Source organism: Sorex araneus, chromosome 1 (assembly GCF_027595985.1).
Source record: "Sorex araneus isolate mSorAra2 chromosome 1, mSorAra2.pri, whole genome shotgun sequence".
NCBI classification, from domain to species: domain Eukaryota; kingdom Metazoa; phylum Chordata; class Mammalia; order Eulipotyphla; family Soricidae; genus Sorex; species Sorex araneus.
The window spans coordinates 300,272,799-300,415,298 of record NC_073302.1 but is presented as its reverse complement, the minus strand read 5'-3'; the positions used below and the strand labels follow the sequence as shown (position 1 = coordinate 300,415,298).

Genomic DNA, 142,500 nt, shown 5'->3' with positions numbered 1-142,500 from the left:
GGGGTCCAGTCCCTCCTCCTTGTCCTGGGGTATCAGGGGTCCAGCCCAGTGGTCTGCCCCTTTGGGCTGCCGAGGCCCTGGAAGGGTTCCAGCAGCGGCTGAGATCGGGAGAGACAGCCTCTTGGGGGACAGTGGGACAGGAGAGGCCCTGGGCCTGGGTCAGGAGCCCTGGGCAACCCCCACCCTGAGCCAGGAAGTTAGAGGACCGAAGGCAGGAGCCATGCGACGCCACAAGCTGGCCAGCCTCACCCTGCTCTCAAAGCAGCTGTTGGGGTCCTGAATATAAAGAGACAATGTTTCATGGGGGGAGGGGGGTCCCCAGGATCAGAACAAATCCATCCTGGAGTGCTAGTTTGTGAATGAGTCACACACAGACCAAGTCCTGTGGAGCAGCTCAAGCACGACCCCTCGATTTACAAGATCCTCCGGGTTGGGGCAGGGGCATCTGCAGAGCAAGAACCAGAATTCTGCAGGAAGGGGAGCTAGAAAGCAGTCACGGCCCAGCCTCAACCCTGCTCCTCAGCGCCCTCTCCAGGCGGGGCTGCAGATCATGTGGCTACAGCAGAATCCCTCTGTGGGGGGTCAAGGGGCTCTGGGAAGGCTTTGGTGTGGGGGGCCCATGTCACTGGAAGCTGTGTGTGATATTGGGGGTGACCCAGGAGCTCAGTGCTCTTGGAGGGAGAGTGAGAGGGTGCAGAGGGCATGCGCCCCGCGGGGGGTGGGGAGAGGGTGCAGAGGGCGTGGGCCCCTGGGGGGAGAGTGAGAAGGTACAGAGGGCGTTTGCCCAACGTGTGGGGTGGGGAGAGTGAGAGGGGCAGAGGGCGTGCACTCCAGGGGTATCCTGGTTCGTGTGGAAGGGATTGAATGTGTCAGGATGGGGGTTACCAGGGTCTACTCTGGCCATACCACCACGTTTGCTTGTGTTCCACAAACAAGCTGCCTGGTAATTAGGGTGACTACCAGGCAAAACAGGCCATCCTATCCATGGCCCTCGGGCTAGCTGCGGGGATAACTGTCCCTCATCCCTGCCCACAAAGCCTCCTGTTCTAGAAGCTTCTTCTCCCCATAAAGCCACTAGGGTGCTATCCTCCCGGACTCTCTCCAGCCCCAATATTTCAAAGGGAGAAAGAATCCCACCCCAGGGCCAGCGGACACCCCTCTGGGAGGAGCCACCGGGAAGGACCCTCAGGATCAACCTCCCCACCGCCTCCTGGGTGGAACAAAACCCTTCAGAACCCTCAGTTCCAGCTCCGCCGCTGGGTCCATGGACACTGGCCTCAAGCCGGTGTTCACTGAGTCACAAGCCCCTATAAAGGGGGCTAGGGAGGCTTCTGGGGCTCCCGGGACCCTCCTAGTGCGATACTCACAGGGAATAAAAATTCAGCGCCTGGAATGGCAACTCCAAGAATTCTCCCCAGGGCAAAGCGAGGGGGTGGAAAGCGGCTGGTCAGGAGGTTATGACCAAGCACATCTGCTCCTTTCTGCAGTGCTGTGTGTGTACATGTGTGTGTGTATGTGTGCTCATGTGTGTACAGTTGTGCATGTGTACATGTCTGCTCATGTGTGTGCATGAGCGTGTGTGTAGTTGTGTGTGCATGTGTGTACAAGTGTGCATGTGTAAAGTGTGTACATGTGTACGAGTATGTGCATGTGTCTGTTCACGTGTGTGATGTATACATGTGTATAAGCATGAGTGCTCATGAGTGCGCATATGCATGTGTATGTTGTGCATGTGAATATGTGCATGAGTATGTGTATGGGTGTGCATGTGTTTTTGTGTATGTATGGATGTGTGAATGAACGTTCATGGGTGTATGCACATATGTGCATGCATGTGTGCGCATGTGTGTGCATGCATGTATTGTGCATGCATAGGTATGTGCATGTGGGTCACATGTGTGTATGCAAAAGCACACATGGGCACATGGTTGTGCAGAGATAGGTGTGTGCGTGCATATACATGTGTCTGTGATGTGTATGCAAGCATGTGACTGCATGTACATGTGTGTGGTGTGTGCATGTGGGGAGATGGGTGTGCATACATGCACGTGTGTATACACCCATACTTGTGTGCGTGTGTGCCTCTGTGTGTGTGCACACTGCCTGCATTTTCACAGAATCATGATGGTTTGGGTCCTGGCACCTGCCTCTAGGCAGTTCCAGGGGGCTGCTGTGCTCTGGGGTCCCTGTGGGGAGGGGCACAGAGAAGCCTGGGGTGGGGTGGGCTCTGGCTCTGGGCTGTAGTTTGGGGATGAGGTTTGTGGCCTCGCCCTTCCAGGCCTTGGGGTGGCTCCTCTGTAAAGGGCATCTCCTGCGTCACTCCTGGGGTTCTGAGCACTGATATGCCCCCAGCCTTCACCCACAGGGAACAGCTTGTGCTCTCCAAGGCAAAAGACAGCAGCTCCTCTCACAGGTTCTCGGGTTCCTGTCACATCCCCCAAGTCAGGATGTTTCTGGCGCTCCATCTGGGGCCTTCCGGAGTGGGGTGAGCCAGGCAGGGGAGCATGGGCCTGGCCAGTTTCGGGGCCCTGTTCTCCACAGTCAAGCCAGATTCTGGGGCACAGTGGGGGGTGCCGTGAGCAGGGGGGCCTGGAGAGATTTCTCAGGCCAAGGGCAGGGTTGGGGCACTGTCTGGTAACCTGTGCCTGGTAGACTGGCATTTCCTTGCAGAACCCAAAGGGCCGAGGCCTCCCAGACTGCATCTCCAGGTCTGGGGCCACTTGTGGGCCAGGCTGCAGACACCGGGTAGAGGGTTTCCACTGCCCACTGGCTCTGAGCCTTGGGCAGTGGGTCAGAATCCGGGGTGTGAGAACATAGCCTGGGCAGAGGTGGCCAGAACCCCTCAATTCCAACTTGGGGCTAGGGTTCAGGGTTCATCCCCTGAGCCCTTGCTGCCTAGCTCGCCTTCTTCCCAGGTTGCTCAGGGAACCCCCAAGAAGAAAACTTGGGGTGTCTGGGTCACATCCCATAGAACTGTTGCCATCCTCCTGCCCCCAGTCCCAGGAGAGAGGACGGAATGGGCTCCTGGCATGGCGGTGGCTCGCAAGGGCATTCCCTGCTGGGCACAAGTGGACCCCAGGCAGCATAGCTGCCTCTTCACCCCAAATCCTGCACTGCACATCTTACCTCTGGTGCGAGGGAGCCCCAAAGAAGACCCTCATTTCTGTGGTTCTCCTGTGGACCTAGTGTCCCCAGAAAAGTCTGCTCTCTCTCTCTCCCTCCCTTTCACTCTCTTCTCTCTCTTTCTCTTTCTCTCACAGCCTCTCTCTGTCCTTGAGAACCTTCCAGGGCCTTGGGCTCCATTCACATTTCAAGTCTGTCTGCCTGCTTCTAGAGCTATCTAGAATATATTATATGTACTATTCAGTATAAAATATAAATCTTCTTAGATTCCTGCTTCACTTCCTGTCCTTTCCTCCTTCTCTATAACTAGGTTTGGACACAGGGAAAAACAACAACGACAATGTTCGGAGACCAGGAAGCACACAGAGCTGCCTGCAAGGCGGAGACGAGGGGCAGGGGACGGGGGCCAGCTGGGGCTCAAGGGGGGCTTCAGATCCGGACTCCCTGCCCAGCCGATGGCGCCCGAATCAGCAGAAGTCAGTCGTGGGGACGCACTCTAGACGAGGCGGACGGCGCGACCTGGTGTGAAGGAACAGCAGGTGCTAGAGAGACGAGCGCTAGGCTGTGCCGAGTCTTGAGTCATCAGGCAAGTCAGAAATAGAGTCGGGCTAAATCCGAGACGGACAGCAGAGGGAAGAGTCTGCTCCGCAGCCAGGTGCACAGGCCTGGGCGGACACGGCTTCTTGCTTAGTCCCTCCACGGAGTGTCCCGATTCAGAAGCACATTTTAACCATGCAAATATACACAAACATCTCAACCAAGTCGGGGTGGTGTGTGTGTGTGTGTGTGTGTGTGTGTGTGTGTGTGTGTGTGTGTTTCGTAAAAATAAAAATAAAAAAATCCAACACCAATATTATGCGTCTGTTAAATATATTGGTTAATGGGGACAGCGGCAGCTGCCGAGTATCAGATACAGCATATACATATTTTTATACAGAATCTGGACAACACAACATTACACACCAAAGAGAGGAAGAGAGAAAAGGAGATTATTGGTTTCATTGTGGAGTCGCTGTTGATCTTGTTCAATAAATAAAGCCAAACGAAACCAAAAGAGGAGCAGTGATTCGAAGAAGACCCACAGCCGACACGAGGAGATCCACAGGGCGAAGCGCTAGCGGGGGAGATCCTAGTTAGTCTAGAACCTTCTTCACTGCGAAAGCAAAGAGCACGAGCCGCTGGCTCGGGCCGGAAGGGTGAGGAGCAGTGGCCACCACACGCCTAGTTCTTGGCACGTTCCCAGCAGAAGGAAGAAATCAGAATCACAAATTAGCTCTGCAAGTTTGGTTTTCAAAACTGTCCTCCCTTCGTCAGGCAGCTGCACAGCACAGGGGAGGGCAGCCAGGAAATGAGGATCCTCGCCAGAGGGGTTGGCTCAGAGCCTCGAAGGGGTGGGGAGCACACCAGACCCCTGAAGCCCCTTCTGCCCTCGGCCAGTGGGCGTCCACCCAGTCCTTAGAGTTGAACCTGGAGAGAGACGAACTGAGCAACCGTGGTCACAGCAAGGTACGAAACGGGGAAGATTTGGGGTGGCGTCGAAAAAACAAAGTCCGCTGCTGTGAGCTCTGCCTTCTTGAGCGTCCTTTAGAACCGTGACAGTGCAAAGGTTTTCAGATTATGGTGAGTCACGCGCCTGCTCACAGTAACGAGAGAAGTCAGTGACACTTGGGTAAGAGGCGAGGTCCCAGCAGGGGAGGGTGACAGATGTGCCATCCTCACGCTGGCTGTGCCCTGCATGTGCCCATGGGCCCCGAGAGGTCAGAGCAAGGCTCCTTCTCCATGGAAAACAGAAAGAAGCTGAAACCAATGATATGAAAATTCCCAGAAGCAAAAAAAGGCTGGAGGCTGGGACTGAAGGGTGGCACGGGGGGTGAGGGGGCATTTCCCATGTCACTGAGCTTCCCGGGGCGGCGGGGGGGGGCACTGCAGGGGCAGAGCGTGGGTGCCTGGGTGCCTAGGCAGTGCCAGGCAGAGGATCCGAGGACACAAGGCAGACTGGGGGCCCTGGCCACTGAGAGTCCCCAGCAAAGGCAAGAAAGTGGGCACAAGGGCTGGGGACCAGAGGGCGGCCTCAGCTCAAGCCCTACATGCCTATGGTGCGGGGGGGGGGGGAGCCAGGGGTGATGAAGGGAAATTTGAGACAAAATAACACAGGGGAGAAAATAACTTCAGTGAGGGGCTGCGGGGACCATCTCAGCGTTAAGGTGGGGACATGACAGGCGGGGCCCAGGACGGAGCCCAACTCATGTCAAGAAGGGATTGATGGACCCAGAACGCAAGCATAGAGCCCCCTGCCCGGGCTCCTCCCAGCCCGCCCCACTCTCCTGCTACCCAGGCCACCTGGTTCGAAACAGCAAGGGGGGTTTCCACAGGGCTCGGTGCCCACCCAGGGCTGTGTCCAGCAGCTCTGATGTGGAGGGGTGGGGCAGCTGGGAGCACTGGCCTGACAGTCTGAGCGGTCAGGAAACTGGGGATCCCTCTGCATGTTCTACGGCAGCTCCCGGACTCAGCAGGCCGGGGGTGTCTGCCCTGTGGGCTCAGCTACCCGTGGGGTTTGCAGAATTGACACCCCGGCAGGGCAGCACAGCAGGTTACAGGTGGACAGTGGGCCACAGGGCGGACAGTGGGCTATGGGTGGACAGTGGGCTACAGGGCAGGATAGTGTGCTATGGGACAAACAGTGGGCTATGAGGTGGACAGCAGCCTACAGGACAGACAGCAGGCTATGGGAGAGACAGCAGGCTATGGGAGAGACAGCGGGCTGCGGGAGAGACAGCAGGCTATGGGACAGACAATGGGCTATGGAACAGACAGTGGGCTACGGAAGAGACAGCAGGCTGCGGGACAGGCAGCGGGCTACGGGACAGACAGCAGGCTATGGGACAGACAGCAGGCTATGGGAGAGACAGCGAGCTATGGAACAGATAACAGGCTATGGGACAGACAGTGGACTATGGGACAGACAGCGGGCTACAGGGCAGACAGTAGGCTACAGGGCACATTCCTTTGGCCCCCAGGGCTTCTAAGGGAGCCACAAAGGTCAGGTGTCAAGGCAGGGTGTGTGTGTGTGTAGCCAGGGCTCCTACTGGGCAGTTCCACCCTTGGCCCTGACTTCCTGACCTCCACATCTCTCCTGGACAAGCCCCTCTCACTGCTCACCTATCGGCTGGTGGTCTTGGGCAGAGCTAACCAGGGGGAGCGATTAAGGGATGAGTGACAGTAGCTGCCACCTTCTATCTCGTGGCATCCAGCCCTCCAGGACTTCTGAGTTCCTGTGACTGGTGCCAGCGTGTCAGCCGTCGGGTGATCAGCGTGGCCATGAAGACGCAATGCTGTGAGAGTGGTCAGTGGGAAGTGTTGACGAGACCCCCAACACAGACACCTCGTGGGCCTTGAGGGTCAGACAGAGACGGAAAGAACCCTCTCCTTGCATCCAGTGGAATCAACGGTTAGCCTCGTGGTTCCGATGGGGCAGAGTGAAGAGGGGTGGGGTCTTGGGGCTCACAGGGAACCCGACTGGTGAGCTCTCAGTAGGGCTGTCTGACCCTGTCCCCTGCTATTCCTAGATGCTCTGGTTCTCTGTGGCCTATGCTCAGGGTCCCAGGGCAGCAGAACCTGAGCGCCGTGGGTCAGAGGCAGGAGGGAGAGCCAGCTCTGGAGCAGAACCTGGGTGGAGCAGCAAAGAGATTTTGTGTTTGGGGTTCCCCATTGGCCCTGAGACAAGGCAGGAAAGGGGTCTCCACATATGTTGAAGCCCACATGGAGGGGGGTGGTGTGGGGATGGGGGTCTCGGAGAGGCCCTGGGATGAGGTCAACTCCTAGAGGAGAGGACAGAGCTCTGATTCTCCGTCATGGGACGGCAGGACAGAAAAGCGACCACCTGCAGACCAGTGCTCTCAGCTGACCCAGATCTAGGCGACAACTTGGTCCTGGGCTTCCAGGCTGTTGCCCATGTGAGCGATAAACGCGCATTGATTCAGCCGTCCAGCCTCTTCGGCACAGAAGCCCAGCGAGGACTGATGAAAGGGATAACATTCCTAAGTTCCTGGGTCCCCTTCCCACCTCCTGGGGCAGGCTGAGGGGTCTGGCTACTGGTTTTTCTGCAGTGCGGCTGCCCCAGGAAAGGGGGTTCTGGGGCTTATTCCTTCTGTCCCTATCACAGCACCCCTGGTCTCTTCTTTCCAATCAAACCCTTTCTTAAGAGCTTCGTCTGCAGAGAGATTCTGGGTCCTGTTAATGCCGTGGCTGAAAAATGGCGGCAGGGACTCAACACACAGTGTGCCCCAGAGGGTGCTGGGAGGGGAAGGAGGGGACGAGTCGGGGGCACATGCGTACGAGCCTGCTGGGCAGTGCCTGAGAGGCAGGAGACACAGAGGGTGCCCCCACCCCCACCCCTCCCATCCACGCAGGATGCAAGTTCCTCCCCTCTGACGGTCCGGGAACCCCTGTGTGTGCCACTCCCTTCCCAGCCTGCCCTGTGGTCCTGGTGGACAGGCCTCCCCCCTGCCCTCCTGCCACTGTGATTGCGGCACAGAGTAGGGTCTGGCCATGAGCAGGGATGTCTGCTGGGTAATGAACAGTGAGCAGAGAAGAGGCATGCATTCAGAAGCGATCCTGGGGGACCCCAGGAGAGCCCCTCCAGTTCCCACAGTGGCAGGAGGCAAAGCAGGGACTATGGTGGATGAGATCTAGAGTCGCTTGGGTGGTAGTTTAGTTGATTGGAGGAACTGCCACTAGAGGCTTGGGCTCCGGGCACTGGGACCCCGGGCCCTTCCTGGAGATGGGAAGGGCCAGAACCAAGGGTGAAATCCCAAGAGGAGAGAATTCTCAGAGAATGTATCTCACGCTGGAAGCCAGGCAAAGGGACTGTTCCCTGCAGCTGGCCTCCCCCCACATTGGGCTGTGGTGGGGGAGTCTCAAAGTCCAGCTGCTGGGGCACTGCCATAGGCCACAGAAATGAGCCAGCAGAGGGGTGAACTCTCCAAGGGCCATAAGCAGGGGGCTGGCGGGGGGAGCATCCCACAACTCTGAAGCAAAGGGGCGCAGGGCCAGCGGCAGTGGGAAAGGCAGAGGGGACTTTCAGGCAAGACCACAGAGCGTCACTGGCACCCAGGGCTCAGGGGGAGGCAGCAGCTTTCTCACGCTCTTCCTGAACTAAAAATTCCTGCATTTTCCCCCATAAACAGGCCACACTGACTCAGGAAGTCACACAGGAAAACACGCAGATGGAGCCCAGAGCACTGGGTGAACAGGACCGGAAGTGGTGTTGCATGGTGTCACGTGCCCTGGAGCTGATGGCCGGACATGGCAGGTCCTGGGAGCCCACAAGGGTCGGGGTCCCCCTCAGCTTGGGCAGCACAGGTCTGAGGTTCTGGGGTTGAGGAGGGGGAAACGCAGGAAAGGTTCCAGGGTACACTGGTGAAGCGTGGAGCTGGGGATCTGGGAGAGCCTCTGCGTGGGAAGTGAGAGTTCCCCTGTCCTTGAGCCACGTCTCTGTCACCCAGGGCCCAAGAGTGCCCCCAGCAGGTAGAACACGGGTTTCATCAAACCCCCTGAGGTGCGGACGGTCCTGGTGGAGGCCTGAGAGCCCGGGGGAGAGGGTCAGGAAATCCCCACTGCTGCCGCATGCCGTCCTCTCTGATCGTCCTTCTGGAAAGGGCCAGAAGCACTGCACTGACTATAGGAGAAACTGGGCTTCCCACCCCCCCGCCCACTATCCACCCCTCGGGACACGCTGGGCCGGGAGCAGACCAGGGCAGGGGCATGTGGGAATTCCCTGAGCAGGGAGGATGCGCCAGCAGAGCCCACTGGAGCGTTTCTCAGGCACTGAGACCTCAGACTGGATCTTCTGGGTTTAAAAAAAAAAAAACTGCACCATCCTTCTAGCAACTTCCCTTTGCCCTTCCAGTCTCAGCAGCCCCACAGACCAAGCCTGCCAGGGTCCACAGCAGACCTCTGTCCCTGTACCCCCTCCCCCACCCCGGCCTGGCCCCTCTTCCTGGTGGCCCCTCTGTGAGGAAAGCCCAGTAGACAGGTCTCGCTGCCAGAGGCTCACTCAGGGACACATAGGCGCCCGGAGCTCCGTGGGGTGTCCCAGAAACTTTCGTAGAGGAACAAGGATTGGCGGGTGAGTGAGGGCTGTGCAGCGCTCTGGCCTCTCCTCTTCAGCCGACGGGACTGGGAAAGGCCCCGTTTCTCACCAGAAAAGTGGGCTCGTGGTCACAGCTGACCCAGGTCAACCCACTTCCTGTGTCCTTCCCATGGCCACTTGGAAACCCAGTGCTCCCCTTCGCTCTGCACCAGGAAACTCACATCTGTGCTGGAGGCCCAAGACCTGACCCCTGCCAGAGTGATCCTCCCCGTGGGCCTGCGGCACGGGTATAAGAGCCGAGTACTGACTCTTGAGTGGTAATGTTCTGCTGAGAGAGAGCTGGGAAGTGAGCATGGGGTGCTACCCCCATGTCCCTGCCAGGACACTCTAGGACAGACCAGGGGCCTGAGAAGCCCAGGTCCAGAGAGTATCTCATGCTTTGATTTCAGGGACGTTCCTGCCTCACCAACAACTTGGAGCCTCCAAAGTTCCCAAGAAGAGACTCTCCTGTCCCCCACTGGGGCGCCTGGGGAGGAGTTAGAGTCAGAAGTGGGGCTGCCACCGGGATTTCCAGGGGTTGGGAGGGCAACCCAAAGGAGAACAGCATTTTCACCTCCGAGAGAGGTGCGGGAGCATCAGGGAGAGAAGTGACCAGACTAGTGAGCAACCTGAGTGTCCACCCGCTCTCAGAGGACTCGGAGCAGCCCAGTGGGAGGACAGTCCCTGACACAGTGGAGTTGCCATGATCATTCCACATGACCCCCCTCCCCACCCAGCCCAGGGGACATGTCTCGGCAACTGCATGGACAAAACTGGCTGTGGTTAGAGGCAACTTGGTGCCCTCCCCCAAGGTGACCTTTGTGGTTTGGTCCATCAGCACCTGAACCAAGCATCAAACCTAGGGCTGATGGAGACTGACAGGCATCCCCAAAACATCTCTTTCCCACTGGCTGCAAGAAGCGCTTTCTGCTCCCTCTGGACTCCCTCTTCCTACCATTAATTTGGGATGTGGTGAGTGGGGGCATCGGGCAAGGTGTGTCCCCAGGAGGAAATGGGTTAGAACTTGCGTGAGGAACAGCAAAAGATGAAGATGGGGGCCCGGTATGAACAAGAAGACGAGGGTCGGGACAACCCTGGTGGGCTGGAGGTGGTGCCAGCCCCCCACCTCCAAAAAGAGGATCCACAAAAAATTCCAGGCTGCTCTGAATTTATAATACTTAACTCAGCAAAGGGCTAGGGGGCAATAAGAATTGTGCTTGTTTAGTGCTACAACCCCCCCCCAAAATCAAAGCAAATAATTTTTTAAGCACTTAATTCTTTCCAAAGAAATCTTGGAACCTGGGGAAGCTCAGGGAGATGGCAAATCCCTCCAAAGCAAAACCCAGCTCGGAGGCAGCAGCACCCGGCCCACGCTCAGCCGTCTGCAGAAACAGACATTCGTCATTCGGGTCGCCCTTCACAGCCATCCCGGGGCACGTGCCATCTGCATTCTGGTTCACAGACAGACGGTGACTCCGCAGAAGGAGAGGCACACTGAGAACGGGCCACGTTGAACCGAGCCTGTGTCCGCACCGCTGAAGGACGAAGCAAAGCTCCCCACACAAGTTCAAAAGTCTCAGAAATACATACTTGGAACTTGTTGAAGAAAAGAAACAGGGGGAAGGAGAGAATAAAAAAAAACAACCAGACATAGCATGAAGTTTGCTGAATCTCACATGTTCTTCACTATGGTCTGTAACCAAAGGGAAAACTTGCTGTTTGTGAAGTGACGCTCCCCTTCCAGCTGCGCCAGTCCCAGGCCTTCCGTATCTGGGGAATTATACAGCATGGCGCTCTGCAGGAGGGCTCACTCTTAAGGGTCTTTACTCTGCCTTAAAGACCTTTTCCTTTTTTTCCAGTGCAAACATATAATGAATTTGAGAGATGACTTACATATTTTGGCAAAGACACCACACACACACACACACACACACACACACACACACACACACACACACACACACACACACACATACACACACACCAGTTGGCCAGCCCCACACAGACCAGGAGACTCCCAGTCTACAGGTACTTGGCCGAAGGGTAGCAACTGATTCTGTTCGGATGCACAGGAAAAAGGGGAACTCCATCTTGGGGCCTTCCGCCTTGTGATCCCTGGGCAAGAACTTTTGCTCTGTATGTGCCTGGTAGGCTTCTTCAGAAAACCTTGAGTCTGTGTGGCATCGCTGGTTTGTAGACTACCAATGTTTCCAAATAACTGTCCCACTTAACACATGGTATGGAAGAGCATTCCAGAAAGTTTAGAGAAGAGGTGGCAACCAGGCAGAGGGCAGTGCCATGGAAAATCAACCTCGAGAGAACTGTCAAGTGGAAAGGTGAGGACAGTCAAATCGGACGGATGTGCTGGGGGCGGTGAGCACCTGAGGCCAGGCCTAGAGACTGAAATTTTTAACAAGGTAACGCTTGACACAAATCAATACTGAGAATTTCATGCAACCAAAGCCAAATCTGTCTTACCCTCATGCCCTTGGCACCCACCTCTTATTCTAAACCCAATGGCGTGGAGGAGGGTTGTTTTATTGGGGCAGCTGGAGGGTCCCAAATGGGCAGTCATATTCCCTTCCACCGGATCACATGAGTTCACAGGAATAAAGCACCATCAGAGCCGAGGGTTGTTCAAGAATCCTGGTGTCTTAGTCAATGTGTCGAAAAAGGACAGTTTAAAGTGATTCAAATAATCCATCAAATGACAAACACAGCATTGACTCTGGTGAGTTAGGCAAGAGGGGCCCAGGGACAATTCACAACTGAGAGAGAGAGCACAATAAAAGGCTTATGACATTTCATGAATATTCTGTGTTATAGCTTTGAACTTTATTGCAAAGCAAAAAATATATATTTTTATATATATTTTTATCTACATTTTCACCTCTGACATTGTACACAACACGAAAGCACAGGAAATCAAAAAAATCATAATGAGGTAGATACAGAACACTCACAGATGGAGGAGACAAAAGAGTTTAAATTTGGCTTAATACTGTGGTCATCGACGTCTGTGTCTTCAGCACAGCGGGACCCCGGGCCGAAAGCCCAGGGACCCCAAACCCCCAGGGAAGACCCATTTAAAAAACAAACCTCCTTCAAAGTAGAAAACAATTTTTTTTTTTTTTAGTTAGGGAATCTGATGTGTCCAATTGCAAACCTGGGCAAAATAAGCTTTTTTCTTTTTTTTTTGCTTCTATGCCCAGGCGGAAAATGAAGTCCCTCTCACCTAAAGCATCAGGAGTAACCTATCCTGGGGGGTGGGCTGGGGCAAGCTGGGGAGTTGGGGTTCCCCTCTGCAGCCACTGGCTGGGACACCGGCCCCCAACAGTCTGGCTTGCAGCCTCTGGCACGGCTCTGCTTCCGCAAAGTGGTTCTGCTCTCTTGCTGGTGAGCAAGAGGGGGGCCTGCTGGCGAGTCGTGCGATGGACCCCTCTCATTGTCATAGTGTCCCCTTCTAATGGCAGCCCCCATCTTAAAGACATGGGCATCCACTGCAGAAGGCACAGCTGGGCAGAGGGCACCCGGCAGAGGGACCCCACCCCTGTACGATGCCTTGACCAGAAGCAGCATGGGGAGATGGGAGGGGGCAGTGGGGAACTGAGGGAGAAACAGGGGTGGGATGAAGGGGACAGAGAGGACGCCAGGTGGGTGCAGATGCAGTTGTGTGGCACAGGCAAGCGCAGGCGTGAGTGGGGGTGGGAGGAGCCAGGAAGTGGAGGGCACAGGTGGAGGGACAGGGGCGGGTTCTGCAGGGAGACACTGGAGGGAATGGGGAAGACACCCCTGTGGGTGAGGGGCAGAGGGCAGGGGGCGGGCTGCAAATGGTCAGGCCACACCGACCACTGTCCACTCTGTCAGTGCACTGGTCCCCACGGCCCTGGGGAGGGCGTGAGCCCCTCTTCCTCTTTATCATGTCAGCGCCTGGCACAGAACTTGGCAGGGAATGGATCGCCTGGGCTGCATGGGATAGTTTAGAAAGGGCAGCCCCAGGAATTGGGGGATGGGAGTCAGGGAAGGTGCCCAGATGTTAGGGATGCTCTGAAGTGCCCCCTGGCCTCCCCGTGCAGGCCACACCCACAGATGCAGCTCAAGGACAGTCTCCCCTCCACACCAGGACCCTGAGCCTTCATAGCCCCAGGGAGGGAGGCAGGGGTGGGGGGTGGGGGTGCTTTTCCCTCGGGGTGGCAGAGACTTGACCCGCTGAGCCCACAGTGTGGGAGCCCGGAGCCCAGTCCTGTCCTGGGCAAAGCCAGCATTGGGTGAGTGTTTGTCTGCATGGGGGCAGGGGGGGCTCGACAAGCCCCCCGAGATGCTGCTGAGGGGTGGGGCCAGAGGCTAAGCCAAGTCTCTTGTCCGTGACACTGTGCTTGAGCGAGATTAGGTGGAGACCCAGTGAGTCTCCTTCAAACCCTGAGATTCCATAGTTCCTTTGTGCTCTGAAGAAGCCGAGCCCTGACCCAAGACAGGGGTGCTTCCCATGCTGCTCCCCGCGGCTGAGATGCTGGGGTGGGGTGGGGTGCGTGCCCACAGGCACCCTATGGGGCTGCCCGGGAGGTATTAGGCAAAGTCATTGTAAACAGACAAGTGTGCAAAGCCCAGAACTGCCCTTCGTCCTCCCTGCTTCCTCCCTGGCCCTGGGCTCCCCTCCAGTCCTCGCCTGGCCAGGCCCTGGCCCTTTCTCGCCCGGCCGGGCACTCACTCACCCCCTCCACAGATGCTGGTGCCTATCCTGGTTCCCTCTCCAGTGGACGCCAGGCTCCCGCTTCTGTGCTTGGGGCAGGGGATGGGGCTGCTGAGGGCCTTGCCCAGCCCTGGTTCAGCTGACATCAGCTGATCCAAACATTCCAGGTTCTGTGTCTCCTCTCTCTAAGGTGTGTTCCCCTGCAAGGGGGGTGGGGGTTGGCACAACTGGGGTGGGGGAGGGGTGCTTGTTCACTTAAAGAAGGCAGATTTCCAGGAGTTACTAAGAGGGTTTTTTTTCCGAATAAGAGGCAAAAGGCCAAACATGTTTGAGAACTGTTGCTGAAAGAACGGTCCTCCCCAGAGAAGCGGGGCCACAGTCCCAATGGACGTGGGTCACTCCGGGGGACACTGGTGGGAGCTGGACAAGCTCTGCCTCTGGCCCCATTGCTCATCGACTGCTTATTTTAGGGGGAGGGAGGTCTGGGAGTCGGGAACCCTCAGTGGCCTGGGACTGAGCCCTGGGGACTTTCTGAGCCGTGAGAGAAGCTGGGCAGCGTCTGCTCTGGCCCCCGGGCGGGCGATGGGGAGGAAGGAGGAGCAAGGGGCAGGCCCGCGGGTCTGGAAGAGAACCAGCAGACGCACAGCACTTCTGGAAATCCCCTGAGTAGCGGAGAGTGTGCAAAGGACCAAGATGGGGGACAGGGCTGCAGCACGTCCAGGGGACCCAGGAAGGCCCTGGTGCCTGCATGGAAGCGTGCCGTGCGGGAATGCGCCTGGTCAGAACATCTGCGGGAGCGGGAGAGGAGAGCGCCTGCTCGAGCCCTGAAGTGTGCGGAGGCCTGGCGTGCACCCCGAGGCCAGAGAGGCTGCTTCTGTGCGCTGGGCCCCTGCCCGGTTTGTGCTTTGTCTAACCCGACTACCGCCTCTCCCGAAAGCTGCCCCAAAGCCTATTCCAGAAACCCCGAGGCCTGTACCCAAGGGCTGGCATCCAGAGCTCTGGGGAGACCAGGTCTAGAAGGTTCCCTCATGTCCACACTTAGGCACAGTGACTGGCAGGGGTGAGGGGCACCAGCGGCACAGGGGTGCAGGGGAGGGTCCGATCTGGGATTTGGCACTGGGCGGAGCATGGTGGGGAGGCAGGGAAAGATGCAGTGGGCCAGACGCTAAGGTCACCCCATCTCACTGCATCATCGCAGTGATTTTATGCTCTCCCCCTCAATCGTATTTTTTTTTTGCAAAAAAGTGGGGTGTAACAGTTATGTGAAGTTTTTTTCTAAAAGAAAATTGTGCCAGAATTATTTAAAAACAGGGTGGGTTGCTTATGTGGTGGGGACAATTATTCGGTGAAATACAGTAGACCTTGTTCATTCACCCCCCGGTGATAGGTCACTCCGAGTGATGACCACAGATAAAGAAATCAGACATCCTTCCCAGAGTACCAGCCTCCACCCCGGGTTCTAGTCATAAACAGACCCAGGGCAGGTGCTAATTGCCCCCCCCCACCCCCAGCTCACAGCTCACATGCTCATGGTCCCACTTAAGCCAAATTTGTTTTTCTCATCTTCAAGTCAACACATCCCCCAAACATAGCCTATAAAAGCCGACTTTGTCTGGAAAATAAATATCTCGAATCAAGAAGAGGATGAAAACAAGCAGTAAACATTGAGCCCAAACACCCAAATACACATCGTTTCACTTACAGAACAAACAGGTTTGTTTTGTTTTTAACATTGCATCCTGGAAAAGAAAAGGAAAAAGGAAAACGTGTTTGCGTGTTTGCTTTTTGCGGTAGCTCTGACGTTTAGGAGAAGAATCACGGGGGCATGCTCGCCTTGAAACTGGGTGACTGGAGATTGGGGGTTCTCGGACAAAGGAAATGCAGGGTGGGGCGGGGCGTCCGAGGCCGAGGGGCAGAACCGGAGAATTGCATAGTTTGTGAGACTGTGGCTTCTCACCAGGTGAAGGACTGCGTCATCAGGGGAAATAGCAGTGGACCCCCACCCCTTCCCCGTTCCTTTGATTGTTTTTGTTTTCTGTTTTTTTTTTCTCTGACCACCCACCATTCCACACACAGAATCACATATACAGAACACACACGCATGCTTGCACAAAACGCCACGTGGCAGCCGCCCACCAGGACGCCTGCCACCTCCGCGGGTCCCCGGAGTCTCTCCTCTCCCCTCCTCACCCCGGTCCCCAGGAACCCCTCATGGAATTGGGGTTCTGCAGAAAAGCACCAGAAATGGCTCTGTTCTCTTCTCAGACGTCTGTGGACGCACCTCAGTGCTGGCGCAGAGACCGCTAGTTTGGAGGGGGTAGGAGAGCTCCCAGGGTTTTCTTGGCGGCGGGCGTCCTGGGGGGCCACCCCCGAGGCCAAGTTGGCAGGGCTGGCGGCACCCTAGAGGCAGGTGAAAGTGACAAGGCCCTTCCCTCCACCTGCCTCATCCAGCCCGTCCTTCCCCAGGTCGTGGGGAAGACAGAAGAATGCGAATATGAAAAATTCATACTGATTAGTGTCCCAGGTCATCCGAACAGGACACCCCGGGTTCCCCCCACCCCCCCAAATCTCCCTCTCTCATGTCCCGAAAGTCATGAACCATCTGGAAATGAAAATTAAAATGACAGTACTTGACGCTTCTCCCGTTCTTCCTCGGCCTCCAGGGCGCAGGCACGCGTCACTCTGCGTGGCAGCCGGATGCCCGCCGACGTCGTGCTGTGGCAAAGGCCTGTGTCCCCTGCCCCCACCCCCTCGTTCTCGGTTGTCCCCCTCTCTGTTCGGGGTAAACGGTTGGCTACAACAATCTAGAGTAAGGCGTCACAGAAAGAATTCTGCATGTTTTGTTTTGCTCTAAGAACCAAGGTTTATAAAATGAGGTTTGATTCTAGCACCTTAGACAGGAGCGGGGCGTCCCCTCGCGAGGGAGAGCGCGGCCCAGTTCCTTCAGCGCGGCCCTGGCCCCACCCTCACAGGCGTCAGTCCGAATGGAGCGCCCCACCCCGGCACCCACGGCGGGGCGACAGGCCGAGCCCCCCAGCCCAGCCCCTCACAGACAAACTGTTTCCTCAGCACGCCTAGGAAGTTGCCGTCTCCACAGAGGGACGGTTCTGCCAGCCCCTCCGAGCGCCGCCCGCCCGGCTTCCCGGGGCAGGGAAACACCCCGGGGGCCGCTTCATGCCTGCCCTCAGGGTCTGCTGGGCCAGGATGGAGACCCCATCCCCGCCACCCGGCCTCCGCGGCGGACGGGGAAACTGAGCCCAGAGACTCTGTGGCGCCTGAGGGCTCCGTGAGGGCGGCGAGACTCCTGCCTCTCGGCCTCCAGGCCGTCCCTCAGGCCCCTGAGGAGAGCGAGGCTGGGGGCTGCCGGGGGCGGGGGTCCCCAGCAGGGCGAGCACCAAGGGGGCCGCTCGGGCGGCGGGTGCGGGCGGGGGCTGGAGACGGCAACTTTTACAGAGACCCTCGCGCGCCCAGCCTGAGCCTTGCTGTGTGCGGGAGGCCGCCGGGGACGAGCACCAGGAGGAAAGGCACCGCGGGCCCAGGCGGGGGTCCGAGCTGGGGGGTCCCGCGGGACTCAGCCCTGCGGCCTTCGGAGCCCAGACCCTGGGGGGGCGTCAGGAGGGGAGGGTGGGCGCGGGAGGCGCGCGCTGGCCCCGCTGCTGCCCCGAATAGCACCGGGTCTGGAGAGCCCCGGGGAGCGTGAGGGTCCGCGAGAGCCCGCCGGGCGGGCCGGTGCGGGGGCGCGGCCCTGGGAGCACCAAGTGTGCGGGGTGGCCGGGGCCAGAGCGCAGGGGCCAGGGCGGGGCGGGGCCTAGGGTGGGGCTGGGGGCGGGACCGAGGACGGGGCTGAGGCGGGGACGGAGCCTCCCCGGGGGCTGAGGGAGGGACGGAAGGAGAGGGCGGGGCTGGGGCGGGGTTAAGGGCAGGGTGGGGCTGAGAGGGCGGGGCCGAGGGAGAGGGCGGGCTGGGGCGGGGCCGAGGGCGGAGCCGGTAGGGAGGTCCCCGGAGAGCTACGGGGACCCCCGGGGTGGGCGCTCGGCACACCCTTGGCTCCCGGGGCTCCCACACAGCCGTTGTGGGGACAACCCAGGGCGTGGGGCTGAGGGCCAGCCCGGACCACCCTTCCCATCCTGCCTCACCCCTGCCCCAGGAGGAGCCCGAGGGACCCCCGCAGTAGGCATGTCCAGCAGAAACCCACAGTCCAGCATCATCTCCCGCCGCTGGCGCTGTGGAGTCAGACCTGCTCTGGACACAGGGGCCAGACAAGGCTTCTTTAGAAGGTTCCACCACTTTGGGGCCTCTGTCCCGCACATGCCCCTGCCCAGTCTTCACAGACGCACCCCCCACCCACACGGACAGACCCGATGTTGGGGGTGTCCACCTTGTCTCCGCCTGGCCCAGCTCCTGGCTCCCCCTGGCAGCTACCCGGGGGAGGGGGGGCCTGAGCGGGAGACTGGACGGTGCTTGGGAGCACCAGCAACCCAGACCCCTTCTCGGCCCTGCCTCCCAGGGCCCCAGCACCGGGACCCAGAGTGGGAGGGACAGCGTGAGACCGTGTCAGGCCCCTTTCCTGGCCTCTTCCCTGCCTCCTCCCTGGCCTCTTTCCTCATCCTAAGGGGACACTCATCCTGCCACCTGGGGCCTGACTCACAGGGTGCACGTCGGGGAGGGCAAGTGCTGAGCCTAGCCCCGCCTCTGGCCACTTCCCTGTCCCCTGCTTCCGGTGGCTCACTCTGTCTCCTTGGGAGGCTGCCTGCGCAGGAGGCCACATCCTTGCCCTGCGGCCCTCAGAGGAGGAAGACAGGGCCCAGCACGGAAGCCGGCTGGTAGGAGACAGGGAAACAAGAAGAGGAAGATCAGCTGCAGAGGTGGGAGCCGAGGTCAGCATGAGAGCATCTGTGTGGGCAGGCTGCATTCTAGAACATTCCTTGGGGTGAGGGGGGAGCACCTATGACCTTGCCCGGTGTGTGGGGGGGATGGGGGGAGAGCCGACTGGGCTCAGCCTCCTGAGGCCTCCAGACGGAAAAGCCTGTTTCCCAGGTGCGGCTCGTGCTCAGGGTGAGGCCACCAGAGTCTTTTTCAGCCCTTTAGGGATGTGGCATGCTTGGCTCACTCTCGGCCTTGGATTACCTGAGAATTCCAACTAGGCTGCTCTGGAAAGAAGCCGCTAGTGGTGTCCTCGGACTTTTTAAAGTTGGAAGAGCTGGTTGGAAAGGCACCCTAGGGAAACTGGGTGAGGTGGAACAACACGCTGCTGGGACCCTCTGGTAACTCCAGGCCCCACCTCTGCCCCCACCCCGGCCAGCTTTCGGCAGACACAGAGCTAGGGAAAGCCGAGACGCGCCGGCTGCACAGAGAACTGTCCTCCAGCCTCAAACAGCAAGTCCCGGCATGGACCTACAGTGCTGAGAGCTGACAGCCAGGGTCCAGGGCTTCAGCCTTCCTCCTCTGTCTTCCTGTCCTTCCCGTCTTCCTTTCACCCCCTCCCTCCTCCCTCCCTCCCTCCTCCCTCCCTCCCTCCCTCCCTTCCTTCCTTCCTTCCTTCCTTCCTTCCTTCCTTCCTTCCTTCCTTCCTTCCTTCCTTCCTTCCTTCCCTCCTTCCTTCATTTCTTCCTTCCTTCCTTCCTTCATTTCTTTCTTCCTTCATTTCTTCCTTCCTTCCTTCCTTCCTTCCTTCCTTCCTTCCTTCCTTCCCCTCCTCCCTCCCTCCCTCCCTCCCTCCCTCCCTCCCTCCCTCCCTCCCTTCCTTCCTTCCTTCCTTCCCTCCTTCCTTCATTTCTTCCTTCCTTCCTTCATTTCTTTCTTCCTTCCTTCTCACACATTCCCCCTGTGCCAATTCTCTGATTACCGGTAAGGAAAGTGGAGACCTCTGAGTGGGGCCTGTGACCCGCCGCCTTGCCCTGGTGTCTGCAGCACCAGGTCAGAGTGGGCTTCTGGGGGGCTGGTTGTCCTGGCCCTGGCGGGGCCCTGAGCCGGCACCTGGACCAAAATGTGGCATGGGGCAGCGAGGCCCCCGCTGTGCCTGGTGGGGCAGGAGGTGGGGGGTGGGGAGGGGACCCAGGAGTCACCCCGTGATGGGGTCCCTCCCCTGGCTCAGGGTCGTGCGTGAGGCTGGTGGATCTTCCAGCACCAAACTGGGTCAGAGTCTCCTCGAAGGGCGGCTGGCAGCCCAGGGACGCCACCATGTACCCCCAGGGACGCAGGAAGCTCGGGTGGGGGCAGAGGCCATGTGGAAGCGGTGGAGTGGCCAGGGGTGGGGGCACACGTCCCACACAGGACTGGAGGACAGGCCGAAGGACAGGCCACTGTGGGTGGTCGCTCCCACCTGCCCCGTGGAGGATCACTGGGCGGTGTGAGGGTCCAGGGTGTCTCCCCGTGAAGGTGGGGGCACCGGAGAATCCTGGGGTCCCAGAGACCCCAACTCCAGCCTACCTTTGCCTGGAGGCTGATCCCCAGTGAGCGTCAGCATGGGCCTGGATAGGAGAACACCGGGGTGGGCTGGGCCGGGGTGTTGGGTGGGGATGCACATCCTGCTCGTCCCCCTCTCCCTCCTCTGTCTCCCTCTCTTCCTCTGTCTTCCTCCCCCTGTCCCCTGCTCCCTCTTTTCTTCTCTCCCTCCTGTGCCCCCTCTCTCCTCCCTGTCCTCTCTACTCTTCTCTTCTCTCTCTCCCTCTCCTCAATCCCTATTCCCATCAGCTAAGGCAAAGCCCTCAGTGAGCATCAGGCAGATGGAGAGACAAACGGACAGGCCCAGCACTGACCAGTCAGAGCCCCCGGGAGAGCCCAGCGCAGACCCACCCATCCCAGGCAAGCTCAAGCGAGGGGTCACTGTCCTGGCCAGAGCTAGGCCATGGCGTCTGCAGGTGGACCAAATGCCCTGCCGGGATGTAGATGGAGACCGGCCTCATGGAAAGAGGGAGCAGCCTTCTAGGGTCCACTCTGGGGTGGGCAATGGGCAGGGGCTGATGAGAGGGGGTGGCTGCGCTCCACGGGGCCCCCTTCAGGGCCTGGGAGGAAAGGATGGGGGTCCTGGGGGCAGGAGGATGGGAGAAGAGGTGTCAGTGCCCCAGGAAACGAGGGAGGAGTGGGGGGGAGGGATGGAGGGAGAAGTGCATGTCCCCTAGTCCAGGGTGGAGCTCTGGCCGCTCTCAGGCACCCACTCTGCCCCACCCAACTCCTTTCTCTGTCCGGGAGAGGTCAGGAAAGCTGCGACCCCTCTCTACAGAAGGCTCCCACAGAGCGTGGCCGCTGCCTCACCGCCTACCCCGCACCCCACTTGGCCCTGGAGATCCGCCTCGTTCTCTCGCTGGCGGCCTCAGCACCCTCTGCGTGCACGGAAGCACCTAGCACAGAGTGAACCCGGGGTGGGGGGAGGGGGAGTGAGTCCTCCCCTGGCCTGGAAACAGGGAACAGGGCTGAGATCTGTCCCACCGCCCCAGGGGCCTGGCCTTTCCACAGACAGCAATGCCCAGACTTTCCAGCCATCCCGCCCTCGCGTCCCCGGGGCAGAGCCACTGCCAGCCGTGGCTGTCCCCTGGCCGCCGAGGACTTCAGGCCCTTCTCCGGTGCCCAGCAACAAGGACAGGGCAGGAGAGCAGCTGTGCAGCCTGAGTCCTCGCAGCCACGCATCCATCTATCCGGTGGGGAAGGGCACGGCTGCCCACTGGCCACCTGCCCCTGCACACAGCAGGGCTCGGTGGCCATCGGGCCCCCATGTGCCCACACTCATGCCCACCCACCTGGCACTACCTCCGTCCCCCTCCCTGTGGACCCATGAGGCCTGAAGTCAGTCCTTCCCTTGGACGTGGAGAGAAACTGGCCGTTGAACGGGCTCACGTGGGTGGGGCAGGAGGGTGGCTCCCAGAGGCTGTCCGTGCCAACCGCGGAGCGGGGGCACTCATTCCAGGGGCTCTTGCAGCGGGGACAGTGGCGGTCACAGCGGTGCTGGCGTCCCTGACTTGTTCTCTGGCTTCCCGAATCCCCTTCTCTCCCCGGGCTCTGGCTGCGCCGTGGCTGGTTGTGTCCACCATGCCGCTCTTCTTGACAAATGATGCCCAGTCCAGTTCCTTGTGTCCTCAGAGGACCAGGGCCTGCGCCCCGTCCCCAAGTCACCGTTACAATGCTCATGCCGAGTTGCCACCATGCCACCACTAGACTGGGAGCCGGAAAGCGGGACCACCGGTCAGCAGAGGGTCAGGGCAGGTGGGAGTGGGCAGCTGTCCCCCTGGGGATGTTCTCAGGAGGGGCACGCATATGTTTTTGTTATTTTGATTTGCTTATTTTGATATATTTTTCAATTTTTTAATTTTGCGATGCCAGGGATAGAGGGACCCAAGCTCCACTCCTGGCCTTTGTTTTCTTTGCCTGTTGCTGTTTGATGAGAATTTGCACGTCAGAATACCCCTGAACTAAGGAAAAGGCCAGAATCAGAACCAGGTCGCCTGTCCTGGAACGGTGGAAGTTTCTGGAACTTTGCAAATGGCCCTGCAGCTGCCCTCCTGGAGATGGTGGGTGGGTGGGTGTGCTCGGGTCCCACCTGCCCTCACGCCGGCCAGCCCTCAGCCGACCACAGAGCCGCTCGCTGCTGCTTCACTGCTTCTTACTCAAGGGTATATCAGTAGTTGGATTGGTAACAGTCAAACCATAGTAAGAAGGAAAAAGGAAAGAAGAAGAACTCAACCGAAGATTTCCAATTCAAATTTGGACGAAAATCTGATTTGGCTCAACCCTCAGGAATCCTCCCCAGCACCCCCACCCTGGTCCTCAGAACCCTGGACCCCAGACCCCAGACCCCGCTCCGAGCACGCCAGGGCGACACAGGTGGGACTCCGGGGTTGGGTCGATGGGACAGGGGTTTGCAAAGCAAACCTGGGGCTGCCGTGCTCTGCAGGGGCCCAGGAGGCAAGTTCATCTGCCTTGCTACAAAGAAAGAAGGTGGTGGGAAGGAGGGGGGGAGGGGGAAGGAGAGGGCTGGGCTGGGGAGTGGGGGGTAGAGTTTGCCTGATGACCTTCTCACCACCTCACAGACAGCCTGGGAAACCCCTCGGCCCTCCCCTGCGGCTGGCCCAGAGCTTTGGCTCTCCCACACTCCGGGGAAGTGACCACTGCGCATTGGGTTCTGAAATCACGAGCGGGCGGTGTGGGCAGTGAGCTGGGCAGCCTGGCCGAGAGGCCGCTGTCCTGGCTTCACAGTGGGGGCCGGATCTAAGGGCTCTGGGAGGAGGGGGCTGGGCTGGGCTGGGCTCCAGGGCCACTGTCCGACTGACCACTGTCCCTCATGCCACGCCCTCGCCAGGGGCCAGACCATACATCCTCCCGGCAATACGGAGCCGGCGGGCAAGAGGCTTGACCTTCCCTCTCTCTGCACGTACAGATGGGGAAACCAAGGCACCGAGAGGTGAGGGGAGTTAGCCGTAGTCACAGTGCAGCCTGGGGGGCTCCTGATTTGGGGGGGCGTGTTAAGGAAGAGCTTCCAAGGGCGGGGTGGGGGGAGAGTGGTCTGCAGCGCAAGCTTTCCTGACATCGCGCGGGCCCTAATAGAGCACAGGGCCAGGGAGAGCAGCTGGGGGGGCCTGACCTCTGCGTCAGCCCTGATGGACTTGCGTGGCCATGCTACTGGCCTGCCCTGGGGGGTCGTGGGCTGTGTGTGGAGGGGCGAGGTTTGCAGATTTGGGGGGAGCGGGCAGGCCGAGGGGCGGGGTCAGGGACCGTGGCTGTTTCCAGGCTGCTCTGTTCCCAGGCCTGGCGTCTGGGCTTCGGCTGAGTGCAGAGCCACCCCCTCTGGCGGCTCGCCTGCTGCTCTCAGGAGCGGCCATAAATAGCCCTCCAGACCTTTGGCTCTAGAACATTCCCGCCAGTGCCAGAGAAGGTGCAGGGAGCAAGAAGGCACAGGTCCTGGTCGGGAGGGTGGGGGGGAAGAAGCAGAGGGCGCCCGAGAGAGTCGAGTAAGGCAGCCAGCAGGGCGGGTGGAGGCGCAGTGGCCTCCACTGGCATCGCACACGGGGACGGGCTGCACACAGGAACCCCTCAGACACACACCAGGAAGTGGTAGGGTTCGGGAAGCCACTTCAGGACACACTTGCCCCCCTGCCCTGAGGACTCTGGGTCCAACACTCACTGGAGCCCGCTCACTGCTGATGGTCAGAGTCTGGGGGGTCACCTCTGCCCTCTCCACCGTTGGGGGCAGAATAAGCTGCCCCCCACCTCCAGGGCGAGGAGACAAGGTGGGGATGGGACCCCCAGCATCACTGGGCACCCCAACACTGCAGGCACAAGAGACCTCCAGCATCTTTCTGGGGTTTGGGGGTGGGGAGGAAATGGACAGGGCACTGGAAATGGCGGACACCCCCACAGGGGTCTCTAACCCCTCCCCCAGCTGAGCCTGCCTGCCACTGAAATCCCTTCTCTTGGGCAAAGCAACATTCTCTCTGGCCCAGAAGCCCTGTGATTCCACTGCATGCACATACACACATACACACACACACACACACACACACACACACACGCACGCAGACACACGTGCACACAAATGCATGCACAGGCAAGCACACAGGCACACATGCACACACACAAACACATACACACAGGCACGCACACACATGCAGACACACATGCAGTTACATGCACATATGCATATAGACACATGTGTGAACACACATGCACACATGTGCATACACACATGTGCCCAAACACATGAGCACACATGTGCATGCACAGCCACACAAACACAGGTTTGCATGAGCAAACGTGTGTACACACATGCACATATGTATACACAAGCACACACACGCGCACACGTGCACACACACATGCACGCACACATACCAAGGTCCTTCACAAAAGTATGAGGGCTGGCAGGAGGCTGACTCCTCCTGCCCCACAGACACCATCCCACATGCCGGAAGAATACAATGGCCACTACAGCCCTCTGTGGGAGACAGGGAGAGGGTGGCCTGGGGAATGCAGGCTTGGGGGACCTCGGAGGTCCACCCCAAGAGCAGGGGCAGTATGGATGGGCAGGGTGGGGAGAGCGCCCCCTGTTGGGGGGGTACAGGGTAGAGCAGGGCAGCCTGGATGGGCAGGGTTGGGGAGAGCGCCCCCTGCTGGGAGTATAGGGGCAGCAGGGAGCAGCCCCAAGTATCAACCTAGACCCTGGCAGCAGCTTCTCCTCTTGAATCCGCTGGTCCGAGGGTGGGAGTGAGAGAGGGAGAGTGGGGAAAAGGTGTTAGTGGAACACCCAGCCAAGTGGCCATCCCCCCACAGCCATCCTTCCCCTGGCCCACAGAACAGGGGGGAGCAGGAGAGTGTGGGTCCAGGAGCCTCAACGGTATCTGGGTGTGCAAGAGGCTGACACCTGCTGGGGATCGCAGGCCTGGGGGTTCCTGCAGGGCGTGGCCCGAGGAGGCACTGGGGCTGAGCCTGGTGGAGACCATCTCAAACAGGCTGAGTGGGGAGGTGAAAGGGCACATTCGGGGGCACTAAAGCTGGCGAGGGCACGAGAGCCCGTTTGCATTCTCTGACCACACTGAATACTGGAAAGTTCTTTTTCATGGGGCATCCTGGACCAGAAGGGGCGCAGACCTTTTTAAACACTCACTGCGGTACTGGTGTGGGGGATGGGACTGGGCAGGGTGGCACCTGGTTACCCCAACATGGGGCTTCTAGGGGGCTCTGTGTAACAGCAGGCCCAGCAGAGGGGGTTACCAAGTCCCTGCCACTGTGGGATCAGTCCTGGCCAGACTGGGAAGCCCCCCATGGAGGTCCAAGCAGCCCCCTCAGGGAGGGATGTTGTGGGGACACAAAGGGACAGGGAGGTGGTGGGAAGGGGTGGATGGGGGTTTCCTGGAAGCAGGGGCCCTCCAGAGGCGGCCCTCACCCGTGAAGCTGAAATTCTCGGCTCCTGCCCGCCCATACCCCCTCTCCTGGCACTTCTCTCCTTCTCTGGCCCTTTGCAGAACTAGCCAGCCCGGGGGAGTCCTGGGGAAGGCCTCAGTTCCTGCTGCCTGAGTGTCCCCACCCACTCTGGCCTCACACTTCAGCCCCAGTCAGCCCTGTCCTGGACGCGCACACGTGGACACCTAGTCAGAACACAGAGCCAGGAGCCCTGAGCCGCAGGAGGAGGCCGAGGTGGCTGGCCCGGGAGGGAGAGGAGGAAGGACGCATGGTTCAGAAGTGACCACCAAGCGCCAGTGGCGGAGGCCTCAGGGACCTGGGGACACCTCCAGGTACAGGAGACGGGGGTTGGGGGATGAGCACAGAAACTCAGCCAGCCCAGAGGGGACCCCCCCCGATGGCCTCACGTCCCAGCCTCAGCAGAGCAGCAAAGCTGGACCATAAAAGGGCTTTGCGGTGGGAGAAAGCCCCCCTCAGCAACCTGGGGACCCCAGGGACCCATGTGCAGCCCTGGTGGCAGCTTGTCATTGGGAGTACTTGGACCCACCTGGATACAGGGTGGGCACTCGGCCCCCCTCCCAGAGCTGGGGTGCAGGGGTAGAGGGTGCAAGGGGGGAGTCTGAATAAGGGAAGCTGGGGGGTAGAGGGGTCAGTTTTGCAACCCAAACTTTCCAATGGATTCTTCTCTTTCCTTTTTTTTTTTTCTGTTAGTTTTTACAGCGTTAGATAAGCAGAAGGGCAGAGGAGCCTCTCTGAATAATACTTTAAAAGAAAAGAAAAGGAAAACCCCACAAACATGAAGAAAACAAACAGAAGTGCCCAGTGTTTGAACTGGGCTTTGAGAAAGAGTCCAAAGTGAGGGCTTGCACCGGAAATAGTTACATCTGGAATTAAGGAGAAAAAGAAATGCACGTACACACCACAAGGACTGACCGTATTTCAGCAAAAAGATTGTGTGTGTGTGTATAGAGATATACTTGTATATATATCTTTTTTGTGTTTTTTTCTTTTCCTTTTTTTTTCTTTTTTTGTCTTTTTTTTTCTTTTTTTCTTTTTTTCTTTTTTTTTTGCTTGTGTGTGTGCCCAAGTACAGAGATGACGATGGGGCAGCAACAATGTCCGAGACAGAGATGGTCCCGAGGAGAACGAGGCTTGGGAGAAAAGAACACTGAAGGGATGCTGGGAAGACGAGCGACAAGGCCCCGAATTCCACTGAGACCGTGAGAAAAAAGGGTGGAATCGCACCTTCGCCAGGATGACAGGCCTGGAAGGGCCAGAGCTGTGGCTGGTGGGTGGCCCGCTGGCCCCCCATCCGGGCAGGGGTTCAAGTCCAAGCACCACCCCCCGCGCGCCCCTCCCCGCACCGCACAGCCGCCGTGGCCGGAGCCAGTCCAGCAGCGGTCTTGGAGGCTGCTGGCAAGACTCTGCAGCAGACACACTTGCACACACACACACACACACACACACACACACACACACACACACACACACACGCACCTGCGCGCATGCGCGCGCGCACACACACACACACACACACACACACACACACAACTTCCCACTCAACCCGGATGCACCAAGTGAGCTGAATGACTGTCAGCCAACCACGATGGTGAAAGACAGGAGCACCAGTCTTTGAAATGGGTCAGTTATTACGATCGGGCGGGTTTGCGGTTTCATATATATGTGTGTGTGTGTGTGTGTGTGTGTGTATATATATATGTATATATGTACATATATATATATACCTAAATCAGAATTGACGTGTGTGTATATCCTAATTTTCCTCTTTGTGTGAATATTTTTAAAAAGCACAAATGAAAAAATGAAGAATTCTTTCCAGCTCAGTTTAAGGCTTCCCACCAAATGGAAAGAGAAGAGGCCTTCCACGTGCGCCTTCATAGCCCTCAGTGACAGGGCAGACGGGCGCCCCGCCTCCAGCCTGGTGGCGACTCTCTCGCTACTATGCTGAGTTTTATTATTACTGACTCTCTGCGGTGACAAATGTCGAAGTCTCCCTTAATTTGCTTTAGAATTGCCTATTCTTAGCCAATTGGGAGGGCAGCTTTTTGTATTGTTCTGTTTTGCGCTTTTTTTATTTTGTATTTTTTTGCCAAGGAACAAATGTGATTCTTATTAGGGCATTTGATCCTGGCACACAGTCAGCCTTCCAGAAGCTGGCCCAGCCGGTTGAGTTTCCAAGGGCTCATTGGCTCCTGGAAGGTGCTGCTAAGTTGGGAGTGAGGGGCAGGAGAGGGGAGAGAACAGCCGAAAAGGGAGAGAGGTTTCTATGCCTCTGCTTTTGGTAATTTTTTTTCCCTCAAAACAAATCATCAAATAGGAAAAAACAAAAAACAAAACCAAAAAACCCCAAAAATAATAGTAATAATAAAACCAATCAAATGACGCTTTGCGTTTTATTTGTTGGTTGGTTTTTGTTTCGTCTTTAGATTTTGTTTCATTTGATAGTTTGATTTTCCCTCTCTGGGTGCAAAAGTCCCGGAGAAGAATTTTGCATGAGAAAACCTGACAGTACGTAATGAAACTCAGCACCTACAGGCATAAGGCAGTTGAAGGTTTTGTTTTGTTTTTTGTTCTTTCGATCAGCACCAATCCCGTGAATGGTCTACACTGGGTGTAAGGTATAAAACTTGGTTGTTGTTTTTACTTTTGGAGTGGAGAATGCCCCCTCCTTCTCCACGCTAGGAACCTACTGTGGGATTTGTCAATACTGCTTTTTTGTGTGTGTAAAAAAACAAAAGGAAGGTTTTCTTTTTGTTCTCACTTACAAAACATAGAGAATATCTTTGTATACGTACAGTGACTGGAAAGAAAGCTTATCTGAAGGGGTGGTGACTGATAATTTTCTGTTTTGCTTTCGTTTCTGTGGGTGGTGATGGTGATGGTGGTAGTCTGTGGACTAGGGGTGGGGGTGGGGAGGGGGAGGTTATATTTCTTGCAAGCGGCATCTACCGCAACCCACACCTGCCGTCCCCTGCAGCCCGGGGGGCCTGGGGCTCAGAGCGCGGGCGGCACCTGATGCCCCCAGGGGGCCCAGGTGGCAGCTCAGAGCGAGGACTCGTACTGCAGCAGCTCGTAGAGGAGCGGGCCGTCCCGGTAGCGGATGCCAACCGCCGTGGGCGTCACATACTGCAGGATGTTAATGGTCCTTCTCAGCCGCCTGTCTACAAAGTGGGCATCCCAGGCCGGGTACCTCTTTCTGGGCATGTCAATCTTAATGAGGGGGCCTTCCGGGTGGTAAGGGCGCCCCGACGGGGTCGAGGGCTCCGTGGGCCTCACTTGGAACACGGGCAAGCATGTGTCAGCCGTGACATCCTCCTGTTGTTCCGTGACGGCTCTGGTGGGCGTCACCTGGGCCCCCCGGTACCCAGGGGTCTGGGGCGCCATGGGCTCAACATCAGGGGGCAGAGGGATGCCCCAGAGCAGCTCGGCACAACAGGAGCTGGCAAAGATCTTAGCCCGCGGCCCCATGGGATGCAGCACGCCGTAATATAAGAGCATCAACGCCATCCCAGCCACAAAGCTAACAAAGACACAGCACAGGGCCGGCACCGCGAAGGAGTCCGTGGTCTCCGGGTTTCTGTAAAAATACCAAAGGAGCGTCAAGGCCGCGTTCTCGGTCAAGACTATGGTGTAGTAGGCGAACATTCGGTATCGAGTCCGCCCTTCCTTGACGTTAAACCAGCAGAAAACGTACACGATCCCTACCACCATGTTGAAGAGCACCTCCTCCCACTTGGACATGCAGAAGTCCGTGCCGCCGTGGATGATCCAGAAGGCCATGGCGCACCAGTGCACCACCACGAAGATGCCGAAGTACAGCTGGAAGATGGAGGCGAAGAGGGCGAAGGAGATGACCCGGGAGGAGATGGTGAAGAGGCGCCAGAAGAGCTGCACCAGGGCGCCCCGGTAGCTCATGCTCTTTTTGTCGTCCCGGGAGTCCCGCAGCAGCTTGTGGTAGGACGCTAGCACCCACGCCAGGGACATCAGGGAGGTCACGGAGGACACACCTGCCGGAGACACAGCCACACCATCAGGCGCTGCCATGCACCCAGGCCCTGGCCCGACACGGGCCACCTGCTCCAACCCCGCATCCTGGGAGACGGGAAAGGGGCGCCCTGGCAGCGGCCTGCAAGCACTGCCAGGCCACCGCCCCGCTCCGGCCCTTCCCTCCCGTCTCGGGTCGAGATGGCGCTGGAGGCCACAGGGATGGAGACCAATGGTCTTTCCTGGCCGAGGTGTGGTGGCTGTGGGGTGCCACAGGGCTCCGGAGAACACATGGCATGGAGCGGGAACTGGCCACACACTGGGCACGGGGGCATGGCTTTGCAGCCAGCACCTGCTGGGGATGGGAAGATGCTGACCCGGGGCCTGGTGGCCGCTGTCTGCAGCTGCACTGGTTCTCCATCGGAGGGGTTCAGCATCGGGCTCCCGACACAGGGTGTGCCCCAAAGTTGGGGCTGGGGTGGACCGAGTCTCCTGGGAGCCATGCTTCTCACGGGGCACCTCAGGGGGAAGTGGAGAAGCAGGAGAAGGCGGTGCTGGGCGCGTCCTCCTCCTGTCCCCGGAGCCTGTCAGAGGCACCGCTGTGTGCTGGCCGCTGGTCCTGTGTGGCCAGTCACCGAGCACTGTGTGGAGGGCATCAAAACTCTCAGACCTTCCACTGACTGGGTTGGCCTCCCCACTGGGAACGACTGAGGCCCCACATGGGTTCAGACATGGGCCTCTAACCTGCCTCGAGTGTGCAGCCGCCCCGGGGGACACTGGGGAGCGTCCAGGGAACCGTGCAGGGGCCACACTCTGGCCCTCAGCTCTTCCTGGTCTGTTGGAAGCTCTCGGTGCATCCGCCCCTGTCCCCAGCCTGGTTCCCAGCCCATTGGCTCAAGTCGGGCCACTGTGCCTGGGGCTGAAGCACCAGCCTTATGGCCTCTGTCCCCAGCCCTGAGCTGTGAGGCCCACACAGCTGGCCAGTCTTGCCACCAGAGGGTCCCGAGCACCCCGCAACAATAACAAAAAAATGCCTGGCGAAGGCTGTCCTGCTACATGGTTTCCCAGACATGCAGCATGTGGGTGACAACTAGTCCCATGCAGATGCGAGCTCTGTACGGTGGCCGGGGGCAGAGGGGCTGAGTCTCAGGACCGAGGCCACACCGTTAGCCGGGGAGCGTCTGCGTGGCTGGGGCGTGCCAGCTGGAGCCATGCTCAGTCATGTGGCTCAGAGGAAACCATGAGCTCCCATGAAGGGCTTGCCTGGCGCTTACACGGCCCGGCCACTCCCACCTCACACCTTTCTGTAAGTCCCAAAGTCCTCTCACGGCGGTGGCTAGACCCCACAACAGCCAGCACCCTTCAGAGCACTGCCCTCTCAGGTACCCACACGTGGCACCCACCATCCCTTCCTGCCCCAAAGACTCAGAGCAGCTGTGTGGTCGGTCCATCCCAGACCACCATGCTAAGAGCTGGGCCTCCACCAGGTTCGTGTGCATGAGTGGATCCGCATACAGATGGACGTGTGGCTCCATGGTGCCTGGGCCTGGGGCCACAGAGCTGAGAGCCCCCACTGGGCCCTGGGTGCCTTTCTGACGCTCTTGTCGGCTCTCTCTCTCTCGTTTCTCCATACCCCGCTGTACACCCCCCCCCCACCCACGGCAGCAACTGGCATTGGACCCTCTGCCATGCAAGGCTCTGGGACAGCCCCGAAACTCAGCTCAATGGCTGGGACAGGCACTGTCCCCTTGTCCCAAATCACAGACCCCTAAAATGAATCATTGTCCCCACCGTCCCCTCTGGTCCAACAGCCACCACCCAACCAGTACCTCTCGAGCTGGCCTGAGAGGCCCTGTGGGGTGGCTCCCTAACCCCAAGACGAGGGTGGGCTTCTCCTGGGCCCCGGGGGCCCTACCTGGAGTCAGCCCTGAGTACTGCCAGCTGGGTCCAACCTTCACCCCCACCCCGCAGCCCTGGCTTCAAACCTGTGGTCTGACCGAAGAGCTGGGGCCTGGATTTCTCCCCAGCAGGGCGTGACCCAGAGGACACGGCTGGGCGATGGGACCTTGGGGTGCCCATGAGGAGAGGACCTGGGCTGGACCACTTCCCCTCCTGGCTCTGAGGCAAAGCAACCAGGGAACAGCACCAGCCCTGCCCACTGCAAGGTCAAATCCTGCACAGGAAGGACACAAGGAAAGCCGGGGCCAGCCGGCCGCCTCCTTCTCATGCATGGACAATGGTCCCCAGCCAGTGGATGAAGCAAACTTTAGCGATTCCAGAACAGATGTCAGCTGTGCAGCTGGCCTTCTGTGAGGCTCACAGAGGCCAGTACAAGGGGACGGCTGCAGCCATGGAAAGTTCCAGTAAGTTGTTTTCATCAGGAGGCAAAGGGCAGAGGGGAAGTGGCTGGACCTGACTGAGGCCAACTGTAACTCCTGCTGTTGGGCACTCCCCCCGTGCCCTGGACGACAGACAGGTAACGGGTATTCCCATGCCAAGCGTGCTGCATGAGAAACACGCATGTGCGTGTCAGGGCACGGCACCCTGAGATATGAAGACAGAGAGGCCAAGGAGTGACCCCAAAGGGACCAAAGAGACCCCTCAAGAAAGCTGTGGGCACTCGGCGGTCCAACTCCACTGTGGACATTCACCTTGGCCTCACTCTCTGGCCTCTCTAGTATGCAACAGAGTTGGGGAGCGGGTGTGTTGTCAGCAGCTCCAGGCACAGACACACACTCAACAGCTGCTCTAGTCCCACTCCAGATATCCCTAGAACTCTCATACTACCTTCATACACTCAGTAACACTCCACACACTCAGAGGTACTCTGGATGCATAATACACTCCATACGCTATACACTCCATACACTCTATACACTCCACACACACTATACACTCTATACACACTATACACCCCATACACTCTATACACTCCACACACACTATACACTCTATACACACTATGCACTCCATACAGTCTATACACTCCACACATTCTATATACTCCACACACACTCTATACACTCCATACAGTCTATACAATCCACACATTCTATATACTCCACACACACTCTATACACTCCACATACACTCTATACAATCCACACACACTGTATACCCTCCACACACTCTATACACTCCATAAACACTCTATATACTCCATAAACACTCCATACACTCCATAAACACTCTATACACTCCACACACTCTATACACTCCATAAACACTTATACACTCCACACACTCTATACACTCCATACACACTCTATACACTCCACACACTCTATACACTCCATAAACACTTATACACTCCACATACTCTATACACTCCATACACACTCTTATACACTCCACACACACTATACACTCAATACACACTCTTATATATACCACACACATTCCATACAACTCTATACACTCCATACACACTATACACTCCATATATTCTATACACTCTATACACCCCATACATTCGATACACTCTATACACTCCGTAAACTCTATACACTCTATACACTCCATACACACTATACACTCCATACACTCTATACACTCCATATACTCTATGCACTCCATACACTATACACTCTATCTGTACTCTATTCATCCCATACGTAACCTATACATACCCCATAATACTTAATACACTCCATACACACTCTACACTCTATCTATACTCTATACACATTCCATACATACTCTATACACACCCCATACAGAATCCATAATCTTTATTCACACACTCTGTATACTCAATATACACGCTATATACAATAATACTCTTTGTATACATACTCAAGATATACCATGCACAGTAAATTGTGCATGCTTAATATACATACTATACACAATACGCTACACACTCAATATGTATTGTCTGTGCACAATACATAATATCACACTATCACTGTCATCCCATTGCTCATCTATTTTCTGGAGCGGACACCAGTAACGTCTCCATTGTGAGACTTGTTGTTACTGTTTTTGGCATATTGAATATGTCACGGGTAGCCTTGCCAGCCTCTGTCATGAGGGCGAGATGCTCTCGGTAGCTTGCTGGGCTCTCCGAGAGGGGCAAAGGAATCAAACCCGGGTCAGCTGTGGCAAGACAAACGCCCTACCCACCTTGCTATTGCTCCAGCCCAATACATAATATATATTTCATATATACTCAATATATGTACTATACACAATATTCTCTATACACTCAATAGTACTGTATACACAGTCAATACACTGTATACATACTCAATACGTACTCTGTTCACAATACATACTCTCCACTTTATTAATACTATCTATACAATTCAATACATATTCTATACACAATAAAATTCTACACTCACAATACTCTCAGCATACTCAATAATACTCTGTATACTCAGCAATACACTCAGTAATACTGTACATACACACTCCATAGTACCCTCTGCTTGCCATCCATACTCTGTACACACTCAATAATACTATTTATACACAGTCTGCTGGAGAGATAGCACAGCAAGTAGGATGTTTGCCTTGCACACGGCCGACCCGGGTTCAATTTGTCCGCCCCTCTCAGAGAGCCTGACAAGCTACTGAGAATATCCCGCCCGCACAGCAGAGCCTGGCAAGCAACCCGTGGTGTATTCAATATGCCAAAAACAGTAAGTAACAAGTCTCACAATGGAGACATTACTGGTGCCCACTCGAGCAAATCAATGAACAACGGGACGACAGTGCTACATACACACTCTATCAGTACTCAGTACTCTGTGCAACAGTCTTTCTCTATTCAACACTACTCTCCACCTTCTCTAGTACTCCCTACACACACTCAATACATACTCTCTATACATTTGCTAATACGCTACACCCTCACTATACACTCAATACATACTCTCTATACATTCATAGTACTCTACATCCTCAACACATTTTTTTTCTTCTTGGGTTACACCCGGCGATGCACTCAGGAATTTCTTCTGTCCATGCTCAGGGGACCATATGGGATGCTGGGAAACGAACCTGGGTTGGCCGCAGGCAAGGCAAACGCCCTACCCACCGTGCTATCACTCCAGCCCTTAAAACATTCTTAACCCAGAGAAACCTCTACAACTCACTGGCCACAGCCCAGCTTCCTGGGTGCTGTAGTTAGAAGTGGCCCCCAACCACTCTTTCAGTTCACCCCCTGTCACACTGTTACATGCTGTGGAACCAGGTTCTGACCCATGACTGCCAGCACTAATGCTTCCGACACATGCAGACACACTCAGGCACAGCCCCAACAGCTGGGGTGTCGTCGGCAGTGCCATGATGCCCCATGATGCCCCATGATGTCCTGGGATGTCCTGCGGTGTCCCGTGACATTCTGTGATGCCCCGTGACACCACACCCCAGGCTCGCCCAACACCTGCTTCTCCTGATGCTAGGCCATGAGGCCCCTCCCGCCCCAGCCCTGTGTCTCGGGGCCTCATGCTCCAGTGCCACTCTCCAGACCATGCCACACACACAGCACTTCCTGCCAAAATGCTCAGCCCTGCAGCCTTGCTAGCATGGAGGGGGGGCCCAGATCCTGTTGCTTGCTCTGACACTGAGTGGGTGTCGTGAGGAAGCCAGCCCATGACCCCCAGGGCCAGCCTGTCTGCAGTGGGGGGCTCCCGCCACCCTCCACTCTGCCACCTCCATGTCCCTTGTTCTGCACTCCTCATCAGTGTGGACTCTGGGTATGGAGCTCCAGGCCCCTGGCAGTGGAGGGGTTCTCGGGGACCCTCTGTCTCGGGCCAGCAAAGTGGAGTTGCAGCACCCACATGTCCTGCTGAGCACCCCAGCCTGCCCCCATTGGCCCCGGGGCCCTGGGCAGAGCCTGCCCACCCCTGGCGCCCCACCTACAGAGCAGGGATGCATTGACCTGTTTCTTCAGCCGGCGTCTACGGGCCAGAGCACGGGGGTGGACCGTCTGCCTCCCTCCCTCGCCAGAAGCCAGGCTGGAGTGTGTGCGGAGACTCCGCCAAGAGGTGCGGGGACAGCCGCTTCCCCCAGTTCGACTGCTGGGGATGCCCGAAACCCCAGCTTTGCTGAGCTAATAGGATAAGTGGGTCTGTGCAGGCAGGTGCTGGGTGCCCCCATGGTGGGGAGAAACTCAAGAAACCGATGTGACGTGCAGGTGCTGGACACAGGGCCTGGGCATACGGCTGCATGTGCTGGGCTGTGCCTGGGACACGAGGGCGCCTGCGTTGGCCCTGGGGTCTGAGTCACCGGGTCTCGAGGTCTGGTCCTGGGTCTGGGACACAGGGCACGCACTGGCCCTGGGGTTCAAGTCACCGGGTCTCGCGTGCTGGCCCTGGATTCTGGGCTGGGGGCGTGCACTGGCCCTGGGTACTGGGCTGGGGGTGTGCGCTGGCCCTGGGCCGGGACTCAGGACACGGGCACTCACAGGGCAGCGTCTCGGCGCTGTTCCTCTGGACCATGATGCAGAGCTGTAGCACCAGCTGCGGGGCGCTCTCCAGGAAGGTCTCCAGGAGGCGCAGCATGTTCACGTCCGCGTACTCGTACATCATCGCCCAGTAGAAGCGTCGCTGATGCTCCTTCTGCCGCTGGCTCTGGATGCCCAAGTACATGGTGCGGATATACCTGCCGGGGGGACAGAAGAGAGCATGGGTGGGGACGCTGCACCGGGTCCACTGTCCCCCCAGCCCCAGGGCCCCCTGCACACTGACATCTGGGGCTGCTGGTGCAGGTTCTGGAAGTTTCTCCTGAGGCCAGGAAGCGGTCCGAGAGACCAGAGACTACCTGTCCCCTCCTGGCCTCGCTCTGCCCATTGGTGCAACGGGCATGGGCTAGAGGCTCACAGGCTGCCAGGAGCTCAGGGGCAGCCGACCCAGTCAGGCGGTTATTGGGGGTATCCCCTGAAGGATGGGATCAGGGAAGGGCCCCGGGGCTAAGTGAGCCCCTTGCTGGGGGTGAGTTGTGCCCACAACAGCTGGCCAGGCCAGGTGACATGGCCCCGTAGGCTGGGTCATGGCTGGGTAACCACCTGCTATGCACACACAGGGGACCCACAGCTGTCTGCTGCCTCTGTCCAGGTGTGGCCCCAGGCCCCTCCAGGTCTGCTCTGTGGGAGGGACGGGCATGGGGGCAAGACCTCCTATTGGCCAGTTACTGGGCTGAGGGAGGCTGGGCAGGTGGGGGCAGGCTGAGTTGCTGGGCCAGTGCACCAGCCTCCCCTGCTCAGTGGGGACTTGGGCCCAGGGGTCTCAGAGGACAGGCATGACCCCTGAAATTCAGAGCTCAGTGCTAGGAAGCCGGACAACTCCACGTGGGTTCAGACCACACAGCTGCCCACTCGGGGGCTTGCTCTAGCCACAGACTCTCCCACCTGGGCGGGTCGCGGAGGCGCTCGGTGATTGTGGCTAACCTGAATGGCCTGCGCGCTCCTCACCCCCACAAACGCCAAGGGTGACCCTATACCAGTGCCCTATTACCAGGGCTCGGAAGGCCCAGGACACGGGGTGCAGCAGGAGCCCAGCCCCTAAGAAACAGGGTGCCGCCAGGACGCAGAGGCTGCGGGCTCCGAGGGCTCAGGCAGGTCCCCTCCTTCGTCCCCAAGCAGCGCCACGTGGGGACCGCCCCGACCCTGGCCCCGCCTGCCCCCAACTGGCTCCGTGCGCCCCGCCTGGCCCCGCCTGGCCCCGCCTGGTGCGCCCGGCCCGGCCCGCCCCGCCCGTGCGCCCACCCAGCCCCGGCCCGGCCGCCTGCAGCCCCGCAGCCCGGCCGTGGCCACGCGAGGGCGCCCGAGCCCCGGCGAGCGGATCGCGGTGATCTCATCCGCGCCGGCCGCCTCCGGCCTCTGCGGCAGCGGGGGGCGCGCGGGGCGCGCGGGGCGCGCGGGGCGCAGGTGCCCCCACGGGAGCCGCGGCGCCGCGCCCGCAGGAGCCGCCGTGCGCGCGGCCGCCCCGGGCCCGGCAGGCTCCGGAAAACCCCTTTGCCCGGGAAGGGATCCCCCAAGCCCCAGCCCCACGCGCCCGCTCCCGGATTAGCGGGTCGGGCGGGTGTCGGAGGAGGGGCGCAGCGCGGCGGCCGGGACCCACCAGGCTACCCCGCAGTCACGAGGGGGCACCGCAACCCCCGCAGTGTGTGAAACCAGCTTCCCCGGCGGATCCACTGCCCTCCAGTCTCGGACGGACACGGCCGGGAGGTGAACCAACATGCCTCAGTTTCCCCAGCTAGGCCGGTACCTAGGGCAGGCTTGTGGCCCCGGCCTTTCCTTTGCCTGACCCTTGTGCTCAGAAAAGCCCCCGGCTCTCCTCTCTCCTCTCCTGCTGCCCCAGCGCCTGTCTTGACCCCTGAGTGCAGATCTTCCACCTCCTGCCCCCCCCATCCTTCTGCTTTTCCCCCAGCCCCCCCACTCAGTGACCAGTGGAGGAGGGGCCCTGTGCACACATGGTCGCCTTAGAGGCTCAGAGACACTGGAAGGTTTCCCCAGAGTCACACAGAGACGGCTCTGGCCCCAGTTCCCACCAGGAAGAGGTTTGGGCCTGCCGGAGCTGGAACAGGGGCCCAAGCCCCTGTGGGCCTGCAGACCACCACTTCTCGGGACCCCATGCGGCGCTCAGAACTGGCAGCCCAGCGTGTGGGGGTGCATCCCTGGGGGCATCACATTCTTTCCAGGAGCCAAAGGCAGCCGTGTCACACCCCTGTCATCCAACTGGTCACAGGCAGGTGGCAGGGGAGCCACAGGGTCTGGGCCAAGTGGACACTGGCTGAGGTCGGGGGCCTGGACCTCAGTGCCCAGAGCCCAGGCCACCGTGTCCGGGCCGGTCTATGGGGTGCCTGGCAGTGGGCAGACTGGCGGACAGGAAGTCTGACCCTCATGAGCAGTGACAACCCCCTCCTGTGGCCCTGGGCAGGCCCCCCCACTGCACTGGATCTTTCCAGAAAGACCTGGGGGCTGCCATTGTAGGCCGCCCCACCCCGTGCTCTCCTGGCCACCTATGGAGCCCCCTGAAGCTTTCACCCGCTCAGGCCACCAGCTACGTCTCCGGCCATCACGGGCAGCCGTGTCCACGCTGCTTATGCCCACACTGGGTGCGCACACGGTGACCAATTTCATTCCGGACAGTGTGGGGTCAGCTGAGACGCAGCCCTGCCAGCCCTCTGCATACCTGCGACAGCCCGGCACTGCCCACCTCTGTGCGGGCACTGACCCCTCACTGCCTGCAGAGCCACGTGCCAGGAATCCTGGGAGAGGGCACTCTGCAGCTCTAATGCCCCCGGGCCCCAAGTCTTGTGCTTGGCCCCAATATACAAACAGCAGAATCCCAGGGCGCCCCAGAGTCCCCCAGAGTCCCCCAGAGTCTCATGGAGCCCTCCGGAGCCCCCAGGTCTTGGAGCGGCAGCAGCACTCAGAAAGGACATGTCTCACGGGACACCCCGAGTTTCCCGCACCCCCACCCCTTGCTCACGGACCTGTCGGCAGCCCGCCATGTGGGACCTTCTGCCCGTTCTGCAACTGAGGCGAGCTGGGAGGCCGAGGGTCCCCGGACTGGCTGAGCGGCCCCACATGGCCCACCCCTCCCCCACACTCGGTGTCTCCTTGGCCCCTACTGCACCCCACTCACCTGCAGGGGGCCTTTGACTTGGTGACTTTTACAGGTGGATGTGGATGGTTTCCGCGGAGACGGGCATCACACCCCCAGCATGACAGACTGGGGAGTAGGGTCTCGGCCACGCCCGACAGTGCTCACGACTGACTCCTGACTCTGTGCTCAGGAGTCACTCCTGGTGGTACCCAGGAGACCTGATGTGGTGTCGGGCGTCAGCTCGTGAGCAGTCGGGTAAAAGGCAACCCTCTCCTCTGTCCCATCACTCTGGCCCTCCAATGACTGGACGCACAGACCTCCCACATGCAGTCCAAGGGAACATGCATTCGGCCCCCGCCCAGCGGTCACAGCCCATCTCGGGAGCCAGGACATGGGCAGGCACCAGAGTCCCCGGCCCCGCCCGCTGCCTAGCTGTGCAGAGACCTTGAGGCCCAGCTCCCACCTGCAGACCCTCCAGGCCGCAGAGCCGCCCGGCCCCACAGGAAGTGTGTGTCCACCCACACAGCCCAGGGACCCCAGCTCTGAGTGTGAGCTCCAGAACCTTCTGCAGCCTGGCCGGCCCCGGAAGCCCTGGGCTGGCTGCTCCCGCCCCAGGCGGGCTGAGCTGCGGCCGCTGGAGCGTGGGGGGTGCAGAGCAGCTATTTTTAGCTTCTCTCTCCTGCCCCTGACATCAGCTGAGCCATGGCCTGGCGTCGAGACGGCGGGCATGAAATGGCATTTCCCTGCGGGGGGCCCAGCTAGGGCTGGGACCCCCAGGCCCTCGACTCCCCAGATCCAGATATGACAGAGGGGGTGAACGGGTCCCCCAGCTGCGGTGCCCCCCGGACTGGCACCAGGCTGCAGTCTCTTCTCTGCCACTCTGCAGGACACGTGGGAAAGACCCGCCCACCCTCCCGGCGGGCTCCTCCTCCCTCCTTCCAGAGGGGACAGGGGTCTCTCTGCAGGGGCGCTCTCGGGCCCCTTCTAGCAGCCTGGAGATGGGGAAATGGGACTCAGCACTGCCCAGCAGGGAGCATCTGGGGTGGGGGTGCCTCAGGAAAGGGCAGGCAGACGGTTGGCCATGGGCAGGCGAAGGAGAGCTCCCTCCCTCGGGACCCTTGGCTCTGGGAGTGGACAGATCCCTTGTCCCCAGGGCCACTGCAGCATCTGCATTTTCCCTCACCACCGTAGGGCCCCTGGAGGAGGGGTGGAGTGGCATCTGCCCCACCTTGGGGAGCCCCACAATTGGGGGGGAGGTCGCCCATGTGGGCCGAGAGCTCACCCTAGGGTGTGAGAGGCTGCGGGCGCACGACCCCACTGGCCAACACGGGGCTGGGGGGTGGCCTGGGGCCCAGAGACTTAGGGGGTGGTGCCCAAGGGAGACACAGCAGGGCTGGTGGGCAGGAGCAGGCACTGCCCAGCACTGCAGGCTCCCATCCCTCCCAGGTGCAGAACTCATCATGAGAGGTCAGGGGTCTCCGGGGGGCCTGTGCAGACGAGAACTTCAACAACACCAACTGAAACGTGAACCACCCATCTGGAGACGACTCATCCTTGACATCACTCCCGACTTGTTTTCTTAAGAGGAAGGAAAGAGCCATGGGTTCGAGTCATAACTGGCCATTCTGGGGACGTGTGGGTCCACTGTGTGCTGTGTGATACAGAGGCAACACCTTGCCCTCTCTGGGCCCGTTTCCTTCACATATGCAGGCTAGAAACCTTGAAGTTCTCGTTCTCCGTTTTCTCTCTCTCCCTCCCTTCCTCCCTCTCTCTCTCTGTCTCTCTCTCTCTTTGCAGTTTATCTAACCTCAGTCTCAGAATCATCTTGGCATGGCCAGGTTCGCCGCTCTGTCTGGACGGGGACCAGGGTGAGTGGCCTGGAAGAGCGTCCATCAGGGGCCATCTGCACGGAGCCTGGCCCACAGAGCTGGCACTAATGTCATTAGGGGATTAGGCGGTGCTTGGGGGCCCTTGCTGCTCACATATGGTGGGATCAGAAGCGACAACGTGGCGGGGCTGGGGGGCGCCGAGAGCCACGGGGCTGCTGTGGCCTGTGGCCGGGCTCAGAGGCCCCTGCGGCTGCTGGCAGGGGGTGGCGCGGGCAGTGTGCCCACCTGGGAAGGGACAGTCGCAGAGGCCCGCAGCCTGAGAGGGCTCGGGGCTGCTCCCATCTTGAGCGGCCTCCGACCTCTCCGCCCCAGGGCGAGCCCCCCATCCCCGCGGGGTCCCAGGGCTCTGCAGACGCGGTGGGGACGCTGGGTGACCCAGGCTGCGGGGGGCTTCCCAGCCCGCACTTAAAAGGTGCCGTGGCCGTGGGGACGGCCCGTGTGCAGGCAACATCTGGAGCTCAGAAGAGGCTGAGCTGGGTGTTGCTTACAGCCCTGGCCCGTTTGTCGGTGAGACCGGCCAGCGGCTCTGGCCTCACTGTGTTTCCAGCCGCACCCAGAGTGGGGACCCCCAACCCCGAGGCCTGGGTTCAGCTGGGCTCTGTGAGGTACAGAGTCCTTCCATGGGGCATCTGGGTGCACTCAGCTCCCGGACCCATCTCTCATTCTGCCAGGGGAGAGGGCCGGAGAGAGGCCCCTGGGTCCGGGGCCCGCCCACATCTACCTGCCACGGGTCCCCCCATAGGAAGCTCCTGGCCGCCAGGGCCAGCCTTAGCTCCTCGGCGCCCCCATTTCTCCAGAATTATGGCCCGGGGTCCACCAGGCCTGGTCCCCACTGCCAAGGCAGGCACCTGGGTGGTCAGAATCAACTGGACACAGGGTGGGGCTGGAGCGATAGCACAGCGGGTAGGGCTTGCACACGGCCAACCCGGGTTAGAGTCCCAGCATCCCATATGGTCCCCCAAGCACCGCCAGGAGTAAGTTCTGAGTGCATGAGCCAGGAGTAACCCCTGAGCATCGCTGGGTGTGACCCAATAAGAAAAAAACAATACTGGGCACGGGGTGTCTGGGGGGAGCCATGTTCAGAAGCTCTTTTCCAGGGACCTGGCTGGTGTCCGCAGGGCTGCATGTGACTCCGTTTCCCAGACCAGCCCCCAGAGCCTGTGAAACCTGTGGCCAGTGCCTCACATGGATTTTCCCAGTCTCTTCCGAGAGACCCGACCATGCCCCACCCCCTCTTCTTGGAAGGGGCAGACTGCGGTGCCCCCGGCTGGGGTGGGGTTCATGGGTGAGCGGGACACCCCCAGGCCCCACTCACTAGCAGGCCTGAGGGCAGCTCTGGATCTGACCAGGCCATGACCCACTGGGTGTAGCTCCAGCGACCTTTGTCCCCTCTCTGTGGCCTCCACAGTCATCAGGCTCACCCCAGAAGTGTGGTCCAGGCCGCCCTCCTGGGGTGTGTCACTGTGTCCCCCATCTGGTGCCTGCCGCATGGAGAAGGCACCTACGGGTCTGTGGTGCCTTCGCCCCCAGGGTGGGGAGTCTGGAAGCCTCAGCGCTCCCTTCCCGAGCAGGGTTGCTGGGCAACGACGGCTGTCAGACACCGTCCTCAGGTTAACTCTTCCCGGCCCCACACAGCAGGGAAGTGAGCACTGCACCCGCACCTGCACCACAGACATGCAGTGCACATGCACACGCAATGCACACGTACCGCACACACGCACCACACATACACTGCACACACACCACACACGCACATACTGCACACGCACCACACATGCATATACCACACACGCACATAGACCACACACGCACTGCACAAGCACCGCACACACACACGCACTGCACAAGCACCGCACACACACACGCACCACACACTGCACACACACCACACACGCACATACTGCACACGCACCACACATGCATACACCACACACGCACACAGACCACACACGCACTGCACAAGCACCACACACACACACACGCACCCCACACACACTGCACACACACCACACACGCACCACACATGCATACACCACACACGCACACAGACCACACACGCACTGCACAAGCACCGCACACACACACGCACCCCACACACACTGCACACACACCACACACGCACATACTGCACACGCACCACACATGCATACACCACACACGCACACAGACCACACACGCAATGCACACACACCTGCACCACACACACCAGACATGCACATGCACCAGACATGTGCACCAGACACTGCACACACACTGCATATGCACCACACACACCACACATATCACATATGCACTGCAGACACCACAAAGCACACTACACATGCACAGCACATGCACCGCACACGGGCACAGTCGCTGCTTCCGAGAGGGAGGGAGGATGAGGGTGAGGCTGGGGAGGGGGAATGGAGGGATGGCAGTTCTGTATGTAGCAACATCTCTGGACCCCCAAGTCCAAGCTCCCCCAGGGCTCCTGAGCACTCCCTCAACACCAGCTGGAGTCCAGGACCCCACCCTGGTGTCCCCACAGCCAGGCCCGCACTGGGCTCTGGCCCCCAGCAGATGCCGCCGCGGAAGGGGGCTAGGGGGACCCTGAGACAGGTAAAGGAGAGAGGTCAGCCTGAGCACCCACTGGACAAGGCAGAGGGGATCCCAGGCCTCCACCTGCAGCACCCCGGCCCTGAGACACAGCTTGGGAGGAAACCACATGGGGGGGGGGACATGCAGGACAGCTGGGAGGGGCTTCCTGAGGCCAGAGGAACCCAGAAAACCAGCCCTAGCACGGGAGGGCGGGGGAGGCGCGGCAGGAGCCCAGCACACAGCACAGCACACAGAAGATCTCCGCAGAGCGAGGGTCTTGCCGAAACAGAGTTAGTACCCTTCAGAGGCTCGGAAACACTCTGGGCAATTTATTGGCACTCACTGTTCACGCTGATCAATAATCGTTAAAGCACCGGCATTGCCAATCTGAACAAGTGAGCACTGTCCAATAACTCTTGTCAAGCCCTAAAAAAGTTGCCCTGGGTTTAGAAACCTGCAAACACTCTCCATCCCAAGCGAATCCGACAGCTCGTGTGATCAGGGGGAGAGTGGGTCACTGCCTGCCTCAGTGGCAAGTGGGGTGTTTTATCACTTGAGCATTTTTGGGCAGGGACTACATTCAGTGGTGCTCAAGGGTTCCTCCTGGCTCTGCACTCAGGAATCACTCCAGGCGGTGCTCAGGGCACCGTACAGGGTGCCAGGGACGAAACCTGTACAAGGCCAGCCCCTACACTGGGGTACAGCCCTATGCTGGGATACAGCCTCCAGACAGGGGGTACAGCTCCCACACCCGAGGACACAGATGCCACACACACAAGGTACAGCCCTCACACATGGGGTACAGCCCCCCACACAGGGTACTCACACACAGGGTACAGCCCCACACACAGGGCACAGCCAACACACATGGGGTATAGCCCACACAAATGGGGTACATCTCCCATACACAGGGTACCACACACAGGGTGCAGCCCACACATGTAGGGTACAGTCCCACACACATGGGATACATCCCACACACAATGGGGTATAGCTCACACACATGGGGTACAGCCCCCACAAACAGGGTACAGCCCCTACAGTGGGGTTCAGCTCCCCATACCTGGAGACCATGTCTGGAAGACATGATTTGGGGTCCAGCTGAGCCCCATGGAGGAGCATGGAGGACATGGTCACATGTGGGGGCAGCTGCAGGTTGGCATCTGCTGTACCCCAGGGCATGGGGCTGCAGAGAGCAGCCGGTGCCACGATCAGCCCCATCATGGAGACTGTGTTCATCAGACAGACGAGGCACTGCCAGCCTGGGTCCTGCCGACCCCTCAGGACTGCCTGGGCCAGTAGCCTGAGCCGAGCTGCCTGTCTGAAGTGCCACCGTTGTGTGGTGATGCCTAGGATCCTGGGCCCGTGGACAGGTCAGGCTGTTGAATCCCAGGGAGGCATCCTTCCAGAGTCTAGCCTTGGGGTGTGTCTGCTCCAAGTTCCACATGCAGACATCGAATCCACAGAATGTGAGCTCACGAGCCTCGACCCCATGGTCACTGGCACAGAGGCACGGGCTTCCCTGAATCCAGGAGCTCCGGGCTGGAGACTCAAGGTGGGAGTCCCTCCCTGCGAGCGTAACGGGTCCCTCCCTGCGAGCTTCCACCCAACTGGGTCGATGCAAAGACCAGCGTAGCTTCCCAGGCGGCCGCCAGGGAACACACAGGGACCCAGCAAGAAGCATCCTGCAGTTTTTTGCTCTCACGTCCTGGGAGAAGTACAGCCAGCAAAGTGAAAGAGATGTTTGCTGCCACAAGGAAGTCCACGGGGGACCACAGGCCCTGGTTTCTAAGACACTTGCCTTGCTGTAGAGAGAGAGCATGGTGCAAGGTGCTTGCCTCGTACGCTGCCAGACCCAGTGTGACCCCCAGCATTGCATGTGGTTCTCCAAAACCTCTGGGAAATCCCCACCCCCTGAATAAATAATCCTTCCTGCTACAAAGCAAGCCTGCAGCCCTCGGGCATTGAAATCCCCCTAAAAACTGTAAACAAAATTATAGATCAATCTCAATAGTCCCTTCACACGACTCTTACAATATTGCCAAGCAGAACCTAGAATGACAGTGAGAAAAATGAACCAGGTTCTCCCCCAAACACAGGGATGTGAGAAGAAAACTAGTAACAGAAATGTCCATACACACGAGCCAAAACAGAAAAAGCATACGCTTACCTCCATAGGTTGGAAAAGGCGTTTTAATACAAGTCAGTACTCATTCTCAAAATAAAACTCTGCTCGCTCTTATCTTAAACTATAAAACATTCCTCACGGTCCACACACCTCAACTCAGCCACGACAGGCTTGCTAGGGAAACATTATATGTGACTCCAGAACCACCTGGAGCCACAGACTCTTAGCATTGGTCTGAGGGTACCAGCCAATACAAGGAGAGACCTAGAGGAAGAACAAATGCTGGAAAGAAAGAGGTAAGATTGTTATTTCCAGAGGAAGACTCCAGAGCATCAACTACAATACCCCCAAGTAGATTGTTAAATACATAATAACCAGAAATCCTCAGATTTCTATGTGAAAACAGTCATTTCCTGGGCAGGGGGCAAGCACCAATTAAAAAGTGAACACAAAAGATAAGAGATATATGAGTATATAAATGCCAGAAAGTGTGGACGATGGAAGCATTAAAAGTAGTAAGTGGAAAGTGCTCCATGTTTGTGGATAGAAATCCTCCACATCGCAAAGAGAGTCAATTTCCCCATTAATCTCAAAGTGCAAGGTGACTCCCAATAAATACACCAACGGATGTGTTTAATGTGTTTAAATAGATCGGCTGGTTCTTAAACTCCCACGGCAATATCAATGAGAATACCTAGGAAACTAGTGAACAAAACATGAGTAAGAAGAAGAGATTACTAACAGATTTAAAACACGACAGAGCTACAGCATCAGCAGAAGAGGGGAAGCCTGGCATATGACACACAGGAAGATCTACAAAACAGCAGAAAGGCCAGAAATATTCTGAAATCACACTAGACTATTACAGCTGACAAGGTGGTGTTTGCAGATTCCTGGGGCTGGACAGGACTCTTAGCATTGGTCTGAGGGCCACTGGGTGTTCTGGAAAGACAGGAGTGGGTACCTACCCAACTGACACCAGATAAACTCTCAATGTCATACAAAAGGAAATTATGGTAGAGTCAGAAACCACTGTGAGAATTTTTTTTATCGCCCCACCTTTTACACAGAATTTCCAAATACAACAACACTATGTCCAGGGTAAACAGGAAGATTTACAAGTATGATTTTTTTTTTTTTGCTTTTTGGGTCACACCTGGCGATGCACAGGTGTTACTCCTGGCTCATGCACTCAGGAATTACTCCTGGCGGTGCTCAGGGGACCATATGGGATGCTGGGAATCGAACCCGGGTCAGCGGCGTGCAAGGCAAACGCCCTACCCGCTGTGCTATCGCTCCAGCCCCATGATTTTTTAAAGAAGTAAGTTCTCCTTAAGAAAAAGAAAAGGGGACCACAAATACAAGACAAACACCAATGGGTGAATGTCCTATAACTCGCATCAAAGATATAAGGACCCTCATCTTAACAGCGCATGACTGTAAGGCTATGACGTCTTAAAAGGAAATTCTCTGATGTAAAGGTGGTCATCAGCAAGAGAGAAACGGGGTGATTTTTGATGGCAAGAAACAGAAGAGGCAGAAGACTCAGTGTGCAAGAGGAAACGCTTCATAACAGGCACACCTCCTTTCAGACTGCAGACCCCCGCCCTGACCCCGCCAAGCTGAGTGACCGTGGACACTTCTGCTAATCACGCTGGGCATCAGGCTTGTTCCTGCCGTTAAAGAGGAGCATAAAGCCTCTTCCTCGGGTTCCTCTCAGGATTAGGTATGATGCACAGGGTGAGCCAAGCTGAGTTTCCTCTGAAGCAACCCCAGGTATCACCTGTGTGTTTGAATCTGGGTAAGACTCAAATCTTTACGAACCCCCAAAGGCTGACAAATGAAAGCATCTGATTCGGCTGAAGAACTGGTGTTTGGGACTGTGCCCCAAAGAGCCCATCCTTCTATGGGCCCTGAATTGCTTCTCCAGTCACCAAAGCCACAATGCCATGCCAGGGCCAGTAGCTGCCTCCTGGATTGGCTGTTTGTGCCCAGTATCTGCTCTGAAATGCTGTTGTGATACTACAGCTGCTCAGTGTGCAAAATACACAGGCAAACTTCCTGCCTGGGCCACCAGACTGTGTTTAGAAAGTTCCCTGGGTTGGAGAGCTAGTGCAGAGGTTAAGGCGCTTTTCTTGCACCTGGCTGGCCCAGGTTTAATTCCCAACGCCACATATTGCTCCAAGGACTGATCCCTGAGGGAAGAACCAGGATGAAGCCCCGGGCACTGCCAGGTGTGGCTCTGAAACCAGTAAATAAATAAATTATTCCTTGCTCATGACAAGGTGGCTGAAGCTGCAGAAATGAGTTTGCCAAAGCATCTCTCAGTCCTGGCACTGTCACAGAGACTTTCAGTGCCATGTACAGCATCCTACAAGACATCGTGTTTCCACCTATGTCTCTGGACTCAGTTGGTCAGAAGGTCCAAAGAGCCGATGGGAGATGTGTATTGGGTCAGGCACATGGGGACACACATAAAGGTGTCTCGGGCCCTTGGGAGTGCAGGGACATGCCCTGCTTTCACTTCATATGATAGACTGTGAAAGTGATAGGTCCACAGAGTCAAGTGGACCACAGGACATTTGGACAGCCAGCAGGCTGAGCCAGGAGCAGAGAGGGGCAGGTGCTGGCTATGGTACTGACCCTGGCTTTGCCTGTGAAGGAGCTGTCCAGGGGTAGGTGGTGCTTAAGGAGAAGCTGACGGTGAGATTCGCGCATACCAGTTCCGGGGCAGGACGGGTGGGAGTCGATGGCCATGGTGCTGACTTGTGTGGGCACAAGCCCGTGTGGCTCTGCAGGTCCACAGGGCCCAGAGTTTTGCTCTGACTGAAACCGCCTTTTTCTCAGTGCCTCTGAATCCTCATGCTTCTTCCCTGCTTCTCCGGCTCACTGACTTGCCTGGGCAACCAGGATGATCTGTAGACCAAGCCAAAGTTTCTGATTCCCTGGGACATTAAGACCTGAGCAAGAGGAACCTGTCTTTTCTCTGTCCCATTCGCCTTCATCTGCAGCAGAGCAGACACGTAGGCTCCAGGACCCCTCACACAACAGGGGCTGGGAGCAACTTGGGGTGGACGGCGTCCAGCCTGAGCAGACCCGAGAGCCCTTCGGGCTGCTGCTTTCACCCTCAGCCTCAGGTTGCCTCTCACTCTCTCCTCATCCTTCCTTTTCCCTTTTCTCACTCTTGATCATGCATCCAGGTGAGAACTGGTTAGCACGATTCTTCTCTGGCTTTCCTTCAAAATATATTGAAATGGGTAAAACCGTTCTGAGGAGGGAAATAATGCAGGAAAGCAGAACTGGGTGATTCCGTCCCCCACTTAGCTCCTGGCTTGTCTCGGCTTCCCATACATAAACAGGTGGTTAACGGCGGATGTCACGAGACGGCCATGTGACAGGTACAGCAGGAAGCACAGAATTGGGCAGAGTTCCTACCCGCAGGCTTCCACCAGCTAAATGCCAAGCTCTGTCTCCTCGGGACACAGAGCCTGCGACAGCACCATGATGAGATCACCAACTTCCAGCCTGGGGGCACTCGGCTGCGAGGGTTATTTTTGAAAGCTCTTACCCCCCTCCCCCCCCCAAATTAATCAACGGATGCAAGTTCTAGAACATGGCTTCATCCTGGGAATGCATGGGCGTGTGCAAACATACATGCACACACACTCATATGCAGGGACACACATACACATATACATGCACACAGCTGCATACACATACATGCACACACTCGCACACATACATGCATACATGCACACAAAAAAGCACACACGTACACACATGCACACATACATACACACATGCATGCACACACATGCACAAGCACACACTTGCTCACCCCACAGGGCAGCGAGGTGGAGGAGGAAGAATGCATCTATCTAGAAGCCTGAGCTCTGGCCCCCTTTCTGGGCTCCCGCAGGCTCTGCCTACAGCCAGGGCATCCCTCAGAGGGAGGGTGCAGACTGTCCCCAGCCCCAGGAGCTGTCCCCTCATTCCCCAGTGGAGCAGGAGAAAGGACCCTAGGGCAGGACCCTCCCCCCACGTGACCTTGGGCAAAAGTCCCTGTGTCCTGCTGGCCATGCACAGACAGGGTGCCACACGTGCCCAAGACGCAATCGTGGGGCAGGGCCAGAAAGCTGATCCAGCTGGGTGGAGCCAGCATCCCTGGCACATCCCTGGGGAACAGCACCTCCGGGTGTGTCTCCAGGACCTCCACCCAGCACTGCCAATGGTACCTAACCTGCGGAAGGTCGCGGAAGGTCACCTTGCGCCCCGTGACCTCGGAACCCCAACGCTTTCACGGCCCTGCTGCGTGCCCAGAGCGCGGCGGGCGCGGGGCGTGTGCGCGGGTATAAATAGCGGCTCGCGGCGGAACCTGCTATTTTCAGGCCGGGCTGCAGCAGTGAGGCCGGGAGAGGCCAGGTGCTCCGGCCCCGCCACACCGGGCGCCGCGCCGCTGCGGGCCGTCCACCCGCCCCTGCGCCCGCCCCCAGGAAGCGGGGAGCTGCGCGGCGCGCGGGGGGCGCGAGGAGGTGGGGAGAGGTGACGTCACGCAGGCCTGCTCCCGCCTGGGGGAGGGGACCCGAGATGCGGGGCGCGGAGTCCTAACTGCGTGAACGTCCTCCTCGTCGTCCTCTCAAAAGTGACAACTGGGCTCTTGTGGGGGCGGGGTGGGGGGGAGGGGATGCCTGTGGGTGCCCCGACCCGCCTTCACCTCACAGATTCCACACCGGCAGTCTCCTGCCACCCCACTCCCCACGCCCCCGCAGGCCCCTGCAGGCTCAGGCTCCACTCCCCCGCCCCCCCTGCAGGCCGGAGCTCCACTCCCCAGACCCCCTGCAGACCTGAGCTCCGCCCAGCCCCCCTCCCCCCAAGCCCGAGCTCCACCCAGCCCCCTGCAGGCTAGCGCTCCACCCAGACCCCCTGCGGGCCTGAGCTCCACTTCCCCCCTCCCGCCTGTGCTCCACCCCTCCCCCCTGCAGGCCTGAGCTGCCCCTGCCCCCGCCTCCGCAGGCCGCCTCCACCAAAGCCCACCTGCCAGCCCCTCTCCTCAGACCCTGGCTGGTGCCTAGCTCTCCCGCATCAAGGTCAGAGGAACCCAGCCCCACTGCTGTGCCCGGGAGGACCCACTAATCAGTGTCCACCGAGGACGGTGCGGGAGGGGGGGGGCACACCTGGAACACGGCAGAGCAGCAGGATCCCAGACCTGGAGGGGAGCCCCCACGCCCACTGCCCACAGTCCCGGGCTCGCGGTCCCTGGGGACTCAGGAGACAGTGTTCAGCTAGGGACATCCAGGGCTGATCCGCCGCCGGCCTCACCTGCCTGTGTCCAGTCTGCGAAACGGGGATCAGGATGTGCCCCCCCCTCACCCAACACTTCCTCCTCCTCCTCCGCCGCCGCCCTCCTCCCCACCCCTCAGGATCAGTTCACCTCCAGGAGAGCACCCTCAGGTACAGGGTCTCCACTCAGGGGCAGCAAGAGAAACAGTTCACCTGTGCCCGAAACATGGGGCCCAGAGAGGGGCAGTGAGTTCCCCCAGGTCACACAGCAGCTGGGAGTGTGTCAGAGGAGACGGGAAACGGGGCTGCGGAACCCACTCCCCTGCACCACCCCGAACACCGCACCGTCCTGCTGTGCTGGCCTCAAAGGGGGCTCCAGGGAGCAAGACCTCACTTCCGTGCTGGCAACTGGGCCACCCACTCAACACGTGGGAACTGGTTGGAGCCGGAACCTGGCCCGTGGACCGCCGCTGTCTGGTCTCTGCACAGTAGTCACGGGGAAGTCACAGCCGCTCCCTGCTCTATCAGTGAGGGGCAGGGGCTGCATAAGCCCCGCCCTCCCCTTCCAGGCCCCGCCCCTTTCACACGCCCCGCCCTTTCCCCAACCCCTCCTTTCCCAGCCCCTCCCCACATGCCCCGCCCCTTTCCCTGCCCTTTCCCCACCTCCTGGGGTCTCCGCATCTGAAGCTAGATGAGTGGCCTTGGAGGTGACAGGTGGGCAGGCAGATCAGTAGGTGATACGGAGACGAACTCTCGATGGACATTAAATAGGTGAGGGGCCACGGAGTGGGTGATCCAGACCACAGACAACACAGATGCATCACAGAGGACGGGATCAGGTGACCAATGGGTGCCACAGGTGACTGATACACAGGTGACAAGGATGACCAGGAGGCTGAAGGGGACAGCAGGACGCACAGGTGACATGGTGGATGACAGGGCCGTGTGCAGGTGTCAGCAGAGACAGGAGGCGGGTGAGTGGACAGAAGCAGGTGGACAGCGGAGAGGACGGCCACAGAGTTACGAGCAAAGGCTCTGTTGGGACACCTGACAGCTGGCTGGCCGGGACAGGATGCTGCCGTGGCCTTTCGGGTCCCAGCTGTGTGAGGGCCAGGGCCCTCTCCTGACACTCCCAGCCCAGGGCCCACCTTGCCTACAGGAGCCGGGGGGCACCCCCAGACACTCCCCCGTTCCTACCACCAGCATCCACTGCACCTGCCCATTCCCAAATGCGGACAGCAAGAGGCCCCGGCCATCTCGGGGCAGTGGGTACAGGAGAGGCCAGTCCCTACAGGCCCCGAGCTGAGCCGCATCTCCTGGAGGCGGGTGCTTCTGAGGGGCTGGACGCCATGGCCTACAGGGGAGGTCAGCTGCGGGGACAGTGCCCAGACAGGAGCGCCCTAGCCACCAGCCTTTCCCCACTGTCCTCTGCTAGCCCTGTTCCTGAGCACCGAAAGGGACATGGGGTAAACCCCGTGGCTCTCGGTCAGGGCTTCTGAGCACACAATCAGAGTGGGCCAGACCTCCTGGTAGAAGCGGCCTTCAAATCATGCCACCACCTCCAGGATGGACTCCCTTCCTGCACCAGCCGGGAGGTGGTGTTACCATGGTGACCCCAGACTGGCTCCGGCCCTGTTTCTGGACGGTCCCCTGCTGGCACAGTGCTGGGCTGTCCTCCCCACAGAACAGGGTGGGGGTTCCCTCCTTCAATTACAGGCCTCGGCAGGTGAGACAAAGAGCTGGGCTGGGAACGTGGGACCACGCGGCGCTCCCAGAAACACGCTCTGGAAAGACGCACGCTCACTCAGCTACACACGTGCCCACACAGGCATGCGCTCGCGCGCGCGCACACACACACACACACACACACACACACACTCGTGCACACATATACACACCCACTTGCATGCACACAGAGGCAGCAGTACACACATATACACACTCCCACACGCAGAGCAACCAGGGCCTCCCGGTGGCCCCAGAGCTGCGATCCGACGCCCCCCTCCCCCCAGAGCTCTCGGCTGCCCTCCACCTGCCCGCTGCCGCCCATGGCTGGTCCCCAAAGCATCTGCTGGCTTTCCTCAGACACTCACGATCCACAGCACCCCCCCGCCCCCCCCCCCCCGCCCAAGGCTGCTGCACCCGCAAGGTATGGCCCCAAGTCCTTCACGGCCCCCACCCCCTTCACTCAACTTCCTCCTCCCCCAACTGAATTTGTGCTGTGCAGACTGGCCCCAGGCGCTCAGCCCCTGCCAATGTGATGAGCTTTATTTGGTGACCCTCTGCCCTCAGGGAGCCTGACCTGGAGGCAAAATGTGTGACTCCTCCAGGGTCTGCTTCATCCATGCAGAGCTGCCCCGGACGGAGATGAGCCACAGGTCAGCTCCGTCCTCTCTGGGCTTCAGGGTCCCCTCTTGGGGCAACTTCCTCCAGTTTTTCAGTCACCCATGCCCAGAGGAAGTGGGGAACTGGTCTCCTGGGGGGGAGGGGCAGGACTCCTGCGTGAGGCGGGCGGGGGGGGGGGGGAGGGCAGACGGCGAGTCACTCTGGAACAGGCTGGAAGACGGGCACAGCTGCTGGGGGCCAGCCACAGGCACGAGCTGGCAGCCTCTTGGCAGGTTCAGGCCCGCAGACGCAGCCTGCTGGGTGCCAACGCTGATCCTGGGGTCCCGCCTGCAGGAAGGGCAGGGTGCAGGCTGGGCGTCAGGGAGGGGATCTCAACTCTGAAGAATCTCACCAGAGTTCACGGCGCACACTTGCACTTCCCACCTTCCCTTGGCATCAGCCCGCGTGGGTGACAAGGAAGAGCAGAGCGGAGAAACACGGCAGGAGAACCAGGCCGGGGCACGGCAGCCCCTCAGACCCCGGGTGGCCATGGCGAGGAGCGCGCAGTCTAAGCCTGGCTCCTGAGACCTGGTCCTGCCCTTCCTCCCCCCCATCCACCCCCCCGGCCACCATCATCTACAGAGTCCCCAACCCTTGCCCTGCCTCCTCCTGGGGGGCACTCACACCGAAGGGGACAGCAAACACAAGGCAGGTGGGCCCAGCTTCAAAGGTGTCCACAGCTCCCCGGGGCTCTTAGCACCTTCCCAAGGGCACCAGGCCCCCCAGGCCATGTGTCCCCATGTGCTGCCGAGACACTGACACAAGCACCCACGTGGTCCGGACAAGGGGCTGTAGAGCGGCTCCTGGGGCCCAGCCTGCTCGCTGCCAGGGCATCCCAGCCATGGGCAGCTGCACCTCCGCGGTGGGCATGGCTCCTGCACTGGGTAAACAGTGACCCCCAACCATCCTGTGGATCAGAGGCGGCCAAGGGGCGCCAGGCAGTTCCAAGGCAGAGGGTCACCCCCAAGGTGGAGGACATTGGGGGACATCAGGCAAAGGCCAGCAGCTGGTGTTGCCGCCAAAGGAGGACAGGACAGGGGAGAGCTCTGGGGTTAGGGCGCTCGCCTGCAGGTGGCCAGTCTGGTCCATGCCCCTGCAGCAGAGAACGTCCCCCAAGCATCAACAGAGTGAGCCTGAGCACAGAGCCAGGAGTCAGCTGGCTCACACAGCTGGGTGTGGCCCCAAAACAGAGAGAAACAGAGAGAGAGGGGGGGGAGGGGGGAAGGGGAGAGAGAGCAAGAGAGAGGGAGAGAGAGGGAGAGAAAGAGGGAGAGAGAGAGGGAGAGAGAGGGAGAGAAAGAGGGAGAGAGAGTGGGAGAGAAAGAAAGAGGGAGAGAAAGAGGGAGGGAGAGAGAGAGAGGGAGAGAGAGAGGGAGAGAAAGAGGGAGAGAGAGAGAGACTCATGTCAGAGGAGCTGTCTGGGGTGGGTTGGGCAGCAGTGGTGCCAGACCTATGTTGCTCTGCTGTGCTGGCTCCTTGGATGCCCAGCTCATCCCCCCAGGTCACCATGAGGGCCCTGGACACTGCTGCAGACGTGGGCTCAGGAGGTGGCCTCCCGGAGGCCCTGCAGTTGGTTCGTGGTGAGAACCAAGACCCAGTACCCCTGTTCCCCTGGCGCTGGATGGTTTCCGTTCTCCAGGCTTTGAGACTGTCGGCATCTAACAGGCTGCGGTGCGGGCTCCTCCCCGCCTCTCAGCACTGCCGCTGCCGGCTCGGCGCTCCCAGGCACCCGCAGAGGCAATTTCAGCTCCGGTTTGTTCAGACTCCAGACCAAAGGCTCCGCACGGCCTCTGATGTGCGGAGCAGAGCCGGGAGCCAGGGACTTGTCTCAATCAGGGAAGTTAAGGGAGGAGGGCAGCGCCGCTCCGCAGGCCTATTTCCCGCAGCAGCACACTCTACATGCCAATTCCCCTGCCCGTCACCCCCACGATGAGCAGCAGACCCCTGCCCTGCCCACACCGTCCTAGCCAGGCCCTCACCCAAGCCCCACTCACACCTCTACCAGCTCTTTCCACACCCCAGGCCCCGCCCAATTCCAGCAAGGCCCCGCCCACGTCCCCTCCCAGCCCTGCCCACAATTCTCATAGCCCTGCCCACATTCCCTCCTGGCCCCGCCCACACTCCTTCAACCCCACCCACAACCCTCCAGTCCCACCCACATTCCCAGGCTTCCAGAGTGGAAAACATTTGGGGTTTGGGGGGGCGCAGGGGACCCGCAACGATGGAAGCTCTAGAAAGAGCTTAGCCACGGGAGAGTTGGGGGACCTGAGCCCTACAATCTGGGGTGCAAGAAAGCGCATTCGGGGGGGCGCCGACGTCATCTCCCCACCCCCAAAACGTGTCTACACTGTGGACAGCCCAAGCCTCTGCTCATTCCTTAGTCCAGTGGCTTGTCGTGCACGGAGGCTCTGGGGAGACCCTTACCGAGAGGAGCTGAACCCTCTGGGAGGAGGGCGGGGGATGTCCCGGGCTATGGATCTGGGGTGGAGGAGTCCCCCTAAACTGTTCACCTGCCAAAGTGCTGGGGGAATGCTCCAGGGGATGGGTGCCGGCTTTGCACGAGCAAAGCCCAGGTTCGACCCCCAGCACCACGTACCTTGAACACAGAGCCAGGAGGAGCCCCTACGTGGCCTCCAGATGAAACTGATACAAAAGAGGAAGGTCCTTGCCAGGTCCACAACCAGGAGCGTTTCACACACTCCAAGAGCAGGAGAGCACAGCTCATTCACTGCCCAGCCACCCAGCTTCCGGATCGCTGAGAAGGAATTCCCTCTCCAGGCTCTTTAGTGAGTGTTAATAAATTATTTCTGCCTTATGGCAGACAAGCCTGCCTGTTACGAGAAGGGGGTGTGCCTGTGTGTGTGCAGGCATGCTTGAGTATGTACATGTGCGCATGTGTGTGTGCAGGTTTATGTGTGTGTGCTTGCGTGCACTTGTGTGTACCTGTGTGCATGTGCATGCGTGTGTGTGTATGCATGTGTGTGCGTGTGTATGCATGTGATGTGATCTTAGGTCTGGTGCCGAGGCTTGGGGTGGTTTGCTCCTGTCCCCCACCTAACCAGCCTGTCCATCTCATCCATGAAATGCACCCACATCTAGGGGTGCCCAGGATGTACCTTGATAAGGGCATGTATTTGCCATCAGGCTACTCATGCATTCACCCAGCTCTGCCTTCCAGGGGAGCCGCTCACCTCCACTCAGTTCAATGGAAGGCCCCGCCCACATCCCTCCAGACACCGTCCACACTCCAGCCCCCAACCCAGCCGCCCCCTGGGCCCCAAGCTCCAGCCCCCAGCACATTTTGCGTCCTGGGTGCAAATCCGCATAGCCCTGGCCCTGGGCCCCCTCATGCACCAGCTGCTCTCGGGATAGTCACAGCACAAAAACCTACTGGAGGTCTCACAGCATTGACCTAAGTCCAGCTGTATTTGCCCCCTGCCCTTGGCAGAACTCAGGGTCCCACTAGACTGGCCCACTCCCTACCCGGAGGCCATGCTCTGGTCAGCCACTTCCTCTCTGATAGCCACCAAGCAGGGTCTTTCCCACATCTGGGGATTCCCCCTTCCTCCCACGCTGCTCCCAGATGCCAGCAGGCATTCCAGGATGGCCTGCAGATGCCCATGTGCGACTGGGTCTCCCAGCTGTCCCCTGAAGAGAGCTTATCCTGCCACTGTCCACACCCCAGTGCCCAAAAGTCCCCAGGAGGAATCGGCAGGGTCCCAAGGACAGGCGCAGAGAGTAGACTGTTGCTCTGGGTAGACCTGGTGTGCAGTGCTCAGTCCTGCAGTGGCCAGTACAGCGCCCCAACACAGGGTATGGGCAGTGGGCGTAACTCGGCTGATGGCCTGGAGGCGGGAGTACTATTCTGGGCCCCTCAGCCCAGTGTTGCCCCAGCAGGCAGAGACCCCCACCCCTTGTCGAGGACACCTGCGCCCCTCTGCGAGAGTCTCGCTCTACTTATCTTGTTTCCCTTCGTAGCCTCCACCACTTGGCACCCAGCGAAAGGCTGGGAGCCAGATTAGCAATGAAAGCTGTCAAAAATATCTCCCCTCCAGAAAAAGCCAGGGAAAACAACATCTTGGTGGGGTTTTCCAGGGGAAGAAAAAGTGAAACCGTCTCTTTCTGCCGTCTATGTGTTGCCCTAAAATGGCAGTTTTGCAGAGAGAAAACATATTTTCCCTGAGCCAAGCTGTTTGTGGTGTGAAAAGGCATAGTGTGTGCACAACACAGACAGAAATTGGCCCGCGGCCCCACCACGCACGCTGCTGTCGCAGGAGTTTAGACGGTGGGTGGGGGAAAGGAAGAGAACTTTTGTTTTGTGAGAATGAAACCACGTCAGCCTGGATCACACACAAACCTGGCTTCCAGCACGAGCTGGAACAGAGCATAAGGTGCAGGCTGACTTGGGCAAGGGGAGCAGCTTGTCCCGCCAGTACGGAGGCCTGGCCCCGCACTCCTGGCACGTGGCTCACGTGGCTCTTCAGAAGAGGGAGGGCGGCAAGGAAGTACACATTAACACGGGCCTTGGGCCAGGGAGCACTGCAGAGTGATGCTAAGAGACATGCGATGATGAGGATGGTGAGGATGAAGTCAACCAGGGTGGTGAGGATAGTGCGAGGACAAGAATAAAGATGACGGTGACGGTCATGCTGGTAAAGGTGGCCACAGCAATGAAGACAGTGATGGGCTCTATGGTGGTGGCAGTGAAGATGACGATGATGAAAATGTTGCTGAGTGTTGGTGATGGTGAAGACCATGATGATGAGAGTAATGTGGTTGGTGGTGAGGAAGATCATGGTGATATGGTAGGGCTAGTGGCAGTGGGGGATGGCGGTGATGAAGATCACGAAGATGATGATGGTGGTGTTTGGGTGATCGTGAAGATGACAATGATGATGGTGGTGTTGGGGTGATGAAGATGACGATGCTGATGGTGGTGGGGGGGTGATAAAGATGACGATGATGATGGTGGTGTTGGGGTGATGAAGATGACGATGATGATGATGGGGTTGGGGTGATGAAGATGACGATGATGATGGTGGTGGTGGGGTGATGAAGATCACGATGATGATGGTGGTGTTGGGGTGATGAAGATCACGATGCTGATGGTGGTGGGGGGTGATGAAGATCACGATGCTGATGGTGATGGGGGGGTGATGAAGATCACGATGATGATGGTGGTGTTAGGGTAATGATAAGGATCATGATGATGGTGTAGTGCTGCTGTTGGGGATGGTGATGATGAGCATGACAATGATGAAGGCAGTGCTGGTGATGGTGATGATGGCCCCAGTCTTTTTGCCCTTCTGCTCTCTTGTTCCCCCGGACAGCCCTATCAGCCCTTCAGACTCACAAAGGACCTGCCCCGTATGTTTGTCACACCTGGCGATGCTCAGGGGCTCCTCTTGGCTGTGCACTCAGGAATTACTTCTGGTGGTGCACGGGGGACCCTATGGGATGCCAGGGATCGAACCCAAGTCAGCTATGTACAAAGCCAACGCCCTCCCCACTGGCTCCAACTCTCTTTATCTTCCTGGCCCAGAGTCCAGGGAGCTGCATGAATTGTCAAGTCCCCAGGACCACCAGAACTTCAAGAGGGACTCCCTGGAGGGACGTAGGAGTACACTGTCTGTGCAGGACCCCTGGGCACACTGGAGGGGGGAGAAGCAGATGCACAGCAGCCCCTCCTATTTGCAAGGCAAAGCTCAGGCCCACACAGAAATCGGGGAGTGGAACTGCAGGGACGCACACAAGTCACCTGAGTCCCAGAAGGCTGAGAGTTCTACCCTTTCGTGAGGATGTTTGCTTGGCTTGGCCTGCAGGGGTTCAAGGATTTCGTGGCTGCAGCTACACTGTTCCCCTCACCCGTGTTCCACCTGGAATTCCACCATACCCCAACTCTCCCTGAACACGCTGCTCCCCACCCTGGGCAGCCAGGGCATCAAGCTCCTGTCCCCAGACCATGGTGGTGGCCTCCAGGGAGGACCTGGGACCAGCCGGAGCCAACAGGATGCAGGAGGGAGCTTGCAGGTGGCAACTGCCACAGAGACCCAGAGAGGACGCGCTGGCCACCCAGCCCCCGCCCCCAGGAGAAGTTGCCGGGGGAAGTGGCTGGTATATTCCGGTCACAGAAATCCATTTTCCGATCGAACTTCAGGCCTGAAATGGAAAGGATGCAGTGGACCTGGATGGGAAGCAGGGGCAGTGGGACAGGGTTTTGGCACCGTGGACAGCAGTCGAGGCCCAGGAAAGGAGGCGCGCGCGCACACACACACACACACACACACACACACATACACACAAACATATACACAAACACACAAATGCACACACACACTTTGCTTCCTGCCAGGCACAACCGGTGGGTGCTGCGCAAGTACATGTGAGCTGCCTGGCCTGTGAGGGGCCCCTACGAGTGTCGGCCAAGAGCGAGTGGAGTATGGGTGGCCCAGCGACGAACCAACACTCGAGGGCAGGAGAGGCTGGCCGTGGCCTCGCTGATCTGTGACTTCACCCACCCCACAGAGGCAGGAGGGCTCAGACCCACAGCACACGGACACAGCTGCTCCCAGAGGTGACCTTCCGAGTCACTCTCCCTCCCCACCCTAGCCCGGCCAGCCCCCGGCCTCTTGGGTGTGGGGCAGCTGCTCACTCCGCTCAGGAGGTGGCCAGCAGGAGGCCACACTGTCCACGGCTCCTCAGCTCCTCCTGTGGTCAAGGAAGGGGAGGGGGTTGCTGCTGGCCCCACTCTCGCTCCCTTGCAGGGAGACCAAACCTCAGAGCGTGGGTGCAGGAAGACCCTTGGTTCCGGCTCTGTGGGGACCTGGGTGTGGCTGTGCCCCTGAGTGGCTCCCTATAAGAAGCTTCCCTGGAACCAAGTTTAGTGACCCAGGCGTGTGGGCAGAGCCTTGGGAAGGTCCTTGCTCAGGAGACAGTGCCCCTCACTGTGGTTTCCTCAGCGCTCACACATGCAGAAACTGGGCGTCACACCTCTGAATATCACCTCCTTCCAACAGAACCATCCAGAGCCTTCTGGACAGGAACCAGCTGTCCCCAAAAGACACAGTCTCTAGGCCTGCTCATTCCCACCATCTCTCCTGCCTGTACCTCTGCATCTGCTCAGCTCCCTCCCTGCCTGCACCCCTGCATCAGCTCTGCTCACTCTGCTTGCACCCCTGAATCTGGTCTGTTCCCTCTGCCTGCACCCCTGCATTGGCTCTGCTCATTCTGCCTGTACCCCATTATCTGCTCTTCCCTCTGTCTGTACCCCTGCATCTGCTCTGCTCCCTCCCTGCCTGCACCCCTGCATCTGCTCTGCTCCCTTTGCTTGCACCCCTACATCTGGTCTGCTCTCTCCCTGCCTGCACCCCTGCATCTGCTGTTCCCTCCCTCTACCAGCACCTCTGCATCTGATCTGCTCCCTCTGCTTGCACCCCTGCATCTGCAGTTCCCTCCCTCTACCTGCACCCCTGCATCTGCTCTGCTCCCTCGCTGCCTGCACCCCTACATCTGCTCTGCTCCCTCTGCCTGCACCCCTACATCTGCTCTGCTCCCTCTGCCTGCACCCCTACATCTCCTCTGTTCCCTCCCTGCCTGCAGCCCCACATCTGGTTGTTCCCTCCCTCTCTGTACCCCTGCATCTGTTCTGCTTGCTTCCTCCCTGCTTGCACCCCTGGGTTCCCACGCTGCCAGGCTGCCTTTGTGAATGAGGCAACTGGGGTTGGCGGCTGCCCAGAGCTCAGCGCTGCTTTTATCAATAGGATCAACAGGGCACCTGCGGGCTGACTCAGACCCTGGCCTCGTGGCTGCTGCTGCCCAGATGGCACTCGGGAGGTCACCCTTAGTGGCAGGAAACTTCTGGGCAAAGTCACCGGCTCTGGACGGGGCCAGGGGAGCCCTGGAAGTGGGCAGGGACTCCCACGGCAGCTTCCTTGCAGCCTATTGGAGCAGGACAGGCCACGGCTTCACGCAGCACCGGGGCGGCACCCTGGCACAGAGCCAAGTCTCTCAACGTGGGGGAGAGTCTATCGACCCAGAGGAAGACGAGCACCGGAAACGGAAGCAGAAGCAAATGGAGCCAGGGCTGGGTTAGCAGGACACTGGCCCTGTCAGCAGCACAGCCGAAAGAGAGCTGCAGCCTCAGAGGCCAGAACCCTGCTCAGTCCAGCAGGATGCCCCGCGGGTGCCAGCAGAGGTGCGGCAACCTTGAGAGAGGCAGGAGTGAGAGGGAACAGGAAGGACCCCCCCAAACCCTGCCCTTCTCTTCTAACTGCCTTCCCTTGAACTGTGGCCAGAGCCAGAAACCAGACAACCCCCGGGGAGGATGGAAAGGCCCCTCACTCCCCTCCCTGCCCCCAAGCTCCGGCTTGCCACATGCACATCTGTGAGGTGATGGCCCCCACCTCTCACACTGTGTCCTGACAGCGCCTCCCATCTCCTGCCCTCTTGGCGGGGGCGGGGGGCCGGGGATGAGAGAGAGTACATGGACAGACGGTGTGCTTTTATTTTTATCTACAAAGCCCAGCTAGTGAGCGTCGGTCCCCATGGGGATTCTCAGGCACAGACAGGCTAGAAACAGACCTGATCCATGGAAGTTTCCAGAAGGGAGCCACTGAGGACCAAGGACCCCTGCAATGCAGATTGGGGTGAGGGGCAGGGGCAGACCCAGACTCACCTGCTCAGAATCAAACTTTGTGATCATTTCTGGGAAGCCAGCGAGATCCAAGGGGCCACCCGGGGGCTTCTCTGCTGCAGAGGGGGCTCAGACCCCCACTCGCACCCCCAGGAAAGTCCACGGGGTGCACTGCCGCCACCGCAGCTGAGTGGGAGGCTGGAGGGCAGCCCCAGCACAAAGGCGGCCAAGCCCTCCGGGTTCTAGCCAGTGTCTCCTGCCTGGCACAGTTGGGCACTCCGGGGCTTCCTGAGGAGCGGGCAGGGCGCCTGGGTACCTCGAGATGGTGGGGTCTGTCTTCATGTCTGCTTAGGTGCAGAGGGTGCCTAGGGTGTGGGGACCCGCTCTGATCGGAAATGGGGGTAGGACAGGCAGTCAGAGAAAGACAAGGGGCACACGGGAGGAGATGCCCACTATCCTTTTACAAGCTTGCTCACTGTCACTCAGTCACTCACTCATTAAGTCACCCAGTCACTCAATCACTCACTCATTCAGTTACCCAGTCACTCACTCAGTCACTAACTACTCATTCAGTTACCCAGTCACTCAGTTACCCATTCATTCACACAGTTACTCACTTAGTCACTCGGTCAGTCACTACTCAGTCATCCAGTCACTCAGTTACCCACTCACTCACTCAGTTACTTAGTCACTCAGTCATTTAGTCACCCAGTCACTAACTCAGTCACTTATTTAGTCACTTAGTCACTCAGTCAGTCACCTGTCACCTAGACACTCAGTTACTCAGTCACCCAGTCACTCACTCACTCAGTCACCTAGTCACTCGCTTACTCAGTCATTTGGTTACTCACTCATTCAGTCACTCATTCAGTCACTCGTTCACTCACTCACTCAGCCACTTGGTCAGTCTCTTAGTCATTTGGTCACCCAGTTACTCACTCGGTCAGGTTTCAATCAGTTACTCAGTCACTCACTCAATCATTCAATCACTCAGTCACTCTTAGTCTCTCAGTCACTCAATCACTCGCTAACTCAGTTACTCATTCACTTAGCCACTCACTGAGTTATTCACTAAGTCACTCAGTCATTAACTCATTCATTCATCATCATATTCATTCACTCAGTTACTCTCTCATTCATTCACTCACTACCCAGACATTCACTCACCCACTCGTTCATTCATGAATGATTTACTCATTCATTCACATTCATTCATTTAGTCTGTCAATCCTATGCCACGTCCTCCAGGAAGTCTCCTTTGATTTAGTTGATGGTGGTTAATGGCACCTTGGGCTCCATGCCATGAGATGACCTATTTAGAGTCCTTCTCTTTCCATGTCCTAAAGGCAGCTACCAGTTTGGTCCATGCACATTTAGAGAACTTAGGTGAATCAAAGAATTAATGAATGAAAAATGAAGCAGTGAGGAGTGGGAAGGGACAAAACACAAGGGAGCTCCTTAACATCCCTGGCTCGGGCGCCCCTGTCCACCCACAGAGGCCCATCCCCTGCCTGGCATCAGAGAGGGGCGACTACAGGCAGACCCAGCTCTCCTCTCCACAGCAGCCTGGGCATGCAGGAGGGGAGGCTGTGTGGTCAGGGCTGTCCACACCCTGTCCTCTCTTCCACAGCAGCTAAGGCTGCCTCCCAGTTGTGCCCTGTGCGACCAGCTGTGCCCTGCCTGATAGGCCATATGTGACAAGTGTTGGCACCACTGGATGAGCTCAGCCAGGAGTCCCGAAAATGGTGGTACATCCCTGGCACAGGCGCGACCATTTTCCAGTGCCCTCTCCTGTCCCCCTTCCGTGCCTGGTCAGGATGTCCCTTCCCAGAGTGCCTGATGCCCACCTTGTATTCTGGCTGCAGATACGCACCAGGGCAGTTCAGAACCTGGAGAGAGGGGCACATACAGGAAGACAAAAGTGACCCCAAGGTAGTCTCTGGGACTGGCATCCCCCCAGAGGGTGAGAAGTTCACTCAGGCTCCCAAGGGGGAGTGGAGGGGGGAAGACGGGGAGCAAAGCTCAGGCGGGAAGCCCCAGGGTTCCCTCCATCACCATAGGCCTTTCCCCCCTGTGTCAGGCCCTGGGGAAACCACACTTCCTTGGAGGCAGGGCTCATTCTACTTGACTATTGGTTGTTCGTATTTTCCCCTCCTGGAAAGGACTGGGGGAGGTGCAAAGTGACGATGAGGAGGAGAACACGCTTCCTGCTGACAAAGACACCCAGTTCTAGGAGCGGAGCCCAGGGCACCCTCCTGCACTGTGCAAGTCAGAGCTTGGCCCTGGGCTGGGAGTGGGGCGGGAAGGAACATGGGCCAGAGCAGGGAGGAGGCGGCAGAACCATGGGATGTGCGTCCTTTCTCCTCACCTTTGCAGGCCTGGATGACCAGCCCTGCCCAAAATGGAAATAATGATGCTACGGGGCCTGAGATATGGCATAGCGGGAGGTGCTCACCTTGCACCAGCAGACCCGGGTCCCATCCTGGCATCCCATATGGTCCCCCCAAACCCTGCCAGAAGTGATCCCTGAGCACAGAACCAGAAGTAAGCCCTGAGCATCACTGGGTATGTCCCCTCCAAAAAAAAAAGAAGAGTGAAAAAGTTCATCTGGCCTCTAAGCCTCTGGCAGAATGCCAGCAGTGCTGGTCACGGCCCCGTGTCCAAAGGGAGTGCAGAGAGCAAGCACAGGAGCCCAAGTGTACAGCCCCAGACCAGGAATGCAAGAGCCGCCCTCTGGCAGTGGCTTTTGGCAGAAGCACGGGCCACCAGGTCACCCCCACTCCTGAGTCCAGGTGGTCTCCTCACTCACCCACACCCCTGAGAGAATCCCCGCCCCCACAATTGTGGAACCCAGCTGCGAGCCTGAAGGGAAAGCGCAAGCGCTGTCCATGGTGCTGAAGACGGCGGCGCCGCTGGGCTGCAGAATCCATTCTCACTGGGGCTTGCCCACAGCCTCCTGGCCCCGCAGACCAAGGAGACAGGGGTAGGGAGGCCCAGAGCAGCGGCCGACTGGACCAGGGAACGTTAACATGAGTCTGGTTCTGTGCACTCGGGTCAGGCCAGGACACTGCCTGGATTTCTGTCTGCGGCTGGCATCCTGCACCCGAGGAGCAGGCCGGCGCTGTCACGGGGTGAAACCAGGACAGAGAGCGGCCACAGCCAGAGGAAAGCAACCTGAAACACGGGGTTCCATGGTACCGACAGGACGGCGTGGCCAGCAGGGCAGCAGAGCGAGTCGAGTCCAGCGTGCGACTCTGCCAGTATCGGTGGGGCTCGCCTGGGCCAGGGCTGTGGGGCACTGCCCCCGCCTGCCCGCCACTGGCGGGGCTCATTTGGCCTATGTCCCAGCCCTGGACGTGGGTGTCCCAGGGAACAATATTCCCCAATGTGCCCCAGAAAGCCAGGACTTGTCAGGGTTGGGGTGGGGTGGGGAGACCCTACGCACAAAACCTCGGGGCCCACAATCTTCACCAATTCTCATGCCCGCCTCTGTCCCCAGTGAGAAGTCACCCATCAGTGGCAGACACCAGGCCTATCACTTCCTCGCCTCCTCTCCTCTGGGCATGCCCGGCATGGCAGGGAGCCCCCACAGCATGGCGCTGGGCCCCCCGGTTTCAGTGCACTCTGAGGGCAGTTTCTATCAACATCACTCTGCCAGGTCTCTCAAAAGCACAAAGCAGGTTCCAGCAAGCGGCAGAACTGCCCTCGAGTGAGCTCTGGCTTTCAAGCTCGAGTCTCAGGGGCCTGGAAACAGATCAGGGGCAGAAGATTTGATCCCTGGCATGGCCCCCACTACATCCCCACCCTTTGTGCTGAGTGCAGTCACAGGGGCACTGCCAGCACTGTGACCAGGGTGGGAAATGCCCAGAGAGCACCGCCACAGCTGAGTGACGCCCACGACCATGCATGTGAACTCCTGCCATCACCCCAGAGAGGGAAGAGGTAGATCGATTGTTTAAGGAATTGGAGTTGGAGGGATCGGAGAGCGTGCACAGCAGGTAGGACACTTGCCCTGCATGCAAGCACCCCTGGATCAATCCCCGGAACTACATACAGTCTGCCACACCCCACCAGGGATCACAGCTAAGCACAGAGCCAGGTGTAAGCCCTGAGCATGGCACAGTGTTGCCCACCCCCACCCCCACCAAGAGTGAAAGGTTGGTATCCACGAGAACCTTGCATTATTTGTATTTCTGTATTTCAAACCAGAAAGCCCCAAAGGAGGGAGAGAGAGAGAGAGAGAGAGAGAGAGAGAGAGAGAGAGAGAGAGAGAGAGAGAGAGAGAGAGAGAGAGAGAGTACTATAAAGTATAAAGGCAGGCCAGGAAAAGGCAGGAGGAAAACTGGAGACATTGGTGATGGGAAACCTACACTGATGAAGGGATGGGTGTTGGAACATTGTATGGCCAAAACCTAATCATAAAATAATTTGTAACTATGCATCTTACTGGTTTAATAAAAAAATTAAATTATATTAAATTTTTAAAACACAGGGAAAAAGTTAAAGGTGTTTTTCAAAACAAACTTTAAGAGAAAAAACCTCAATGACAGAAACAATTCTGTGTTTACCAAAATGATCTCCCCTCTCTCCTGGGCACTCAGCCACACTACCTTCCCAGCAACCTGGCCAGGCGATTCAGCCAATGAGAAGTGGCCAGGTACTTTGGTCATGTGACTGAGCTCCAGCCAATGGGAGGTAAGCACCCGTTTCCATTAAGGTTCTCCCATGCTTAACTTCCCATCCTCTTTCCCCCAGGGTACTGGTTAGCATGAAAAGCTTTGGGACCACTGGAAGAGAGAGCAGTCTGAAACCCTGACCTAAAACACACAAGGGCACTCACACATGGGTCCCCTACATGACTGCACACAGACAAGAAATACACCTAAATCTTAAGCCACTGGTATTCTGCATTTACCTGTCCCAGCATCTGACACAAACTTCTCTCAACACAAGCACCTACCATGTGCTTGACTACAGCAAGCCAAGCTGGCCTGGGACTCTACAAGGAATAGGGGTTTGGGGTGGGGAGAAGGTAGGTACCAGGAGCATCTGCAGAGACACAGGCCTCAGTGCAGATCTGGGGGACATTCCCTGCTCATCATACAGCCCCAGCTCTAGTCAGGACAGGTCACAGACATGCCTCATTCACTGTCCCCTCAGTGCTTCTCACTGCAGTCTGTGGGCAATACCGCTGGTCCAGTTTTGCTTCATTTATATTGAATGTATTACTCTGTTCAAATATTTTCTCTTGAGACAATAATTTTTCTTAAAAATCTAGCCATTGGGCCAGACAAGAAGATTCTGGAGTGCCTGAGTCCACTCTGTACTTCCCTCCACCGTCCCACCTCACCTTTCTACCCATGCCTGTCCCCATTCTCAGCTGTGCTGTGTGCAGGGTGACCCCTCCCGGCCCCACACCACCATGCTGCCTTTCCGGTTCTCCTGCCCCATTTCCTGTTCCTCTCCCAATAAGTGGGAATCCTTCACACACACCCCATCCTGTTCTTTCCGACTCTTCAACTCTACCCTTGTCAGTTCTCAGAGACACAGCCCCTCCCCTGATGTCTCGGCTGGCCAGAGAAGCAGAAGCTTCTTCCCTGCTCTTGCCACTCTCCACCTCCCATCCAGCTAAGTGGACAGAGAGCCGGCACCTGCCAGCCACTCTCCTCCTTACTTACCCTCCTGACCTTGTGTTTCTTAACCACAGCTCTCTACCCTCCCATCATGCAAAGGAGGATGAAGCCCCAAAGCCCTCCAGGAAAAGAAGCCAAGTCACCTGTCAAAATAAATCCTTCACCAAAGGATACACCGCAAGAAATGTTGTGCTTTGCCTCTGTAAACATTTCAGATTCTGATATCTTAAAGAAGCGCATGGGGCCCCTACTAAACCTCAAGCGCATCCCACACGTGCATGATCCGTCTTTCCATCCCTTCACTCCTTGGGGTACCTTTGCTCCTGCTTCCCAAAAGACTGGCCAGAGTTTACAGGTAAAGACACGAAAATAGGGGGGCGGAGCGATGGGACAGCGGGGAGGGCGCTGGCCTTACACGCGCCCAACCCGGGTTTGTTCCCCAGCATCCCTTAGGGTTCCCCGAGGACCAGGAGTGATTTCTGAGTGCAAAGCCAGGAGGATCACCTGAGCGTCGCCCGGTGACTCCCTGCTCCCTCCCCCAAAGCCAGAAGACACAAAACTAGCGAGATACATCAGATAAAAGAATACAAGGCAACAACGCGAGGCCCCTGGGAAGCTGTGTCCTCAGCACCCAGCTCAAGGCTGCGTCACAGCAGGACTGCGGAGCCCCAGCGACCAGGGGGCCAGGGAGAGGCCTGGTGACCTCTTGCCACAAAGACCCGCGGACAGTTTCAAAATACTTTTTCACCTCTGGTCTGTTGGCTATACAACGTTAAAAAAAAAAAAATGGTGGTTCTGAAAATCAAGATAAGAGCCACACAGAAAGGTGAGCAGGGCAAGGAAGGAGAATAGAGGAAGCAGAGCCTGGAAGGAGGAAGAGCCTGAAAGGACAAGGAGGCGGAGCCTGGAAGGAGGCGGGCCAATAAGGCGGGGCCTTGAAGGGGCGTGGTTAAGAGGAGGTGGAGTCACGAGGAGGCGGAGCGAAGGAGGAGGAGGAGCGAGGAGGAGATAGTGGGAGGAAGGAGGCACACTCTGGACTTCCTTGCCAGCGGCTGGACCACTGGGTGAGAAGCACAGGCAGAACTCGTCCCTGCCCCTATCCCGGGCCCAGGGCTGGAGCAAGGCTGATTCATGGAACGATACTTCTGCGAGGGGTGCGCCCAGCCCCTCTGAAGGCAGTTTGCATCTTTAGAACGACTTTCCGACGGGTTTTGCTTGGAAACTCCTCAGCCCAGCCCTCCACGGTGGTCCGCCAGATGACTCAGCTTCTGCCCGCAACAGGGAGCACCTCTTGCCGGGTGATAGAGCCCTGCCGAGCCATCGGTGGCCACGGAAGTGCCGTGTCGACTTTCCTCCCATTCTCCCTGCTTCACTACAGAACTCCTCGCCCCAGGAGCAAGAGCTTGGTGCCCACAACGGATCCACTCCCCGATGTCCACTGCCTGTACCTGTCCACGTCAGCTCCAGCCTGGAGGCCAAGGAGGGCTGTGTGCCGGGCGCAAGCTCTTTTCCACGGTTCCAAGGGTCTTCACTGGGGCAGGCTGACCTCCAGCTCCCACCTACCCACAGCAGGCTCAGCAACACCCTGACTGCACCCTGTTTTGCACTCTGTGGTAGTTACCCTCCCCATTCAGGCTGCTGACTGCCTTCTGCAAGCACCAGTCTCCTCTTTCCCTCCAGTCCAGTTCAAGCCGCACGTGACCTCCTGCAATCAGCCAAGCGCCTGGACGTGCCTCCCCTCTCCTCTCCTATGGTCCAGAGACAGGACAGCAGGAGACACTCCCTTGTATGCACCTGGCCAGGGCTCAATATCTAACACCACATAGGGTGCCCTGAGCCTCGCCAGGAGTCAGCCTTGAGCACTGCTATGAAGAGCAAGCGTGCGCTCCACGGAGCTGGCCTCCAGCTCAGCCGACACTGCCACGGAGAGACCCAGGAAACAGCCACGGGGGCTGCAGCAGGAGGGTAGTGACTGAATGGCACCCCCCAGAGGTCAGTGTGAGACATGGCACAGCCACAGTTCCCAGCAGCCCTCAGGGCCACCTCACATCACGGGCCAGGGAGGAAGAGCACCCCACCGAGGGATGGGACTCACGACCCAGGCCCACCCCACAGTCTGGCCTCCAGAGACCCCAGGACCAAGAAGAAAGGTCCTGCCTTGCTGGACCCTCCCCCCTCCCAGCACCCATCAGATGGTGCCCAAGGACAAGGGCATCCAGGGGACCAGTCATGCCATCTGTGGATGCGTCTCCAGAGACTGAGGGCCACCGCACACAGGCAGATGGTGCAGGGGTATGTGGGGTTGCTGCTTTCTCTGACTAAAGCTCCAGCCCTCTGCCACGGCAGAAGCATGGAGTGGGGGGTGGGAGGGTCTGCAGGACACCCACACCCACACTCACCAGCTGAGCAAAGCAGTCAGAGAGCCTAGTTCTCTCAGAGGAGGCCCCTCTGAGAAGGCTCATTGATGCCCCCCCCCGGGGTCATCTCTCTAGGGGCACATGTGATCCTGCTGAGGTGAGTGATCCTCCAGGGGTGAGTGGTGCCTTTGAGGTGATTCTCCAGGAATGAGTGATCCCTCCAAGGGTGAGTGATCCCTCCAGGGCACTCATGTGAGAGGGGAGAGGGAACCAGCCTGAGTCATGCCCAAGAGAACCTCGTGGTCACCCCCAAAACTGGGTCCTATGAGTTGTTTCTGGACTAGGGACCTGGGCCATCAGCTCCAGCGCCCATGGCCAAGAGTTGGGGGACCCTGATGACCATGATTAAGGCCAGGATGACCCGAAAGGGCATGATTCAGAACCTGGATTGAGAGTGAACTGGGCCAAGGAGCCATGATCCCTTAGCCAGACGCAGGCCCAGGCACAGCTCCTTGTCTGGCACGGGGGGCCTGGGCGGTCTCAGGTCCTGCTGGGATTTAGTCTTTCTGCTCTCACGCGGGTGCCGGTCGATGCCAAGGATGAATTAAATGGATGCAAAATCAATCTCAAAGCTGGTTTTCCTTCCCAGACCCCAAATTTTCATCAATAATCAAGAATTAAAAGATGCCGTGGGATTCTGGGGTCTGCACTGTGTGCAGCTCGATCCTGGGCAGCGAGGCCGGGGGAATGGGAACTGGGCAGTTGTCAGAGGAGCTGAGAAGCCAGAACGTGCCCAGGGGTGCTGTCTGCGGCCCCGCCGACCCGCTTACCCTCTGTTTGTGCCCAGCCCTGCACACAGCACAGCGCCAGCTCGACTCCAGCAGACATGCAGCCCACCCCCGCGCTGCCAACACTGTCCAGCAGCAGGAAGGGCCAGGACGTTGCTGGGGGGGAAAGGACAGACACCCCTGCCCACAGGAGCCTATGACCTCCCAGACAGAGAAGCCCCAGGGAGAAGGGATCAGGCAGGGTCACCTTAGGGTCGCCTATGGTCCTCTTGTCACATTAGGGTCATCTTTATGGTCAGGTCAGGGGTCACCTCTACGGTCACTTCAGTGGTCACCTGTATGTTCAGGTCAGGGGTCATCATCTCTATGGTCAGATTAGTGGCAACCTCTGTGGTCACTTCAGGGGCCACCTCTATGGCGAGGTTAGGGGTCACCGGTATGGTCAGGCAAGGGGCCTGATGGCCTCTTTGGGTTCATTTCCACATAGGCCTCTGTGGGCCCTGAAGACACTCGGTGGGAGGGGGAGAGAAACCCAAAAGTCACCCCCATTTCCACACAAGGACATATAGCAGGTCTGTGTCATGAGACCACCTGCACTCAGGATGGCCCGGGAAGCATGGACTCTAGGGGACAGTGCCCATTCCACAGGGGTGCCTTGCCAGGGGCCATGTGCTGAGCGGGAGCTGGAAGATGGTGGCAGTTCCAGAACCGCCTCTGACGACACGTGCACCTCGTGCCTCCCCAGCACCCTGCGAGCAGCTCTGAGCACCAAGAACCCATCCCCAGAGAGTCTGGGAGTCCAGACACGCGTGTCCCCAGAGTCTGGGAGCACAGACACGCATGTCCCCAGAGTCAGGAGCACAGACGTGCGAGTCTGTGATGCTCTTGGCCCAGAGCCTGTGTCTGCAGACAAATGCTTCTCAGTGCTGGGAGGGGGCTTTAGAGTAAAATCAGTAATGGATCAATTTCATAATAAAGACAAAGGAAGAAAAGCAGAGGAGTGAGGGGCATGGGGCCCTCAGTGGGGTCTGTCCCAGTACACTGCAGGGCCCCCGCTGACTGCTGTGCCCCTGGTTCCTCATTAGACCCAAGCAGGTTCCGCAGTCTGAGTGCCAGGAGCCCCCGCGGCGCTGCCTTCTGAGCGGGACCCTCGTGGCCGCCCACCCACCTCCAGGGCTGAGCTCTGATCTGTGCTCCCAAGGAAGTTCTGATCTCCAAGAATTCCACTGTTTACCACCAGGCACATCCTAATTTGAGGATGAGTGGAGGGAAAATATTTACTCAGCGTGTGCTATTTCCCTCGCACCTCTCACTAATGAGCGCATCTCCCACGCAGAGCGGCTGCGGGGAGGGTGTGAATGCGGAGGTGCCCACCAGCCGGCTCTGCTCCCCGCTGTGCCTGGCGGAGTTGGGGTGCGGCTGCCTGTCCTCCCACGCAGAGGGGCCCCGACTCAGCAGGCTCTGTCCCTGTGGTACCAGAGTTGGGGAGGGAGCGCGGCTGTCTGGGTGTGCCCCCAACCCGAGCCAGGCGCCTCCCTCTGCCCACACAGGACAAGGCAGGCAGCCGCTGGCAGAGGCTGGTACAATCCCACACCAAAGGGGCCGGGGATCTGCATTCACAGTCACAAGGCTAGCAGAAAGCAGAGCGCCCCCCAAACTCTGCTCACAGCAACAACCATCACCCACTCACACCGCAAGCGAACTTCAGTTTAAAACTCCCAGTTCCAGACAGCACAGGGCCTAAGGTGCCAGCTGTGTAGATGACTGACCCTGTTTCTGTTTCTGGCCTCATGTGGAGTCCCCTGAGCACTGTGCCAGGAGTGACCCATGAGCACTGATCTAGGAGAAAGCCCTGACCATTGCTGGATGTGGCCCAAGAAACAAAATACATGAATAAAAATACAGCCAACCCCAGCTCCCTGGGAGGAGGGCTGAAAACACAGGCACTCGGGCATGCCCTGCTGGAGGTGGGTATAAACCAATTTCCTCCCGGGGCGTAGACAAGCACCCCACCATGCCCAGGGAGATTCTGTGGGCACTGCCCAACAGTCCTGGCCCTGCAGGGGTCCTGCTGAACAGAAATACTGGGGGGTTTGGGTTTGACCACCTGAAAAGCCAGACCTTGCCGGGGGTAGCTGGGAGCACAGGCCCGCCCGACAGACACTTCTGCATCAGCTCCAGCTCCCAGGTGGGCTCTGCGGGACCCTCCAGGGCAGGGCCGGCTATAGGGCCCCTACCTCACCTCTGCTCCAACCCTGACAGCCATGTGGGCACTTAAAGCAAAGCTGAGAGCTGGCGGGCTGCTCGCCGCATGCTGATGCACCCCTTCTCCCTCGCTAGAATGCGAGGCTCCGCTTTGAGCTGTCCTGGCCCAGGTGGCAGCGCAAGCACCACCCAGACTGTCCCGACCCCCGGGCAGCACCCAGCAGAGCAGACAGAGGCTGCCCAGCTTGCAAAGTCTGCCCTGCAGCAGTCCTGCCCAGAGTGGGCAGGAGTCAGACGGTGGGAATCAGGAGAGCCCCAGGAGGACAGCCGGGGTGGAGGGAGGGCCCCTCCTGGCCGCAGACAGGTTTGCAGTCAAACCTGGCATGACCTCTCATGCCTGGGAGGTGGGGCTGCAGGGGAGGGCTGGGCCTCACTTTCTGAGCTCCTGGTGACAAGAGTGTGGGAAAACCTGCATTTTCTGCTGAAACATACATGCATACACATGCACATACACGTACGTGAGCGTGCACACACACACACTCACACACGCCAATTCAAAACCAAAGCAAACACTTTCTGAAATTAGTCCTCTATTGAAGCACTTTGGTATTTCCACATTTTATTCACCTGGTTGTATTTTTACATTAAACTGAGCTGAAAACCCACTGGTGGGCAGGGCTCAGGTGTTAGCTGAGCATCTGCTGGGTGAATAAGGGGCCAGCGGGCCTGAGCATCGGTTGCTGTGGGCCTCACACGACACTCTGGCCTGGATATCCTGCCCCGGATGTGGGGAGTGAAGTGGCGATACTGGTGGGGGAAGTCTGTGTCTTCCGGAAGAAGGGACACAGGGGCCACGGAGCTAGGGCCAGGGACTGCGGGTGGTAAAAGACGAGCAGAGGAAAGGCTGGGCTCCCTGGAGCTGGCCGTGGTGCTGCCCCACTAGGCTGGGCCTGGAGCTGGCCGTGGTGCTGCCCTTCTAGGCGGGGTCCAGGAGCTAGCCGTGGTGCTGCCCCGCTAGGCTGGGCCCTGGAGCTGGCCGTGGTGCTGCCCCACTAGGCTGGGCCCTGGAGCTGGCCGTGGTGCTGCCCCACTAGGCTGGGCCCGGAGCTGGCCGTGGTGCTGCCCTTCTAGGCGGGGTCCAGGAGCAGGCCGTGGCGCTGCCCTGCTAGGCTGGGCCCGGGAACTGGCCTTGGTGCGGCCCCGGAACTGGCCGTGGTGCTGCCCCGCTAGATTTAAGGAGACAGGAAGTGTCTTGGACATCCTCCCATTTGGCTGTGTCTGGAGGAACTCGGTCAGGAAAGACCTGAGGGTCCCTACCGACCTTCTTCCCTTTCTGGCCCGCAATGGTCAGAGTTGAAAGGGCAGAAACCCACACATTCAGCCCGGGTCCCCGTATCCTACACGACCAGTCATGTTCAGATTGCTGAACGCCAGGGTGCACCTACCCGGAGGCCTCCCCTGGACGGTCAGGATGGCCCACTCTGCTGAGCAAACCAGGCCCAGCACTGCAGTCCATCTCTATCTGAACCCCACACCCCGACTGCACCACAGAGAAAACTAGAGTCCTGGGCCCCAGCTCCAAGCCCTCGGGATGGGCCTCATCAGCCCTCTCCTCAGTCCCTCCTACATCCTTTCCCTCCCTCAGACCCAGCAGAAGTTCTGGGCAAAACTTTGAATCGTCTAAGATACATTTGGAATTTTTTTTATGCATCAAAATGATACAGAAAAACTGTAAACTCCAGTTCCTCTCCCTTTTTTGCTTTCTCTACCAAATAATGAACCCATTATATGGAACATAAATGAATAGCTGATACTTTGGTATCTTTCTATGACCTACTTTGTTGTCTGTTCACTTCATTTTGCCTTGGCATACAGAGATTCATCCTCCAAATCAGCAATGGAGCCATCTGTCTCCTGTGCTTAACTCCCAACACCCTCCTTCAAGCCACCGAACAACTTCCTAGGGGACAGGATCAGCATCAATGGAGCAGCTACCAACTGTCAGGCATTGGGCAACATCGCCAGGAGGCACTGGCACCAAAATCAGGAAGATCTTTACCATCACCACAATCACTATAACCATATTCACCATCACCACCATCACCAATAACACCACCTTCACCAAAACACTGCCATCACAACCACCACATTCTCAACTACCACCATCATCACCTCCATATGACCACCATCACCACCACCATCTCAATCGCCACCATGCTTACAAGTGTTATCACCTATATCACCACAATTCCCATCATTTTCATGGTTACCTATCATGGCCACCACGATCACCCCTCCATGGTCATCACCACCACGATCACTGACTTTTTCAAGGTCCTACAGCACAAACTTCCTTGCCCAAAGCAAAGGTCGAGCTGTCCCTTCCATTTCACCTCCTGCAGACTGGCTGGTCCTCAAAAATGCAGTGAATCTGGGGCCAGAGCAATAGCACAGCATTTGCCTTGAATGCGGCTGACCTGGGTTCAATCCCCGGAACTCCATATGGCCCCCCCAAGCATCGCCAGGAGTAATTCCTGAGAGCCAGTAGTAACCCCTAAGCATCATTGGGTGTGGCACAAAAACAAAAAACGTGGAAATCTACTTATGTAGCAGACTGGAGCGATAGCACAGCAGGTACAGCGTTTGCCTTGCACGCAGCTGACTTGGGTTTGATTTCCCCATCCCCCTCAGAGAGCCCGGCAAGCTACCAAGAGTATCCTTCCTGCACGGCAGAGCCTAGCAAGCTCCCCATGGTGTATTCAATATGCCAAAAACAGTGACAAGAAGTCTCACAATGGAGACGGTACTGGTGCCCGCCTGAGCAAATTGATGAGCAACGGGACGACAGTGCTACAGTGCTACTTATGTGGCAGACATTTATAAAAACTCAGGTTAATTCACAGGCAATTTTCCTATCAAGCCTTTGATGAGCCAACTTGAGGTTAGAGACACAGGAATGTGTTTTCAATGTGAGCTAATGAATGCAGTTTACAATGGCAGTGAGATGTAAAACTGATGATTGGGGGCTTAACTCCCTCCCTCAAGTGGCAAATGCTAACTTGCACAGTCACTGCTTCTTTCCAAATGAGTTGCTCTAACAGATCCAGAAGCAACAAATCTTGGTTCTGAAACACAGATGCAGCGCTTGGGAGAGTGGCTTTGCTTCCAGGTGCCACTCCCAGAACTGAGCCCGGAGAGGCCCTGACGCCAACCACACAGTGTGGCCAAAAACAAACGGACAAGGACTTGGGCGACAACACAGCTGTTAGAGCGCTTGCCTTGCACACAGTTGACCCGGGTTTGATGGGGTTGACCCCTGGTATTCTGTAGGGTGCCCTGAGCACTGCCAGGAGTGATTCCTGAGTGCAGAGCCAGGTGTAAACCCTGAGCATTGCTGGGTGTGATCCAAAACGAAAACAAACAAAAAAAAAAAACAAAAAAAAAAACAGAAAGCATATCAGTATCAGGATCACATTTAAAAGGTGAGGTCATTTAATTGTTCCATTCATGCTCTACAGATTCTTCGAGTATTGCTTCAAATACCGTTTATATATTGTATGCTTATATACCGTGTTATTCTTCAACTGTATCTTTTGATCTAAAGAGAAACTAATTTGAAGCAGCAGTGTTGCCTGAGGCAGGGACAGGATGGAAGTTCCAAGCCCATGAGACTTGGACAGAATCACAGCAGAGCAAACCTCCCCCAGGGGAAGGACAACCCTCGGCACCCCATTCTGGAGGCCTTCTGGGAAGCTGGTCCCACCCGTCTTCAGGAGAGAACAGGAGTTAAGTCGGATGAGGTGCACAGGTCATGCTAATTAACCTTGATGCAAATCAGACCCCCCCCCCACAGGCATGCACCCTGCTGTGGGTCCGAGGGCTTGCAAGGGTCAGTTTTGGCCCCGGGATGTGGGTGTGGGACAGGCGCTGGTGGTCTACTCTGACGCACACAGCCGGTTAAGAGTAGATCACACCTAATTACTGGTTGAGTTTCCCTCCAAATGCCTGCTGTCAATTCCTAATGCCACTGTCTTCCAATTAAGCCTGCAATTAAAAAAAAAAGTCAATGGTCAATTTATTTAATTCAGGAGCAGGAAGGCAGAGTTCTAAGCACAACCACAGAAGCAGCAAAGAGAAAATTCTGCCTAAAATGATAGAAAGTCCTTTAAATAAAGAACAAATGAGAGAAAATATGTGTCTAAGTGCCGAAGGTTAATATCTTAAGACAGATGGAGCTTTCTGGGATCAGGAACAAGAACAAAACAAAGCAAACTCCAAAGAGCAGACGGAAGCAGAGCCCCCAGAAGCAGTTCACGAAGGCAAAGGAAGACAGTACGCGCAAATGGAAGGGACGGAAAACCACTTCACACCGCTAGGAAGGAGTTTACAAACCTCCCCCCAAGAGCCAAACAGCACTTTGATCTGGGGCAGAAACACGATCAGCTGTGAAGAGGCTCTTCCGCATTTATCAAGGCACCTGGCAGCCTCTCATGCAGAAACCCGGCTGGCTCGGGACCTCCTCACCTTAAAGATTAATCGAAGCCATGCATGAAGATGTGGAATGAAGACTGCCCCTACTACAGTGCTCTGTCTGCGTAGGGTGGGGCTGCATTAGTACAAGAGGGGCTCAGTAATAGTCTTGGGTCGGCACTGGAGGGGAGTTTCTGCCTTAGAAGGAGGCAGATTTCCAGAGAAGCAATCTGGAAATTTCTTTTTCCTGAAAAGGGGACTACTGGGGAGCTCAAGTTTAACAGGAGACACGAGGAAACCAAGTGAGTGTTGACCAGCAGGGAGGGACCGGGATGCAGCCATCCCCCGGAGTGCCAGGTGGACAGAAAAGAAAAGGACGAAGTTTTAAATGCATCAAAACTCAGGGGAACATGCATTCCAATGCTTTTGTGTGAAAGAGTAGGTTAAGGCTCCTTAATAGTGAAGAAATGCAATTTTTTAAGATAATGCTACCCTTTCAATTAGTGCCCGAGCGACAGCACAGTGGGGAGAGCACTTGTCTTGCACAGGGCCAACCCAGGTTCCATCCCTGGCGCAGATGATTCCCAAGCAGGCAGGAGCCAGCCCTGAGCACCGCCTGGTGGGCTCCACCCCCACCAAAAAAAGTCCAAGTCACAAAAATGGTAACAAACTATCATGGGATAATAGGAGAGGGATATTTTCCCCCTTAAATTTCCAACTTTTGGAGACTTGAATTCCGTTTTTAACAAGACTCTCAGAGAGCACTGGGAAATCAAGGCCCCCTGGGAATGAGTGACAGTGCAGCGGGCGAGCGCTCGCCTCGCAAGTGGCCAAGCTGGGTTCAGTCCCCAGCACCTCAGTGGTCCCCCGAGTCCGACAGAAAAAGTGAGCCCTGAGCACCAGCAGGTGTGGCCAGGAAACGAAAGAAAATCAAGGCACCGGGTCTCTGAGCTGCAGGAAAGCAGCTGCAGGCAGCACTGACCACACACGCTTGTCCCCGAAGCTGCAGGCAGTGTGGGGGCCGCGTGGCCACCTCGCTCCCTGTCCCTGCACTCAGCGGCTTCTCCGCACAGGGCACGGAGCCATCACGCGGGCCAGGCTTCCGGGGTGACCTCTCTCCGTGGGCCTGACAGGCCCCTGGTGAGCTCAAGCTCCCTCTGAAGACGTGGGCGCCCACGCCGGGCTCGGTCTCTCCTCAAGACGGTTCAGCTCGTCCCTGGCAGGCTGCATGCCATCTGCTGGGGCTTCTGGTCGCCTCTAAGTGGCAGAGGCTGAGAAAGACGGGGCAGGACGCGGCCACTATTAGCTCTCCTCAGAGCCCCAGTCCACAGCCTCAGAAGTGGTCACAGGGTGCTTTCCCCCGCCCCCCCCTCGGATCTCTGGCCTGACACGAGATGGAACACTGTGGGAGGTGCTGCGCTCCCTCCACCCCATCGTGGCCCTCTGGGGTCCCGGGTAAAACCCCTCTACCGCAGTGCCCACCTTCTTGCCTCGGGCCTCCATGCCAGGGCAGCATGTGGGACCAGGCGGGAGGAAGTCGCAGAGCAAGGGGCAGACTTCCGCCCCCACTAGCCCTTGTACCCAAGACGATTTCTCTTCTTTTTAGGAGGAAAACTGACAAGGATGCGACTGTTTTCATCTTTTCCAGAAGATCCCCACAAATGGGGCTTTTAAGTCGCGTGGACATTCATTCGGGGACATTCCTGAAAGTCCCAGCAGGGACCCGAGGCTGCTGTGTCTGGGCACGAGGGATTCCGCCTTCCTGGCTCCTTCCCGCAGGCGCCCAAGGTCCTGGCGGCAGTCCATTTCACTCAGAAGCCGCCAGACTTCCAAGGCCCCGCGCTGAGAACTTTGCTCTCTCGGAGACACGCAACTGAGGATCTACCCATGGGAGGGCAAGTCCTGCTTGAACCAATTCATTCTCTAGGATGAAGCTGGGAATGCTAAACTTCCTAACCTGAAACTGTGGGACGGCCAAGTACTGCCACTGCGCCAGGACAGGAGAGCCCCCTGGGAGACCCAGCCCTGGGACTGGGCGCCGAGCACCTACGGAAGGTCCCAGTTACCTGAACCCCTCCACTTTAGCCACTTCAGCCCCACCACGAAAGCCTCCTTGAAGGCGTAGCTAATCACGGTCCTGGGTTTAATGACTAGTATTGGGTCTCCCAAGATAAAGTCTCCACGGAAAACACAGTACAGAGTAAGCAAGCTTCCTCTAATGAGCCGCTTAATCAGAATTTTTGTGATATCCCCAGAGACAAAGGGGGCATTTGGCAGTTACACCCAGACGAGATCACAGCCTTGCTCCGAACTTCCTGTCTGTAAACATCCGTTTGGCAAGGTTGACACTCTGAAATTCCGCGCTCCCTTGGAAATTCTCGCCTCCAGTGTGTGTGTGTGTGTGTGCGTGCGCATGCACAAAACAAAGCAGCGAACGGATGTGATATGAACCGTATTAAGGTGGAGGAGACATGAAAATCAGTTGCTTCACTTGCTTTTCTCACAAGGAAAAGGAGGGGGCTGGCCACCGGGCCCCTCTATATGTCTCATCCTTACCTCGACCCTTTGCAGGGTGCTAGCACCCAGTTCTTTAAAACCAACTAATGAAAATCACCTCGTCGTACAAGACATATGAAACAACAAAAACCCCACAGATTAGAAATGATGCTGACCCAACTCTTAGTTTCTGGCTGTGAGGGCAGAAATTAGTGTTCTGCAGGCTGAGGAGTTACAGTGATGTGAGTCAGTCTCCCCACCTGGGAACAGAGGTTATAATCCAGGTGACTGACCAGTGATGAAGACCAGGTGTGAGGCACTTGCTCAGTCTCTGGGGATGTTTGTGTCGGGGTCAGATCATCTCCAGAGAACTACTGGAAATCAGCCTGAGATTTCCAGAACAAACTGGTGGCTTGTGGGTCACAGCAGGGGACAGGCTGTCCTACCAGCCACAACTCCATCATACAGCTTCACTGGAGTAATGAAGTTTCCTGACTGGTGTCTGGCATCGAAAACAAGTGTCCTGGGACCTTCATAAGTTCCGGCCTTTGAATTTCAGAGGCCACAGAAACGCTGAAAATTGGCCAAGTAGGGGCTGAAAGTGGTGAGGACGCATGACAATGTTCCAGCCTGAAGCTGTCCCTGGGGCCTTCCTGCTTGCCAGGCAGACCCTGTGTCAGCCTGGACCAGACGTACTGAGTACCAGGCTCCTCAGCCATGCACTTGGGGCCCTGTTTGTGGGAAGTGCCAGCTCGCACGCTGCCACTTCCTGTTTCCACCCAGCAGACACTGCCCCCCAGCTCTGCCTGACCCTGCAATGTAATCTGGCTGGAAAAAGGTAGCAAACCAGCTCCACTGTCTTACTTCTGCTTCTCCTTGTTCATGCCCCTCCCTCGATTTGTTTTTTGGCTTATGGTGCTCGGGGGACCATATGGGTGCTAGGGATGGAACGCAGGTCATCACGTGCCAAGCACATGTCCAACCTGCTGTACTGTATCGTTCCAGACCCTGTTCTTGCACATACTTTAACAAAATGTAATTACTAAAGGCTCCTTCATAGTGCAAAGGACAAAGTGTGCTTCATATTCAGAAAAGCCTGACGCGCTCCCAGCCGGCCTGGCTCTCACGCGCTTGCACCGAAAACACACAGGCCGTTCCCAGCGTTTCCTGGGTGGGAGAGCAGACGCCGCCTCGGGTGGGAGCAGCAGATGCTGCCTTGGGAACTGCACACCACGTTAAACCACCACAAGACAGTGGGTTCTAAGGAACGAGACCACTTAAGCTTGATTTTTATTAGACCAGGAGGCAATTAAATTACTACCCAGTGCAGAGCCTTCGAGACCCCTTGGTGTTCCTGAAACGGACACAGGGTTTCTTGGAATATACGATGAGCAGGTGGAGTCATCTGGTAAGCTGCCGTTTGCCGAGTCGTGCTGGCTGTTTCTCTGAAGTGAGTCGTGTTGGGGGTTCCTGCTGGTGAGCCCCTCTCTGGGGAAAACCTTGCGACCACGATGGTCTTGTTGGGACCAGGTTATCTGCACACACCTTTCTCCTGCATCCCAGGAATGTGGATCCTCCACCTCCACATCTCCCGTGCAGCCGACCCCACTGGGCCGTGCAGCTGCCGGGACTCCCACAGGCGCAGCTCGACCAGCTGGTGCCCCGACTCTGGCGTGCAGGGGGAGAGAGGAGGTGACAGTCCTCTCCAACGCTGCGGGCAGGTGAGGGGTGCCTCGTGTTCTGTCCTGCCCATGTACGAGAACTGGCGCGGCTCCTGGGGAAAGCAGCGGGCCAGACCAAGGGGCTCAGGGACCGACCCCCAAATCCTTCTATGCACGCTTCAGCCGAGCAGCCCCAACACTGCCCAGAGTGACAGACGCATATCCTCTGCTTCAGTCTTGGGGATGGGATGGACAGCAGGTCGGCAACCAGGCACACCTGGAAATGCTGCTACTACAGGGCACTGCAGGACGACACGGGGCAGACCTGAGACGTTTCTAGACGTTATTTAGACGTTTTTAGAAGGCTGCCATCAAACACCAGTTCCAGTCATGCGCCTGCTCTCTGCAGCGCTGTCTCTGCACTGTTTCCGGAGGTGCTACAGCACAGGCAAATGGCAGCCGGGCACTCTCCCCACCTTCCCCGTTCAGAGAGTATCCTCCAGTTCCTGACCACAAGCCACTTGTGCGTGGTTCCCAACACACCCCCACCCCCAACTGCTGGTCCCAGGAAACGCACCCCCCTCCAGCGCCCCAACGTGGGGGCCCCACCGGCCCCCAGCTGCATTTTCAGGTCACCGTTTCCCCCCTTGGGTCTCTCTCCTTTGAACTCATACTTAAAAGCTGAGGAGGTCTTTCACACACTCATTCCAGAAGGGATGACAGTTTTCCAGACTAATCCCTAAAGGAGGTGTGGGGTGGGGGTGAAACTGGCTGAGTGGAAACACTGAAAAGTATCACTAAGGAAGAGGTTTTGAAAAAGTCGAGGCGCAGGCAACAGGCTGAGATCCTTGGTGTCCTGTCTTCTGCCAGACGTGCGGTGGCCCACAGCTCTTAGGCAAGCAGGCAGGGCCAGCATGAAAATACAGCAGGGAGGACACTGGCCCTGCACACAGCCAACCCAAGCTCGATTCCCGATGCCCCACATGGTCGCTGGAGCACTGCCAGGAGGGATCCCTGAGTGCAGTCAGGAGTCGGCCCCACACCATCAGGTGTGGCCCCAAAGAAGCAAGCAGAAGGGAAGGAGCAGTGTTGGGCGCGGCCTTCGCAGCCAGAGTTGGTCACACACAGCACTGCCCAGAGCCAGTCACACTGACGACCAACATGGGGCTGCCGCAGCCCTGACCTCCGGGACGGGGTTCCGAGCAGGCCTGGCCAGGTTTAGAAACCAATCTGGGGAGGGAGGCTGTCGTATCTGCCTGCCCAATTTGACTCACGGCCTGAGCGAGGGCACAGGGCTCATCTGGCACCGGTTTGACCCCCCGCACCGTATCCTGTATTGCAGGGGTCAGTCATGCCTGGGCACAGAGCCAGGAATGGTCCCTGAGCACCCCCAGAGTGTCCCTCCAATCTCTTGAGCCCAGCTGGCATTCCTGCCCACACAGGGTCACGTGGCCGTTCAGGGTCGGTACCTTCTCAGGGGTGCCACTGACTCTGTCTTAAGGGCAGACAGTCCTGGGGGTTAAGGCTGGCTCCTTCTTTCCGCTCACACCCTGCACCACCTGGCACTGACTCATCCAGCCAGTGACACGATGGGGGTGAGGCAGAACAACTTCTTCGCCTTGGTCCTTGCTCCCGCCTCGGAAAGTGTGGACTCAACAGTGGCAGCCATGCTTTTGGGTTTTGGGTTTTTTTGCCCCTCCCCCATGCTTTTGGTTTTAACGCACCAATCTGTGGCCATTCCCAAGCTGAAATTCTGTCGTTTATGATTGTCAGAGCTGTCCTGTGACGATCTTTCTTCTCCCAATCAGTAATGACCCGGATCTAAGCAGCCAGAAGCATCACCCCTGAGCACGAGCAGGGGGAGGCAGAACACAGCCCTACCACAGGCCGTCTCTGCCAAGGGCAGGGACACACACTCCGAGCCCCAAACTGTCCCTATTCTTCACACACGTTTTATTAACCCCACACATCCGCCCGATAAAAGGTCGCAGTATATACAGAAACAAGGTCCGGGCCTCCTAATTATTTCCGACAGAGCCAACTTAAGGGTCCAAGATTCTGAACATGCCATCACCAAAAAAAAATTGCAAACCTAAAAAAAAAAAAAAAGGAAAAAATTAAACAATGTTAAAAGGAAAGACGTAGAAAAGGTCATTATTTACTTTCATTAATTTCAAAATACCATTTTTTAAGTTAAACTTATTCTCATAATTTTAAACTCCTAAATCTAATATAAAATTTTTTGCTTAAAAAACAAAGCAGTTCACATAGAGCAAAATAAAAGTCTCACTGCACTCACGCACCCATCTCTATTATCCCACGTTCAAAATCTCTGGCCAGTGACCCGAGGGCACTGGGGCACTGGGTCACTGCAGCTACACGGGACACTTGGATGCATCAGTGCAGTGGCTGGTTTGCGCCTGCTTTGCTCATTCCCTTAGCAACTACATTTTTACGAGATTCTAGTCACTGTCCTTCTATCATAAGCTTTTAACACCTAAGAAAGTTCAAACCTTCAAAATTCCTCTTCACTCAGGAAGTGCCAGTCTTAGATGGGATTTTTCTTTTTTAATTGGCTTGGGCAAATGTAAAAAAAAAAAGAGAATTTCTGAAAGGAAAATGATCAACAAGTGCTTATTAAAACTGTACATGAAGTCCAGAGTCACCTTCCAGAGGTACCGAACACTTTGGTGATGGGAGAGATGAGACAGGAAGCCACTGCAGCCATGTCCTGTGAGGACTCAGCCACGCAGCTCATGTACAAGTGACATCACGGGTGTCTGCTGGCTTCACATTCCAGTCAGCAGAGCGCCTGCAGCTCCAGGGCCCGGACACAGCCCTCGGGAGAACTTCCTGCGTCTCTAGTTACGCTCAACCACTGAGAAAATCCTGTTTGTAAAATACTTGGGGAAATCTGCGTTCAGAGAAGGAGGCGACATGCAGACGCCCGGAGACAGCCCGGCTTTTGGAAGAAAGCGGCGACCCAGGCTGGCTCTACAGAGCTGGAATGCCGCATCGGAGTCCCGGGATCAGGCCTCGGGACTCCAGCCTCATTCTCAGGGTCCCATGGATGAAACAATGAGAACTGAAGCTAAACATATTGTCAACAAGCACGTGACTTTCCCAGGAGTGCTGCTGTGTAGCAGAGGAGATGGACCTGAAGATACTTACTCTGGAAGAACGGGCATGCACGATACAGAACGTGGATGTGGCAAAGAACCATATTGGAACTGTATTCCTGCAGTCAAGGCCCAGACAGGGACAGGCCTAGCGGGGAAGGCCGAGCGCACTCTCTAGACTGTTTCCCACAGCGCAGCCACACTCCATCGCCTTCAAGTGCAGGGTACACGTCTGACCGAGACGTGTGGAGGAGCTGAGCAATACCAACGGGCATCCCGGGACATGCTTAAAGGCCACGTCCCAGCTTCCAGGGCGAGAAGGAAGCAGGAGCTCAGGCCCACGGAGCTTCTCCAGTGGGTGCCACAGCAGGGAGCGCATCAGCCCGGAGTCTGCGCCACAGCAGGCCCCACTGGCTCCCCCAGGAGAAAAGGCCTCTGAGCGGCAAATCCTCCACGCCTCCGATGTCTCCAGAGAGTGACCGTGTGTGGCCAGCTCAGGCGCTGCCCCCGCTCCCTTTCAGAAGAGTCTGATCCATGGGTGAGCCACGCAGCACTGGGCACGAGGCCACACCACATGACACAGAAGGAAGGAGAGAGGAGAGGAGCCACGGGGCAGAAGCCGCCCTCGTGGCGCTGCCATTACCATTCTGTCCGCAGGGGTCTCGGGGCCAGCCGTCGCACGTGTCCTACTCAGAAATCAGGTGCCTCAAAACAACCCACTTCAGTCTTAGGTGTCATGTCTTTCACTTAGAGCTAAAAACAAAAATACACGTGAATGAGCAGATGGTCACGGAAGCTCTCGAGCGCAAGAGTCCCGCAGGAGCCGTTCGGGTCCACACCGCCAGCTCCCAGCCCAGCCCCCCAGGCCAACAACAGCCCGAAGTGTCTTGACTCTGCAGTCACAGTCAGGCCAACGGGGTGGCGGGCAGCAGGTTGTGGTGCCTGGGCCGGGTGCAGAGGCCGAGCTAAGGCAGGAGGGAGCCTCCAGGAGCCGTGGCACAGGGGTACCTGGGGCCTCCACCAAGGACCACCCAGGGCCCGAGACCCGCGAGCACGAGTGACAACTCCTCCAGCCTCGTGGCGTTCAGCAGTGTGGAGCCCAAGTTTCAAAATCTACACGAATCCTGAAAATTAATTTTTCTCCACCAGGAGCGTGCTCTGACTGCTTCCAGCCCAAGAACAAATGTTTCCGGCTGCTTTGCTGGGTTAAATCAGCCAAGATAGCCTCAGAACTCCCTTAATATAAGGACACTCTATTCAACTGAAGGCGCAACTTAAAATTCAGAAGTTCTGCTGCCAAAACTACATGTAGAGAGGGGCTGGAGTGACAGCACAGCGGGGAGGGCATTTGCCTTGCATGCGGCTCACCCGGATTCGATTCCCAGCATCCCATATGGTCCCCAAGCACTGCCAGGAATAATTCCTGAGTGCAGAGCCAGGAGTAACCCCTATGCATCGCTGGGTGTGACCCAGAATGAAAACAACAACAACAACAACAAAAAACCCTACACGTAAAGATTTAGCCCTAATTATTCAGTATTGAAGACAGTGTCTTTAATTTTTTTTTCCAATCATCTCTTAACATCCATTAGATAAAACTGAAAATTTTCACTTGGATCTGTGGACTTGTCTGAAGTCATAGGAAAAGTACAGGCCAGTGGCATGGCGCAGACCGAACACGTGGCGACTGCAGTGCCCCCCTGAGCCCCCTTCCAGGGCCTCATTCGAGCAGATGAGTTGGGTGGGGGGGATCTCAGGCACTGCTTGGGAAGCCCCCACCTCCCCCAAATTACTTTCTCATGAAACCGTGGCGCAGGGTGTGAGACGGGTGTGCACTGGTGACATGGAGGAACACATGTAATGTCACACAGTTCAAAATACTCTGAGGGCCAGGACAATGCAGCAGGGAAACCGCTCGCCTGCATGTGGCTAACTGGTTTTTGCTCCCTGGCATCCCTAGAGTCTCCAGAGCACTGTCAGGAGTGATCCTGCCAGAGTCAGGAGAAGCCCCAGGCACCTCCGGGTACGGCCCCACACCAACGTGTAACAAAATTAAAACAACAAAAAATTTTACAGTAGGGCAGACATGTAAGAAAAGATAAAATCCATAACTCTGGGCATTTCTTCAGGCCCCATGAGGAGGACAGGCGTGTCCCTCCTGACTGCCTCATGTGAAATGCTCAGGGCCAGTAGCTGTGAAATGCTCGGGGTCTGCACCTGTGAAATGCTCATGGCCTGTACCTGTGAACGGCTAGGAGTCACTCAGGGTCTGCACCTGTGAAATGCTCAGGGTCTGCACCTGTGAAATGCTCAGGGTATGTGTGAAATGCTCAGGGTCTGCACCTGTGAAATGCTCAGGGTATGTGTGAAATGCTCAGGGTCTGCTCCTGTGAAATGCTCTCGGGGTCTGCACCTGTGAAATGTTCAGGGTATTGTGAAATGCTCAGGGTCTGCACCTGTGAAATGCTCAGGGTATTGTGAAATGCTCAGGGTCTGCACCTGTGAAATGCTCAGGGTATGTGTGAAATGCTCAGGGTCTGCTCCTGTGAAATGCTCTCAGGGTCTGCACCTGTGAAATGTTCAGGGTATTGTGAAATGCTCAGGGTCTGCACCTGTGAAATGCTCAGGGGGGTCTGCACCTGTGAAATGCTCAGGGTCTGCACCTGTGAAATGCTCAGGGTATGTGTGAAATGCTCAGGGTCTGCACCTGTGAAATGCTCAGGGGAGTCTGCACCTGTGAAATGCTCAGGGTCTGCTCCTGTGAAATGCTCGGGGTCTGCACCTGTGAAATGCTCAGGGTACGTGTGAAATGCTCAGGGTACGTGTGAAATGCTCAGGGTATGTGTGAAATGCTCAGGGGGGTCTGCACCTGTGAAATGCTCAGGGTATGTGTGAAATGCTCAGGGGGGTCTGCACCTGTGAAATGCTCAGGGTCTGCACCTGTGAAATGCTCAGGGTCTGAGCCTGTGAAATGCTCAGGGTCTGCACCTGTGAAATGCTCAGGGTACGTGTGAAATGCTCAGGGTATGTGTGAAATGCTCAGGGTCTGAGCCTGTGAAATGCTCAGGGTCTGCACCTGTGAAATGCTCAGGGTATATGTGAAATGCTCAGGGTATGTGTGAAATGCTCAGGGTCTGAGCCTGTGGAGCGTGTGAAATCCGTGTGCAGGGCTCAGGGCAGCTGCCACTCAGCATGTAGCTCTCAGGACCAATCTCTGCCAGTGGGGAGGAAACGGGAGCCTGGTGGGCCTCAGGACCCCAATCTCTGGGCCACCAAGAGCCGGGGAAGCATCAGTCCCTGCCCTTCCAGGCCGCAGGCTCGCTGGGGCAGCGTGGGCTTCCCGGGCCCCTCCCGCCATCTGAAGAGGGTAGGCGAGATGGTTCCTCTCACATTCGCCCCCTCCAGCACCACAGGAAACGCATGTCAGAGACTGGTCACTCGCCGGGCAGCGGGCAGCATGGGCAGCACCCGGCGTTTAGACCGTGCTGGGAGAGGGAGTCTCCTGACTTTCCAGTGGGTGAACGTGCTGCTCCTGCCCCTCAGAGGCCCCTTTCTGACCACGCACCCCCCTTCTCTGAACTGCCCTGTCCCGCTGAACCAGCTCCTGACTGTCGCGATGCCAGACGTCAAGAGGGACCCAACCATGCTCATGCACTCAGACCTATTTCCTGGCTCCCTCCCCGCCAGCCAGGCTCTAGACAAGAGTCTCGGACTGGGACCTGGGGCTCCCGCCTCGCCCACCCCAGCCCCTAGTTCTGAGAGTTGCTTAAATTCTCCAAACCCCAAACCACGTGGACACTCACGCACCTACGTGAAATTACTACTGAACAAAATGTAGTTCCCCGGAACTGAGCCACCGGGCCTCTCCCACAGGGCAGACAGTAAGAGGCCACAGAGCCGTGGCTGAATACCCAAGGGGACGTAATGGGGGAAGGCGCTCTGGGACACAGGGACGTGAGGCTGAGACCTAAGGGGTGAGCGAGCGCCAGCCGGGCGGGAGAAGGGCCCCGAGGTGGAGGCACTGGGCACGTCAGAACCTCTGACGAGAGCGCGGCCACGTGAAAGGTGGCCACTGAAGGGAGAGTGGTGGGCACTGCAGGTTCTGGAGTTGTGGTGCGGGACTGCGGAAAGTGTTTTGCTCTCCCATTTGATGGAGGCATTCATCATACCTCAAGGGCTCATGCACAGGGTCCTGCTCCACACCCCAGCCCCGCCGGCCCTGCCCTAGGACAAACAGCCCAGTTCGTCTAATCACCCCAACCCCCAAGTTCTCTGCAGGGGGCGCGGGGGTGGGGTCTTCTTCTAGACTGGCTACACAACCTAACACAGGAAGCCTCAGCTCCCATCAACCAGCAGGGAGGCTCTGAAGTGACCCCCTCTCCCACAAACCCGGAGATCTGCCCGACCCTACCCCCCTGGTCTGAGGATCTGGCACGGGCAGCTCTGGACACAGCAGGTGGCCAGGGAGAGAGCCATGGACACCACGGACGCGGCCAGGCTCAGAGGTACTCAGAGGTACTCAGAGGTACTCCCGGTGGTCAGGTCGCAGGCCACCAACATGTACAAGGAAGCTAACTCGAGATCCCAATACACGCCTGTAAATTCAAGTCACCTCAAAGTTTACCTTTGTGAACAGAGAAGGAAATTCTGTACTCATACAGAATGAAATTGAATACACCAGGAAAGTCTGAAATTCAAAAACTACCCTGGTAATACCCAAGGGCGGTGGGGAAGATCATTTACGGGCCAGACACAGGCTCTGCAGGGGGGCCTGGGTACAATCCCTCAATGCTGGCCTGGGAACAGTTCCCCGCCTCGCTGGATGTGCCCCCCAAACCAAACCCAACCCCAAACTACAACGACAAAATGAAACACCTCAACTGAGTCTAACACGTACACTGATATGGTATGAGATTCTATGAACTCAAGACAGATAAAATGACCCAAGTCTGAGTCCAAGCAAGAGAACGAAGCCCAAGGCTGTCCATGGGCGAGTAACGGGTGCGGTGTGTCAGTGAGGACCACCCATGAGACAAGGACAGAGAAAAGCAAAGCCGCGTCCAGCACAAGAGCAAGCTGGACCAGACAGGCTCCAGTTGTATCAGGACACACAGCATGGTAAGAGAACGACCTGTCCATGAAACATGCGCCCAAGGCCGTGTCCTCAGAAGCTGAAGCGAGCAGCTCCACCACAGCAGCGGCCCCCGAGGGCCGGGACCACCTACGCATCCCTCACATCAGGCAGTTTATAAAGCACCCCGAACAACTGTGGTCAGCCGTGCATGTGGCCACTCATGGAAATTCACAGGCCCCAGGAAAGCCACCCAGGCATCCACAACCGTACTCTCAGCAACAGAGCTGTGGCATGTGGCAGCAGAACCAACCTCCTGAGCAACAGCACAGCCGGGAGGGCGCTGGCCTGCACGCGGCTGACCCAGGAGTCCCCAGGAGTAGTTCCTGAGCTCAGAGCCAGGAGGTGAGCCCTGTGCGCGGTTCTGGCTGCTCACAGAGCAGTGGTTACAGGGGGTCCACCTCTCAAGATGCGCTGACAACACCCAGACTTCAAATCTAGCGAAGTACAGATCAAATCCAGCGAAGTACAGATCAATTCGGCCACCAGACTGAAGCTCGGCTTCCCCTCCCCCGAATGAGCAAACTGGACGCTGGACTGCTTTCAGCACCAGGGTCCAGAAGGTCACTCTGCAGAGTTCACCAGGCCCTTTGGTTTACGGGGACACTTTCCGTGTTCATAAGATAGAAATCAACTCAGTATTTTCCACGGGGAATTGCCTTAACTGTACTATGAAGCCATGGTGCAATGGAGTGGGTTTCACGGAGGGATTCTGCAGACAGCAGGACCCGCAGCTGTCTGTGCGGGTCCAGAGGCACACAAGACGCTCAAATGCCTAAGTATCAAGCACCAAGAACACAGGGAGCACGGGCCCATTTTAAAGGGTGAGGGTGACGGAGAAGATTCCACCAAACTCTGAGCAGCTGTTATTTTGAGTGAAGTGTGGGAAGCTTGCTGTATATTTGTATATTCAGAGTGGATTCTAAGTTCAAAATAAACATGAATCACACTTTTATAATCTAAAAAACTGTGGAATAATGAGGATTAGACATGATCAAGAACGTCTATGCTTAAAAAGAAGAGAACAAAAACACCCGTCTCATCATTTACGCAGAGGCATTTCAGACCGTGAGAGAGGGCAGCAGGAATTAACGTGGCCGACAGTCCTGCCTCCTCTGTGCCCCTTCCAATGTGTATCACTTCTCCTTAATCCCACCCCATTTTGAGGTGGAGAATGGGGTTTGGGGCTACATCCTGCAGTACGCAGGGGTACTCCTAGTTCTGTGCTCAAGAGTGACTCCTGGAGGTGCTTAGGAAACACATCCGGTGCCAGGGATGGAACCAGGGTCAGTCACAAGCGCCAGTGGTGTATCTCCTACAGTACCTCTCCCAACCCACCCATCACTTAAACTGGACTATCTCTCTGGCGGACAAAAGGGGAACCAAACGGAATGACTGAAATTGCCTTCATTTCTTCCCTTCCCTGTTCTCTCTCTCTAGAATAAAGCTGTGTACTCTTCACTAAGACTAGTGAATGGAATTAGAATTCTCCCAGGGAAAGAAAACAATTTTGCTTCCTTCATAATCCGAGAGGAGCCCCGAAAACTCACATTTCCTAATTTCTTTGGGATTCTTCACCAATTCCCCCAGTGATAAAAGTCAATGGCAATTTAAAAACATTGACTTTTGTCCCCAAAGTATCCCCAAAGCTGAGAGTTTCTACTAGGAAAAATAAGAAACCCTGCAATCACCTACTTTACTTTTCTTTCCTGATTTAACCCTTGTTTACTGAATTTACAGCTAAGCTGACTTACAACGATGAAAAAAAGCCACACTGCCACCTTTGGCAGCCACAAGTGTACAACACAAAGCCATCAAATTCACAAATATTTTCAAAAATTATTTTGGAAAAACATTACAGAAGCGTTTCTGCTAACTGCGTATGAATAAGACCCTGTGGGCTATCCGGGGAGACAGTTCAGGACTGGAGCTCTAAGCATGCGGGCATGTGCACACACAGAGAGACAGACACAGACAGACACACACAGACACAGAGGGACACACTGACAGACACACACAAACACACACAGACACACAAAGACACAAACACACAGACATACACACTGACACAGACTGACACATAGACACACAGTCACAGACATACACAGACACACAGATACAGACATACACACAGATACAGAGACACAAAGACATTCACACACAGAGATACAACAGACATACACACAGACACAGACATACAGACTGACACAGACACAGACACACAGTCACACACACACAGACATAGACAGACAGAGATACGGACATACACAGAGACAGACTGACAGACACAGACACAAACACAGTCACACACAGTCACAGACATACAGACACAAACACACAGATACAGACACAGACACAGACACAACACACAAACACACACATAGGCACACACACACACACATCACCCAGAACGGCACGGCTGCAGTCCCCCCCCCCGGGGTGGGGGTGGGGGACAACAGGAAAAGCTGGAACCTGAGCATCACGGCCTGTGACTCCTGACCCTTTCGTCTGTCCAGAATGGCAGCCGGCGCCTCTGCTGATGAGGCCGGGCAGAGTCTGCGGTGACTCCAGCACCAACATTCCCGACTCAGCCCTTGTGCAAGCGGAGAGCCCAGGGCAGCAGTCTGCACCCGCTTTCGGCCAGAGCCCCGGCACACCCACCGCGCCATGCCCTCTGCTTCACACCGTCTCCATTTAAAACTCCTTTCAGACACCAGCCCTGAAGCCCCTGGCAGCACCCCCAAAGGATAAACGCCCCGTGCAGGGCCCCTTCCAGAGGGCAAGGGGCGTCCTCGGCGGCCACATGCTTACCTGCTGGTTCCTTTTCTGCCAGTCTTACCTACTTCATTCCTTCTGAAAACCCAGGGTCGCCCTGACACCCTTCGTCCCCCACCCCCGGTCCTCTAAATGTTCTATCAGGCCTCATGGACATGCAAGCTTCTCTGGGTGGGCAGGGGCCCAAAGGGCTAGCCGTGGTGACCCACCAGCACTGCCTCCTGGGCGTGCCACCAGACGGAAACAGGCGGGCTCCCCTCCCTGGCGCTGCCCATCTCAGACTCCTCAGACTCCCACAGACTCCTCCCAAGTGCTTTTGTGTGACAGGCACGGTGCTCGGGGCCACCTGGCCACCTGAGCATCACGACCCTGCTTCCTGCTCGCAGCTGCCCTGGGACACTAGCTGATTCTTGGCAGACTGAATTCCCCGCTCAAGGGCCAACCCAGGACAGGAGAGTTCAAATCAGGAGGGTCAGACTCTGGGGCCTGAATGCAAAAGTCTTGTCTGTGAAATGAACTGGGGACCGCCCCCCATGCCCCCAGGAAAACACCAGTAGAGGGCTAACAAGCGATGCAGCTTCTCACGGGGCGCTCACTGGAGGCAGGGCTCGACCCAGACTCAGAACGTCCCACCCCAGGACCCCATTCCCGTGCAAAGACTCCAGAGCACTTCCCTTGCATGTGAAGGTCCTAGATTTGAGTCCTGGAAGCCAAAAATGGGCTTGAGCAGCCCCCCCCCCCCGGCCCAGTCACCCCACCTCCCCCATATCCTCGCTCCCTCCCTGTCACCTGCTCCCAGCCTGGCTCTCAGGAGCTTCAGGAAAGGTCAAGGGACCCTCAGGGAGCACCTTGGAAGGTATCTGTTCAGCCTTCCCCTGAGACTGGGAGGTCTGCAGGCTCTGAGCCCGAGCCCACAGCACCCCACAACCCTACCCACCCACCTCCTCTTCCCACAAGGCTTTGCTGGGGGATCAAGGCGGCCTGCTCCAACGGGTAGGAGGTTGAGGGCTGCATCTCATGTGGCCCCTGGTCCAGCAGGGTTCAGAGATGGCCCACAGTCGATTGCCTGTACAAAGAACCTGACCTCTCAGCACTTCTCAGAGATTCCTATCACAGAAAGAAAACGTTGTGTTTTTGTTTTCTTTTTAAGTGAAAGCTGTTTATCATTACAATACTAGTTTTTCCAACAATGAAAGTTCAGTATGCAACTGCTGAGCATTTAAAGATCAAGTGTCAGGGGCTGGAGCAATAGTACAGCGGGTAGGGCATTTGCCTTGCACGCCGACCCGGATTTGATTCCTAGCATCCCATATGGTCCTCTGAGCACTGCCACAGGTGATTCCTGAGTGCAGAGCCAGGAGTAACCCCTGTGCATTGCCAGGTGTGACCCAAAAAGAAAAAAAAAAAATCAAGTGTCTTCACTAAGGACTGAGAACAGAAAGCATATGAAGGCAGAGGAAGGGTTGGCTAATGAAGTTTCACTTTCGGTTAATTGTTCCAAAGTCAATTAATGCCACACCCAGGGTGCACTAAGCCTAGGGTTGGTGGAGGGTCAGATCCGTGTGCAAACATGTGCTAAATCACATGTACCAGAGTCTCCTCACAGAAGCTGAAGTCCACTGTAAATAGCATCTCTCGACTAGGGGGTCCAAGCAAGCTCTGGGGCTGGTTTCTTACTTTGGGCCAATGTGGGAGGTGAGAACCTGGACGAGATGCAGAGGCAGAACTGTCCGTGCCAGTTCGACCTGATTCATTAAAAAAAAAAAAAAAAATCTGGGACCCTGATTTCTCTTTGTTTGAAACTTCCCACATTCCCAGGGTCTACACTTGCAAGAATTATTAGCAAACAGAGTTTGTCCAATCTCCATTAACATGAAGACACAACAAAGGTGTGCAGACTCAAACCAAAGCAAGAATCTGTCCATCAAATTATGACAAATGTAAGCGACAGCTTAGCAGTTACTGAGTGGGGCTACTTCCTAATAATGAAGCTTCAATCGGCCATCAGTGACTTTCCACGTGAACCACTCCACTCCCCTGTTCCCACACCACCAGGCGCTGGCACGGAGGATGCCCGGGCACAGCGGGGAGCCAGAGAGGCCCTGCCGTCAGAGGGAAAAGAGGATGAGGGGGTCAGTGCAGAACACAAGTCACACCCAGGATGAGGCTGTGGGTGCACACAAGCCCCCCACAGCCACTGCAAGACCCAGAGGGGAGGGCACGGCCAGCAGGGCTGAGCAGTGCACGGATTCTCAGTGCCCAGACACTTGCTGTCCCAGCAGGCCCCAGGGCATCTAGAACCCCGAGATGTCTCACTCCTAACCTGCCACGGGAAGTGGCCACACAACCTCTCACAGTGGACAACCAGCTCCCACATAGACACGCAACAAAGAACCCTTAGTCGTCTGACACTGGTCTCCCTGTGGCGGCCGGTGGGGGTCTTGCTGCATCCACGGCCCAGTCAGGGCAGAAAGCCGAGGCAGGCTGGTTGCTGGAAAGCCTGACTCTCAGGGGGAAGAGCAGGCAGCGGCCAGGAGAGAACCAGGAGAGAAGGCTCCACCAGCTCTGCCATGTCCAACGTACCAGCTACACAGACGCAGCGCAACAGCCGGGGAGGGAGGGACTGTCCTGCCATACTGGCCACAGCAACTCGGGCCTCAGCCTTCTGCCCAGGGGAGCCCCTGATGGGGCCCAGTTACACGAGGCTCAGCGTCCTGCCATCAGGACTCCCGCCACACCCAAGTCCAGCTCCCCACATCGCCGTGTCTCTCCCTGTGCCCCAGCCTCAATCCTGACACCGCTCTCCAGGTCACCGGTGGTCACTGGTGGTCAATAGAACGTGCAGATCTCCAAAGAGCAAACAAGAGTTCGGGACCGGAGGGGGGCCCAGGACCCTCCCCAGGGCCTGCCTGAGTGCCGCTGTCCTTCCCCCAGACCCGGGGGCCCCCTGCAGCTCGTCACGACTGGCAGCATTTTTTTACTTTGGAACTCATCTCCCTCCACTAGGGCTTGTATTAATATTTAATACATTTCCATGGCGGTGAAATATTTATCGCACCAACTCAACAAGTGCCTGCAACTCCAATTTGGGCTGCATAACCAGAGAAGGAGGGCTGGGGGAGGAGGACTCACTGTCTCGGAGAAACGTACTTGGTTATGGGGGAAGGGGGGAGGCGGCACAAAGCCCGGAACTAATCAAGTAGAAAAGGAAACAGGGGTGAGCCAAGCGTCTTCCCCACTGTGAAGCAAGTCACAGCCAGAAGCGATGTGAGTCCACCACAGTTTATACACAAAACAGCAACTCCAGGTTAAGGAACTCCCTTAGAAATACGGGAAAAATGTAACTCTACAAATAAGCCTCGGGCTGGAGCAATAGTACAGGAGGGAGGGTGTTAGCTTTGCACTTGACAGACCCAGGTTTAATCCCCGGCATCCCACACCGTCCCCTGGAGCACCGCCAGGCGTAATTTCTGAGTGCAGAGCCAGGAGGAACCCCTGAGCGTCGTTGGGTGTGACCCAAAATTTACTTATTGTAAATAAAATAAAAAGGGAACAGAGCGGCTGGAGAGGCAGCACGAAGAGGTCGAGGCACTGGCCCTGCACGCGGAAGCCCTGATTCAATCCCCAGCAGCACGGAGACCAGCGCAGGAGTTACGGGTCCAGAGAGCTGCCGGGAAAGGGCAGGGGACCACGCCGCAGTGAGCCAACAGCTGTCTCCTCTCAAAGGGAAGCAGGGCAGGTGCCCCCAACTGCTGGCGCCTCATGGTCCTAATGTCCCCAACGGCGATTGCAAAAGTCACGCGCTCACACAGCAAAGTGCTGCAGGCAGGACCAACACCGTAACGGGAGAAAACTCCCTTTTTCAGACTTATAGGCTAGCATATTTATTTCAAGCGTGGGCCCGCGGGGAGCCACACCTGCAGGTGTGCCCACTTGCTGCCCACGCTGACGGGCCAGGGCCGGGGCACCACAGAGGTTAACTATGGCTCAGAGGAGCGCAGGCAGGACGGAAGTGCTGACAAACATCAAAGGCCTGCACTCCTCAGCCTGCGGCCCGGAGTCCCGTGTGCAAGGGCCACGAAGAAAGGTCACGCCACTCGCTGCCGCCCGCTGCAGGGGCCTATTCAAGGCCGAGCAGGCTGGTGCACAAACGGGCCGAGGAGTGCAGCTAGAAAGAGCCGCAAGCGCAGCGCCGGCCTCTGATCCTCTCAGGCACAGCCCCGCCACTGTGCAGGGATTGTGTGCGGGGCCGCCCGCCCGAAGGAGGCCAATTACTCCTGCTCGCCAGACTTCCCTCCTCTGCCCCCTGGGGCCCGGGCTCTGTTCCCAGCACCTCGGCAGCGCTGCCGAACCTTCCCTCAGTTCCCTGCCCCTGCGTTTATGCTCTCGCACTCCTCTCCCCTCTGGGGGCCTGTGGGGAGAGAGAGATCTGAGAGGGGCAAGGAAAAAAATAAAAATGCAACAGCAGGAAAATTCAGGAGGAGCTGGTTTAAAGCCACTGCCACACAGACCTGCGGCTCGCTCCTTCCACAGGACATGGCTATGAAACAGAAGAGCCGCGGCCTAGCCCCAGCAGCGAGGGGCTTGGACTCGACGTTGGCCCCTGGCCCCGCCCACTCAGGCCTCTCTAAGCTGGAGCAAACCCTCCTGAGACCCTCCCAACGGACAGGGCCCCGAGCGCACAGCAGTCCAACACCTTCACCAAGAACACAGACCAGAGTGACCCTGACCCCAGCGGGCCTAATAACCACCCCCGCCCTCCCCCCCCACAACACACAGAGCAGGGCCCTGTTTCCCGGGGCGAGAACTAGCCTGAGTGAAGACCAACTGACCCTTGGGCTCCTAGGAGCACGGCGGCCACATCCCACATGCCACTTCTGCCCGACGCCCCCAGACAGACAAGGTGAGCTGCACAGGGGCGCGGGAAGCCTTGGCTCACTCGGCATAGACCGTCATTCCCTACGTCAGCTCCTAGCTTGCCCTCTGGAAAATGACTGGTGAATCCCAACCCAGCCGCCAAAAGACAGCCAGCAGAGCAGAGCGTGCCAGAAAGACGGCAGACGCTCATTCCCGCATCAGAATCCAGGACCCGCAGCCACAGAGGCTCCGGGCCCACGGGTGATGCCCAGTCCCCCCTGAATGCACTCCATCCAGCCGGTCAGCAAGGGCTCACGAAGCCGCAGGCAGAGAACCCTGCCGACAGCCTCCTTCCACACCTGCACGCACCAGCAGTGCCTGGCGTGGACGCTGGTGGGGAGCAACTTGGTCCAGAACCAACTGGAAAGGCGCCCGACAGGCCTGGACCCTGGAGGCAGAGGGGCAGAGGGGACCCCTGTCCTCTGCAGACCTGGAGAGGCACAGAACAAAACAATGTGGGGGGACTCAAATAACCACCAAGGGAAAACCCAATCTGAGGGGGACGGTGGCAAACCAGCCAGGCTTCTGAGCTTCCACCCTCACCGCGACCAAAAGGTCAAAGAAAGGCACCAAGGTCAGAGTCCACTGAGCCTGAATTCCAGAGAGCACTGTGATGAGAGCACTGGCCCGGGAAGCCACCAGGGCGCTTCCTCACCCATCCTGGCCCATGCATGCACCCTGCTTTGTTCACAAACTCCTGGGGAGAACTCTGTACCCCATGTGGGGCCACCATGACCTTTGGGGGTCTCTGGGCCCCCGTGTCAGGCCACTGAAGGATGGAGGAAATCTGCCTCATCACCTCTCGAGGTTAAAGAAAAGGCTGGAGCGACAGCACAGCGGGGAGGGTGCTTGCCCCCCCATGCAGCCAACCTGGGTTTGCTTCCCGGGACCCTCCATGGTCCCCTGAATCCAGCTAGAGTGATTGCTGAGCACAGACAGAGCAGGAGTAACCCCTGAGCACTGCTGGGTGTGACCCTAAACCACCCCCCAAAAAAGTTCCAGCATCACAGGGCTCAGCAAGACCCACCTGAGTACCTGCCAACGGAAATGCAGACCTCGCCATTGCAAGACTTGCTCACACGAGTGACGGCGACAGCGCCAGGCACCCACCAGCCACGGTGCGCAGCAAACACGGAACAGCCACGTGAGCACGCGTCACAGAGCCACAAGTGGGAGGACGGGACTTGCTGCAGGATTCCCCGAGAAGGGACCCTCCCACTTTCCATGCACCGGAGGGGCACAGGAGGAGACCACAGGGAAAACCAGAACACAGACAGGCTGCACGGGACGGCTGTGAGGACAGTGGGCACTCTGATGCCCACCTCCAACTTCCTCGAGTGACCAGGAACCACGGCTGCCCTGGAAGGGCTGATCCACAGTGTGGCATGAAGGGAAGAGGCCGTGCTGGGACACTTGGTCCAAGGCGAGCACCCAAGAGAGGCAACCCGCAAGCGTCCGCCAGATGCAATGTCCAGCGCACGGCTCTCTTCCTCCGTGCCCAGGCTGTCCAGGTGGGCGGAGGGTGGCGGACAGTGCTTCCTGGGGTCCCTCGGCAAGGCGACCCAGGCCTGGGCACCGGCTTCCACCTTCACACATGTCCCGGCCAGGCCCCATCCCCAGGAGCCCCTGCAGACACCATCCTCTCCCTGACGAGTCCCTTGCTCCGCGCTCAGCAGATGGCAAGAGACACACGACAAAACCCACAGGCTCGAAGCCCGCGTGGGCATGTTTACCGCACGCTCCCCTCCAGAGCAGCTGCGCGGGCGTGGCCGTGAGGAAATCCGAGCGCTCGTCCAACTAATGAAATCTCTTACGAGCCGACTCGGCAGACTCCAGAGAGGGGGAGCTGCCAGCTGCCGCCTAAACACTATTTTCCAACATCTTCTGAAGGCTAGTACTTACTCAAATAGACTTTTAAAAGAAAATGAATGTGAAATATTGTAATTATTAGAAGATTATTATAATTAGACCTTCTGTTCTTGCCTCTGATTCAGGGAACAAAGTGGCTGGGACTGTGGCGAAGGAGGCCAAGTCCTTCCTCGGGGCTCAGGACACATCCGCCCACCTCTGGCCCTCACCTCGGCCCTGCAGAGGGCAGAGGGCACAAACAGGCCGGCCGTGTCTCTCCCCACCTGCCCCACAGCCCCAGTCCCTGCTGGCAAGGGGACACTGGGCCCGAGTCCCGTCCAAGAGCTCCACTAGTTCTTCCCCTTGTCCTCGGGTGATGTCATCCCACCGAAACACGGGCTGCATGTGTGCTGGACCGAGTCTGCACCGTCCCTTAGCCACCCAAAGACACAGCTTATCCACCAGATAACAAGCTCCATCCGCTGTTCCCTCCTGGCCAGGCCAAGGACACCAACATGGCCCCTGCCAGTGTGCTTGTGGCCCTCTGCCACTGCACAGAGCAAGGACTCAGGGATGGGGACGGCTCTGCCTCCTTGCCCCACTCCAACGTGACAGGATAGGGATCTGCAGCTCTGCCAGCCACCCGGGGCTCCAGCAGCAGCCCCGACTGCCAGCACCGGAAGGAACAGACTCAGGAGCCCCCCCCCCCCCCATTCCACCACACCAGGAAAGCTCGCGCCCAGTGCTCCCTCTCTCTACTAGCGCTTATGGGAGTCTTGCTCACACGTTTGCTCTCCTTTCCCCTATTTCTGTACTAAAACCCCATAGACAAAACAAACAAAAACGGGGGGAGTGGGTGCTGGACGAAGGGCCAGCACTGGGCTGAAGTGCTCGTCTTACACAACTGACCCCAGTTCAACCCCTGGCACTCTGAGGTCTCCTGAGCACCTCCAGGTGTGGCCCAAACGCCCAGAAAGGGCCAAAGCAACCACTCAGGCCTGGTGGCAGCCTGAGTGACACCCCAGCCGCTGACACCCCAGCCCTCACCGGGTAGCGGCTTCACTGTGTCTGACTCACGGCCAAAGCGAAGCCAAGCCAACAAAACTCCCAGGTACGCTGCCCCCCACCCACGTGCCGCCCAAGCCCCGGCAGCCACACCCACAACCTGCACCAAGCGGCACCACAGCTCACGGCCAATCTCAGGAGACGCCCGGTCTGTCTGCTGCCTGAGCGCCCGCGGGAGCACAGCAAACCCAAGGGAAAGTGGCGCCAGCACCCGCCAAGCTCAGTGAGCGGGAACAGGAAGAAACAGCTCAGCACCCCCCAGACGATGATCTGAATGACACCACCGTGAGAGAGAACCCTTGTCACAGACTTTCATTTTCTTCAGCTCTTTAATAATTCCGTGTATCATTCTGTTTAAAGAAGCAACATAAAATAAACTTTGTGCCTGCAAAGGGGACAGGCTGGGGGAGGGGACAGGCTGGGGACAGTGGTGGAGGGAAGGTCACACAGGTGGTAGGAGGGGTTTGGGAACAATGAATGCCCGAAACAACTGTGGTGCAAACAACTTTGTAAAGCACCGTGTTTAAATTAAGTTGGGGGGGGGGGGAATTCCCCCAAACACAGCAAATTTCTGGGAGACTTAAAGAAACGAAGAACCCAAGGAGGAAAGTGCAGGTTTTACCGGGCACGCGAGCTCTGGCGGGGCGGCTGGAATGGCGCACTCAGGCCTGCTGGGTTATCAGCACTCTGTCCCTCGCTCCCCCCCAGCGGCGCCGCTCATCTGGACGGCAGCCACGGAAGAAAGGGCTGGAGGGAACCTCGACCGACCCCGGCTCACTCGCAGTTTTAAGGGTAAGAGACTCAAACCACCCGAGCCAGCCAGCTGCAGTGTGGAGGTGTGATGGGTGGGCGTCCAGGGCATCTCGCCCTGGGCACTGTGTCCCCACCGCGTCCCCGGGAAACAGTCCATGGGGCAGCTCGGGGAAGAAGCCCAACTCAGGCCGGCGTTCGGAGACCACCCTCCCCCACACCCGGCTTCCAAACAATGTGTCTGGCTCGGTGGCACTGGCCGAGCTTCCTCGGTCAGCACAGTGAAACGCTGCCCTGCCACACTGGCCCGCCCCCCAGATGTCTGGGAGAGGTGACCATGAGCCAGAGCAGGGAAAGAACAACAACGCGGTCCAAAGTGCCGACTGCACCTTCCCTGGCAGAGGTCCAGCTGCGGAGCAGGCATGTGGGCCCTGAGAAACGATGGCTCGGAGGGCGTGCTCACACACAGCCTTTATCTCCTCGAATCCCTTAGGATGCTACAGGAAGGCGTCTACGGCTGCGTCGAGTTTGCAAACAGCCTCCTATAAACATGTTAAGCACTGATGTTCTGACTTTTAATCAGGCTGTACTTCAAAAAACATACCTCTTGACTTTGGCTTTGAATAGGGGTAAGGCCACTTATTATACCAACATTTACCAGTATGTAAATAAAATTCACAGTGCCTCGTTTTTTTTCCCTGCTTCATTTCAGTAAGAATGGCTACTGGGAACCCATCACTGCTGTGTCTGGGGCCGCGTGTGGTGCTGGGCATGGGGCCCTGTGCGTGCCTGGCACAGACAAAATCTTCTAGGCGACCTTCCTGGCCCTGTTCCTCTAACTGCGTTACCATCCTCACCTCCTGTGGGGAGAGTATTTTTTAGAACAGCTCATCGGACTACTAGCAAGAAAAGGACGCGTCGGGCAGATCCTCACCTGGGGCCGGACACACTGGCCATGAGCCGAGTGAGTCCCCACACCGAGAGCTCATGGCACAGCCACTGGCTGAGTGGCCCCGTGACCACCTCTACCCTTCCCGCTCCACGGCTCGCCTGACTGGAGGGATCTCGGTTTCACAACGCTTCCTGCTGCCCGCTCCCACCTGGACTAGGGCCTCCCAGTGCTGGGAAACTCATGCGAACTCCGGCCTGCGGGGCCAGAACGCGGGCCAGGGCCCTGCCAGAGGGACTTCCCGAGCAGTGATTTCCGCTATTAAACGGGCACAAGGCCTGGCAGGGAGAACGGTTTTGTTTGTTCATTCGTTTGTGTGTTGCCTCTGTGGGCAGCATAAGAAAAAAAATCATCTATTTGGAGGATTTATAGGGTCCTTTTTTAACTGAAAAAGCACACGATGTGAACTCGCTGTCTTGGCCATTCTTTCCGTTCAGTGGCATGACAGGGTCTACCTGGGTCTGTAACGTTTCATCTTCCCCAAGCCCCGGTTGCTCCCTATCCCTGGCACCCAGCAAGTCACGACGTCCCTGTGAACGCTGCCCTCACCGTGGGCTGGGGCCCCATCCCTGAAGGGGGACTTACTCCCCCTGCACATCGCTTCTTCTCTTCTCACTCCCGGCCCTGCCGAGATGCCCCCGCAGTCTGGCTCTGAGCTGCCAGGGGCTGGAGCAGCTGCGTCTCACTAGGAGCAGTGCGGCCAGGACCCCTGAGCACTGGGTCCCCTCATGGCTGCCCAGCAGATGGACGTGCGCAAGGCTGCAGGGAGCCTGGAGCTGCTGTCCAGCCTGACTGCCCTTCCCACATTTTCCAAGGTGGGTGCGAGTCCAACTCCTCAGCATTCCACCAGTACTTGCCCTTTTCTGGTCTATGCTGCCCAACTCTGAAAAATCATCACTCCAAACTAAACTACAGTGCGGAGAGCTGCAGGCCTGTGCTGACTAACCAGACTATACAGTCGCTAAAGCAAATATTTCAGAAGACACACAGGTGGGCTTATGAAAAAAAATGGAAAAGGCTCCAAATGCAGTTTTATTTTTTAATTTAATTTAATTTTTATTTTTTGGGGGCCGGAGCGATAGCACAGCGGGTAGGGCGTTTGCCTTGCACACGGCCGACCCGGGTTCGATCCCCGGCATCCCATATGGTCCCCCAAGCACCGCCAGGAGTAATTCCTGAGTGTAAAGCCAGGAGTAACCTCTGAGCATTGCTGGGTTGTGACCCAAAAAGCAAAAAATAAATAAATAAATAAAAATAAAAATAAAATAATAATAATTTTTATTTTTTGCTTTTTGGGCCACACTTGGAGATGTTCAAGGCTTACTCCTGGTTCTGCACTCACGAATGACTCCTGGCCATCCTTGGGGGGCCATCTAGGATGCTGGGGATTGAACCCAGGTTGGCTGCATGCAAGGCAAAGGCCCTACCCGCTGTACTATCACTCCGGCCCCTAATGCAGTTTTAAACAAAGTATGCACAACATACCACGTGCCCAGAGTACTGACTCTGGGCCTGACTCCGGGACAGAAGTGAGTTTGCTCTGGTCATGGTCAGACACGCTCACAGGGCCCTACAAAACTCTAGGTAGCGAGGCCTGGCTGAGGCCCTTGCTGTAGCACGAGGTGGACCCGGGGTCAGTCCCCAGCATCTCGACTAGTCCCCCGAGTCCCACCAGGACCGATCCTTGAGCACAGATGAGTATGGCACCAAACTCCTCAAAAATTAAAAAATAAAATTACAACAACGAGATAAATGAAACAATTTAGCGCACACAGCATATGTCTGACCTATAATACTCCATAGCTTCTGTTAAAGGTTTCAATGTAGAGTTTTTATTCAAGTTGCAATTTGTAGTTTGAGCTCTAAAGAACAGTCATCTGAGAAGAGCTAATTACTCAGGCCACAAATTCCTGGCTTTTAGAGCAAAGAAGGGTCCTCATCTGGAACCCTGGCACAATGTCAACAGATGAGGATATTATGTAAAGGAATATTAATTATTAAGAAACCTCTAAATAAGTAAACACATTATTTTACAGTTTCTCATAATCTAATTTTTGAAAGCCAGTTAAGAAAATGTGATCTAAATAATAGTCAAAATTAACAGAGCAAATATCTTACAGCAGTTGACTGCTAAACCTTCAATGCCAGAGCCGTATGTCTCTATTTCTTAAATATTTTATGGATTTCAGTAAGAGCTTATAAAACATACTGGCATGTTTTGATGAAAACATTTTAGTTTCAGTTTCACATTAAGTCAGTAAATTTAGATGCTTCACAGAGACTTTTCTGATAATCTGACTACACCCTCAGTGATTATTTCCATACCAGAGTCCATTAGGTTAGTAACATAAAAAAATTTTAGTGTGAATTTCTAAATTTAAGTACAACTTTCACACTTTTTTAGGTCTGTATAATTAGATTTATGAAAGAAAAATGAAGTTGTGCCTTTGGGGCGGTTCCCCAGAGGACAGCCAGCATGGGCCCCAAGGACAGGCACTTCCGGCTCCATACGCTCAGGTGTGGGCAAAGATCAACAACTCACACCACCCCCAGGCACAAGGCACCACACGGGCCATCTGCACTGGATAAAACTTTATGTGAAGAAATGTTATTTAAAACTCGAGTTATGGGCTGGAGTGATAGTACAGCAGGGAGGGCATTTGCCTTACACTCGGCTGACTTATGTTCGACTCCCAGCATCCCATAGGGTCCCCCGAGCACTGCCAGGAGTAATTCCTGAGTGCAGAGCAGAGCCAGGAGTAATCCCTGAGCATGACCAGGTGTGACCCAAAAAGCCCAAAAATAAAAAGAAAAACAAAAACCTCAAGTTGCATTGCTTCCATATATTTTATTTAAGGGCTGAAGCAATAGCACAGAGGATAGGGCGTTTGCCTTGCACACGGCTGACCCAGGTTCGGTTCCTGTCCCTCTGGGAGAGCCCTGCAAGCTACCGAGAGTATCCTGCCCGCACGGCAGAGCCTGACAAGCTACCGGTGACATATTCAATATGCCAAAAACAGTATCAACAAAAGTCTCACAATGGAGACGTTACTGGTGCCCGCTTGAGCAAATCAATGAGCAGTGATACAGTGATTTCAAGTATATTTAGAATAAATCACACATGTAATAAGCTGACCCTTTCTAAAAGCTGACAGTTCTTGCACCTCACAGATTAAAAGGAGGGGCTGGCTGGCTTATCACAGCAAGACACTATGGCGAAGGATGATTTATTCATTTGTATAGGTTACGTGAGGCAGAGGTCTGGCGTGGTAGAGACCTCAAATTACTGCAGTAAAATATAAATCACAAGTCTCCGAAAGAGGGGCCAGAGAGATAGTCCAGCGGGTGAGGTGCTTGCCTTGCTTGAGGCCAACACCCCAGATGGTCCCCCAAGCCCTACCCAGAATGATCCCTGAGTGCAGAGCCAGGAGGAAGCCCTGGGCACTGCCAGCTATGGCCCCAAAGAAAGCTTCCAAAGGAAATGGCCTCTTCTCACTGTCACCCAGCCGCCTGCCTCCCTCAGCCGCACCCAAAGGCTAGGAGAGGCTGTGGAGGAGACCCTGGCTTCTGGAAACTTCCACAGGGGATGTCTCTGTCCACACCACCAGCTTGCTCTACGGTGACATTCTGCCTAGGCAGGTACCACTGCCCAGCACCCCAGTCTCATGGTGCCACGAGCGTCTCCTCACCAAGGCTGCACCTCACAGCACTCGTGTGCCGGGACCCCCTTCTGCACTCTGGCTGGAGCCCCTGAAACATCCGCTCTCTCAGTTACGGTCCTCTCTCTGCCATACCACACCACGTATCTACTGCCGTTCATACTTCTACTGAATTTGGAAGTTTCTCCCGATCATCCTTAAAAACCAAGCATGACAGGAAAACAGATTGTTTACACTGCTGAGCGCCTGTTTATCCCACCCGTCAGCCCCGCCTTGTCGCCTGGCTACTGCTGCTCTTTTCCTGTTCCCTGTAGGCGCAGATGAATCTTAATTTGAGATCCACGACAATCACACTCCACAAGTACCAAAATCCGCACCTGCCCTGCTGCACGTGTGAGCCCTGCATGCCGGAGAGTGGAGGGCTCCGGTGAGGTGGAAAGGCCTCTGCACTTGCTAGATGGAGTTAAAGGCCCCAAAGCCTCGCGCGGAGAATCCCGGCACTTACCCTGGAACTTTCCCATCGAGAGCTGCGACTCACTCAAGGACTGTCTCCTCCATTCACAAAACAGGCCCCTGGCCCCAGAAGCCTGCGCCTGCCTCAGGCAAGATGGGCATGACACAAGGTCACCTGGAAGTGTGGGGGCTCCTGGGCGCTTACAGGACAAGATTTTCACACGTATGAGTAGACCTGTGGAAGCCTGACATTTGTCCCCAAGCCCGCTCCTCCAGTGGACAGGCACTGGCCGACAGGGGCTTCACGTCCAAGCAGCCCTGTGGGCAGTGGAGTGACCTCTGATGTGAAAGCCGCAGGGCAAAGAAAGAAACAAGCCAGGTGACCCGGGCAGGATGGAGCAGTCACCCATGGTGCCGTGGCAGTTTCATACAGACGGCCATTCTGCTAGTGCCGGTGGTAATCGTTCAGGTTCCAATCACCCAGAACAAAAACATCTTGGGGTGGGGATGGGGTGGCTGGAGCAATAGCACAGTGGGTAGGGCACTTGCCTTGCACGTGGCCAACCCGGTTCGATTCCCAGCATCCCATATAGTCCCCCGAGTACCACCAGGAGTAATTCCTGAGTGCAGAGCCAGGAGTAACCTCTGTGCATCACTGGTGTGACCCAAAAAGCAAACACAAAAACAAAAACATCTTGGGTAGTCCAGCCCCAAACCCACGCACCCCCACGTGTGGCCACAGACCCAGAGGTCTTTCAGGGACACGCACCCATGTGATGGTGGGGATGAGTGGGCAGGAACGGAGATGGGGAGCCAGAAACGCCAGGTGGACAAGCCCAGCGACATACCTGCCAAGCCCCTCTGAGACCCTGTAAGGAACCTGGCAAACGCCGTGTCAGTCAGCCCCAGACGAGCACCTGCAGGCACCCTGAGGTCCCAAGCACAGGGCGAGGGCCCCGTGGAGCCAGGCGCAGAGCCCAGAGCTCTGTGTTCCCAGCTGGGCAGCACCCCTGCTTCCCACTCCAGCCTCATGATGCCGTCCTCACGGGAAGCCGCACAGCAGCCCTCCTGGCGCTGGAGAGCCCCGAGAGGCTGCTCCTCTCTGCAGGAAAGAAGGAATGCCTTTCCCGCCGGGCAGCCGGCAGGCGGTGCCTCCCAGCAGGAGGGCAGCACCCTCCACGCCCGCGCTGTGCCCTCAGGACAAGTGGAATGCCAAATTTGGGATCCTGCTCGCCTGACGCACATCACAGAGACCGGAAGGCTCCATGCTGTGGGGACCCACCCAGGCGCCAAGCTGTGGCTGCCACCGCCTCCGCTGGGATTTCTCACCCCGGGCTTCCCAGCCACAAGCTCCCAGGTGTCTCTCCTCTGCCACAGCGATTCCTAGAAGGGTCTCAAAGGGACACGCCCGGTGTGTTGCGGAGTCCAGGATCTGAGCTGACTCAGCATGTGCCGGCACGAGGCAGGCGCCCTCGCCGTGCTCTCTTGGCAGCGTGCAAAATGTAGTCAGGGCTGGCTGTGGCCGGCTGCCTCCGACCCGTCTCTGATGACACCCACTTAGTACCCAGCAGGTCGCTTCTCCCCTTTCATGAGCCAGTTTCTTCTTAGGAATCCTATCCTTGGCATGGATTTCAACAAATAGAACATCTCTGAAAATCCGAGAGGTGAAATTCAGTCTGGATTGAAGATCAATTTTCCCAGCACAGTGAACTGCCTGTAAACTGGCATTCCTGCGACGGAGCGGACTCAGGTTAACCGTGACCTTGAAGGCACTTCCAACTTCCCAGGCCGATTCTCCCTCAAAGAACTGATCCTTTGCTTTACCGCTCTGATGCTGCCTCCTACTCTGGGCCTCGAGTCCAGTACTGGGCAACTCACACGCCACGACGCTGCTCTCAAACCCACTAGTGCTGGTGACCACTGAGAGGGACGCCAGAGCCTCCTCCACGCATCCAGCCCCGCCCCTCCGGGAGGCCAGCGCCACCACACCAAAAGGAACTTCAGCAACTCTCCTGCAAGTCCCTTCTCCTGGAGAACCACGATGACCGTGAATGCTGGGAGAAACCCACCTCCCAGCGGTGGCTCTCCCTGAATTCCAAGGACCGCCCCAGACCTTGCTAATCCCAACCCTGCAGTGGACCCGAACATCAGATTTGGGATTACCCCAAAGCGGAAATCCAAGTGCACAGCCCAGCTCTGGAAACAAGTAAGTTTTAATTAATTACAGCCGTAGGCAAAGAGGGATGCTTAGAGTGTGTGGGGCGGAGTATAAGGCCCAGTACAGCAGGGTGGGGGGAGCAGCAGCACAGTGGGGAAGGTGTTTGCCTTGCACGCGGCTGACCCCGGGTTAGATCCCCGGCATCCCATGGGGTCCCCCAAGCAGTGCCAGGAGTGATTCCTGAGTGCAGAGCCAGGAGGAAGCCCTGAGCATTGAGCATTGGCAGGTGTGATGCCCCCCCTCAAAAAAAAAAAAGGAGACCCAATGGAAGGTGGGGGGGTGTTTAATGATGCAGAAGCTTCAGGGGTGGAGAACAGTCAAGAACGTGGTGTCGGCCTGTAGGAATCTCGCAGCCACAGGTGTCTGCACCCACCACAGAGAGCGGGAGAGTGCCCCAGCAGCCCGGCACACTGCCCCACAGGGCAAGCCTTCCGACTGCGCAGGTCTCGTGCTCGGCCTGGACACCTCCAGAGTCTCATCCCCCTTGCGTGCAACCCGGGAAGCCAAGCCCTGAGCACAAGGCGCCTCCTGCACGCAGGACAGCGATCGGAACAGGAGCCAGTGGGCTGCGGCCTCTGCTCCAAACCCCAGCACCAGGCACGTGACTAACAGGCCCAGGAAGCCGATCTCCTTGCCCACATCACAGGTACACAAAGCGCGCATGGATCGCCTAAGACGGTGCTTTTCTCCCCCCACCCCATGACTCTGGGAGGCCTCGCCCCACTCTGGTCATCTCTGCTGACCGCCATGGCCCTTCCCCTCCGGTCACAAACACAGAAATCAAACCAGACGGATATTCCCTCCAGAACTTTGGGAGGCCAAACTCTCAACACATTCAAAATCCATGGTGCCCATATTCGTCAAAATAGGGTAGATTCCGCGTCCACACACGCAGCCCCAGGGCAGCAAAGGCTCTTGAGCTGCTTGGTAAGAGGTGAAAACCTCCTCGTACCCACAACTTTGTCCTGGAGCCAGACCAGGATAAGCAGGCTGCGGAGCCTCCTGGGAAACAGGGCCCCTCTGCTCAGGTGCCCCAGGAGGCCGCTGACCCCAAAGCGGAAATCCAAGTCTGACACCAAGAGACCTGGCCACAGGGCTATGACCAAGAGACAAAGCACAGCCTGAGAAACAGCCAGTCAGCCCGGAACCCTGTGTCGACAGTGGCAAACAGCAAGCAGCAAAGCAAAAACAGAAAACAGTCCTTTTGATCGGATAACGAGGCCTGAATGATTGAGCACCTAGATGAAACTTCAAGCTTACCATCCAAAGGACAAACGAAATTTGCAAGGGAAAAAAATCAAGCACTTCAAAACAAGGGAAATAAGGCTAGAGAGGTGGCTCAGTGTCAGAGCACGCACCTCACAGAGGTGAGGGCCAGGGTTTAATCCCTGCACCACCAACACACACACACACACACACACACACACACACACACACACACACACACACACACACACACACACACACACACACACACACACACACACACACACACACACACACACACCGCGCCTCACCACCCACCCCCAGAATATGCCTTGACTCTGCAGAAGTCAGCAGTAGGAGTCTGTGAGACAGCACAGAGGGGGAGGGCACTCGCCCCACATACGGTGCACCCACGGTCAATCTCTGGCGCTTCACACAGTCTGCCAAGCCGAGCCAGGAGTGACCCCTAAGTGCAGAGCCAGGAATAAACCCTGAGCACCTCTGGGGGGGAGAGAGAGGACAGAGAGAGAGAGAGAGACAGACAGAGAGAAGAGATCATTTTAAGTTAACAAAACAAGAGCAATACATGAATTATGATTCATTTTGTTCAGAGGGGGATGAACTATAAAAGAGATGGTTGGCACCACTGAGGCTCTAGCAGATGCTTTGGGAGTGTTATGGAATGAATATATGGAATGAGTTCCTGCTGATTTTTTCAGATGAGCTAACGTTACTGCAGCCATGTAGAGTAATTCTAATAATCTGGTATTTGAGAAGTGTGGAAAGGGGCGCCCTCAGGACGGATGTGACACACGCGGAGACAGAGCGACCTGTGACAGAAACACGCATGTACAGTCCCACGCTCTGGACTTCTCAGCACGCTCAAAAGCACCCGCGGCGAAGACTGGACCACAGACGAGCCCCCTGGCCCAGCTCCCCACGGCTCCAGGGCCCTAAGCCTGTGGCTGGCCAGTAACTGGGCCTCCTGCACGAGCCTGTGGCCTCTCATCATGCCATGACAGCTGACAGGAGAGGGGCACGGCTGCTCACTCACAGACCCGGGTCTGAGCCCGGCCGGTTCCTTCTGACCCCTCATGTGCCCCGAATAGTCCAGACGCAAGGAAAAGGGGCAGACAGTGGGAGAGAAAGTCTCTGTTTCCTGAGCCCCGGGTAAACGACCCCCCCAACACCACCACCGAGACCTGCTCTGTCCCCTTCCTGTGAGCCGGATACTCAATCTCCCCATCACAATGAGGACCGGGCAGCCAGCCCAGGCTCAAAACCTGATGACCAAGATAAAACAGAAGCTGATTCCTCATGTTAAAAAAAAAAAAAAGTATTCCATTAAAAACAAAGTTTTTTTTAACCACCTGTTTGATACTCCAGATTTTAAAGCACATTTTATATGTATATGTATGAAAGACTGTTAACAGCACACAAAACGTCTGTGGCTTAAGGTCTATTGAAAAACAACGCAAAACATCTGATCTACCCACATTAGAAAGGAAAAAAATCTAAAGTTAAATTCTACGCAGAAATGCACTGGTGTGCCCTGTCGGAACACAGTACAGCAGGTAGGACGCTCGCCTTGCATGCGGCCAACCCGGGCTGGACCCTCCTCATTCCCTATGGTCCCCCGAGCACTGCCAAGAATGATCCCTGAGTGCACAGCCAGGAGTAACCCCTGGGCACTGCTGGATATGGCTCAAAAACAAACAGAAGGCTTTATATCACTGCTACAATATTCATTGACCCCTTAGAGCAAATCCCAGCTCTCCCCAAAATTCAACTTAAACAAAAAAACAAAAACGATCTGTACTCTATACTAATCTAAATACTATGAAAAAAATTTTAATTTAGTAAAAAAAATGAGGTAGTTTTTCTTTTCTTTTTTTTTTAACAAACACTAACTTCTTGGGGCTGGAGTGATAGCACAGCGGGTAGGGCGTTTGCCTTGCACTCAGCCAACCCGGGTTCGATTCCCAGCATCCCATATGGTCTCCCAAGCATCACCAGGAGTAATTCCTGAGTGCACGAGCCAGGAGTAACTCCTGTGCATCGCCGGGTGTGACCCCAAAACCAGAAAAACAAACAAAAAAAAAAAAACCCCACTAACTTCTCAACATTAAAGACACATACCAAATAATAAATCGCTGGAGACTTCAAAATCCTTTCCTAATAGGGGCTGGAGTGATAGCACAGCGGGTAGGGCGTTTGCCTTGCACGCGGCCAACCCGGGTTCGAATCCCAGCATCCCATATGGTCCCCTGAGCACCGCCAGGGGTAATTCCTGAGTGCAGAGCCAGGAGTAACCCCTGTGCATCGCCAGGTGTGACCCAAAAAGCAAAAAAAAAAAAAAAAAAAAAAAAAATCCTTTCCTAATAATAAAATTAACCTTAATAAACAATACAGAAAGCCTCCTAAACATGTAACTGATAAATGCATCACTTTCACTCACTCTAACAGTAAAAGTTTTAACCAGATTACAAAAGGGACTACTTTGAAATACTTAAATTCTGGCTAAAACCACAAATTCACAAAATCAGCTACCAAACCAGCAGAATTAAGTTCCTCAGAAAGTCTAATGTGCCATGAATTTTAACATTACAGAGACATAAAATGCCCATAAAAGAAGCAAAGTGATTGGAAGGAATGAGAATGTATCTATAGGTCAAAATAAAATGGCAGGACTTCATAGCAGATATTAGGAAAACTATGAACTTTTAAATATTGAATTGTTCAAAACCTTGTCTGAAATACCGTCCCTCAAACTTCAGAGCATGGGCAGCCACAGACTCAGACTCTGTAAACCTGAGGGAACCTTGTGTTTGCTCCGTTTGACTCATCTGGCAAACGAGACCACAGCTCACAAAGGACAAGCCTGACCCCCCTCTCTCTCTCTCTCACACACACACACACACACACACACACACACACACACACACAAACACACGTGTGCCTGTGCATGAGCTCCAGGGCACTCACTGGAGGCCTGTCCTGTCCTCAGGCTCCGTCCCAGTCCCTGAGCATCACTCACGAAGCGCTTTAGGCAATGATGTGGGTTTTATTTGGGGACCAGTCCTGGCAAGGGACAGAACCAGGGTTTCCCCAACAAGGCATGTGCTCCAGCCCTGTGAGCTGTCCCCGATTCCTCACCGGCACAATTCATAAATCTTTCAGCGTCAAATACAAATATTCTGGACCGGACCGGAAATGTAGCTCAGTGGCAGAGCTCTTGCCTTGCGTGGAAGTGACCCCTGGCACCCTCATACCAAACAGAAAGACACAGACAGGGAACTTCTTTTCTTGTTTTGGGGCCACGCCCAGCAGGGCTCAGGGGTTACTCCTGGCTCTGCACTCAGGGATCACTCCTGGCAGTGCTCATATGGGATGCCAGGGATCAAACCCGGGTAGACTTCGTGCAAGCTCCCTCACCGCTGTATTCTTGCTCCAGCCCCACAAACAGAGAACTCTGGCTGGAGGGCAGGCATTACCAGACCATGAGCTCACTGGGGTCAGGACAGCGGGGGGATTCTTCCTGAGACCCTCGGTATCACCAGTACACCACTACTTCTACCTGAGCTCATGTCAATGATGGATCTCAGGGGTAACACTTGGCCCAATCAAAGCAAATGATGTTAGAAGACAGAAATAAAGTGCTTGTGATTTCCGATATGCACCTAACTGGATTCCAGGGTGCTAGACTTCTGTAATACACTTCTGATATCTCCTTTCTAGATTATTCTGCAGGAATTTTCATCCTATTTCCTTGAAAGGGAATCACAGATGTCAAATATTTATTCAACTAGCCCTAAGAAAAGGAGAGCACAGGGAACCGGCTTCCTGACCACTGACCATCCACCTCACACATCACGGAGACAAGGCATTACAGGGACCCTCTGGGGCCCAAGAGCGCACAGGGGGGAGATGCTTGCTTTGCACGTGCTGTCCAGTGTTCAACCCCCGGTACCCAATACAATCACCCAACGCCGTCAGGAATGGTCCCTGAACTGAGTCAGGAGTAAGCCCAGAGTACCGCCAGGTGTGACCCCCAAAACACAGGCCCCTTCTGACGGCATCCAGGGCTTTGTCTACTGAACAATTATAAATGAGCCTACAGGGTCTCCTGGTGCTTTCAAATGAATCCATGTTTACATCTTTAACCCTTTGAGGGTGTTTATACAAGGAAAAGACCACTTCCTCCCCTATAGGGTAATCAATAGATCAGATACCATTTGTCAAATCCCCCTTCTTCCCTCTGCTGATGAATGCACCTCCCCCACAGACCCGGCCTTTCACTTCCCTGGCATTGGCTCCTGACACCAGCCTGCTCCCCGGGCCGGTCCCCAGCACCACTCTAGACAGCAGACTTGGAGACTTTACACAGATTCAATACTCCCAAGGACTTTTTCTGGACAACTCAAAAATATTTGACTTTTCTCAGATGAATCTTTCTTAAATGTCCTTTCAAAACATCTTCAATGAGTGTCTTTCACATCAGAATCCCGTTAAATTTATAAGCGCTTAGCAATTTCATTTGTATGGTACCAAGTAAATGGCAGCTTTCTGGAGTCCTCACACCGGGCCTTGGGGGCGGCCCCCTGAGGGGAGGCCCTTTTGGAAGGCGACACATTATTAAATCACAAACCGAGGCTGGCTCGGGGACGCTACAGATCACTTGTCCAATGCCTCTGACAACCTTGACGCTGTAAGATGGGTATTTCGGGTGCCACACCAACTCGCCCACCAGCCTGCTCTTCAGATTCATGACTGACTCTCCAAGCGGCTAAAACCCAGGACCACCCCCACACCTGCTGAAAACTCGGGGCACCCTTGGAGGGGCCAAGTCTCAGCCCTGCTGCAGCCCCCACACACACTGCCAACACACAACAGCCTAACCTTGCTGCCTTGCCAAGAATTTCTGCAGGCGCGTCCTGGCTCCACAGAGCCTGACGTTTGTGGGTCGAGTGGCTGCACACGCGGCCACACAACACCTACAAGTTTCACAGTACTGAAATTCCACGGGGGCACAGCAAGTGAGATGAGAAAGTAAGGTAAAAGCCAGTGACACCCAATCAGCAACCACAGACTCACCTAAGAACAAACAGCTTAGTAAATCCTACAAGACTCCTCCACAACACTGCAGCGTGCAAGATAAGTCGTATCAGTGGTAAGATACGACTATTTTCACAATTTTTCTAAAGTACTGAAGTAGTTTTGATAAGTCCTCTGGCCATTTAGTTCTAACAAGTGATATAAAACAAACTATCGCGTGCCTGTTGAAAGGGAAGGCTCCGGGGTGGTTGGGGAAACAGGGACAATGGTGGTGGGATTGGTGTTGGAACACCAAAAGCCTGGAACAACTGTATTATGGACAATTTTATAAGCCAAGGTGGAGAGAAGGAGAGAGAGATTAAGGCCTGTCACTACTTCTTGGGGCACAAAAAGGTGAAGAAAGAAGGGAACCACCCTCAGTAAAAGTGGCTCTGAACTTGAGGTTCAAACTCCAGGCCCAGGACAGGCCAGCGGTTAGGGTTCAGCTCCCAGTGCACTCGGTCCCCCAGGCATGCCCAGATAGTGCCCTGAAGGCTCTGTGCATGGATGGGCACCACCGTGGAGTCCCCAAGCAACGCGACAACCTCAGGTCATGACACTGAACTGCAGGCCAGGCTGGCCAAGCATTGAGGGACCTCCTGAACACCTCCTGGGAGTCTCCCCACATTTTTAAAAAGAATGAGACGCACACCTGCGCAAAGGGAAAACAGAGGGCACCCTCGGAGCACACCCAAGTCAGTGTCAGGCACTGCTGGGCACTTCCAGTTCCAAGGTCACCTGGTCAGAACAAGCCTCAAAGCACAAGCCCTTCGACTCCCCGGGGTGACGCTGACCCAGCAACAGCCTCCAAATGGAGCCCACCTGGCCCCAGGGAGAATCCCAAACCAGGCCCCACAGGTCTCTCAGAACTTACAGTTGCATCTGTCATGGTTCAACGCCCCGGGCCTCCTCAGGCCCACACAGAGCCCAGCAAAGGGCCCACTAGTCCAGTTCAGAGCGTTTCCAGACACCCCTGCAGGTGCTGGGCTCTGGGGTGGGGGGCAGCGGGAGGAAGGGGGGCAGTCTCTCACCTGGCCCAGCAACTTCTTATGTGACTGAGGTCCTGCAAGAGAAAATAACCCTAAGACACACTCAAGACCACCAGTTGGCGTCCCTGTGCTCATGAAACTTCTTCCTCTCCATCCTTTACCAGAGACCCCCGCTCCACCCATGTCCAGGAGAAAGAGCCACCAGCAAGCGTGCGGAAAGGAAGTCCTGCTTGGCACTGGAGAACAGGAGGTGCAGACAGGAGTGAAGGAAGGGGGAACATGACCCCAGCGCAGAGGACAGCCTCGGGCTCAGGAGACACAACACTGCAGTGTGCAAATAAGCTCAGACCTCCAAGAAAATGATCTCACTTTCTAATAACAACACCGTGGGAGAGCGAGCCCAAGTGACTCACTTTCCTGTGAGTGACTCATCCACCTGCGATCCCCAGGGAACGCACCTGGAAAACAGAGCCAGGGCCAGACCTCCGGGCACTGTGTTCTCCAAGGGGCACAGGGCACCAGCACTGTCACCCAAGGGGGCCAGATGCCCCCAAAACTACTTCCCTAGGCTCTGCAAAGCTGCCGGGGAAAGAGGCTGAACTTCCTGTCTGGACAGGAAAGGCAACAGGCAGGGCTGTCTCCCAGCTGGCAGCCAGAGAAGGAACTTTGCGTGATGCCCTGCTGCAGCCAGGCAAGGCTAATCGGATTCTACTGCGAGTCAGAGAAGGAGGGTCAAGACAGGTACTCCTCGCCTGCTGCTCGGCCAGGCAGCCTGGCTGCACCCACATCTTTCCCGGAACATGGCTAAGTCACACAGTAGAACTCCCAGACCTTTCAGGCTGCCACTGGCGCTCAGGCACTGAGCCCTGCCCTGCACCCGTGAGGTCCTGGATCCCCCAGAGAGAGAGAGAGAGAGAGAGAGAGAGAGAGAGAGAGAGAGAGAGAGAGAGAGAGAGAGAAGCACCCGTGCACATGCGTGCGCGCACACACACACAGAAGCACATGCATGCGCGCACACATGCACGCACACACACACACACACACACACACACACAAGGGCATGAACCTTCTAAAAGTTCTGGAACATGACCAACCTTTTTGTCCCATGACCACATGAAAGCAGCAAACATGATCGAGAGAGCAAGCGTAACCCCAAAAGGCATGCAGTGAAATTGAGATATCGGACCCTTAGAAGCATCAGCAAGTCATTTGCAGGTTAAAATAAGCGAAGGCAGAGTCTGTGCCAAAGTCTCACATGTGATGCCACACGGCCCCAGCCATAACGGTGCTAGAGAGCAGAGCCAGTTCCTAGAGTATTTCAAGCAAAACCAACTTACTGGGAAAAACATATGAACGTAAACCCTGCCTCAGTATAGCTATGTTAGAAGAAATTTCTGGAGTGCAGTAGAATATCTTTTAATAACAACTTTATGAAACATTTAGGGACATTATTCTTGTCTTGCCAAAGGACAAAAAAACAATACACTAACAATTCAGGTAGCAAAATTACAGGCATCCTTATTAAACACACACACACACACACACACATACACACCTATATCGACCTTGAAAATTAAAGGAAGACCAGGAAAAACAAGAGCACAAAATTGTTTTAAACTAGAAGAGACAAATTTGCACTTAAAACGTACTTTCACTTAAGCCTCCAAATTTAAAACTTCCATTTTACCTAGAGAATGATCAGGTGAGTAGGAGGGAATCATCTGGGCTTTTAAAAGCTGTTAGGGCTGGAGACATAATACATGGGGTAAGGTGCTTGGCTTGCACTCGGCAGACCTGGGTTCGATCCCCAGTATCCCACAGGCCGCCCTAGCACCACCAGGAGTAATTCCTGAGTGTAGAACCAGGATATCCTCTGAGCATCATGAAATGTGACCCACAAACAAATCAACCCACGCTGTGAACGTAAATCCCAACTGCAGGAAGTCCAAAATCTTCCCAATAAGTATTCAGATGGTTCACACCCGGCAGGACTGAGGGGTAGCCCTGCCGTAGAGGGGGGAGAAGGTTCCTAGGAAATGCTCATCCACAGTCCCCAGTAGCCAGTCCCTCTTCCCACTCTCCTCCCCATTCCTCTGGGCAGCACACCAAACTGCAAGGACACCAAGAACGGGCATCCCCAGTACCAAACACACCTGGGTACCCCCAATACCAAATACCCCTGGGGAACCCAAATACCAATGACCCCGGGGTACCCCAATACCAAACACGCCTAGGGACCCCCAGTACCAATCATGTCCCAGGGATCCCCGATACCAAACACCCAGGGTATCCCAATACCAAACACCCCCGGGGAACCCCCAGTACCAAACACCCGAGTACCCACGATACCAATCACACCTGGGTATCCCGATACCAAACATACCCAGGGATCTAATACCAAACACGCCCGGGGATCCCCAATACCAAACAAGCCATGTGCCCCAATAACAAACACGCTGGGGACCCCCAATACCAAAACCCCCAGGTACCCTCAATAACAAACACGCCGGGGGATCCCCAGTACCAAGCACCCCCTCTGACTCAGAGTGGGCTTGAGAATCCTCTTTGCAAGCATACTCGACGCCCCCTCCCAGGCTCCACACCAAATTAGTAAATATGAATCACATCCCCCCATTCTATCCCCTTTCTCCTTATAAGCTTAGAAAAATTACCTGCTGACAAACGCAGCCAGAAGGGCCAGCCAGAAAGGCCAGGCGCTCAGGCCCGGGGAGGGCCGGGCACTCGGGCACGTCCACTGTGTAGGCCGAGCTCCCGGGCAGGGACCCCCCACCCGGCGCCGCCCCCCGCTGGCCGGGGCGTCCACGGCCCGGGTCACACACACGCCGCCCAGCTGCGGGAAGCCCCGCGTGCCCCCGGCCTGCCCTGCCCCGGCCGGGCCCGCGTACCCCTGCACTGTCCTGCCCCCGGTAGGGCCCGCGTCCCGCCACATCCCCCAGCCCTGCCCTAGTCCGGCCGGGCCCGCGCGACCCCCGCGTCCCCCGCCCTGCCCTGCCCCCGGCCGGGCCCGCGTCCCCCGCGCGCCGCGCCGCGCGCCCTCGCCGTGCGGGGCCCCGCCGGGCCGGGCCGGGGGCTGCGGCGCGGGGAGGGGGAGGGGGCGTGGGCGGCGCGGCCCCCCAGCCGGTCCCCGGCCCCCCGGCCCCCGCGCCGGCTTACCTCCACACCTGGCCGAGCTGCAGCAGGTGGATGACCGACTGCCAGATCCACACGGACAGGCGGCACAGGCGCTGCGCCCCCGGCGTGGCCGAGCCCCCCGCGCCCGCGCCGCCGCGGGGGCCGTGCCCGGCGCCCAGCATGGGGGGCCCGCGGCTGCTGAGCCCCTCCACGGCGCCCAGCCCGCCGCCCGTGTAGTCCTGCACGAACCAGCGGAAGCTCAGGCTCTGCACCAGCAGCGACGGCACGAGCACGAAGGCGAGGGTGAGCGCCGAGCAGCCGTAGTCGCCGCGCCGGTAGTAGTCGAGGGCCAGCCACAGGTCGGTGCCCACGTCCCCGAAGAACACGAGCAGCGCCAGCACGATCCACAGGCAGTCGAGCCACGGGCGCTGCGCGGGCGGCGGCGGCGTCGGGGGGCGGCGCGCGGCGGGCGGCGGCGGCGGCCGGGACCCCCCGTCGGCGGCGGCGTGGGGGGCGGCGGCGGGGGCGCGGCGCGCCTTGGGCCCGAGCAGCGAGCGCAGGCAGGCCGAGCGGCAGCCCCAGTAGCACGACGAGCTGTTGCAGCAGTGGCAGATGTGCAGCGAGCTGCTCTCGCCCGGCTCCTCGCCGCCGCCGCCGCCGCCGCCGCCGCCGCCGCCGCCGCCGGGCTCGCCGTCCTCGTCGCCGCCCGCCGCCTCGTCCAGGTCGCGCAGCTGGGCGAAGCCCACCCCCGCGCCGCCGCCATCGGACTTGGCCGCCATCTTGCCTCTCTCCGCGGCTCCGCGGGCGGGGGGAGGCGGGCCGGGGCCCGCGCGCGCGGGGGGGAGCCGGCCCGAGAGGAGGCGGGGGGCGGGGAGCGAGCGGGGGCGCCGGCGCGCGCGGGGGGAGCGCGCCCGGGAGCCCCCGCCGCTTCCGGCCCGCCGCGTCACTTCCGGCCGGGCCCCCCAATCGCGCGGCGCCCGCCGCGCCCGGGCCCGCCCCTCGCGGCCAAGATGGCCGCCCTCCTGCGCCTCAGCCGCGGGCCGGGGGGCCGGGGGCTTCGCCCCGCCGGGGCGCCCCTCCCGCTCTTCCGTTGACCCCGAGACCCATCAGGTTGACCCCTTGGCGCGTCTGCACCCCGCCGGGCCGGCCGGGGCGGCCCCGGGTGGTCCCTGGAGCGGGCCGTGCCGGGCGCGCGGGGGTCCCCTTCCGCAGCGTCGCGGCACCCGGCGCGGCGCCCGCAGAAACGCCCCCCGACGCCTCCCGGCGGCCGCGGGGGCGGGGCCGGCGCGGGAAGGGGCGGGGCGCGCCGAGCAGGTGATGCCGTGTCACTTCCGGGCGCTGGGATGACCTCATTGTGGACTGGGACCCCATCCCCCTCCCCAAAGAAGCTGTGCCTCCCCCCCTCGGGCTGCCTCTGCAGCCGCCCCCTCCGCGTCCCTCCCGTTCCTCCCCGGGCCGGGGGTCCTGGAGACTGAGGGCGCTTGCATCCCCCACAGGCTATCCCTGAGACCCCCCCCTCCAGGCACGCCCCCTCCTCTTGCTTCTGCTGACCCCCCCCCCCCCCCGCCCCGTGCTCCAGTCCCGACAGCTCTGCCATCCTCGGTAGAGAGAGGAGGCAAGAAGTGGGAGAGAAATGGACTCAGATCATGATGAAAACCCACGCAAAGGCCGGTTGGAAGTCGGCTGGGCTGTCCTGGATGATGGAGCAGGGATTGAGGGGGTACACGATGGTGACCTTGGGTCTAGTTTTCTTCATTGAAATGGACTTCTACCCATTTTTTAATATACATAATTATCTGTGATTTCACAATTGGAACCTTCCATTGGAAAATTCAGCGTGTTGGTTTGTAGCCACTATTTCTTGTGGCTCTTGGAAGGTGCAGGGTGCTGTAAGCGCCAGGGCGTGCGGGGGGGGGGGGGGGGGGGGGGGGGGAGGGGAGGGGAGAGGACGGGGTTGTGTGGGGGTGGGTATGTGTGCATTATGCCTGTCAGTAAACATGGCCTTAAATGAGTCAAAATGTTACCCATGTGCTATATCATTAAAGTAGGTGCAGAGTACACTACTTAATCTTAACGGGACAAATTACCAAAGTGAAGCAGCACTGAATGGATTTGAATTCTAATGATCTTCAAGTCTATTTGAAGCCAGTAGAGCTGACCGCGTGGCTATAGTTGTTGCAAATAGGGTGAAAGGAGCATTTCAAAGTTTTTTTTTTTTTTAAATAGCTAAGGGATCTGAGAGATAATATAGCCGGTCGGGTTCTTGCCTTGCACGTGACTGACCCCGGTTTGATCCCCAGCATCCCATAGGGTTCCCTGAGTACAAAGCCAGGAGTAAGTCCTGAGAACAGAGCCAGGAGTAAGCCTGACCATGGCCAAGTGTGGCTCAACACCCGCCCCATAAAAAAAAAAAAAAAAGAAAAGAAACCAGATTACACTTTGAATTTTCTCATTGACCTTCGTTTTCATACTTGTGTGTCTGATTCTGTTTTCTCCCTTTAGTAAAACTTCCTAAAGATGCTGCTAACTTTGTTTGGAATGCTGAAGACACACACACACACACACACACACACATCAATGTTGAGTGTCACTGAGGGTCTGTGCAAGTACCTTTGAACTTTGAAGATTGTTGTTTTGAGGAATATTACGTCTAGCACTATTGTGCTCAGTTAAGTTCTGGAGATGGCAGGGCAAGATAAGGATTCCATATTATATTTTAGAGAACAAATTGTTCTGAGTGGTTATGCCAAGGTAAAACCTGTAAAGACATTATAGAAAGTACTCACAGAGTATATTTAACCAAGGGATGAGAGGTCCCATGATTACTATATCTACTTTTGGAAATTAGTCACATAACTGCCCTTTTATTTTCATACTGTGGTGTAAGCCTCTTTGTCACACACCCACCTTCCATGGTAGGAAAACTTATGCCCAAGAGGTAAGATTATTTCTGCATACAGGTGGGATTCTGTGTGTCTCTTCACTGAATTTAAGCAAATAACATCTCACAAAGATGGCAGAAGGAGTAAGGATGTCCAAGATTGAGTCCAGTTCCTTTAAAATAATGACATGAATCATGTGAACAGGTTAATTAACCTTCTAAAACCTCCATTTCCTCCATCGCAGAATAGGACTAATAGCTATGCTTTTGAAAAGTCATTGGGTGGATTCAAGGTAATATATTAAAAACTCCCAGCATGATACTTAAGAGTAAGCACTAAATAAATGAACTAATGTGGTAGTGCTATTACTACTGTTAGCATTATGTTTCCATCATACCAAGATGTAGTTACTTAAATTCAGTCATTCAGTGCCATCTCTATTTTGGTGTCTCAAAGTTAGTACTTCTACTAAACAAAACAAAAAAAATTTAATACATCTAGGAAATAAGTGCAATTAATTTGTGTTTTATAATGTATTTCCTCTATTTAAGCCTGTGAGGCTATGAAATGGATATGAATGCAGGCAACGATGGCATATTTATGATTCCTATTATCCCTGAAAGAACATAATCTAGTTGTGAAATTAGCAAAGTAAATTACACTCACTGTGGAAGACTGACAGTTGAGACTCAGTCCAGCGTGTTCGTTACTGTCGAAATTCCAAGTAGATCCACCAGGTTTCCAGAGTCCCAGGGATTTTTATTTATTTTATTTACTTGTATACTTTACATTTGCTGCTGCTTCAGTCATTTTACTATCCTGCCTCCTTTGGCAGGGACATCATAGAACCCAAGAAGGCTCTAAGATAAAAGTCAGTTACAGTGATGAAACCGGCCCCAAGACCCCCTGGCCAGACCCCGTGAGTCTGAGCACTCTCTGTACCTAGAATTGGGGGGCCTTATGCATTCCGAGGGGTCCAGCTCTGAGCACAATGGAGGATACCAATAAATATTGGTGTTAAATGGCCCGACTTATTGATTTTCCAGGTAACAGAAATTTACCTGGAAAATTGTATTTTACATTCTTTATGTACATATTTATAAAAAGTCACAGGTATTATTGAGAAGACTCGATTCTTTTGTAAAGGGGTGGTACTAAAAAAGTACCTTGTCTGCTATAATAGTGTGCTATTTAACCCTTTCTTTTCTTTTCTTTTTTGAGGGAGTATTGGGGGGCTGGATCACATCCAGTGGTGTCCAGGACTTACTCCTGTCTCTGAACTCAATGATCACTTCTAGCAGGGCTAGGGGGACCATATACAGTGTTGGGGATCGAACCTGGGTCAGCTGCGAACAAGGTAGAGTAAGCTTAATTACTGTAATAGCTCTCCAGCCCCAACCTGTTCTCAACTCTTACTTCTACTCATGCCAAGAGACTCTTGACTGTTGATGGCCTGAGCCATCCTGAATGCTTCTGCTGTTTTTAATAAATAGTCATTTTTAAATGTCTTTTTCCATAGTGTCTTCAGTTCAACAACTTTATTTCTTTTGTCCTTTTTGGTCACACCCAGCGATGCTCAGGTGTTCTCCTGGCTCTGCACTCAGGAATTACTCCTGGTGATGCTCAGGGGACCCCATGGGATGCCAGGGATTAAACCCAGATCTGCCACATGCAAGGCAGATGCCCTCCCCACTATACTATCATTCCAGTCCCTAGTTCAACCACTTTAGTCCCTGTGTTTTCACTCTGATATAGTTGGGAAGCCAAACAATAAAGCATAGTAGAAATATGTGTAAAATATGTGTAAGCAGACTTTAGTCCCTCTTCTAAGGAGTAGAGCATTCAGACTTATAATATATGGAAATTGGAACATATGTTTTGGCTGTTTGGGCTGGACTTCAGGATTTTCCTTCCCAACCCTCTGCTATTTTCAGAAAGGCAAAGAGGAGCCTGTGCTCAGTAATGCTGTTCCGCATTAGACTCTCCTTAGCCCTAGAGACCCGCACCCCACCTCTAGGAGTCTGGGGGGAAACTCAAACCTGCCAAATGGTATGACAGTCATTCGCTTTGGAAGAGGTCATTGCGTGGACCAGGTCTAATTCCAAAGCCTACGCCAGCGTTCCTTAGTCACCACTCCACGGACTGTGCCAGTCTGCAAGTGTCAGAAGCTTGAAACAACTGGTCTGCCTTGATTGGAGATGCCAGCCATGGACCAGTGGGCAGACCAGCACCTCCACCGGAGTAAAGGACTGAAGAATGCTGGTCTCGACCATTTTCCCAGCCACTGACTGAGTCAGGCAGCTCTTGACCTTCTTAGGAACTCTGTTGCTGTCTAAGGGATGGTGCTAATGTGCCTAGGCAGGGGGACACATGGGGACTTTGACCAGCAAAAAAGTGATAAAGGGCCCAGCTCACCATTCCTCACCAGGGCTCTCATATAAGTCTGGGTCATCTCAAACAAGGGGATTATCATCCTTATTGATTCTATTTCTTGTTACAGTCTTCTATAGAAAAGGGACTTCTTTAAATATTCACAGAACATGGGCCAGAGTGATAGTACAGCAGGGAGAGCACTTTTCCTTGGACACAACCGATATGGGTTTGATCCCCGGAATCCCATATGGTCCCCTAAGCACCTCCAGGAGTAATTCCTGAGTGCAGAGCCAGGTGTAACCCCTGGACACTGCCAAGTATGACCAAAAAATCCAATATACATATATATATATATATATATGTGTATACTCATATATATGTGAATATATATTCACAGAACTCAATTCTTCATAGAGATTTGCAGTTTTAGGAAGCACTCTCAAACACTGGAATTAGAAATATGTGAGCTGGGGGTTATCTAACTACAAGGTCCCCCTCTGAGACAGCAGTCCCTCATTCGGGAATCAATTCCGCTGATAAATACGCATGTCAGAAATACCTGGGGCCTAGGTTACTCGAGTAGCATTATTTATACTAGAAGGATAAAGTGAACCCGGGAGGGAGCCAAGTGTCAGTGCAAAGAGAGGGGTTGAATTGTAAGACAATCGAAACCTTTAAAACTTGAACATCATTATCACACAAGTTGGCAGAATACACCAGTGAGGCTGAAATGTCAAGGTTTTCACTTAAAAGGTTTAGAAAGTTTTTTTACACAAAAGCAACAAAGTGAAGGGGCCAGAGAGATAGTATAGCAGGTGAGGTGCTTGCTTTGCACACCGCAGATCTGGGTTCAATTCCTGGCATCCCACAGGGTCCCTCCCCGAATCTGCCCATTTGGATTGATTAATGAGCCAGGATTTACCCCTTACACTGCTGGGTGTGGCCCCCAACCCAAAAAAATAAATGAATAAATAACAAAGTTAGAAACAATGGAGCTAATTATATTTCCTTTAAGAAAGGAAAAGAGGGGCCGGAGCGATAACACAGTGGGTAGAACATGGTTTGCCTTGCCCACGGGTTCTATACCCTGCATCCTGTAAGGTCCTCCGAGCATGCTGGGAGTAATTCCTGGGTACAGAGTACAGAGCCAGAGTAACCCCTCTGAACATTGCCAGGTGTGGCCCAAAAAGAAAAGGGGGAATGAATGAAGGAATGAAGTTATCTACCATTATCATATTTGCATAAAGCAGATAAAAAAAATGCAAGAAGTGGGTGAGAATGATCACCTAGATGTGTTGTTGCTGGGTGGGGTGACAGAGAGATGACCAGTGCTGGCGGGAGGGCACAGAGATAAGTTGGAATGAAGAGGTGGGCATGTCCCTTAATTATTATTTTTGTTTTGTTTTGTTTGGGGCCATACCCAGTGAGGTTCCAGGGTTACTCCTGGTTTTGCGCTCAGGAATTACTTCTGGCAGAATGCTCGGGGGTCCAGCCCCAGAGGGCTTTGGCGAGGCAAGCACCCTCCCCACTGTCCTGTCTCTCGCCCTGAATTTCAAATGCGTCACCATTTAGGATCATCTTGTAGACTGTGGTCTCTGAAGACCTCTGAGGTCTGTGGACTGACTTAACCTTCCCCGAGAGTCCATTTCCATTCACTCTAACGCCACCCTGGGGACAGTGCTCTCCCAGGACTCAAGCTCGATTTCTGTGACATCAGCTATTCACACCCAACCAAAGAATCGCGCAGTGTGGGCGGTGACAATGCAACCTGCAGGCCCCTTAGAGAAGGGCCCAGGTGGCAGCGGTGGGCTAGGAGAGGTGCTGGCAGCCCCCAGTGCCTTAGTCCTGCGTGGGGTTGCTCAAGGGTGACTGAGGGTGTCAGCTCTGGGTCAGTCCTAAGCATGGTGCGTGACTGCAAGCCAAGTCCCTCTCTGTCTCAGGCACAGAGATGAGCTTTATTTGTTTTTATTCTCGTTTTTGTCTTTTTTTTCCTTTTTGGGTCACATCCAGCGGTGCTCAGGGGTTTACTCCTGTTTCTGCACTCAGGAATCACTCCTGGCAGTGCTCAGGGGACCATATGGGATGCTGGGAATCAAACCCAGGTTGGCCATGTGCAAGGCAAATGCCCTACCCGCTGTGCTATCTCGCTCCAGCCCCTATTTTTGTTTTTGGTCACACCTGGCGATGCTCAGGGGTCACTCCTGGCTCTGCACTCAGGAATCACTCCTGGCAGTGCTCAGTATATCCTACGGGATGCCAAGGATTAAACCCAAGCTGGTTGCATGCAAGGCAAATGCCCTTCCCACTGTGGTATTGCTCTGGCCCCCACAGAGATGAGGTTTAATCAGAGCACACGCTGGTGATATGGCCTCTGGCACAGTGAGAGTGCCAGCGTGGTCCTCTTACACAGCTCTGGTACTCGGTGCTCACCTCAAGGTCCGGCCAGTACCCTGACTCCCCTGGGCAGCAGGGCCTGCAGAGGGATGGCTCCCTCAAGCTTTAGGGAGCAGCACTCAGACTGGCCAACTCTAAATCCAGTCTGTCTGGCTTAGTTCAGCCAGTGTTTGTTGAAAATCTACTGCATCTCGCTTCTTTTGGTTCGGTGAAATGAGAGGTGCAGTGCCTGCACAGGAAGCATCCTGAGCACAGGAAGCATCCGATACCTCAGAAACGAGATGGCACGACCAGAGAGCCAGAAGCCACGACGGACGAAGCAGCGGTGACAAGAGTATGACAGGATAGTCAGTCCCCACTGCACTACAGTGTCCGAGACACATTAGGAGGACACATCAGGTACCCCTGCTGCCTCGCAGGCAGCCAAGCCAGTTTGCTCCTCAGCACTGCACACGATCCCCTGAGAATTATCAGGAGTGATCCTTGAGCACAGAGTCTGGGGTAAGTATGGGGGGGTGGAGAGAGAGAGAGGAGAGAGAGAGAGAGAGAGAGAGAGAGAGAGAGAGAGAGAATGGAGGAGGGAGGGAAGGAGGGAGGGGAGGGAGGGAGGGAGGGAGGGAAGGAGGGAGGGGAGGAGGAAAGGAGGAAGAAGGAAGAAGGGAGCACGTGGAACACAGTGGGTCAAACCTGGGTGGGCTGTTTGCAAGGCGAGTGCCTTCCCCTCCTCCCCACTGACTCTCTCCTACTCTGTCTGCCCCGCCTTAACCTTCTGACTTTTTCCTGAATAAAAAAGGATTTGCCTCCACTCTGTTTGGACAGGGAGGGTGGGGGGAGCGGGGGAGGTGGGGGCTGGTGATGATGAATCCAGGTCTTCCTCCAGGGAGCTCAGGGTGACAAGGGGAGCATCTGTGTCTGGGGGTGAGACCTGCCTTGTTCGTGGGCTGCAGACTGCGGCTCTCTTCTCTGCGCTGCTCCCTTTCTCTCTCCTCTCCTCTCCTCTCCTCTCCTCTCCTCTCCTCTCCTCTCCTCTCCTCTCCTTCTCCTCTCCTCTCCTCTCCTCTCCTCTCCTCTTCCTCTCCTCTCCTCTCCTCTCCTCTCCTCTCCTCTCCTCTCCTCTCCTCTCCTCTCCTCTCATCTCCTCTCCTCTCCTCTCCTCTCCTCTCCTCTCTCCTCTCCTCTCCTCTCCTCTCCTCTCCTCTCCTCTCCTCTCCTCTCCTCTCCTCTCCTCTCCTCTCCTCTCCTCTCCCTCTCCCCTCTCCCTCTCCCTCTCTCTCCGCTCTCTCCTCTTCTCTCTCCTCTCTCCCTCTCTCCTTCCTTCTCTCCTCTCTCCCCTCTCTGCTCTCTCCCCTCTCCACTCTCTCTCCCTCTCTCCTCCTTTTCTCCTCTCTCTCTCCCTCTCTCTCCTATCCTCTCTCTCTCCCTCTCTCCCTGTCTCTCCCATTCTCTCCTCTCTTCCCCTCTCTCCTTCTCTCTCTCCTTTCTCTCCCTCTTTTCCTCCCTCTCCCCCCTCTTTTTCCCCTTCTCCTTTCTCTCTCCCTCTCCTTTCTTCCTCTCTCCCTCTCCCTCTTCTCTTTTCCCTCCCCCTCTTCTCTTTTCCCTCTCCCCTCTTCTATTTCCCCTCTTCTTTCTCTCTCCTCTCTCTCTTCTCTCTCTCCTCTCTCTCCCCCTCTCTCTTTCTCTCCTCTCTCCCTGTCTCTATCCTCTCTCCCCACCCCTCTCTCTCATTTTGTTTAAGGGCTCAGGATGGAACCCAGTCCGCCCCAGCTCATCTGTCCTAAGGAAGGGAACACGAGGCTCAGAGACGAACGGCAGCCCTGGCCTGTGCTCCAGGGCCTGGGGGACCAGCACTGTGGCTGGGAACAATCCAGGTTGACTGGCATTTCTCATGTGGACGCAGAACGTGATCATCCTCACAGGGCAGAAAGTCATTCCCCTCTCAGCCTGGCCAGGAGTCAGCCCCGAGCACAGAGCCAGGAGTCAGCCCTGAACACAGAGCCAGGAGTCAGCCCCGAGCACAGAGCCGGGAGTGATCCCTGAGCATGGAGCCAGGAGTGAGTTCTGAGCACAGAGCCAGGAGTCATCCCTGAGCACAGAGTCAGGAATCAGCCCTGAGCACAGAGCCGGGGGTGACCCCTGAGCACAGAGCCAGGAGTAAGTCTTGAGCACAGTCAGGGGTGACCCAAAAACAAAAACAAAACAATGTATGGAAGTTGGAGTAAAAATGGACTGCAAAGAGGAGTTCTGAGTTGGTATTTCCATAAACCACTATTTTATTTTCCGTTCAGGATTAGTTTAGAGGAAACACGGAGAGACTAATATTCTTCTGCTAGACTCATATTCAGAAACAGACGGGTTGTTCTCCTAGTCCAGACAAGAATCAATTGTCATTTTAAAAAATTGGCAAAGTAAAAAAAAAAATTGGCAAAGTTGTTCCTTCTTCTGTGTATACACTTTTTCACTCATCACTTATATTTTATGATTTCCTAAACTGAAGCACTTTGTGGAGCATATTAAAAGATTTTAAATTTAGATTTGAAAGAAAGGCCCTCCTTCCAAACAGCACTGCACAGTGCATTATTTGGCTTAAAGTTTTTAGCAGAATACCTACTTTAGTTTATCGTACTGCTTAGAATCTTTGGGGGGGGGAATTAAACAAAATAAATCCAACTGGGATTTCCCCCCCACCCGCCACCTGTGCCACAGCCCGGTCTCCATAGGCACGTGTGTGGGGAGGCCCTGAGATGCCCGGGAGATTTCCCCTCCAGCTCCCCATTGGTGTTACCCTCTGCCCCGTGGGCATGGACAGGAACCGGGTCTTGATTCCCACCCACAGCACAAGTGACCTGGTAGGGGCCGGAGTGATAGCACAGTGGGGAGGGTGTTTGCCTTGCACGTGGCCGACCTGAGTTCAATCCCCGGCATCCCATATGGTCCCCCAAGCACCACCAGGAGTAATTCCTGAGTGCAGAGCTAGGAGTAACCCCTGAGCAACGCTGGGTGTGACCCAAAAAGCAAAAAAAAAAAAAAAAAAAAAAAAGTGACCTGGTACTGCTGATTGCAGCACAGGCTGGAGCGAGAGGCTGGAGCTAGGGCCTCTTCTTGGGAGCTGGATGGAGCAAGAAGCCATCCCAGAAAAGCTTCTGGGACAAGGCGACCTCCAGGACTGGCAAGCAGCCTCCAGCCAGCAGTCGGCCAAGCGCTGGGCCCTCAAATGCGAACAACAAGAAGGAAACGAACTCCACTAACGTCTTGTGCTTGCCAGAACCGTTTGGGAGCAGAGAGCCCTGCCCCACTCATGCCTGCAGATGAGCACGCAGCCCAGCCAACACTTTGATAGCAGCAGGTGACTGCAGAAGGAGACCCAGCCCAGCCCGTGGAACCTGGGAGACGGTCAGTGTTGACATCTGTCCCCTTAGGGCACCCCAGAAAACCAAGACAGCCCAAACCAGAGCCTGCTCATGGAGGTTCGTGCTCCCTTGGGGTTGTATGAGAGCGGAATAAACTGGCTTGAGGTTCCTAATTGATTCCAGCGTCTGCTGGCCTCTTGGAGGTGGGTCCCTCCCTCCCAGGGCTTCCCCCGCATCTGTCTCCTGCCTCCAGCCTGGGCAGAACGGGGACAGGGACAAGACATGGGACTGTTGTCACGGTCGCGATGAGCTCCTCAGGGCTGGGGCCAAAGCAGGGGCATCTGGGCAGAGGCGCGCCTTGTGTTTTGACCGAAGACTCGCCATGTGCAGCCACACTATTGCAGGGGCACATCCGCTGCTCAGGGTCATGGTGCCACAGCACCAGGCACAAGCATCAAAGAAACAAGTTTGGTCATAAGTTTGTAACTGTAACTCATGGTGATTCACTAATAAAAAAAAAAAAAAGAAAAAATAATTTAAAAACTTTAAAAATTAAAAAAAAAGAAAAAAAAAGAAACAAGTTTGACACAGGACTCTCCTCTGTATGTTCACTGTTCTGGTGGGTTTGATTTTTTTTTTTCCTTTTTGGGTGCATGGGAGTAACCTGATACACATGGGTTACTCCTGGTTCTGCACTCAGGAATTACTCCTGGCGGTGCTCAGGAGACCATATGGGATGCTGGGAATCGAACTGGGGTCGGCCGCATAGCAGGCAAATGCCCTACCCATCCCCTCACAGCTCCAGCCCCTCACAGCTCTGTTCCTGAGTGGACAGGAGTCACTACATTCTTGGGCTTTATCACTAACAGGTGTATGCTGTATAGTTCTATTGTCTATAAGGAACAGAGCTCCATAAAAAGAAAAGCAAACACATTCTTAATATTAATAAGAATATTAATATTAATAATAGCATTCTTAATAAGCCAAATAAACTCCTGGATTATTCACCGATTCCCAAAATAGTACCTACCGGGAAAGGGTCACGCTGTTGGAAGGAGAGAATGCCAGTTACGTAGAGATGCTGGCAGCCGGAGGGTCCTTGCGCCCGAGGAGAGGACTCCCCGGGACTGTCTCCCAGCCTTGGCAGCGCTGGTAAAGTGAGAAAGGGGAAGGCAGACCAGGGAGGCCCCCGGGAAGGGGAGGCTGGGAAGCTCCTGTTTGTGAAGCCAGCGTGGGGAGAGACCACGGCCGAGGGCCAAGCGGCAGGGACCCCCGGGAGCCTGAGGGAGGAACAGGCCTCGACACACACCTGGGGGCTTCTGGCCCGGCTGACACACAGCAGCCCCAGTGCCTGGCACCGCAGCGGCCAGAGTCTGTGGGTGTGCAACACGGTACCCCTTCTCCTGCCGAGTCTTGCACTAACGTGGGTGTACAGGACTGCTGCGGGCCGCAGGTTTGCTCCGCTGCAGATGAAAATTCCACTTAAACGTCCAAAGCACCCCTGTTTCTCCCCCGGCCCGCTGGACACTCTCAGTCCCGTCCCCTGGGTCAACACTGTGGGCAGAATCTAGGGTTCATTTTAGAAATCGTCATGTAGAATCTGCAGAAGCGTCAAAGAGTGGCAGATAGAAGCCCTGAACCCTCACTGGGGCTGTCCCTTTCCTTTTGCTTGTTTGTTGGCTTGCTTTTCTTTTGGGGCCACACCTGGCAGTGCTCAGGGGTTCCTCCTGGCTCTCTGCACTCAGGAATTACTCCTGGCGGTGCTCAGGGGACCATCTGGGATGCTGAGGGTCAAACTCAGGTGGCCATGTGCGAGGCAAATGACCTCCCCGCTGTACTATGGCTCTGGTACAGAGTTCCACTTCTTGCCCTTTTTATCTATGGGTAAAATTCTTGTGTATGACCTTTTATGGAGAAAAAAATAAGGGCCTTGCAGCTGCTATGTCTGTAACATTCCCTTGTCCTCCTTAAATTAAAAGGTAAACCCTGAGTAATGCCTATACTGGGGGGTGGGGTGGGGGAAGGAATCTAGGGTTCTTTGGGGGGGGCGGTGGTCTTTGTCTACTTCCTTGCTTCATTGGTCCTAAACCTTACAGGAGTTTGGTCCTAAACCTTACAGGTTGACTCTGTCTCCTTCTGGGAAAGACTCATCTCCACTTGGCCCTTAGGTCTACACTGTTCTTGATCAGCTCCTTGTACAACACTGGCCAGCATGCCCATGCTCCTGCCTCCGGGTCTGAGGCTCGCTCTGCGCTCACTGGGTTTGCTTTTTTTTTGGGGGGGGGCCACACCCAGTGATGCTCAGGGGTTCCTCCTGGCTCTGCACTCAGGAATTACTCCTGGTGGTGCTTGGGATAATATGGGATGCCAGGGATTGAACCTGGGTCAGCCGCATGCAAGGCAAACGCCCTACCTACTGGACTATCGCTCCGGCCCCTGGGTTTGTTTTGACATGTTTTGTTTGTTTGTTTGTTTTTTGCCTTTTGGGTCACACCTGAGCGATACACAGGGGTTTACTCCTGGCTCTGCACTCAGGAATTACTCCTGGCAGTGCTCAGGGGACCGTATGGGGTGCTGGAATCGAACCCAGGTCAGCCGCTTGCAAGGCAAATGCCCTACCCGCTGTGCTATCGCTCCAGCCCCTGGGTTTGCTTTGATCCCAAACTCCCACGAGACTGACCGTCTTGGTGATTTCCTGAGAACAATCCCTCAATCCTTCTCTCAATCTGTGTGCTAGTGGGTTATTTTCCGCTGTGATCCATCCCTGGACCGGCCTCCCATCCCCTCGATTAACTATCAGTTTGTCCACATTAATTCACACTTGCCTTCTGCCCACAGAGATCCCAGGGCCCGGAACTTCCTAGCTCAGGCACTTCCCAGGACAGACATCGAGTAAGGCTCTTGCCCTGTGTGTGGCCAGTCTGGGTTCAAACCCTGACAGCATATAGGGTTGGACTGAGCCCCTCCAGGAGTGATCCCTGAGCACTCATTCAGGAGTAAGCTCTGAGCACAGCACAGCATGAACACACACACACACACACACACACACACACACACACACACACACACACGCCTACATGCCCAACCTTTCCTGCTCCTGGCTCTGCATATTGCTGGTTTGTCTGAGGCTCCTATCAGCCAAAGCAGCTGCCAAAGGCAGGTATTTGGTTCCCAAGGACTTCTCCCAAGTCTTTTGTCTAGGGGGGGAACTGCTCTACGAAAATTGCCTACAGGAAAAAAATTATATGCACTTAAATGGTTTTAAATACTTAACCAAAAAAAAAAAATCAGTCTAACCAAGCTTCCTGGAAAGAAGAACTCTGTGAGGCAATTCTGAACCCCCTCACAATGGGTGCTAAAATAATAAGTTCAAAGAGAGAGATACATAAATGTTGAATGAAAAAAAAAATCCCAGAAATGAATCTAGATCTTCTGAACAGAATGCAGAGGCAGTTGGAAGAGCGTGAGGGTGAGAAGTTGGAATCACAGCGCTGCAGGGTGGGTGGGGAGAGACAGGTGGGGCTTGGCTTTTCATGAAACAGTTGGATTTCAAATAAAACCCTACAAAGCCATTTTAGGACTTAAACCCACCAGGGTTTCTTTCCCAGGCTGGAGGACAAAAGGGCACATTTCAGGAGGCGGGCAGAGGCGGATCTACCGGTCAGACAGAGCCTGAAGGAAGCAGAAATGGGGGGGAGGGGGGCTTCCCTTCTGAGCCCCTCCTGACCTCGCCAGCTTGCCTCTCCACCCCTGCCCCCCAAGTGGTCTCTGGGGATCGGACCCCTAGTTCCCAGGAAAGACCAGTGTCAGAGTGTCCTGGCAGGGCCCGAGGGCTGGGACCTGCTGAGGCGCTTACACCCCTGCTGGGGCCCAAGCACCCCAAGCACCCACAGGACCCCAAGCCCTCCCCCGAAACAACAGAGCCCAAAGCTCCGGGCAGAGCGGAATCCAAGGCTGGTGGGCCGGGCTGCTTCTCCTGAAGCCCCGATGGGGTGCGAGGACAGGGGGTGCTCACAGCAGCCCTGTGCACCCCGAGAGAGGGCTGCTGGCTGGGCAAGCCCCACAGGTGTCCAAACAAGTGTATTTGCCTTGCTAGTCCCCCAGGCCGCCTCCTCCCGCTGAGGTGGTCTCATTGCGGGGGGCAGGGGGGTCTGTCTCCACTCCGGGCTCTGTGTGCCAGGGTTGCTCCTGGAAGTGCTCGGGGCCGGCAGGGTGGGGGGTGCAGCGAGCCCCTGTTAGAGAGCACCTGTCTGTCCATCCCTCGCCGTGTCCAGCTGACTTGGAAATGTTTATTAAACTCCCGAGAGCCGGAGTCAAAGCGGGGGTCTCCCAGGGGAAGTGAATCCAGCGATGCTTTCCCTAGAGAAAAGAAGTAAGTCCCAGCCGGGTGGGGAGTGGATGCCACTGCAGACGGAGGGGCGGCCGGCTGGCACTTGGCACGTTTGGATCCGTCCTTGCAGAGAAGGAAACTCTTTCCTCACTATGGAGGACTTGGACCAGGAGGTTTGCTGTTTTTTTTTTTTTTTTTTTTTTGGAGAGGGGGGCTTCCCACAGGTGCGCAGGCCTGTTCCCGGTCCAGCGGGAAGCAGATAAAGGGGCTGGAGACTGTTGGGTGAAGGCCAAGGGGACAACACGATGGACAGGGCCATTCTCCAGTCCCCAGGGCTACTCAGGCCAATGAAAGAGGCTGCAGGGATTCCAGGCTGTGGACAAGGAGGAGGGGAGGAAGGTGGGGAGGAGGAGGAGAGGGGGAGAAGGAGGAGGAGCAGGAGGAGGGGAGGAGGAGGAGGAGAGGAGAAGGGGGAGGAGGAGGAGCTCAAGGAGAGAAAGAGAAGGAGGAGGCAGAGGAAGAGAGGAGGTGCATGGGGAGAGTAGGGGGAAAGGGAGGAGGGATACAGGGGAGATGAGGAAGAGGAGGATGAGAGGAAGAGGAGGGGAGGGGGAGGAGGGGAGAGGGGGTGGGGCACAGGAGGATGGAGAGCAAGGCCTGAGCAATCTCCCTGAGAAGGCAACCCCCCCACCCCGTGCATTCCCTTCCTAGGAGCACGCCGGGGCCATCCAGCCCCATGCAGCCGTCCTCCCTCTGGCCCCCTGGCCTGGTCTCCTCGCCCTCGGCCCCAGGGTGGGTTTGGTGCGGGTGCCGGGCTCTTCCGAGTCAGCGCTGGGCCACATGCACCAGGGCTGGAGAAAGGCAGAGGCGGTCAGAGGCGCACGCCAGGTTCCCAGGAACTCTGGCAGCAGCCGTCCTGCTTCCAAAAGGCAGGAGGGAACCCCAAATAAACCCCCCGTGGGCGGCCGCCTTCCCCCCCTTTCCCTCAGTGCTGCCTGAATCACTGACGCAGGGAACTGGCACCGCCTGCGGGCTGCCTGAGCGGGGTGGCCTCAGGTGGATGCCCGTCCCGGGAGAGAGTGGGCCGCATGATGGCTCCCCCTCTGCCTTGGGGCGGGCTGACACCAGGGAGAGGGGGGACTAGCAGTGCTCCGGTCGGCCCTGGACCCCCACTTGCTCTGGGAGCGACCCAGTGAGCAGCCTCCTGCCCGGCCCTCTCATCCCTCTGAGTTTGCACATCAACCACGGAAAGACAGGATGAAAGTGGCACACGGCCCGTCCCCTCCCCCCTCTCCATCCCTGCAGTCTGGCCCAGACCCCCCCAGAGCTCAGCCCCCAGGGGGCACCCAGGAAGCCCCCCAGCTTTCCCGGAGAGCAAACCCTGAGCGACTGTCTTTGCCACACATCAGTGCCCGTCCTTCCGGGGCTGGAGCGGTGGGGAAGGCGCTGGCCTTGCATGCGGCTGACCCAGGCCCAATCTCCAGGGCCCCGTGGGGTCTCCTGAGCCCCACCCGGAGGGATCCCTGAGCACCAAGCCAGGAGTCAGCCCTGAGCACAGCCGGCTAGGGCCCCAACTACAACAACAACAATAGGCTTCATTGTCCCCCCCAACCCCTGGCCTGAGGGGTGGAGTCATGTGACAGGGTGGGGGGGGGGCTGTGCCCCAGCTGCCCACTTCATGTCCAAGTCCAGGCCCTGGGGCTCGGCCATGTGATAGGCTTTCCCGAACCTTCCACGGCTGCTTCTGCTTGGAGAAGGAGCTAGCTTTGTGCGAAGGGCATTAGAATTTTCGGGAGTGGGAGGGAGACAGGAAGCCGTGTCTGCCCGTGGTGCCAGCAGAAGTGCCATTTCTGCCACAGCATCTGAGGGCCTGTGGGGCCCCCAAAGGGGAGGCTCACACCCCACAAAGTCACTCAGCAACGGGCCCCTGAGTTCCAGCCAGGGTGGTGCTTGTCGCTTCCTGCAGAGCTGGGCCCCTGGGCCCCTCCCAGCGGTGGTGGACGGTGGACGGGGGGACGAGAAAGACAAAGGTTCACCCCCCCTTTGCCCCCGTGCACGGCGTTCACCTCTGCCCCCACCCCTCCCTGGGCCTTGCTGTGTGTCTTAGCCACGTTCCTTTGCCTCTCTGCTTTGATATCTTCATTTTGTGGGGAACGGAGGACTCCCTCCCTCCTTCAACAGATACAGAGGAAGCACCCAGCCCGGGTGGCCCTGCCAAAGCATCATTTCCTTGTCCAAAGAAAGCGACCAGGGAGGCAATGAGGGGAGACGGCCCAGGCAAATCTCGTCCCTGTGCCACTGCGGAACCCTCCTCAGCCACTTGACCGATGGTGCTCCCCGGCTGCTTCTAGGGTTCCAGGCTGCTCCCCCACTTCCAGACACCCCTGGTCCACCCCCTGACCGGGCCACTGTCTCTGAATCACCCGGGGCCACTCCCTCTTAATTGCTCACAATTACCCCCGGCACAGCAGCCCTGCAATGAGCCGAGAAGGCGGCATCTCCCAGACAGTGTTGAGTGTTGGTGGCAGAGCCGTAAACTTATTAGAGCCTTTGCCTACCATGTAATTAAGATAGAATTATCCCAGAGTTTTCAACAGTGCCTGAGGCTTGGCGCTGCCACAAAGCTGAGGGGGAAATAGTCTATTTTTCGAAACACAGAGGCCACTTGTCCCTGTCTCCAAAGGCCAGCAGCACTGCCTGAGGGAGAGAGAGTGGCCGAGAAGCTTCCAGAAGGGAGACTCCTGGCCAGAGAGACCTGGACAGACCATGCCAGGTCTGGAGCCTGGAGGCCTCTGTGCTGTCTGGAACTCCATGTTCCCTAGCACCCAGGACTGTGCCCAGCACTGCCGGGTGTGGCCCCGAATCCCAAACAACACTATCAGGGCCCCAGCAGCGTCCACGTCTCAGGCCCTGTGCGGGGTCTCCTGGGAGGGAATTGCAGGCGGGGCTGCTCGGGTGTTTGGCTCGGGCTGGATGGAGGTGGGGCCATCTTCGAGGAGGGGTGTATCTCCTCTTTTTGTTTTTGGGCCACGCCTGGTGATGCTCAGCATGGACTCCTGGCTCTGCCCTAGTGGTTACTGCTGGCAGGGCTTGGGGGGACTGTGTGGGTGCTGGGGAATGAGCCCGGGGAGCAGATGTGGTGTAGGAACCGGATGCAGCCCATCACCTGCAAGGCAACCTGCTCTCCTATTGCTCCGCCCCTCCCTTGCTTTTCGAGAGCAAATCCCAACCCTTGAGTGTCCAAAAAATGACTTTTGTATCGCCTGCCACACTTTTCCAGAAACACAGATTGGGACGGGCCCCTCCTGGGCTCTGGGGTGCAGGGCTAGTGTGTCCCGCAGGGGCTGAGACAGAATCCCCTTCCAGCCCTCGCTTTCGCCACTTGCTAGCTGTGTGGCCTGCAGTAGACTTCTCCTAGTGCTGTAACTGGTGGATCTGGATCAGGTGCTGAATTTGTAGGCCACAAAGGGTTTAGCACGGAGCACGCATAGACTTCATCTCATAATTAGCCTTATTACCGAGGGACTGGCGCCTATCTTTTTATTTTCAGAAGTTCCACGAGAGGGCGTCAAACAATCCACTGTTCTGGGCTGAAAAGGCTGTGTGTGTGTGTGTGTGTGTGTGTGTGTGTGTGTGTGTGTGTGTGTGTCTGTGTGTGTGCGTGCATCTGTGTGTGTGCATCTGTGTGTGTGCATCTGTGTGTGTCTGTGAGTATGCGTCTGTGTGTCTGTGTGTGTATCTGTGTGTGCATATGTTAGCCTGGGTGTGTCTGTGTGTGCGTGAGTGTGTATCTGTGTGTCTGAATGTGTCTGAGAATGTGTACATGTCTCTGTGTGCATGTCTGTATATGTCTCTGAGTGTGTGTGTGCATGTCTGTGTGTGCGTGTTTGGTTGTGCGAGTCTGTGTGTGCATATCTGTGTGTGTGCATGCCTGTGTGTGTGTGTGCGTGTGTGTGAGAGTGTGTGGGAGTGCGGAAGGAGACTCCAAATGCTCTCCAAAATGCTCAGAAACTCTCAAATGCTCAGATCCAGAGAAATAGCAACAGCAAATCCTCTGAGCTAGCCCCTTTTGTACCCAGGGGGGCACTCTTGAGCCCCAGGCGAGTGAGGAAGCAGAGGTGGCCAAAGAGTGGGATTCGGGGTCTGAGGACCCTGGGGTGACTCTCCCTCCCACAGGTTCCAGCTCATCAGGACCTAGCCCTCGAAGCAAAGGCCACAGCAGCGGGACTGAGCCTGCCAGCCCAGTGTCCACCCCAGGAGCCCCAGGCCCCAGAGAGTGTCCCCAGGCCTGCCCACACCTGCCACTGGCCTCGGGCCTAGCGAGGATGTGGATCATACCATTTCGATTTGTACAGTTTTGACATTTAGTTTTGAAAAATATCTGAGGTGGAGAAGTTGCAAGGATGGCACCCCAGGTGCCTGACCTTTCACCCAGGAAGCAGTTACCTGTGATGGGGCATGGCTGCGTCTTGCTCCTTGTTAACAGGTGATGAACTAATGGCAGGTAACGAACGAGAAAGCAGGCACGTGACTGGGAAGGGAGTGGAAGAAGCTGCAGGCGCTGAGCGGCACCGCCTCCGTGTTCCAGCAGCGCTGGAGAAAGGCCGTTTCCTGCAGAACCACGGGACAGTGGCCCTCCAGTGTCCAGACGGCCCCTGGTCACTGCCCCACATGCCTTACCCAGAATGTCTGCCCTGAGGGGACTGATCCAACACCGGGTCTGGTCGCTGGTTGCTGTGTCGGTCACCCGGGCCCGGCCGGGGCGGCCACAGGTCCTTCTGCTTGCGTTTGGGTTTAGTGCAGGGGCTCGGGAGCGGCCACGCGGCCCGGGCTCGGGCTGACCCCGCGTTAGGCTCCACCACAATAGAACAAACCCCAACAGCAATCTCTGAATTAGCACGGCTGACATTCCCACCTACTTAATCTTCCCACTTCTTAATTACGCCTTTATTTCAGACATGTCTCTTTATTTTAATTATATCCAATTATGCGTAATTGCATCTTCTAGTTTGTTATGGCTATGAGCGGAAAGGCGCTTTACCGAGAGAGCGCCGCTGACTTCTCCCCTGCTTGCTCTGCTCCTCCTTCTCCGGCCACCGGCCCATGCACGCGTGGGCCCCGCTGTCCATGGCGGGGACATGGAGGGAGGCCTAGCTCGAGACTCTGCGTGGGCTGTGGCGCTGAGGAGACTCCACAGAGTCAGCCGCAGTGATGCCACGGCGGCTCTGGGGGTCAATGGAGGCAGCCGGCTTTTCTTGACGGGCCTTCTGCAGGCCGTGCTGCCGTGCGGGCGGGAAGCCAGCTGCACCCTGAGACCGAGGCCAGGCTGGGCCCCACATGCACTACGCTCTGGCCGCTGCATGGGGGCGGGGAGGGGTTGCTCAGAAAGCAACACAGCCCCTCTTCCTGCCCACCTGCCCTCTTGGCAAAGGTCAGCTCCTGCTCTTCCGGCTGGCTCACTGACAGGGGGTGCCTGGCACGGAGTCTGCGGCCACTGAGGCTGTAGAATCTGAGCACAGACCCCAGGGACCGCACCCTAATGTCCAGAACTTTCCTTCTGTGGCTGTGTGCCATGCCAGCAACCCTCGCCTGCCCCAGGGCTCTCTTCTGCCCTTGCCTGCAGAGTTTGTTTTTCTTACTGGGGAGTTGGGGGGTGCCCCATCTGGCAGTTCTCCAGGCTTACTCCTAACTCTGGGCTCACCCACTCCGGAGGGGGCTCAGGGAACCAGGTGGGATGCCGGAGATGGAACTTGGGTTGGCCACGTGCAAGGCCGAGGGCCTTCCCGAGACGAGCTGTCCCACTGCATCTCCATGGGGCAGAGTCACAAAGGAAACTTCAGGCCGGTTAAGGATGGTGACTTGCGGGGTGGGGGGGGGGGGGCTGGAGTGATAGCACAGCTGGTAGGGCGTTTGCCTTGCACGCGGCCAACCTGGGTTCGTATCCCAGCATCCCATATGGTCCCCTGAGCACCGCCAGGGGTAATTCCTGAGTGCAGAGCCAGGAGTAACCCCTGTGCATCGCCAGGTGTGACCCAAAAAAAGAAAAAAAAAAGGATGGTGACTTGGGAAGGATGAAGAAGAGGGTTGGGGGCCCTTGAGGAGGCGAGGGAGGGAGGGAGGGGGCAGGGTGCTGAGAGGGTTTGGAGGGGGAAGGAAAGCGGGACGAGTGGACAGGTGAAAGGAGAAGGGGGGCCCACGGGAGAAGGGGCTGAGCAGGGACCAGGAGAGGCGGGGCTGGACCCATCGCAGTGAGAATTTGCAGGGTTGCCTGGTGGTGGGAAAGAGGCGGGGGGAGCCAAGGACAGAGGACAGAGCAGGCTCGGCGCGGAACATCCCTGCATCTTCCCCACCTCTGACACAGCTGGCCAGCTGCATGCTGACCTCAGCAGGGCTTGGACAGAAAGTGTGAAACCAGGAATGGGATCTGAGCCTTCACAGTCCTGACTTGCTCCAGGATTCTGTCCCTGGGGGCTTGGGGAAGCCGTAGGCTCCCCCGGCTTCGGTGCTGAATGTTAGAGGGCAGAAACCGCATCCTGTCTGAGGCTTGGGCCCCAGGGTGTCCTGGCTAAGGCCACCCTGAGTGTTGGCCAGGGAGCTGGAAGCTAGAGGGTAGCTCTGTATCACGCTATTGGTGATCTCATTGAAAGTCTATTTAAAAGAAAAGACCTGCAGGACGCTGCGTGCTTCACATGCATCCAAAATGCTACCACCTGCTGCAGCTCATCAGCCCCCCTAGGCTGCCAGGGGGAGAGGGGGAGCAGTGACCAGAGGGACACAGCACTGGGAGGCCGCTCTGCTGGCCTCTACTGCCACCTGCTGGCCATGTGGCACACTGCGCCTCCCGCTCTGCTCCTGGCCACAGCTGCCGCTGCTTCTCCCAGGGCCTTCCTGACCCGCCTTGAGCTTCAACCCCAGAGATGTCATTTTTAAGTCATTTCCAATGGCTTTTCCTAGCAGTCCTGTTATCTCAGGACTAACAAGTTTCTGTCTTTCCCGACCTGCAACAGTTGGTAACTGTTAGAAGGATACCCGTAGAGGAAGGGTCATGACAGACCTTGGACCCCAAATCAGCTTCTACATCACTTCCTCCTTCCCGGTGGCTAGTCCCACCTTTCAGACTGACCTAGACAGCATCGCTGTAGGAAGGGCTTGTCTGGAACGGTTAAGGACAAAAGCAGGGACACATCCTGAACGACCTCACGGCACCCGAGCCAGCCTCTCTGGTTGCTCTTCGGCTTTCACCAACGCTAAGCACTACACATACGGATCCCAACACTTACCCAAGTGATAGCACAGTGGGGAGGGTGTTTGCCTTGCACATGGCCCACCTGGGTTCTTTTTTACAATTTTTTTTTTTTTTTTTTTTGCTTTTTGGGTCACACCCGGCGATGCACAGGGGTCACTCCTGGCTCATGCACTCAGGAATCACCCCTGGCGGTGCTCAGGGGACCATATGGGATGCTGGGATTCGAACCCGGGTTGGCCACGTGCAAGGCAAACGCCCTATCCGCTGTGCTATCACTCCAGCCCCCCTTTTTTACAATTTTTTTTTCTTTTTGGGTCACACCTGGCAATGCACAGGGGTTATTCCTGGCTCTGCACTCAGGAATCACCCCTGACGGTGCTCAGAGGACCGTATGGGATGCTGGGAATCGAACCCGGGGTTGGCTGCGTGCAAGGCAAACGCCCTACCCGCTGTGCTATCACTCCAGCCCCGTTTTTTTTTTTTTTTCTTTTTGGGTCACACCCGGCGATGCATAGGGGTCACTCCTGGCTCTGCACTCAGGAATTACTCCTGGTGGTGCTCAGGGGACCATATGGGATGCTGGGAATAGAACCCGGGTTAGCCGTGTGCGAGGCAAATGCCCTACCCGCTGTGCTATCACTTGAGCCCCCCACCTCGGTTCTTAACGATCTGGGAACCCTGTCCAGCGCAGACAGAGGGACAGAGAGAATAAAGTGAAGGAAATG

At 56.5% G+C, this 142,500-nt stretch overlaps 1 protein-coding gene across 2 annotated transcripts; it reads right to left on the bottom strand.

Moving 5' to 3' along the window:
• Positions 1-28,895: 28,895 nt before the first annotated feature.
• On the bottom strand, positions 28,896-120,443 carry XKR6 (XK related 6). Of its 2 annotated transcripts, XM_055142005.1 has the most exons (4): positions 119,246-120,443; positions 36,253-36,449; positions 29,548-29,860; positions 28,896-29,430 (listed from the first exon to the last, which is right to left on the bottom strand). In XM_055142005.1, the coding sequence occupies exons 1-4, from the start codon at positions 119,980-119,982 to the stop codon at positions 28,896-28,898; spliced, it is 1,782 nt and encodes a 593-aa protein (XP_054997980.1). In that variant the 5' UTR covers positions 119,983-120,443. The 2 variants fall into 2 exon arrangements, with proteins under 2 accessions (XP_054997980.1, XP_054997973.1); XM_055141998.1 differs by having other exon boundaries at positions 28,896-29,860.
• Positions 120,444-142,500: the final 22,057 nt, after the last annotated feature.

Bases quoted from the DNA above. Each gene is read 5' to 3' on its own strand.
- XKR6 (XM_055141998.1), bottom strand. From the start codon at position 119,982: ATGGCGGCCAAGTCCGATGGCGGCGGCGCGGGGGTGGGCTTCGCCCAG. The intron at 36,450-119,245 runs GTAAGCCGGCGC...TCCCCCCGGCAG, and splicing joins CAGCTCGGCCAGGTGTGGAG to GTATATCCGCACCATGTACT. The intron at 29,861-36,252 runs GTGAGTGCCCGT...TGTCTCCGGCAG, and splicing joins CAGCGCCGAGACGCTGCCCT to GTGTGTCCTCCGTGACCTCC.